The following is a 109,816-nucleotide window of genomic DNA, read 5'->3' on the forward strand; positions in this document are numbered from 1 at the left end:
TCACTACTTTCATAGACTTGTACATTGTCTGACAGCTTAAAATACTTTCCATAGTACATGTATCATACCCTTCCTGTCTGGTAAATAATGTCTTGGGTGTTAATTTTTCTCTTTTGAGAAAAATCTTCTTACTCCTTAACAAATCCGAGTGCTGTTTATAGATCTAAGCTCACACATAAACACAATCTCCACTATGAAATTGATTGGCAAACTTAAGTACCCTGGTATTGGGTACCACACTTTGCAACTGGATAATGGGTTCCTCACAAATAGACCTCAGGCTGTTTGGATCGGTGGTCACACCTCCACTGTCCTGCTGAACAAAGTACCCTCCCAGGGCTGTGTGCTCAGCCTCAGCCCCCTCCTGTTCACGCTGATCCCCCATGACTGCAGCCCTTGACATCGAGTGAACTCTGTTGTGAAGTTTGCAGATGACACTACAATTATTGGCTAGATTTCAAACAATGATGAGAGAAGAAATCAACAGTCTTGCATACTCATTTTCAGAGAACAACCTACATTTTAGAAAAAAGGAATAGAAGATAAATACCACAGACCACTTCTCTTATTCTGAGCAAATGCACTATTTTCAGCCCCACCAACAACAACATGACATGGTCATTACATCTCCATCTTGGTGAATAAAGCTCAACAACAGCTGTATTTATTAAGGAAAAATAACAAGGCCAAATTCCTCAGCCAAGTTCTTGTATACTTTTCCAGGGAGGCAATAGTAAGAATGATAGTGTATTATAGTAAAAATAGTATATATTTGGATAATAATAAATTCAGATTTTCTTAAGAAAGTTTGTCAATGTAGGTATTTTACCTATTTGAATAGCATATTGTGAGTGTATTACAGTGTCTTATATATGCCTATTTTACCTAAGTAAAGGATTGCCTTTAATATGTAACTAGTGTACTATGAACAGAACCAAATATTGCACAGTAGAATGCGTATGTTCTATAAAGTATAAATAGTGATCAGTTATTAAATAGTTTAAAGGTTGAACCATGTCAAAGTTAAATACAATCAGATTAAAAAGATTAGGGAGTTTAGCTGTTAAATTACAGCAGCTAATGAGTCAGCACATTCAGATTTCTAAGTAAGGAAGTTTTCTGCAGTTTTCTTTAACTTACACATTGCAATTGGGCTATTGAGGTAGACAAAAAGATAACCAATTTTGAGCACAGGACTCCATACGAATAATGAGCCCCCTCTTCTGGCAGACATACCGAATTACATAAACAACAGCGTCAATGTTTTGTGAGTGGTCTATTCTCTCTCTATGATTTCATAATGTCAAAATACAAATCATGATTATTTATGGTGGAAATAATGTGGAAATGTGTCCCACTATTTTAGTACATTTCAAGATGTAGAGCATTTGATTTCTATTGATCTATTCATCAGCTGTGTCAAATAATAATACATTGTGAAGAGGATATTAAACAGTCAACATGTGCTTATTATCAGAAGGTAGGTAAATCTGTGACAGAGCTACTGGCTGTCTTATTTGGGTTCAAACCATCCAACACATTCTTATAATTTGCAGGGTGCCCTCCAGTGGCCAACATCTGTAACGACATTTATAATCCAACCACTTGCTCTTTTCTATAATAGCCGCGTTCACACCGGAGTACTTTTCACCGTACTTTTCGCGTTTAGTTCCGTGAGTACCCCTTATGTCGCGTTCACACCAAAAAATGTATTTCTCTCAGGTCAGTAGGCAACAGACTGTCTGTTTAGGGTGAACCTGACTAAAAGGTAATATATCCAAGCTCCATGAAGTCAGCCAAGATTTTTGAATCCATTGTTGTTATCAGGATGAGGATAAAATGATATCATAGTTATATCATTAGAAGTATTTTCACATAATGATACCAATGATATCTCTGAGTTTATTAACAGTAAGTGCTTGCGACTCTAACTGTGTTATTCCAGTGGCTCTTTTCAGTTATTGCACATCGCAAAATTGGGTCAAGTGTGTCGTTAATTTTTTATTTTAACTAAACTAAAAGGTTAAAAATAAAATGATTGTTCTGAACAATATAGTTGTCACATTAAGTGTTTCTATGTTACAACTAGAGGTGTATGTTTTACTTAGTTAAAAGCAATAGTTCAATGTCAAAACATTGAAATAGAATTATAAAATATTGCATAAAAAATGTCACTAAAATGTTAATAGTGATGCATAAAAGCAAATTGCTGGTAGTTGGTCAAGGTGGAACAATTTGAAAAATGTGGGTGGTTTAATTTTCTTTATTAATTTATTCTATGTATTTTAATGTTTTAATTTTTTTGTTGTACATATTATTCTATAAAGTAACCAAAGCTGTCAAGTTAATGTTGTGGAGTAAAAAGTATGATATCTCCCTCTGACTTGTAGTGGATAAGAAAATATTAAGAAGCAACTACCTTACATTTCTATTTTTAATTTTGTGGTGCGCTTGTTGTATATGTTTGTGCACACCGATTGTAACATCAGTAACACACAAGCTGGGAGAGCATGTTGTGCTCCTTATTAGAACTACTAACATATTTTACTTGAATCAAAGAAGCAATAGCCTGCCACAGCTTGGAAATAATCTGTTTGAAATAAAAGTCCTGCTTTAAAAATGTTTCAAAGTAATACTTCAAAAGTCTTTACAGTAACATTTTTGAAAAATGTTGTATACTAAATTAATGGATTATATTTTGTGATGCATAAGCATTTACTAAACATCTGCTGGTTGTTAAAGTGTGGCCAATTTTAAGTTTGATTTAATATATAATATTTTATATCAGTCATCTAATTCTGTAGAGTAACTACAGTTATCATAGTACAGTACTGTAGTAGAGTAAAATAACGTAGAATACATGGAAATGCGTGTATAGTAAATTAGCACATGTACGTCAACGTTGTTATAAATAGGCTACAGTAGCCTTAAGTAAAAGTACTTCATTAAAGGTACTTTCCACCACAGCCAACCATCGGACCTTTTAAGGTACACGGACTACTGCCATTAATAAGACATTCATGTTGCAGTCTGCTGCTGCTGCTGCTAATATTAGTTTGCACTGTGAAGCATCATTGAACAACCACTTGGATTGGAGTTTGAGGTTTGTGAAAAAATAAGTCACATTACTTTGACTTTAAAAAGTGACATTTTACTTTTTAAAGTCAAAGTAATGTGAATTATTTCCCTGGGAAGCTTAACAAGGAAACAAAAAACGGACCTAAATATGTGATTGCACACTCCCCGGCGCTGCCCCGTGTCCCATATCAAGCGCTCCTCGGTGCACCTGAACCGCCCCTCCACTATTTGACGTGGCTGAGGTCAGCTCGTGTCGTAGCACGCCGTGTACCTACCTGCTGCTGATATTAGGTCACCGCTCCGAACAGGGGACACACATGCGTTTAGTTTCTGTCTTCAACGCTCACTTGTAGTAGTCTGTCTCACTGCCGGAGTTGGAGGAGTTCATGATTACACTTTTATCCGATCTGTACCTTTGGGAGCAACTTGCTCCAACACCGGCAGAGCTCCGCACGGGGGAATGCACTTTAACAACGACACCTGCATCCGTAAACAAGCCAAAAAGAACAACACCGTTGTGTCAGCATGGAGGGCTTAAATGTTTCCAGTCTTTCGTCAAACCGTAGGCCGTCTGTTGGGGCTTGTTCAACCGAAAATGCTCCTGTTTTTGGAAAAGCCCCGTCCCAGGTGACCGTGAAAAGACAAGCGGTGAAGAGACACCACCACAAACACAACCTGAAACACAGGTACGAGTTTCTGGAGACCCTGGGGAAAGGAACCTACGGCAAAGTGAAGAAAGCCAAGGAAAGATCTGGGAGACTGGTAAGGACTGACTATGTTATTTAATTACAATTTGACATACTTGTTTTGATCCTCTACAGTCGGTATTGAAGTCTGTTCCTGTTCTGCGGCCCCATTAGCCATATGTTGTTTAGCGATAGAGAGCTGTAATGTTTGCACACATAATATGGATTTAAATTATTCAAGGCTGGCTTCCAGTTTCTCATTGTAAATAATTACAAACTAATAAAGGAGGTATGTTTGTGTCTGCTGCGGTTATTTGTAAGTTGACAAACCAGCTAATGTTTGCCCTCAGACTTCACTGTGTTTGTTTTAGGGGGGCTGCTCTTACTTTTCTCATAGTTTTTCTGAAAGCTGTGTCAAGTCCTTGCTTCTGATTAGATCACTGAATAAGATGTTTATTTTAATATTTGCTCAATTGTAACCCTTATACTAATCTTAACATTGTATTCTCACCAACTGTATCAGTGGATACCAAAACGTCTGGTTGACACTTTGTTTGTACTTTGCACTGTTAGTCCTTTGTTTGAACTAAAAGCAAATCATTAACCTCGTAATAATCATAATAATATAAAAATGAGAATAATAATAATTAAGTAGTGTAGCAGGTAGTAAGTAGTAAAATCAATATTTTCACATTTATGAAACCAGTTCACACATAGATGGTCCTGTGTGTGAGATAAACCTATGAAGAAGTTATTTGTGATGTACTAAAACGGATCGTTTGGAAACAAATCACTACGTGTGTGTAAGATCACCCTGGATCCTGTAATGCTGTCACTGCACAATAAGTCACCTCCTTTTGGCCCCTCTGGCATTAAGAGAATAAAGGAAAGGCGTTTCGTTGGAAAGGTTGTGTGACATTGTCTCAGCTATTTAAACAGGAAAGTTAGGTAACTTTTTGTGATAAAGCTGGATGGGGAAATTTTAAAGCAGTTTAGGTGAATTCCAGTTCCCTGGGACCTAAGGGGAAATGGGAGGAATTTAAAACAGACTTGACAGAGATAACCCTGAGGCACTGGGAGGAGTTGGCAAACACATGGAAATGCCTTTTTTTGTTGAAAGATAAAACAAATTCTATAGTGTATCCAAATTAGAACGTGTTTTACTTATTTCTTGCATCAGAAGTGCTTGTATTCTTAAATGTCTACAAGTGCATTACCTGTTTATGAATGATGGTAGACTAAACCTAAGTAACACTTCAGTACAATGCAATACAATTTAACTGCATATATAATGGACATAAAGAGCAAATGACCACCTTTCTAAAGTAGTTCCAACAAAAACGAATGACTTCTTGAAGGTTTACTGCACGGCTTCTGCTTTTTACCGCATTTGGTTTCACTAGTTATGCTTTATAAACAGGCAATCGAGTCTGCATAATACAATATGTTCTTCTATCAATAATCTACAATTTGTTAGATCGTATATTCTTGTTTCTATAGTGTAGTGTATGCAACAGGAAATGCAAATTATAGGCAAAGTATTTAAAACAAAAAGCACACCTATTTAACAACAAAAAGGCATAGTGACTCATCAAAAAAACCAAAACAGATACTTGGCCTGGAAATGAAGTCTCTTTGCCAGCAATTGGGCTCAGCTGACAGGTGATGTTTATGAGAAATACTCTGTGTTAAACGATCATGAGTGAAAGCGCTTAGAAGTCAAGGAAGTTAGAGTCAGGAATTCTCCCTTTGTACCTGCAGTAAACAAGTAGTGATACAGGTTCAGCCTTGTCTACCAACACAATCTCTGCTGTGACACGACTTCCCGCTACTGATGCACTTTGCTTTTATAGGATATAAGTTGGTGTCTGAAATTGATCCCTGAAGGCAGCTACCTTTTTATAGTCCTGCCTGAAACCTGTGTTCAAACATCAAAATACTGATTATCCCAAATGTATGTTTTGAATTCAGTACGGCTCAAACAGCAGTAAACATAGAACGGAGAAACATTCATCTGTGTTGTTTTTATCCACCTACCTTTTAGTATTGACAACACAATGGACAAAGATATGTAATTTGACACGGGGAGGGACACGGCACAAAGGATGGCTTCATCTTGCGTGCGTTGGCACTACAGCTGTTCCCATTATCTACATGCATGATTTGATTACATAACCCACTTAGGTTGGAGGTTTCAGCACACATCGCTGCGTGACATGTATTCTAAATGTGCATCTGTTACTTAACACTTTTTTAGGGTTTCACAAGGTATTTACAAATCTATTACTGAGGTTGAGGGCAAAGTCTCTTCTAAGTCTTCAGTGGCAACTAGCTAGTTTCAAACTAGTTGTTACTACATTTAAAATATTTTTTTAACAAATTAAGCAAGTAAATGCCTATGGAAAAATGTAAAGCAGTAGTGAGTAAATATGAAATGTAGGGCTGCAATAAATGATTGTCGTTATTAATTCTTGGTCTATAAAAATTCCCCAAAAACACAAATTCAAAGAAAATCGGCAAAATAAGAACCAGGAACTTGGATTATTTGCTAGGAAAATGGTATATGAATGATTAATCATCAGAATGTTTGTTGATAAGTTTCTCTCATTGGTTTCAGCTCTAATCCATAGTTTTGCCCAATAAAAGTATTCAACTGAAACCCAACTACTATTAATACTAGTTGTAGTAGGGGAAAGGATATATTACAATTAACTGCCAATGCTTTGTTAATTAAGGTATTTTATTTATGTGTGCATACATGGGCAAATGTGTATGTTTCAAAGTTAACTTATAATGTTAATGCAGTATTAGGTCAGTCGGAGATATTCACTAAAGGGTACGTAACTAACCCTAATGATTATTTTGGTTTATATTGAAATGGGCTTAGTTATTTCGGGAATATTCGTATTAATGTGAAATGCAATGTGTCGGGGGAGAGGTTACATTTTTATTTATTTTGCTCTTCGCTTTAAATGAATCATACATATCCACAAGCTAACACTAGCCTTTCCAGTTGGCTCAGTTTGCTATGCAACAGTTACACCTCAAATTGTTGTTCAAGTGCGAAGAATATGGGTTTATTCGTACAGGAACTCAAAGTTTTAGACCTCAGTGCCTATTGCGTGGAACATGCTGACCGTTACAAAGACTGCACACACAGGGATAACTGCACAGGGGTGTGAACTCATCATGAGTGGGAGTCCAGCCCGTCTGAAAGCTATGCAAACAAAAGAAGGAAACCACGGTTCCCAGAATCAGGGAGAAAGCTATGTGGTGTGGACACCGTGCTGACCCGGAGGAGCGCCGAGGTCAGACGGTGACTCATGACGGGAGACAGTTGTGTGTTGGGACTGATATGACAAGTCGCTACTTTACTCACTTCCCTCGTGTCTGTAGCCTCAGGGGTTTGAAAGGAGAGAAAACAAGGACACCCCACCACTGCTGCCCTCCTGGTGCCTCATGACACCCTTCAGCGTCGGGGTAGTCTGATGACGCACTCGGTGCACAGAGGAATCTCAGGCATCTGGGGTTCAAACACAACATAAAGACATACAGCCATGTCAAAAGCTCCCCAACAGATACTATTCAGATTTACATTTCTTTATGGGATAGTGGTGGTCTAATGGATAGTGAGTTCAAATCCCGCCAGGAACACCACCACTAGTGTGTCCTTGAGTAAGGCACTTAGTCCTTAGTTACTCCAGGGAGAATGTCCCTGTAATTGGTAATTGTAAGTCGCTTTGGATAAAAGCGTCAGCTAAATGTAATGTAATGTTATTCTTCTGTATGAGTCTCACAGACGTAACAGCAGACAATGGATTTCATTACAGCACACAATAGTTGACCCGGTGTTCCCTCTGCCTCGGTGGAAACGACATAGCAGAATTTACGGCTCACTGCCCATTGTTCCTCTCCCAAGAGGACATACCTCAGACGGAAGGCTAGTCTTATTGAAGGCAGAATGAATAGGAATTCTTAAAAAAACGAAACTATTGCCAAAATGGCAGACACGGCACCAAGAAAAACACTTCGGCAAGAATCTGGGGATACGATACGATTCAGGATTCAGGATTTAGGATTTACATTAAATATATTGAGATATTAAGCAAGCTGATATCATGCGACTGTGATTTTTTTTTTTTGGAAATAATTTTAAAGAAAAAGGTGTTTTATGCAATCAGAAGAGTGAGATTTGCATGTATGACAGTTTTACTGCAGTCTGAGCCGCTGTCTGCCATAAATATTTGCCTGAAATCTATTAGATATATGTATTGTTTTTAAGAGTGGATACAGCGTCCCAAAACATAATATCGCAATGCTTAAGTGTATTCTTCCAACTGTAAATTTGGATTAATTACCAATGAAACACACCCTTGTGCATTTCAGTATGCAGCCTCACTCGTCTGGTTTGACAAGTATCTCATTGAGGCTTATGTTGGCAAACCCTTAAAAATGATTATTGCTGTGTAACTAACACTACAAAGACGGTTTATTGTTTTTATGACTCCTCCAAAATTGTGCTCCGGCTACACTGTGTGTTAATGTTTACCATTATTCTGAAATTATTACTTGTGGCCACAGTGGCTGATGATTATTACACAGTGGCTTTTAAAGAAAATATTTGACTCTCCTAGAAAACTATAAAGCTGTCAAATGTTATTGAATATTCCCTGTAAGTAAAAGTAGATTCATTTTCTCTTTGTCTTTGTTCAGGTTGCCATAAAGTCGATCAGAAAGGAGAAGATCAAAGATGAGCAAGACCTGGTTCACATTCGCAGAGAAATTGAGATCATGTCCTCACTCTGCCACCCGCACATCATCACCATATATGAAGGTACAGTATGCAAAATGTGATGCTTTTTGTGTGTAGTTTCATCGTTTACATCGTGACTGAATCTCCAGCATGCAGCGTGAAAAGTGATACCTGAAAAGATTTCTCAAACAGTCTTTGTTTGAGATTCAGAGTTTGGTCACGCAAGTCTCTACGTTACATAAGGGTTTATACCCCGTCAGCGCTGCGGGATAATAATGTGCAGGCCTTGTGTCTTCCAGTGCCTCTCACGCCTGATCAGATAGTCATCATTCAGTGTTTGTCCACTTCAGTGCATGTTTGATTACAATACAATCATCATGGGGCCCTGTTTATCCTAATCAGAGGAGTGAAATAGGGGCTAAAGGAAGTTCTGTAGTTTGTTTTCAATGCGTCCTTAATTGAACATACAGTGTGTGTTTGTACTGATCAGTCCAGATCATTCAGTTCCATTAGGGTGATTAGTTGAGTATGAAATCCTAAATGAAAGGTGTTTTTTTTGTTTCAGTATTTGAGAACAAAGACAAAATTGTGATAGTGATGGAGTATGCCAGCCGGGGAGACCTGTACGACTACATCTGTGACAAGAGGAGCATCTCTGAGCGGGACGCCAGGAGCTTCTTCAGACAGATTGTATCTGCTGTGCACTACTGCCATCAGGTAGGGCAGTCTCTCATAATCCAATCATTTTATACAGAGCACATTGTTTTCTTTTACAGAAGATTTAATCATGGGACATTGGAATCAAGTTTTGAAAAACAAAATGTAGATATATTATCTATGGTATCTATCTCAGTTCCCTTCATGCGTGGCTGCTACAGTACGTCAAAGCTGATGACGCAGAGCCCCACTCAGACTAGCTGCTTCGCTCATTGTTTTCTTCCAGGGCAGTGGCACCCCCAAAGTTACATAATGGGCATTATTCAGTGTGCGCCTGCTGATCTGCACAGGGAGGCTGTGAGAATGATGCAGGGGGAAATTAACAGTTTGTCTGCTGAGAGCTAGCGTCAGGGCTAAAGGCCAACCGACCCAACACACACAACATGCATGGTCTGACACTCTTAATGAGGGTGTGATGGAACAGAAAGGCTACACACACACACACACACATATAATCAGTTGTGGTTTTTACAACACACTATATTTTATTGTAGCAGTTCAGCACTTTGCAGAGCTGTTACAGGTTTGCTAGACAGTATTTACAGAGTGAATTGCCCAGTCATATTTTGTGCTAACCATCTGTCTCATTTCACTTTTATTGAGTGCTGATGACGTCTCGTTAAATATTTAATTTTCCATGTTACTTTATACATTTATTGAACATAGCCATCTTTAAAAAAAAAAAAGGTTATATTATAGTAAACAAGATGAATTATAAAGTACTGCACACAATAGTTTCTTTATGACTGCATCTTAACAATTACTAAATGCTTCAAACATAATGTATCCGTTGCTACAAGCAGCAGAAGTAGTTGACCTGCATGTTCGAGAGCAACACGTTCAGGCTGTGCTCGAGTCAAAGGCATGCCCCCCTACAGAGCGGAGGACAATGAAGCACAGCTGATGTACCAGAAAAAAATCTCAGAAAAGAATGTGTTCTGTCCCAGTAATGACTGATCCTTTTATAGGAAAAAGACCACTTCCAGTAAACTGATGCATAATGGCCCGGGTGGAGACATTATCATTTAAAATGCAAAAAACTAATATCTTTATTTCCCCTCCCTCTCAGAATGGAATAGTACACCGAGACCTGAAACTGGAGAATATTTTACTAGATGGCAACGGCAACGTGAAGGTATGTTTATGGGACAAGTTCCAACCAACACAACTACACATTTACACACACAGGGCTCATGGGTATAAAAGTCTGCAGTGTTAGGTTATATAATCTGTGTTAGTTTAGATTATATATGACAGCAGATGGTGCTTTGTGTAAAGATATAAAGGACATGTGTAATATCCATAAACTGTAGGATAATATCTGACAGAATACTTTTGGCAAATTAATTACACACATTTTGTGTGGGTTGTTTGGGGAAGGAGGTAGAGCAAGAACAGAAGGAACATAAATTATTAATGTGCCACTGGATAATTAACACAATTTTATCAGGTGTAATATTGATAATCTATTAATACCACATTTTCTTCCTACTCTGATCTAATGAAAATACTATGTTTCTCAGGTTAATGTCTACTTCTTGTTCTCACAGATTGCAGACTTCGGCCTGTCCAACCTCTACCAGCGTGATGAGTTTCTCCAGACCTTCTGCGGCAGCCCTCTGTACGCCTCCCCGGAGATCGTCAATGGAAGGCCTTACCGTGGGCCGGAGGTGGACACCTGGTCTCTTGGTGTGCTGTTGTACACGATGGTTCACGGCACCATGCCATTTGATGGAAACAACCACAAGGCATTGGTCCAACAGATCAGCACTGGAAACTATCGTAAACCCACCAACCCCTCTGGTGAGTCTTTCATCTCAACTTTTTATTCTAGTCATGGTCTGGATTCAAATGGAAAGATTAACAGGTTTTTTTTTCTCTATTGCTCTTCCTCTCAGATGCATGTGGGCTTATACGTTGGATGCTAATGGTAAATCCAGAGCGCAGGGCCACAATAGAGGAGATTGCAGGACACTGGTGGCTTAACTGGGGCTACCAGCAGCCATTACTGGCCGAAACAAAGAGCAGTCCACTAGAGCAGACCCCTTCACCAGCCTCCCCCTCCACATCACACCCTGCTGGGCTGGCTAGCATTGCTAGTTGGCTGCGCCGTACATCAAGACCTTTGCTGGAGAATGGCTCCAAGATGCGCTGCCTGCTCCGCTCGCCGGGCGGGGGAGGGGATGTAGTCCGGCAGCGCTCTCTGCGAAGGTCACGAAAAGAAAACAATGTCTCCCAGACCATTCATGAAGTAAGCACAGACAGTCGCCCCTATAAGGGTATTTTAAAGAGGCGCAACAGTGTGAAACAGAAGGCCCTGAGTGAAGCCCCTGCTGTAAGTCCAGTGGAGCCTCAGAACATTTTGGGTGATGCTACAGCGGCTAATGCTCCTTCGGCTGCACTGCTGCCCCGCAAAGGTATCCTAAAGAAGCCCACCGAGCACGAGTCCGGGTACTACTCCTCCTCTCCTGACAACAGTGATTCTGGCTGGGCACCACAAACTAAAGAGTGCCCTTCAGCACCAACCCATAAGAAAGGCATTTTGAAGCGCAATGGAAAGTTCTCCTCCGGCAGGCTGCAGGAGTTTGGCTCTCTGGACCAGCTGGCAGCTTCTTTACCGTGCACAGGCGCCAGGTCGAGGCCGAGTGGCGCCATCAGCGAGGACAGTATTCTGTCTTCGGAGTCCTTTGACCAGCTGGATCTGCCAGACCATGTACGACATCCAGCACAAGTGGAAACACCAGCCAAGCCTAGCTTGAGAGGATGTGTGTCTGCTGACAACCTGCTGGATATCAAAGAAGACAGGATGCTGGGGGCCGGGCCACTGAGGCCCTGGAACTGCTACGAGGCTGGAGTGGCTGACAGTGCCTTTTCCATCACAGACTGCGATAATGTTACAGAGGCTTACAAGCAGGCCGTGGTTACACGAGGCTCTGCAGCAAGCTGAAGTCCAGTTATTATTGAAGAACACTGACTAAAGACTTGTTTTTCAGAAGTTTTGACTAACAGCTAACTACTGAATACTCAAAAGCCAAAGTGCATTAAGCGAAATCACTAGTAAATTGTAGTAATAATGATCAGCTAACTTCAGGGATTTGCACAGTACCAAAAACACAAGAGGTTTCTTGTTAAACATCCGATTGTATTGTATGGTGGTGGCCTGTAATTTGAGTAAAACAGGCTATAAATAACCAGATGGCACAGTATTTTATAAGAATGATGCTGCAGTTAAAAATGTCCATTTCAAAGAACCTCAGTGAAAGAAGCTGATGTGGGTCAAAAACTCTGGTCTACTACGTCAAAAAGCAACAGTGTGTTAAACACTTTGCTCAATGAAAATTGACATAAAAACTGACATTAACAGTCAGTGGTTGTTTGAATATTGCTTAAGCCACAGAGTAAGTGTATTTTATTGTCTACAGGACAGTTTGATAAAGTGTTTACAACTTAACAGCTGATAATCCGTGAACCTTAATTTTTCTTTTTAAAGCGATAATGACCAGATTTAATGCTAGGATGGGTATTTTACAGCTTTAACTGAGCTTTGGGTATGAGGAAAATGACATTTCATGGATACCAAAGATGAAATTTGCTATGTCATTGGACTTTTTTTGTTTGTCTTTATTCAAAGCAACATAAAAAAGTTCCAAGAGGAACGTTTGTTTGTAACAGGGACTTCAGCTCTCAAAGAGCATTTTCTTTTCTTGAAATTACTTGTTTCAAGTTTGGATAATACTTGAATGATAATCATGACGCATATGACTCACATTGAGCATAACCAGTTGAACCTGCTTTTTGCTCCTGAGCACAACAGCACAGGTCATTCACTCTGTGTGCAGGTGGCAGTTTCACAGGAAAGGTGGGGCTTACTTGAGTTTTTTTAAAGTTTTGCAGGTCACAAATTGAAATTCTGAAAATGGTGCCCCAGCTCTCTCGTCTATGCTGTGTACAATGTATAGCCCTTCAACTGAATGTTCAAGATCAGTCATGGAGCTCAGGTGTATGCATTTTAATTTTAAATATCTTGACACGAGAGGTGGTACAGTATTTCACAAAGCCGGATTAGAAGTGTATCCTTAAACTAATAAAGCGTTATGTTTCCAAATGTACAATCGTAAAATTGTGATTTATAAATGCTGATAAGGATCATTAAGTTTGAGACGTTATCTGGTTCCAACTCCTGCTTTATGAATAGCCTCCTGGTAATCCGAGAAAAAGTGTTTCTTTCTTTCTGTATGAAATGTCACGCTGCAAACTGCAGTTGCTTAATTGGATTGGCTTGCTGGGATTAAATTAGAACATAAACCCAGGCCTGGAACATTTCCGCACTCTATCACCCCATGGAAACCTGATGCATACAATGTATTTATCAGCTATAATTGAAGTATTAAGTTATTGTATAATAAGTTGCAGTACTCCGATGCTGCAAAGCCATGCTTTTGTTAAGGAACTGGAATGGTAAAATGTGTATATTTTCAGTTATTTTTTTCCAAAATAAGAATCTGATCAGGAATGTAAAGCCTATACAAATGTAAACTAGCAAATGCCTTATTTCAACTGGAAGTTATTGTCATTCATTTCTATTATGTCACAGAAATCTGAATATTTTATTCTTGAAGTGTGACACCGAGGAAGACGGGTCTAAAATGGTATCTTTCATATTTCTTGTACAATATATAAAGTGCGTTTGGGCATTTCATTACTGTTTATCTCTCCCCCTTGGCCCAGAAGTTGCAGGTTCTGTTAATATTATTTTCTTTAACAGTAACAAACCCTGTTTGCCAAAGTTACTGGACTTATCGTTTATATGACCGTGTGATATGCCATGCTGTTATGCCTGGGATGAGGAAATCAATAAAAAAATTGAGAACTTGAATGCTGGACATTGTTTTATGTGACCCACATGCAAATGTTTTGTTTTTTTTACAACATATTTTATGTTGCCGAATATTGATAAAAGCCACAAGGCAATTCAATACTGTGTTGAAACCATGCATAAAACATATTTTCAAAATCATTAGAACTGTCCAGATATGAAGATTTCATTACATTTTCAATTAATCAAGATTAATGCTAAATATATATTTGAAAAGTAGATATAACAAAAGCAATCTCAAACTCTAAAAGCTCTACATGTCGCAGAAGGAACTTGCAAAAAACTATGATAAAAGAGAAATGGCATTTAGAAACATTTATCTTGATATTTAGGCTATTTCTTCTACATGCACATGTACATGCATCTATAATTCATTTTAGCCAGTCATGTCAGGGAGGAGTGTTTGAGATGGATTTCCTGGGGAGATGTCACTGGTGTCAATACAGCATCCTGAAAGACAGCAGGGGTGTAGCTGATCTCTGAGCTGTTTGCTCCTGATCTGCTAACACTTGCCTGGAAACCAGAGGGTAGGCTGAGCTCCAACACACTGCCCAGTTGCTCATAGCAGAGGAGGACAGGGCTCTGTTCATGGTCAGGGACACAAGCATAAGTTCATCAGTGGGGCATGGACAGACTTTCTTTCTATGGATATTGACTAATAATCCATGTACATGATAACTGACTCTTCTAAACAAATTTCAAACATTTATTTGTATTTTTCCCAAAGACTGTTATCAGAGTGCTTTCTAAAATTATCACAAACATTCCCGACAATGTTGACAATAGGGCAAAGTCCCAAAAAATATTATCGACAAATGTCAGTTAAATATTACCCTTACCAGATCAATGACCAAAAGGTTGGCCAAAAACGTCATCACTGAATCAGAGGAGTCCGATAACTGTAGCCTCTGTGTGGCAATGCTCACACAGGCACATGCAACAGTGGAGGGAGAGAACACTGAAAACCTGCCGTCTGAGGAAAAGAGAGGGATATAATTTACCTTAAAATTAATCACACTTAATTTACTAATTATGATGGGCAATTGTTGTTCACTTGAAGTATTGTAGACTATTGCAGCAGGTGCTAAATAGGCAAGGCTAGCAGTTGACATTCAAACAGATGCCACCATTGTAGACACACCCTGATGGACAAAAACAGACATTTTCCAAAACCTAATTGCTTCAGGCAGGAGATACACTGAGACGAAGCATTAGATATTCAATCCTCGCTCAGACACCTTTTTAAAAGAGTTACATTGTCGGGAGCCAGGAATTGTCTTAATTGTATGCGCTGTAACATCATAGTTTGTCTAAAACAGCACTAAACTGAACGTATCCCTGTGACCTGCTGCCTCGGGCAGCACCACAGAGATTCGTGGGAAATCATCCAGCTGAATAGTTGGACGCTGGTCTTTAACAGCAGACAATACAGGATTACACAAACTCAGCTCTTTGTCTCCTAAATGAACTGCTGACACATCGTAATCAAAGTTATGGCTGCTTTGTGTCCATTGTCCACAGTGTGGAAAGACTTTTCTTTCACTGTTACATTAAACGCTCACTTCCATTTTTTTATCACTGATTGTATGACAAGGGATATAAAATCCTACTTTTATTGCTACAATAGCCTTATTATTGGGCACAGAAATAATTGAACAGAGAGATATTTATATATATATATATGGTAAAATACTTGCATCCACTGCGGATGCATATTCTCTTCTAGTGTACTTTATTAGGGAAAAAAGCATCTTGTGTTCGATAGGGAACTTACCAGTGACTGACAGAGCAATGTAGGAGTGAACATGCCTGCGCATGTTAGGAAAGTGGTGGGGCTGAACAAAGGGGAGAGCGTGCAGAACTGGCTCCAGGAAGTCAGAGGGTACCACAGACGCCAGACACCAGTCTAACCTGGACACGACTTCCACCTCCCACTGCTGAAACACACACACACACACACACACACACACACACACACACACACACACACACACACACACACACACACACACACACACACACACACACACACACACATACACACACATAAGACAAAGCTATGTCTAACATCTCAATTGTATATTTGGGTATCCAATGTCTTTGGCATAGGGCCTTTGATGATAATTGTGTTATCGACTTATCATATATCTTTCTATTTATCTGATTATTTGTTAAATTGAATCCCAAATCACTGAATATTATTATGAAAAGTTCATTGCTCTTTGAAAGAGTATACTTGCAGTATTATACCATGATATATTATGCTTATCACTGGCATACATTTGTTTTGAATGAAAGTAATAGTGTTTATAGGCTTTATTTCTAGGAAAATATATATCGTCCAACAAATGTAGTTATTCTGACAGGCCTATTTTGGATTTGGTTCCAATGACTGGTAGGCCTGAATATTTTTAAAACCCATAGCCCAAGCTAGCTACATTGCTACATTGCTTATGGGTACATGTACAGTAGATTGTATACAGTAGTGATAAGTCAACTACACAACGTTTAGGTATACTTACCAGGATGTCTGAAACTGAAATGGAGTTTTCTGTGTAGATGCAAAGCGTGCTGGCCGTCAGGTGGACAGTCTCTCTCATTTTGGAGGCCAGGAACATGCAAACAGACCCTAAAAGCTGCAGGTTGGACTTTTCAGTGGCGAAGCGGCTCAGGTAACAGTCCAGCAAATACACCGACAATGGGAACACCTCTTCTTCACATTTCTGCTCCTCACACACCTACAAAACACCCATATGTTGCTCTTAAAGTCAGCTACGAGAGATATATAGACTTTTTTTTATTGATTTGAGGATACAAACTCAGATATTCCTGATATAAATTACAAAATCTACGTCATCACTAATAACAATTTGAGATACACTTGAACTTTTCTGACTGATTTGCACACCTGAAACATCCAGACTGCCAGTATCCTCCGCATGTGGGGCTCGATGTCTGTCTGCACCTTGCCATAGGGCGGGGGCAGCGGGCAGCTCTTCTCTAAGGCCGTCAGGTTGTGCAGGGTTCTGGGATCGCAGGTCACGGGATGGTCGCTGCCAGCCCGGAGAACCACATCACACTCCGTATCACACGCATTTATATCTGTGGATCCACTTTGAAGCTGTCCATCCTCACAAAGTTCCATTCGACGAAGTTAAATACCGTGGAATTAAATATTGTATCTACTTTAAATTATTAAAAAGCCGATAAACTAGCTAGTTACCGTTTTAAGCTTTTAAGGTCTACCGTTAGCTAGCGATGCTAACTGTCCTGTAGCGTTCAAACTGTATCTCCTACCGCCTCGTTTTTAATGTTTCCTTCAATTTAGCATCAGTGGGATATAAATATACTCTTTTAAACCAATTTTAAATAAATGTCATCCTGGTTCATCGGAAAAATATGTTAATTTAATGGTGCGTTCGTGGCCCTCGGGATAATTTGAACCCCAAGAAGTTTGTAAACAGTCCAGACCCATAACGTTAACCTGACCGCACATTACGACAACATCAAAATCCCAGTTTTGTTTAGTTCAGAGAAGAGTTGTAAATTAGCATTACATTGAAATTTTCCTTTTGAGTTAGAAAAAGACACGAGTGTATTGGTATGTTCTATTTTTTTGGTATTGAAAGGCAAAAAGCAATTTATTTTCCGATTACTGTAAATCACCTAATTTGGGTTAAAGGTAGGGTAGGTAAATCACTTCAGAAACACTTTTTGTTATATTCCATAGAATGCTCTTAACATCCCGATAGCAATGTATACATTAAATGCTTTGACAATAAATATATACAAATATGTCATCTGTGGAAGCCGTAGCGCTGTAAAAATCAAGTCCAATTACTGCCTCGGCCCGTGGCAGTTAATTGGATGGCCTACCTGCAGCCTTCCATCTCGTGCACAAATTTATCTCGTGCCGTCATTGGTCATGTGCGCGTTCGTGTGTGTTGGAGGAGGGGCTCTGTAAGGAAGGGGCAGATCTTTTTCGGTTGTGTACTTTCAAATTCGAGCTTACTCGAGCTGGTTTTTCTCCTTTCTTACCTAACCTACCTTTAAAAAGTGGTCTTATATTAACATTATTTTTAAGGGTACACTTCATATTTACAATTATTCTCAATATATTATTCTCAATATTAACTTACATTTATTTTTCAGTGTAGACTACTTGCTAAATATTTTGAGTTTAATTAGTTAAATAATAGTTATATTTAATATAAATTTTATTTAATGACTAATTAAAATGCGTTTCACAAATCATCAATACATCTTAGATACAATTAAAAACAAAAGACATCTAAATATGTTTTAGAAAGTTAAGTATTACATTTTATTTACCATTTGAAGACAACATTTCAGGGAAATATTCGAAAACTGGGCTGCAAATAGACAGTCTTTTACTATCCATCTTTTGTGTCGCTAAAACAAGTTGCTCTTAATCAAATCATAACAACCCCCAGTCTTTGTATTCCCAAGGAAAACACTGCACTGCAACTGCAGGATACAAGCTCAGATATTTCTGATATTAAATTACAATATCAACATCACTAATGATGTGCAACTTCATCCAAGCAGGTTGCAGGATGATTGCTCCTGAGGCACTGTAATAGAATGCAATCACATTGAAATTGTCCTTTTATGGTTCAGGGAGAATAATGAAGTTAGATTTAATACAATTTTCTTCATGCTAAAAAAACATGAATCATTTGCAACAGAGAGGGAGGAGACCCCAGACCAGACATATTCCTCAGTCCATTTCAACTACAACAGGGAGCCCAATTTCAAGATCCCTGGACTCTGAGTTTTGCAGTTCTCTGCGAATCTCTGCAGATATCTGAGGGTGTGTTTGTGTCTTGAGCAGCTCCAGCAGTGCCGTTTTCTGTTCGGAGGGCAGGTCAGCCTTGTAGCGCTGAGCCATGGTGAGTAAACTCTGATGCCACAGCACAGGAAGCTCACGTTTTTCACTGCGGAAGGACAGGAAGTGGGCCACCAAGGCATCTAGGACACGGAAAGGCAGGGCGTATTTCTTGTCAAGCAAGAGGCGTAGGAAAATGCTGTTGGCGCCGTTGTACTCCATCTCTGCCAACTTAAGCATTGCAGCGCTGAAAGACAAGAACAATTTTGCGTTATACAACCGCCCAGGTTATGCAACCTTGACCTCACTTATCTTGCCAACACCACCAAATATGAAGTATTCAAGGACACCTGGCTGATACCTTTATCTAAAGCTCCTTTCACATTGGATTAAAAAAAACCTGGCTTTTGTCTTCAGTGGTAAATGTTACAATCACCATTCATTTCCAGAAGAAATTACGGTGCAGTAGTTAATGTATTTATTTGCTGACATTTGTCTGCAGGTTAGTGTATTGATGAAACATTACCTGGAATGGAGGACCGGGATGGAGCACTTTGTGAGTATGCTTCCGATGATGATGGCTTCCCTCAGAGTACATGTCCCAGATTCACACAGAGGAATCAGTATACCTGTGTGACAGAAGAGGCACATAATATTATCGAGTACTCCAGCACTTCTATAAGATGGGGAACCCGCGACAGATGCTACAGTGACTTTGCTTAACCTGACCTTTAGTCCCTAGTAAAATGGATTCAACTGTTTATGGCTCCATAAACTGTGAAAACACACTTTCAATATTGCAGGACAAAGGCATCTTAAGTTAAGCTATCTTTACATTTGTTGGAACGGATTGCATAGACGGGAAAGATTCCCACGTTTATGACTTGCGAGCAGTCACGTCTGGAGAACCGTATGGCTGTATGATTAACAGACTTGGCCGTGTGAAAGTTATAAAGACAGTAAATTAGCAATAAAACAATTTATCCTGTGTATCTTGTTTGTTTGATTTTGAGGTAGTTAAGTATATGCATTAAGTAGGATAAATTGCAGTTTTCACTGTCAAACTTGGCCTTTAATATAAACCTTTACAGTTAGCCTAATCAGTTTTTCTTTTGGGTGAAAAAAACAACAGCTTGCTATCAGCAAAACAATATCTTGGCAGTTTAAAAGCTTCTACATCAGACATTGTGAGCATAAACAACTTATTTTTTAAATAAATAATTCTGTGCTTTCAAAGTTTGCTTTCATATTTCATGTTTGATGTGATTAATACATTTGTAATGTAAAATGTATTTGTTTTAAACACATTATTTTAGGGCCTGCAAGTGCATTGAGCACATGAAAAAAAAACTAAAGTCAACTCACAAAAAATATATTTAATCAATTGTATATCTAATTTCTACAGTTAAATTAATGAATCCCAATGCAAGAACAATGGAAAGTGCTTATCACTAGCAGTCAGTTCTCCCATTCACCATGGATGTATAATAAGAGCTTTCACACTGTGTTGGTATACAGTAGTGTTCAGTGTATTTGTGAGCAACACTGCCACTTAGTGGTGTCGTCTCATACTGGTGGTCCTGTAAATATGGGTCATGGGAGGTTTGGGGGGAAATGGTCCTATTTATCTGGGACATGAATGTGAATACATAAAACTGACAGGATTAAAGAAAATAACTACTCTACGATCATTGGCCAAATGAATTATTGACACATGAATGATGATTTAACCCAATTAAATGTGCGTGCCATGATTACTGAGCTTCTAGAACCAATGGTGTATTTTACCCTGCGGACAGAAACTAATCCGCCGACAGTGTCCTCCGCATAGTTTCTAAATATGGTGCTGGAATTAGAAACGTGACAGATCCCAGTAAGCCTGTAATGTCTTTGTTGCAACAAGCTGTCAAAACCTCTCTGTCGTTCACTTCAGCTAACTTTTATTTTTTAAGGTCACGTGTGGTGTGACTAGAGCTTATCCCAGCAGCATTCACTGGGGATTTAATGAAACAATAGTTAGATAAGATATAAACCATGTAAGGATAATTGTGTATGATTAAGTAAACTCTTTATATTTATCTAAGGGAAAGTAAACGTTTTTCACATCACCCGTGAACCTTTTCGGACACTAAGATACTTTCAAAGTCAGCTGTAATGATACATTTTTAGAGGAATAACAAGCATCAAACATTGGTGATAACTTACTGCTAAAAGACATCATATTAACATAAATTAGGTCAGTAACAAGCAAATTATGAATAATTGATTTATTGTATGGCAGTGGTGGAATGTAACTAAGTATAATTACTATATTACTAAACAAATATGAGTTAGTGTATCCTTGATTATAACTACATGCTTTAAGTTAAGTACCAACAGGATTAGTTTTTACTTTTAATGTTGTATTTTAACAACAGTTTCTCCACCACTGTTGTTCAGTCCATTTAACATCGGGAAACTGAAAGAATCCATTACAATTATTAGAGCCCATGCTGATGTCATTAACGATTCTGTTTATTTTGATGTGGGAGCAGTACAAGTAAATGTGCATGTTTATAAACCGGAACTAAAAAATGCAGGGCATAACAAATAGGAATACATAAATAGTTAAGAGGTCCCAATAATCAACAATCTACAATTGCTGTTCTCTAATATCAATTTCCTGTTATGACTCTTGAAAAGGGAAAATAAAATATCCATTTAAATGGTCTCACCTTTAAACCATGCCCCTGGTTTGAACAAGGCCTTCTTCAGAGCACTGTAGAGATGAAAGTTGAGTTTCTTGTACTCTGCAATATCATCTCTTACTCGCGGAAGGAGCACCAAGTTGTAAAACCTCTGGGCCATTCTCTCTTTCAGATTAGACGAGAAAATTCTATAACAAAAAGCATGAAAAAAATACTTTATTGTACCATGTACACATTTCTGCAGTAGATTCCATAACTCACTCAGTTTAAAGCCACAATCAAACCGTCTGGGGACTCACCGTGTCGCTTGGTACATAGCAGCTGCAGTCCAGGTCTCAGGCTCAGTCAAATAAAGAATCTGCTCCCAGTTTGAAAGTGCCGGGACTATTTTAAAAGCCTTTGGCAATTTACCGCTGCGGTATCTCGACAGAACCTGAAACAAAAGATATTATAAATATCATGTAACTGCTCACTAGGAGATATTAACATTTACAGTCGGGAACATAATCGACAGTTGCCCTGCTGTCAGACAACTGATGTAACTTACCTTATTGACACCTTTGTACACTTCTATGACCCTTGGGTCAAGTTCTGGCATTGGATGCCCTGACACCTCTGACATCACTGTCCCTACTTCAGTTTGCTTCTCTGTGATCTTCTCCATGATGATGTCAGCTAAGGTCCGTCTACGAAGAACACAAAGAAAAACACTTATCATTTAAAGTAAAGACTTAGCTCATAGCGTCGTGTGTCATTTAAAAAGATAGTTTTTAGATAAAGTCATGATTTTGTTGCATCTTGCCTCATCGGAGGGTTTTTATTCATGAACATCTCCATGGCCTTTTCGTCGGCAGGGTCAACAATGATTTCGGTTTCACCCGCAACATCGCCTTCATCTGCACCTGCTGCTCCCAGCGCTGGCCACTCCTCATCGGAGTCTGCATCCTGAGAGTTAGGCCCTAAGGTTGGATTACAAGACACAGATTGTCATTTAGATAGTCAAACCCAAATAGTATTGTACAGATATTTCATTTCATTTCAAACCTTTATTTATCCAGATTGTCCCTTGAGATCATAGATCTCTTTTCAAGGGCAATTAGGTTCCACAAGCAATTAAAATAATATAATAAACTGTATAGTCAAGTGATGCTAATGGCTTAAATCTTCTGAAGGAGCTTAACATTATTATACAAATTCAGCATATCTACAGTCAGCGGTGTAAAGTAACTAAGTACATTTTTTCAAGTACAGTACACTTTTTAGGTACTTGAACTTTACTCAAGTATTTCAATTTTATGCTACTTTGTACTTCTACTCCACTACAATTTCAGAGGTAAATCAGGTACTTATACTTCACCACATTTATGTAGTACCTTTATTTACTTTGCTGATTTGGAATAATGGTGTGAAATATAATAAACACTTGAATCAGACTTTAGTTACACCTGGAGTAAATTCACAAGTTACCCTGCAGTATACAAAGTCATTAAAACTAGCTGCCCCTTTACCAGCTTGATAAACATTTTAATGCATCAACATTTATAATCAAAACATATAATATATGATTGTGGAATAGGCCAATCTGCATAATGAGTACTACTATATTTTGATGCCAATACTTTTGTAGTTTTACTTGAGTAACATTTTGAACTAGAGAATGCAATTCCTGAAGACATTGCTAGTGGGAATGCTTTATGCTGAAAAGCTGACGCTAAACTGCTATGCTGAAATGTAATGTGTAAGAAGAAAGTGAAGAATTTAGATTGAAATGATACATGAACACTGGGGGCTTGAATGTGTGATAAGAGAAGAAAAGAAAGTAAAAAGGCTTGGAAAAGCAGCAGAATATTTGAACTGCAAACTTTTTAACTAACTTGATGGCGAATGATATTTGATGACACCCCATAATACGCTTAGATGTGTTGATGGCTGCATTGTTACCAAACCTGTGAAGTTTTGGGCCGTTTGGAGCATTTTCACTGAAGTTATGAGAAAACCGTGTTTCATAGCGAGCGTTATGTTGCCAAAGCAACGGCATTTGAAGAAATCTCAAAACTGTCACGTAGATGTCTTCACGGCTGGACTGTTAGCAAACATGTGAAGTTTGAGCACTTTTTTACCATTTTCAAAGGAGTTATAGCAATATCGTGTTTTACGGCGAGGGATGCGTTGCCATTAGGGGTGTAACGGTTCACAAACATTTCGGTTCGGTACGTACCTCGGTTTTTAGGTCACGGTTCGGTACGTTTTCGGTACAGCAGAAAAAATGATCACAAAACATAATATATTTTTTAGGGGTTTTTAATTATTATTAAACTGTGAATAATGTATTCACTCAAATAAATACAAAATATAATAATAAACATTAAGGTGCAGCATTTCGATGAACTGAAATAATCTGTATTTGAACTTTACTGTACTAGTACTCAACTAAGCAGCCAGCTTGACATTAGGCTTGTCATTGTATTTTCATGTATTTTTTTAAGAAAAATGTACTTGTCCACATTAGTACTTTTCTCACAAAAGCCACGTTCACACCAAGTACTTTGCCGTATTTAGTGCCGGCACTCAGAGCCCCGGCACTTATGACCCCAGGGCACTTGGTACAGATCGCGTTCACACCGGAGTACTTTTCCCTGAGGGAAGATTACGCAAATGAGCCGCTGACGTCACTTCGTCTTCTTCTGCTTTGGGTTTACTGGCAGGCAGCAAACAACTTCACGGCGTATACTGCCACCCGGAGTCCCCGGCCGGAAGTCCCCGGAGTTGGGGACTGGCTTCAGTAGAAGCTGCTGGGACTCCCAGCAGCTTCTACTGAAGCCTTCCGAGTAAATCGCCAGAACGCCGACACCTCCTCATCTCCACCGCTCCCATGTTTTGTTTTGTGTTGCCATAAGTTAGTCTCTCTGCGTTTGTGCGCTGGGCAAATGCTAATGCTAATAATGCTAATGCGAGGATAATACAATGGCGGCTCTACAAAACATTTCAGAGTTGTACGAGGCGTGGTTTGCAATTCGCCCAGCCAACCAGAACTGGGGCACTTTTTTCCCCCAGGAAAGTACGATCTCTCAGCAGGCACTAAAAATGGGGGTAAAAGTTCCCGAGATTAAGTGCTCTTTTTGGTGTGAACGCGACATAAGGGGTACTAACGGAACTAAACGCGAAAAGTACGGTGAAAAGTACTCCGGTGTGAACGCGGCTAATGGTGCATGAGAACTTAGTTCATGAGAACTAAAGAGTTCTCATGAACTAAGTACAGATGGCGTTCACACCGGAATAAGTTCCTGGGAAAGGATTAGGCAAATGAAGCCGCTGACGTCACTTCTTCTTCTTCTGTTTTGGGTTTACTGGCAGGCCGCAAACAACTTCACGGCGTATACTGCCACCCGAAGTCCCCGGAGTTGGGGACTGGCTTCAGTAGAAGCTGCTGGGACTCCCAGCAGCTTCTACTGAAGCCTTCCGAGTAAATCGACAGAGCGCCGACACCTCCTCATCTCCACCGCTCCCATGTTTTATTTTGTGTTGCCATAAGTTAGTCTCTCTGCGTTTGTGCGCTGGGCTAATGCTAATGCTAATAATGCTAATGCGAGGATAATAAAATGGCGGCTTCACAAAACTTTTTGGGAGTTTTACGGGGCGTGGTTTGCATTCCGCCCAGCCAATCAGACATAGGAACCTTTTTCTCCCACGAAAGTACCTGCTCTCTAGCTAATGGCACATAGACATGTTGAGGGCTGGACCATTAACCATTATTTGAAGTCTGGTGCTGTTTTTACCATTTGCATAGGAGTTACGACAACATCGTGTTTTTTGGCGAGGGATGCGTTTCAATGGAAACAGCCTATGGTGAGATCTCAGATTTGGCGTAGAGCTGTTGAGGCATGGATCGGTGATATACAAGTGAAGTTTGGGGGACGATCGGACCGTGTCCATTTGAGTTACAGCGACATTGTGTTTTATAGCGAGGGGTGCGTTTCCATGGAAACGGCATATGGTGAGATCTCAGATTTGGCGTAGAGCTGTTGAGGCATGGACCGGTGATATACAAGTGAAGATTGGGGGACGATTGGACCGTGTCCATTGGAGTTAGAGCGATATCGTGTTTTATGGCGAGGGATGCGTTGCCATAGTAACACCACATTACGTAACATTAGATTTGATGTCGAGCTGTTCAGGGCCACAGTGTTAACCATCATGTGATGTTTTGTGGCGTTCTGAGCATGTCAGTTGGAGTTATGACATCATTGTGTCCCATGACACAGGTGTTTATGTTTGAGCTAACGACGTTATGAAACACCTGTGCTTGAGCCCAGAGATCAAAGGTTTCCATGGTGATGTGCAGTAATCAGTGAGAGCCTTTCCATTGTTCTGAATGAGAGATAAACCTCTTACATGTGAACGTTTTGTTGAAGAACCGTAACAGATATCAGTGAAATTTCAACGCGCGAAGCATCTCAAGGACCCTGAGCATCTGAAGTGTGCTTTTTGTGTACTTTCGGGTCAATAATGTGGCCTTTTTGGCAGATTAACTAAAAGGTGTGCGCACTGTGCGGCTGCTGCTGAGGAAAAATCAGCTTGAATTTACAATGGGCCTTAATGGAGACATGTTGAAAGTTTGTGTCACTTCATGCCCTCAAGAGGCATTTTGTTTAATTATTTTTGCTTAATTATTTTTTTTTTTCAAGCTACGAGATGTTTTCCTACGTTTCTCATGAAAAATTATGTCTCAGGATTGTAGGGTTTTGGAATTATGGCAGGTTTAAAAAATATATATGAAGGCGAATTTCAAGCTGTCCTCCACTCTAGCTGTGACATCACACACTCTAAAATCTGAAGAAGGCCTCTTTACCAAGGTCTGAACAATGTTTAATATTTCTAAAAGTATGAATCTGATTTAAAAGTTGTTTAAAGTGGACCTATCATGCTATATTTAAATGATATATTGTAGGGCCATACCTATATAAGGTATATTTATACGTTTCTGTTTTCAAAATACCAAACAGATCATGCATTTTAGCCATGCCTCATTTCGCTCTATTTGCTGTTCTCCAGCCCTGTTTTTGCAGGGGGCTGATTCTGTGAGCTGCAGCTGACCACACCCCCCTGCAGGAGAGGATAGCGTGCTCTGATCAAGTCAGAAGAGGGGGAGAAAAATAGATCTCCGTCCTCCGTGTTTTATTATATAGAGTTGTTATTAATTTGTTTTAAAGCTCAATAAATAACAAAGAAGACCTTTGACCGGCACTTTTCTAATTTTGTCCGGAAGATTTAAACTTTAAAGGACATCTTGACCGGCGAAAGAAAACCTAACTGAAACTCTGCCGCACGGTCCCCTCGTTCCTTGGAAGAGGCGGAGAGGTGGGTGTTTGTCATCTGCTGGTGGACTAACCGGAGGGAATTACAGTGCTTGCCTCGACGGGGAGGGATTGCATTGAATTAAAGCAGCAGGAGCAAACGCTTGCCTCGGGGAGGGAGAAAAAAAGCCACAGCGGAGAATAAACAGAAGGGTAAACATGGTAACCATGCGCGGGAAGTCTTCTTCGCTGCTTTTGTGGCAGACTACAGCGCCACTTACAGGCCTGGCATATGTACTACAGCGTCTCCAGCGCCTTCGAGCGGCAATGGCCGGCCGTGGCCCAACCCCACATTCCCCTGATAGGTGGAGAGTTGGCCCAATAGCCGTAGCGCCACCGTCCTGACGTCAGGACAGTGTTCAAATCTGGATCAGTTTTTATCAGATCCGTTGCAGCCCCTTTTTTTGAGATTTGGGTATGGAGGAAAATAGAGAGGGTTGTGTTTTCTGACACTTGGTGAGTTCCCTGGAACACCGGGGACACATATTCATGTATAAAAGACGTACAAAAGTGCATTTTGCATGATAGGTCCCCTTTAATATGAATAATGTCAGAAAGATGTGTAACATTTTAAAGTTGGAATGAGGTTTCTGAGTGAAAGTATGAAGGAACAGTTAGCAGTTGAAGTCGCATGAAGATTTTTCAAGTCTGAAGAGTTTCTCCATTGACTTCCATGTTAAAAATGTGATGAATTATGGGATATATCTAGGGAATTATGAAAGTTATGAATGAGGAAAGTAGAAGCAATCGATTCCCGATCGAGCTGAACGTTTTGATGTTTGAACCATAGACTGTATATATAAAGGGTTTGAACAGAGTTTCTGCGATGTGGAATGTGGGAGAAGAAGACGGACAAAATAACCCGGCGGAATAATAATAAAGAATGTCGTGCGTAGAAGAACAAATAGTTGGAATGCTGTATCAGCATTCCCACTAACTGAAGAACTGTTACTTGTTACAAATGTATTCCTACACTCTGGTATGGATTTGTGTGATGTTTTTCCTATGATCATATTCAAATATTCCTAATTTATTAAGGTTCCGTCAAAAAAAGTTTCCTCTAACAATTCTGTGTAGTGTGTTTATGTTCAACATATGTCTGTGGGTATTGTCCACACTCACAGTATTCAATGTTACATGTCTATCGTAATGTAAAGCCATTTGAGCACCTGGAAAAGCACTAAAATAGATGTAATTTATTATTATTATGATTATTAGTATATTAACTATGCGATAGCCCTGATACATTAGTACATTTAAGGAGTTTCATGTTGAACCTAACTTTCCAGAATCAGTTCATAGGGCATACATACCTCCAACATTACCGAGAACAGTGACTGGTGTTTTCTTCTTCTCTGGTACCAGGCCATACTCCGTCTGAAGCTCCTCTTGTTGGATCCGAGCCTGTTGTAAGATTTTCCGGGACAGACGCTCGTCGACGTACGTGTCTTCATTTTCTGCCCGGCTGTCTCTGCTCTTCACTCGGCCTCGGGCTCGCATGGTGTCCCCCTGCAGGATCTGGTCAGCCAGCGGCATGGATCCTCCGCTCTTCTCACCTCCTCCTGTGCCCGCAGATCGTTTCACTTTTGGCATCGCTGTTTCTAACCGAAGATGTAGCTATATTATGTTATTTTGGTTAAGAATGAACAAGTACTGTGCTGTAAACAGCCACTCGTTCAACACGTGCGGATGTCCATTACAGAAAGGATGTGACGTATTTTACGTCACGTACTTCTTTAACCCAGCAAGAATTTAATGTTAGTTGTTTTTTTCTCCCTGAAACTTTATAAAACAAATTGTTTAAAAGTTAGTTATATTTTTTGAGTTGTTGAATCGTTATTAGGTACGTTTTTAAATGGGTATCTTTAAAAATGTATATAATATTTCACTGATATATTGATAAAAGTCATACGTTTAATCGACAAATAACTATTTTTAATTTAAAGTAACATATACATTTTTGCAATACAATATCTTTATTTTTTGCTGTTTCAAATATTATATGCTGATTTACCTTTGCCGGAAGACTGACTTTTCACCCGGAAGTTATTCACTGAATGCCAAGAAAGAGGAGGCAAAACATCAATGGGAGTCACTTGGTGAGATGATAACTTTATGGTTACAGTAATATTCAAAATCTTAACAATGATTTAAACATTATTTGCGTAATGTCCAATTATCTTTGTCTTCCTTATGTCGGCCTTAACCATCGCGCATATGTTTGCACTTTGCAGCGCTGCTTCGGTCACTTCCATTCAAACGATGCTCTGCGAAACTATTTCTGACAACATTACATGCACATAAGAGATGTTAGGGAGGAGGGACTTTGTTTCTCAGGCCCTTTCAGTTAACGCTCTTGTTTTCTCCCGTAATGTGGTGTTTGTTCGTCCTGCAGTGTGTGCCAGGTGCCCGTGGCAGAGGGGAAGAGCGTGCAGCAGTCAGTGGACATCGTGCACAAGAAGCTTGAGCAGCTGGGTGCTGTGAAGCAGGGCAGCTTCTGGGTGGACTGTGAGACGTACCATCCAACAGGAAATGTCAGCGGTAATATTTGAAGCTATACGTTTTATTCATAGGTTTTCCATCTAACAATACATAATTTTGAATATGTCAAGGCGTGTGATGACGAGTGTAACCCCCTTTAAGGTGACTATAACCATGGTTGTTAATTAGATTACAAACCTGGAATTACATTGGTAAACATGTTCATGATATATAATAATTTATTTATCAATCTTTAGTTACTAGTACTGCATTTTCTGGCAGTATTCAGTATAAAACCTGAGCTCCTCCTTAGCCAGCTGCAACATTAAAATGAAGAACACAAATGCATCAATAATTAGTGTTCAACAATATAACATAATATTGTTTGGATCCTTTGATTTCATATTTTGAATGCAGGACTTTTACTTATAGAGAAATATAGTAAGGCAAGGCAAGGCATTATTAAAATGTCCTATATCATATTATTGATATAATAATAATAATGAAGTATTACCGCCACAAAATAGTATCTAAAAAGATTAAATGCATGCAGAAAACAAGAAATGCACTTAAATAGATAATACCAACGTGTCACTTCTGACAGTCATTCTTGTCTGTCTGTTACAGGTCAGCCCTCCAAGCTCTTATACGTGATGCACAACTCTGAAACTCCCCTGAGCTGCATGGGTCTGTTTGAAGGTGGACCCTGCCTGATAGCAGATGCAAACTTTGACGTTCTCATGGTGAAGCTAAAAAGTCACTTCCAAAATGCCAAGGCGCATAAGGTGGAGTGTCGTGGATCTAGATACCGCTACTGTGATTTCTTGATAAAGGTTGGCACGGTAACAATGAGCTCCAGCGCCAGAGGGATATCAGTTGAGGTATGTAGATAAATGAAAAGTAGTAATAGTGGAAGCATAATATTCTCCTGCTGAGAATGCGCTAACTCTTTGAGTGTGTCTTCAGGTGGAGTACTGCCCCTGTGTGGTTCCAGGGGAATGCTGGAATCTCACAAAAGAGTTCATGCAGTCCTTTCTTGGCCCCAGCGTCCCCGAACTGCCGTCTGTGTTTGCTGCCAAGCCTGAAGGACTCTTCGCCCCATCAGACTGCGTTGACACCATGACTCAGTACTTGGAGTTGTTCAACAAACTTCGTAAAATGCAAATGCCAGGAAGTAATGTGCGTTGAGTGGTCAATGGCAATGGAGAGAACTTTTTTGTATATTTGTATTGATGTTGCTTTAATTCTGTCCCCCTGGATCGGCATGTACTTTTGGCATTTTTTTTATAAAGCCTGGGATTTTTTTATTTCCATCTCTGGAGCCTCAATGCATTGAACCTTCTTATTTTATGAATGCATTTTGTATTAAAGAGACTTAAAGGTGACATATAAAACAATACGTATTCCTGTATTCACAATACACATCTGTTACAGATTACACAAACAATGTCTCTGTTCTATTCTAGATTCTCAGTGAATAAGGATAAGGGCTGCATTTAATTGAGCCATATGTTATTATTTACACCTTTTCCTACTGTAAGCTATCTACATATTACCTCCACGACTGGTGTTAAGGCAGGTCAAAGTGCCTGCTGTGAGACAGGCTTAGTATGAATAAAATAATCAGAAAAAGGTGAAACAAACACACAAGAGACTTCCCTGGTTTGTTATAAAGGATTGAATAATGGGTCTGAAAGTTTATAGAAAACAACTTTTCATTTGTTCAATGTCAGAATGGTGTATTCAAACAAGCCAGTAAAAAAATTTGTTTTTTCACATTGTGGAAAATATGATGGTCTGAGAAGTGAGAACTGTTTTTTAAACAGCAGTGCAGTGCTGGATTACTTGTTGGCACCACTTTCACCCTGTGTTAACATGAATCACATTCACAGGATTAGAGTTTCTCTTTATACACCCATGTTTAGGCGAACTTAAGTCTATATGTTTTATTTTGGATTCCCAATAGCTGCTTCCAACGGCTAAAAGGGGTTGACACAAGTTAACATTACATTATAAAAAAGTACAAATCAAAATCAAAAGGCAAAACATCAGACAAGCAAACTACAACAAAATAATAAAAGCAATTATGACGATAGAAAAACAGGCAAGCACATTGACATTTGCTATAATAGGCTACCACTAAAAACAGGTATAGAGTGATGGATAAAATAAAGATGTAATAAACTCCCTTGAACCTGACAGCTGTAACTCACGATTCAGCAATAATACTGTGCCTAAAAGCTACACCTCCCCTAATGCATTATAGGATTACCACGCACCAGCTGACACATGGCGAACACGGGTCTTTCGAGGACATTGGGCTCAGGGGCAGTCTTCATCTCTGCCCGGTGTGCGGTGGGTCCAGCCTCGGTTATTGTTCCATGGCATGTGGCCTCGGTGGGTGGACGGACGGACGGTCCATCCTGCTGCCTGTTGTTCAGCCCTTCCGCCAATGAGAGCCGGGCAGCCGCTGAGCCCCGGTCCAATGAGAGCAGCCGGGTCTGGGCTCTGCTGTTCAATCTGTGAGGAGGACAACAACCAGCTCTCAGTGTACCGGATGGATGTATGTTGGCGATGGTAATGTTACCCAGCTTTTTCCGTTATCAGGTGTTACTAATGTAGTAATGAACACAGACGAGGCCCGGCGATAAATTAGACTCCATTAACCGGCTTTCTGTGATGAAAGTCACCGGGGAGTTTTTAAACGGTTAACGATGCAGTCCGCTAGCGAGCTAAGCTGTTACAGTGTTAATACTTAGTTAACGTTAGCGACAACAGCCGTTAGGTTAACTTCGATTGTCCTTAGCAACGCGCTAACCGTGCAGCTAACGCTAGCTACTATTTCAAGCTAATAACATAACATGTTAGCTACTTGATGCCATACGAATCATCTGTGTTAACCAAAATGCATACTAGGTGAGAGCAAAAGGCTAGACAAGGCTAGGGCTGTGCAGAGCTGCCGTGGTTAGCGGTTAGCGGTGATAGCTAACTTATGGCTGGCTGAGCTGCCTCCGACTAACAAAGTTGTTGGATGTTCCTGGAGAGGCTCCCTGACTGCTCTTTGTTCTGCCTCAACATGGGGATGGTAGTGTAGCTTAGCATGGTGGGAAGAGACTGCCAGCCTGCTCCAGAAGACAGGCTTTAAATCCCGGACAGATTTACAGATTGCATATTGTAACATTTGTGAATATCACCGTCACATGCGTTAATGTACTCTTCTAATACAACTGTGTCAATAGCAACACATAGCCGGATTTGGGTATGCCACCAACAAGAAACCAGTTGCTCAGGCTTGCAAGTTAATGGTGTCTTTTCGTTAAAAATGTTTTAAAAGTAGCGGATTATTTACACAAAGAGAAAAGCGAGAAGAATGGTGTAGCACAGCGCTGGTACCGGGGAGTTAGACAATTACATGGATTAACCACGTATTTAAATGAACAGACAGCCAGCCCCCTCAAGTCCACATTTCTGTCAATACGTTTGGCAGTCTTAAGAATTATCTATTGAAGTTTTAAACATGTGTTTTAGCATACTGTCAATGACCATCAGACTTGATCATTACCAGCATAGAAAAACTCATATGCTGCATTTTTACCATTACAACTATTCTCAGAGTTATTTGAACTCCAAAGCTTTAAAATGATCTGTACTGTCAATCTTGTCAGGTCAAGTGTATTTGAATAGCATGAAATATCTCAATGGTCGTTAGTTACATGCCTACATTAACAATGTTGAACCATGCAGCACAACGTCTCTGTATAGTCACGAAAAACTGAAAAATTGTCTAGTTAAAGGAAGAAATATATTGTAAGAAACCATCTGTTCCAAGTGTTTTTTACATATTATTTAGAGAACATAAATGACACAATTTACCAGCCAAATGCTGGTAACATTGGCATTTGGCTTGTACATTTGCATCCCTCACCAGCCACAAAAATGGTTATCTATTGAGTGGCTGGTAAAATTGGACTATTCACTAGCCATTTGGCCGCTAGAATAAAAAGTGTTGCACTCAGCATAGTGTTTATGTTGTTTGCATATTACAGCAGAATCAAAGTAAACTGTAACTCCCTCTCTTTTGTTTTGAATTAATTAAGTAAAGTATTGAATGTTTGTGAATACTTGATTTTCAAAACTGACATTTTGGAGACATTCGCATTAGAAGACCAACAATTTGAAAGGCATTGTAAACTTAAACCGTTGTTTTTATTATTGCAAATGATGTAGTATTTTCCCGGATTAGTGGATACCCTTTTTAAAGTGTGTGTTATTGAATACCTTTTTAGTTGAGTTTAGCAGGTGTCTAGGTTTTTTATTTTCATAACAGTGGTTTGAGAAAATGCCTTATTTCTAATTATTTGTTTATTGATAGGCTTAGTTTTGTTGCATTATATAATTGTTTAATTAAACATCTGTTAGCAAAAGAGAAACGTTTTGATGTCATTTATCACTCCTGATGCGACTATGCACTACTAATGTCCTTTCTCCCTTTGTCTCAGAATGATACTGTCGGTGCAGGTGGTGACGGTGGACATGGGTGGTCAAGCTGAAAGTTGCTTTTGAGTTTCCTGCAAATATTTTGATGTATTGATCCACACCTGATCAGGCAAACTATTTTACAGTAAGTATAAGCCTCTTCATTTTGTTTTTGTGCATTAAAGTGCATGTATGCTCATTCATTTCATATTTCATCAATTGTATTCAAGGACAAAAAACAAACCATTTTATTTAAATAATAAACATCTAGCTATTTGTAATGAGATGTCAAATATGGTTTGCAGAGAAGTCTGGAAATTAGAGTTTGAAAAAACAGGGGAAAGAAGGAACCTTGAATTAAGACACCATAATAAGTGGTGCGTGAGTCCTTTCAGTATGTTTAAAACGTAATCTAACTTTGTTTTCTCTTACCTTAGGATGAGGTGCTGCATTGTTACAGGACGTGTGTCCTTTCACTGAGGCCACATGTGTATCAGGAGAGATGGATCGTTGTAAGCACGTGGGGCGCCTTCGCCTGGGCCACGACCATTCTGTCCTCAACCCACAGAAATGGCAGTGTGTGGACTGCAGCACCACCGATTCAGTGTGGGCCTGCCTCAAGTGCTCCCACGTGGCCTGTGGACGCTTCATGGAGGAGCACTCGCTCAAACACTTTCAGGAGTCACACCACCCACTGGTTATGGAGGTGCGTGAGCTAGATGTGTTCTGTTTTGCCTGTGGAGACTATGTACTCAATGACAACGCAGAGGGAGACCTCAAACTCCTCAGAGGGGCGCTCTCCACAGTGCGCAGCCCAGGGAGACGCTCACTACGCTCAGCGACCGTGGGGGTTTGCACCCCCTGGGTTGGAGACACTGGGCCAAAGCCCGCCATGCAGCTGGCCTCTCGTCACAGGAGGAAAGCACTTCTAGGGAAGATGCTTCGGACATGGATCGGTAAACACCAGGAGCTGCAGAATGAGCGGGAAGAGAAACTTGAGGAAGCTAGAAGACAAAAAAAAGAGGTTAAAAGGAGACTCATGGAAGAGCTTGGCGGTGTCCCTCCTAGAAAGAGTGCTAGGCTTCTTACTCAGGCACCACGTTCAGCCAACACACTCATTCCTCGCAAATTTCGCGAACCTCCAGAACGCCTACCTCCTGCTTCCAAGAAGCCTTCCCTTCTTACCCTGTCCCGTAAGACTCCTCAGAATGGCAAAGCTGCTAAACTGAGGAGGTACTACTCCTCTCACACAGTCACCCGCCGGAGACCTGCTCCAGGTGTCACTGGTCTGCGCAATCTGGGGAACACATGCTACATGAACTCAATATTGCAAGTGCTGAGCCACCTGCAGAAATTCAGGGAGTGTTTTCTCACTTTGGACCTGTGTGAGACTGAGGAGCTGCTGGCCAAGACCAACCAGGCCCAGGGCATGACTGCCGTGACGGGTGTAGTCAGCAGTGGGACCGCATCGCTGCCTGGGAGCCCTCTGGGACGCGTAGGTAAAGCCGGCAGTTGGAATTTACCCGTGGGCAAAAAAGAAAGTGCTCCTCCTACCCCGCAGGCTTCAGAGTTGGTTCAGCCTAAGGAGCCTCGCTGCTCCACCCGCCAGCAGATGTCTCTGTGCCATGAGTTACACACACTTTTCAGGGTCATGTGGTCAGGCCGGTGGTCCTTAGTGTCTCCATTCGCCATGCTGCACTCGGTGTGGAACCTCATCCCAGCTTTCCGGGGCTACGACCAGCAGGACGCCCAGGAGTTCCTGTGCGAGCTGCTGGACAAGGTGCAGCAGGAGCTGGACACAGAGGGCTCCAAACGCAGGATAGTGATCCCCATCACAAAGAGGAAACTATCCAAGCAAGTGCTAAAGGTTCTTAACACCATCTTCCATGGGCAGCTACTCAGCCAGGTAAGACATCACATATGTAACCGCATACTTCATAGTATGATTATTTTTGTCCTAAACCTGCCTTTAAACCCATAAGGATGAAAGAGTGAAACAATGTCATTTGATAGGGATTAATTTATTTCACTCAAAAAAGACTTTCAGATAGCTCCATCCCTAAGCAGTTGTATTACCAAATAATGTGTTCCACTAAGATATATGAGCTACTTATGCTGGTTATTTTTCTTTCTTTTTTTCATGATCTTTTTAAAATGCTTATTGTATTTTCTCAGAGATCCCCTTATTTAAGACTTGATGTAATTTCCAAACATGACGACTATTTTCCACTGGAGTCCTCACTTGTTTCTCTTCTCACTGTGTATTTTAGGTGACGTGTCTGTCCTGTAAGCACAAGTCTAACACAGTGGAGCCATTTTGGGATTTGTCTTTGGAGTTTCCAGAGCGATACCACAGCATAGACAAAAGCTCAGGCTCTACAGCTTACCAGCGCAGCTGCACCCTCATTGAGATGTTGTCCAAGTTTACCGAGATGGAGGCTCTCGAAGGCAGCATCTATGCCTGCAACCACTGCAACAGTAAGTACAATTATGCAAATAAGTACTATAATAAGGACATAAGTGTCGGAGTGAGAATGACATGAATATACCTTTTTAAAAACTGATTAGAAAATGAATGTACTAAATAGTCTTTTCACAAACTCTGATATATTTTAAGGAAGTATGTCACCTTAATCTTAAACAGAGCATTGTAACTTAAAGACAAGAATGACCTGTTTTTTATTTTATTTATTCAATTATATTTTTGATTTTGATCTTCATCAACCATGGTCAGAAGAGTTTTGATATACAAGAACTATAAGGATGCCTTGTTTGATTGTTCTTGTAACCTTTCAAACTAAAACAAAACCTTATTATAAGGATATGCATTTGAATGGATTAGTGAATTAATTTACCATCTCATTGTTTCATGGTTTGTCAGAAAGAAGACGGAAAACATCCCACAAACCCTTAGTTCTGTCAGAGGCTCGTAAGCAGCTTCTGATCTACCGTTTACCTCAGGTTCTACGGCTGCACCTCAAACGCTTCAGGTAAGTGTCTACACAGGCTGGTTTTCTTATAATAATTACTGCAAATTAAATGACCCAGTCTTGTTTTATTTTGTAGCTGTAATCAGAGTGCTTAATGTTCTCTATGGTGCTTGTGATGCTTACTCCTCCCTGTTGTATGGCAGATGGTCGGGGAGAAACCATAGGGAGAAAATCGGCGTCCATGTGGCCTTCGACCAGGTTCTGAACATCAAACCGTACTGCTGCACAGGCTCAGGTCACCCCGTCCACAGAGGAGGCTACACCTACGATCTGTCTGCTGTTGTTATGCACCATGGGAAAGGCTTTGGCTCAGGGCACTACACCGCATACTGCTACAACACAGAAGGAGGTGAGGAAGAGAACGCACGCAACCTATATACATTCAAAGTCTTAATTTCTTCTGTTAAACATTTCTTGTCTTTGTATTTTCAGGTTTCTGGGTCCACTGTAATGACTCTGAGATGAAGGTGTGCAGTGTGGAGGAGGTGTGCAACACTCAGGCCTATATTCTCTTCTATACCCAGAGGTCTGCCTAGGTACCTCCCGCTGTGATGTCGACCTGTATCGGGCAACTTAAGGCTGCATTTATGAACATGTTCTCTGAAGTTTCCCAGATGACATTTAACAATCACTTTGAAGTAAATTACTGAAAGAAAAAGATAGTAACGGGGGCACTAGGACAGCCACAATTATGTTTAGGAGTAAAGGTGAACATTGAAGCATCCAGATGAGAAAGACACTGTAATAAAGACAAGCTAGGAAAATCCTTGAAATTAGTAACATATAAATTAAATGTTATAATGGCTGGTTTTTGATTATGTTCCAAATCCAAAACCTTTTTAAAAACTAGGCCTGAGCTTTCTCGGCCTGCGGGACCAGCATAGCAGTTTACTATCCCGTAAACTGTGAGCGGTCCGACTCTGTCCTGCTGAACGCCATGTTGTGTGTCTGTGTTTTAAAAACCATCAGGCTCGTGTCTGTTGAGTCTGCGGCCCTCCTGAAACAGCATTATACATTCAAAGGAAACGCATGATCTGGATTTTAGAGCATTTCTTTCACAATAATGTTGTCAATGTGCCTTTTATATGTAACCGTACATTTAATAGCCAATGCACTAAATCAGGGATGGCCAAATGCGGACCATATTGAATCGGCCCTCAGCAAATTCAAAAAGTATAATGGAATATGGCCCACAAACTTTTGCTGGTCTTATATTGTACTTCTTAAATATATATGTACAAATATATTACACAGTAGTATTTGTGTGTTAATAAGCCCATTTTTCAAATAAATTCAGTCGATTAAAGTTGGAAACATTTTCTAACAAATCTAAGTTGATAAGAAAAAAGCCCAGTAACTTATTTACATAACCAGTTTGAAATAGACCCTTAATATTTCCTCTTATTATAAGCAATCTGAGGCTTCTGTTTTAAGGGATGAGCTGCCAACACTTTTTGTAACAAAATAAATGAATTTACCTTCATTTGATTGATTTCGCTAACTTGTAACTGAATTTATGAGGCAATATACCTCACCTCTAGCGAGTGGCCCAGCCCTTCGTATATTTTTCTGTATGTGGCCCTCGGTGAAAAACGTTTGGACACCCCTGCTCTAAATACTATAAGAGGTACATCGTTCAACATCATTGTGAAGGTCCAATTAAATGAAATTAATCTAAAGTCCAGCCTCTGTGTCGCCTAGGGCTGCTCGATTATGGCAAAAATCATAATCTCGATTATTTGGGTCAATAATTGATATCACGATTATTAAAAACGATTATCCATTTCCTTTGAAAACATCCATTTATTGAAAAAAAAAAAGTGAACAGTATGTTTTTAACAGTTGATTACCCTGAACTTTAAGTGTAATTCAACTGAAAGACCAATAATTAAAAAATTATCGTTTTATTTCGATTATGTTGTTTTCATAATCGTTGCAAGCCAAAATCGTAATTGCGATTAAAATACGATTAATTGAGCAGCCCTAGTGTCGCTTCCAGCTTTTTTTTTAAATAATCGTGAAATGTCAGTTCGGGAATCATTTAATACTCCTCCCTGTGTCGTTTGTACTTCATCACGTCCTCTCCTCAACTGTTCCGCTGTGACTGGATACTGTGTTTTAGGCTGAAGGCCTGCGCTCTCAGTGAACAGGAAGAGTTTTAGTTTATTTTGTAGTCATTCTATGTTTTCATGAAAACACTTCATTGATGATAAGTGACAGAAAGCTGCACTTTTGAGGAGGGGCTGCTGTCGTTGGTCCAATCTTTGTGATTGTTCATCTTTTAGCTCCTGTATCTTGTTTAAAATGGCAGCTCCCCTTGTGGTGTAACATTAGATAGTCTGAGCCCAGGTTGGAGACTTTGCGCCTGTGTTTGAACGGCAGGAGATGATTGGAGGAGTGAAGGGGCGGACTGCAGTAGAGAATGTGTCTGGGTACCCATTTTGAGTTGAGCACCTGAAAGCAATATATTGTACTTCTTGCATCTTGACAGGAAATAAGATAAAATCAGGAATTATTCTGCTTGTTATACAATGTTTTTTTCTACTCTGCTGTTTCTATCAAGGTCTTTAGAATTTGCTAGGTAATCAAGAAAAACTGTCGTGTTTGATACGAGTCAAACGCGGAATACATTTGTGAACTCTATGTTAAAGTTGGAACAATCTAATGACGATGAATGTCTTACTTTTCAGTGGTCAGGCGCGGCCGTGCCAGCGGCTCTGATCCCCCTGAGTTCTGTCGTGTACTGTAAGAATACCTGTCATAAATGTAATGGTCATATGGGTTTCGCCTGATGGTAATTATTAAAAAGACAAAACAAATGTGAAACTTTTCTTGGGTTTTATTTAATTGAAGGGAATAGTTACTTCATTTCATCCTTAGTTTAAGTTAAAGATGAAGCAGGGTATTCAGGTCAGCTATATGTAAACCTGCAACCATTAGTTCAACTTATTAATTAGTCGTTTGACAGAAAGATGCTTTCCAACTCTTCTGATAATCCATAAATCATTTAATGTTTTCAGCCTCTCCAATATAGACTTCCTTTTCTGTATGCTTTTCTGTGTTGTATCATATCTCACTAAATATCTTTGTTTGGCCTGACAAAACAAAGACAATCATCCCCTTGGACTGTAAGAAACTGGGATGGACAGAGCGAAAACAATCTGCGTATGAATTTATTATGAAAATAGTTGTGAGTCACAGCCCCAGTGAAAAGCATTCATTAAGAATACATTCATGTTCTGTGTGCCTACCTAAAATCAGGAAAGTAACACTGAATACATCTACAGAATTAGCAAATGGATACCCAGCTGATCTAAGACTAATTTAATTCTGCTTCTCTGATGCTTTCTTAAAGATTTGAAACCTGCTCTGTAGCTCCTCTCTCTTTCAGCCCCCTCCTGATAATACTCCTCTCCGATGGGCCTTCTAGAAAATAATGGTGCGCCTCTGCAAAGGTAGATCTCAAGCTGTTGGTGGATAGTCTCAGGAGTGAGGTGGTATATTCTAATGAGCTTGCATGTGACATAGGAAGGGAAACTAAATCTGAATGGCTTCATGGTTATCTGACACAAAAGACTATAGGTTGTCTTTTTTGCAGTTAAATGGGTGGTTTATATACAACTATATGGACAAAAATATTGGACGACTCCTTCATTATTGTATTCAGGTGTTTAATTCAGTCCCATTGCCACAGGTGTATACAATCAAGCACCTAGCCAAGCAGTCTGCCTTTACAAACATTTTTGAAAGAATGGGTCGTTCTAAATAGCTCACTGAATTTGAACGTGGTACTGTAATAGGATGCTACCATTGCCACCAAGTCAGTTCGTGAAATGTATTCTCTCCTAGATATTCCACGATCAACTGTAAGTGGTGCTATTGCAAAGTGGAAACGTTTAGGAGTTCAAAACCAGCTCTGGCAATAATATCAGCACCAAAACTGTGCCGGGAGCTTCATGGCCGAGCAGCTGCATGCACGCCTTACATCACCAAGCACAATGCCAAGCGTCGGATGGAGTGGTGTAGAGCACACCGCCACTGGATGCTGGAGTAGTGGAAACGTGTTCTGTGGAGTGACCAATCACTATCTGTCTGATGGACGAGTCTGGGTTTGGCGAATGCCAAGAGAACGTTACCTGCCTGACGGCATTGTGCCAACTTTAAAGTTTGGTGGAGGAGGGATAATGCTATGGGGTTGTTTTTCTGGGGTTGGCCTAGGCCCCTTAGTTCCAGTGAAGGGGATTCTTAATGCTTCATCTTACCAAATCATTTTGGACAATTCTATGCTTCCAACTTTGTGCAAACAGTTTGGCGAAGGCCCTTTTCTGTTCCAGCATGACTGTGCCCCATAAAGCAAGGTCCATAAAGGCATGGTTGGATGAGTTTGGTGTGGAAGAACTTGACTGGCCCGCACAGAGCCCTGACCTCAACCCCATCGAACACCTTTGGGATGATCTGGAACGGAGATTACGAGCCAGGCCCTCTCGTCCAACATCAGTGTCTGACCTCACAAATGCTCTTCTGGATGAATGGGCAAACATTACCACAGACACACTCTAAAATCTTCTAGAAAGCTTCCCCAGAAGAGTGGAAGCTGTTATAGCTGCAAAGGGGGGACCAACTTCATATTAATGCCTATGAATTTGGAATAGGATGTCATAAAAGCTCCTGTAGGTGGTCCAATACTTTTGTCTATATATTATGTTGGTTTGTAGGCACTCGAGACACTCAAATGTATGTGCACAAGCAATGTTAAAATCCTTCTGACTGGTGGTTATCTTTTGTTTTAGGTAATGGTGTAGTTATAGATATTGGTAATCAATTAATTAATGCATAATAAGTTGTTCATGAAATGGAATTTGCTTCAGTCCCTTCTCAAAATGTATGGTAAGATTTGTATTGGTCCGTTTGTTTGATCAGAACAACTGGCAATTCAAAGGTTGTTCTTACTAATGGCCTTAAAACGGATTCTAAAGTGATTTCCCAGTCTAGGAACATTTCAGTCAAAAAGTTGATAATGATATATTCAACGTCAGCCTAATATATGAAATCATTTATTTCTTACATTGTTTAATAAAACAGCAAATATTTTTGCAAACTGGATATAAACTTGATACAATTTAACATGCCAGTTATTTTTGACACTGTGAATATTAGCAGTTCTACAATAGTGGTCATGAAATAGCATTTATGGACAGAACAGGTATTACATGTTTGAAGTATTAAGGTGAAGATGTCACGGATATCAGCTCAATTTTCTTTAAGACAGTTCATTCTATTTGAAAAAGACAAAGAGAGAGAGAAACGTGTCTGAAAGCACTGCTTCAACACCAGAACAGGATGTGAAACAAACAGGAGTGACAACATGTCTGCACTGTATTTCTGACAACAAAACGGCAGTTCTAGAGGATTAGTTTAGTCATTGATGAAATGTTAACTCATGCCAGTTAGATGCATCTTTGTGCACATATGAGGACATGCGTGAGCATATAACATTCATGAAAAAAACATTTTCCTCTCAAATATACTATAGCTTCAACATGAAGGTAACGGCGAACATGATCAGCGTGTTAAAGTCAATATTAAATTGCTCTAGTCTTTGTAGTCCATCATAAATATTTATAAAAGGACGATCCAAAGATTTCTTGCGAGAAACTCAGTTTTTGGTGACAGCAATGCAACATATGATTGGTCATCAACACCAGGAGATTAGGGCGAGATGAGATGATGTCTTTTGATGCTTGACAAGCAGATAATTCCTGTTCTTTTTTCCCAGTAAACACAACACTCTCTGCAGGCCGAATGGTGTTCATTCCTCATCTGAAAGTGCCGTGTTTTGTCCTCACATGCTCCACCTTCACACTCAAAGGGAACAAGCACAGAGGCCCTGTTTCTATTTCAGTCCCTGATTCCTTCAGTGATGGTGACTGAGAGTGACTCTCTCAGGGAGCTCAGCTGGGCAGCAGCCACGGCTCCAGGAAGTCCCAATGCTTCCACAGGACGAACAGCAGCAAGGTCAGGAGGACGGTGGCGCCCACCCGGGCCCGGGTCTTCATCAGTGGGGTGATGAAGTTGGCCAAGGTGGAGACAAACACCAGCAGCACGGCCATGAGCGCCAGGATGACGTTGATGAGTTTGCCCAGCAGAGCTCGAGCGTTGGCATTCTCCACTCCCTCCAGCTGGACCACCTGCTGCTGCTGTTGCTGCAGCTCCAGCTTGGTGATGCGGGTCAGGCACGACTCCACGGCCTCCTGTAGGTACACACAAAGTTACACAGTAGGATTTATTTTGTGGTTAAGGTAATGAAAACTTATTTTTCCAGCAGCTTTTTACTTTGAGTGACAAGATCCTTAATAAATGCAAAATGTTCTGGTTGGTCTAGATATAACTCTTGATTTAGAAAACTTGGTGAGAACTCTAAAGAGACTCGGTGCGCAGCATCCTTTATCTTAACCCAAACTATTCAAGGTCAACAGAGTGCTGCGTGGATAGTTTTTTAGGCCAACCTGGAAGTTGGCATCTCCCTGGATCACTTGACAAAGGGCCAATGGGATATTTTACAATGGATTTTTGATCATTGCAGCATAAAAGTTCATGATGCTTAAAGTTTTGTTAGGCAGGGGTTCAGATGGATACAACAATCTTGCTGTTTTTTACCTGAATATCTCTTGCTCTCTCATAAGACTGGTAGGCAACTTTTTCCTCCATGCTGGCGAGCTCTTGTTTAAGGTTAGTCATCTCATTCTGGTGCAGCTCTGTTAAGTCATTCAGCTGTTCTTCAAGTCGCTCATACCTAAATATGCAGAAAAAACATGTTCAGAATAATGCAAATAACATACATAAACTAACTGTTGAACTAGATTATCACGATAAACAGTGTAGTTCATTTAAAGGGGACCTATCATGCAAAATGCACTTTTGTACGTCTTTTATACATGAATATGTGTCCCCGGTGTTCCAGGGAACTCACCAAGTGTCAGAAAACACAACCCTCTCTATTTTCCTCCATACCCAAATCTCTAAAAAAGGGGCTGCAACGGATCTGATAAAAACTGATCCAGATTTGAACACTGTCCTGACGTCAGGACGGTGGCGCTACGGCTATTGGGCCAACTCTCCACCTATCAGGGGAATGTGGGGTTGGGCCACGGCCGGCCATTGCCGCTCGAAAGCGCTAGAGACGCTGTAGTACATATGCCAGGCCTGTAAGTGGCGCTGTAGTCTGCCACAAAAGCAGCGAAGAAGACTTCCCGCGCATGGTTGCCAGGGTTACCCTTCTGTTCATTCTCCGCTGTGGCTTTTTTTCTCCCTCCCCGAGGCAAGCGTTTGCTCCTGCTGCTTTAATTCAATGCAATCCCTCCCCGTCGAGGCAAGCACTGTAATTCTCTCCGGTTAGTCCACCAGCAGATGACAAACACCCACCTCTCCGCCTCTTCCAAGGAACGAGGGGACCGTGCGGCAGAGTTTCAGTTTCAGTTTCTTTCGCCGGTCAAGATGTCCGTTAAAATTTAAATCTTCCGGACAAAATTAGAAAAGTGCCGGTCAAAGGTCTTCTTTGTTATTTATTGAGCTTTAAAACAAATGAATAACGACTCTATATAATAATATAATAAAACACGGAGGACGGAGATCTATTTTTCTCCCCCTCTTCTGACTTGATCAGAGCACGCTCCCCTCTCCTGCAGGGGGGCGTGGTCAGCTGCAGCTCACAGAATCAGCCCCCTGCAAAAACAGGGCTGGAAAACAGCAAATATAGCGAAATGAGGCATGGCTAAAATGCATGATCTGTTTGGTATTTTGAAAACAGAAACGTATAAATATACCTTATATAGGTATGGCCCTACAATATATCATTTACATATAGCATGATAGGTCCACTTTAAGTCGAACCTACACATTATTGACTCCTTTTTAAGTAACGTGGGCTAAAAAATAATAGTGTCCAGCTGTGAAATGAAATCTTTAAAAAGTGAAATACTTTGTACTCAATATAATAAAGCTTGACTAGACATTATGTTGTGACCTGTACCTGTATCTCTCTTCCTGCAGGCACTGTGTCATGTAGGAGTAGTCACTCTGCAGCTGGCCCTTCATGTCCTCGATGGCGTCCTCCATGTGCGCCTGGCTGGCTTTGATCTCCTGCAGGCCCTCAAGTAGAGTGTCCCAGGAGCTGTGCATGTGATGGTGATGGTGATGGTGCCCGTCCAGTCTGGGGCTCCCCATGGTTGGTCCTAACAGTCCCCCCCCTCCTCCGCCTGCACCACCAGAATTGCTGCCCGCTCCGGAGCAGGACGTGGCGCTGGAGCACTCGTCGTCGCTGCCGTACTTTGGGCTGGAGACCAGAGTGGCACTTCCACTCAGTGCACGATGTGTCAGGGGGTCGTCAGAGTGGCCCCCGACTCCGTCCTCGAGCGAGTCCTTTAGATGAGCAATGTTATCCGCGCTGCCAAACTTGTTCCTGATTAGACTGGCAAACTCTCTGGGCTTGGAGACCACGGCTGTGTGAGTGAGGGCAGATACTCCACCTTTGACCCCTTCAACTACTCCACCTCCAAAACCACTTATTCCAGCACGAACATTGGCCCCGACGTCCTTTAATCCCTGCTGCATGTCCCGCAGGACATCCTTAGGCTGCCGGGCCGGTCCATTCTGTGGAGAGGGCAGAGAAATGAGGAAGCAGAGAAGTGGAGGAAGGTAGGAAAGATTAGGTTAAGGGAGAGAACTGTAGGAAGATAGATGAGGAAAGCAGGCCCTGCAGAGAATTAGGTGAGACACAGGATGGTGCGTTGGTTTAGGATGAGAATAATCAGTCTATATTTGGACACAACTGTCCTCAGAGATAGTTCAACACATGCTTGAGTGGAGCTACAAAAGCATTATTAAACGACCACAGCACAAAAACAGCTGCAAAGATTTCTGGTTTGCATAACTAACTGCACCTACCTGTTCGATCTCCTTAAGCTTCTTGTGATAGTGCTCTAGTTTCTTGTGCAAGTGTGCGATGGTCTGCGCTGATTTCTGGTTCTTCTTCTCGAACACCTGCTTGATCCTGGACGCCTGCTGTTTGTCTGCGTTGTGGGCTAACTTCAGGTACTCTGCAACGTTGTCGTCACGGGCCTCCTGCTCCACACGAATCTGCTCGGTGACCTTCAGGACCTTCTGCTGCAGGTGGTCAAGGGCAACACGCGTACGCTGCGGCTCACCAACCGCAAAACTCTCTGCACCCCCACAGGCCATGACCCCAGATGATGGTGTTGGTGTTGGTGTTGGTGTTGGTGTTGGTGTTGGTGTTGGTGTTGATGCTGCTGCCGCCGCCGCCGCTCCGTCCGCGCTGATGTTACTGTCAGAGCCTCCATGGCTGGTGGTGGAGGGTAAGCCGAGAGTTGACACCTCGCTCTTGTCCAGCTGAGGGGAAGAGAGGGAAGGGGGACGTAATCAGGGGTGGAGAAACAAGAGTACTCCAACTACTACAGATAAAGTAGTAATAAAAGGACCATCACATATACTAGACAAAGTATCAAGAAAGATTATTTTGAGTAAAGCCATGATGTTGCATCCTGATTGAGATTATTTATCCTTTATATATATATATATATATATATTTTTTTAAAGGTTTCCCATGTGGGAAAATACATTAATCTTACATGAATTAGTATCCATCTGATTGGGCTCAACCAACCAAGCTGTGGTACTTTATAGTATAATAACCATATACTGTAGTTAGGCTTTCATTAAGGTCCATTATTCCCCAATAATTTCCTAAAAGTGTCCAAGAACTAATAATAGGGAAACTACTGTAGACAAGGTGTTACCATTTTAATTCGTTTTTTACAGTGTTCAATGCAGAAATGAAACATTTATCTACAGAGAACTGCACAAATTACCATATAATTCAACAAATTTGAGGTTTTCAGAAATAAATAAATATTACAATAAATAAACAAATACAATTTGTGCATATTTTACTTAATGTATTTATTACAGAGTTGTTACAGAAAACTTATTAGGGAACTGCAGACTCTTAAAATAAACCTCTGTTAATCACGTTGGCCTCTGCAGAGAGTCAGTCACTTATGTCCGTAATTGATTTGTTGGAGGGAACACAGAAAGGCCATCATGCATTAATTAGATGATACATAATTAGTCTGCTTCCTGCTCAGCACATCCTCAGAAACTCAGCTTCGCCACAAACAGGTTACATACACCTTTAATCTAAAAACGCATCAGGAATTCATGAAGAGAAGATGAAGGTAAAGCATGCTGCACGGCCCATTAACACACATGATGGTTACAGATAATGATGATGATGAAATGGTCTATTTTTAAATGCTTTACATTGTAAATCTCAGTCTGTTCTGGATCATTCTGTCTCTTTGATCCAGGAGCGAAGTCCCCGGAATGTGTGATAGGCTATGTAAGATGCGTGTGTATCTTGGCAGATGGTGGGATGGTTAATGACCCTCAGCCTGACGTCCAAACAGAGTAATCAGACCTTGCAAACATGAGCTCAGACACACACCAAACATCTCATCCTGCTGCTCTAATTTCTTCAGACGGGACGGTGCAAAGGATTTATTTTATTTGCGTGACAGTGCGATGTGAGCACATGCTCCTATACATAAATCAGCCGGAGCGAGGCGAGGCAGGCGGTTTGTTTTCTTCCTTTTTTTAATAGACAAAGTAGGTTACAAACGCATTGTAATGGAGCGAAAAAACAGATGACTGCAGCCCCTGGTGGTTAATCATTTCCTTATCTTGTCTTAGAAAGTGAGATGCAATACAGCAGCTAAGCAAAGACTCATATGTGGAGGGGGGTGCAGTGTATGGTGAGCACAAGACAACGGACACAAACAGATGTAGTGGGGATGAATCCGGCGATGGATACAAAAAAAAGGCTCCTGTGGGTCGGAAGAGAAGGCTGTGATGAGGATGGGGATGACGGATATCTTAAAAAAAACGGAGAGGAGGACAGGGCATGCCTGCGCCTCCTCTTCTTCCTCGAGGACACAGTGTGACATGAGAGACGGCCGATGGATGCGAACACATGAGGATGAGACACAAGCAGCACAGCAATAAATTAAATCAGAAACGTTACCATACTGCTTTAATCCAATTTTTGCAGTGCCATTGCAAGTCTGTGTTCGAGGCCCATCCTTCTCCTCCTCCCTCCTCCTCCCCCTGTGCTCACCGAGGAGGAGCCCCCCTCCTCAAATATCCTCACCCCCAGCCGCTGTCTGGCTGACTATCACCTCTCTGGATCCTAACGCTCCATTGTTAGAGCAAACATCGATATCTGCAGCCTCCCTCTCTCCAATGCTCTGGTCTATGCCTCCCTCCCTCCCTCCTCTCCTTTGTGTACTCCCTCCGCCTCCCCCTGCCTCTCTTACCTCTCTCTCTCTCTCTCTCACTCCCTCCCCCTCATCCTCTCTCTTCTCTCTCTCTCTCTCTCCTCTCTCTCCACTCAATCTCTTCTCTCTCTCTCTCTCTCTCTCTCTCTCTCTCTCGTCTCTCTCTTCTCTACTCATCTCTCTCTCTCCTAAATCTTCTCTCTTCTCTCGTGCTTCTCATCTCTCTCTCTCTCTCTCTCTCTCTCTCTGTGTCGTTCAGTCTAAACGCAAATGCTAGCTGTCCTCCTGCCCTATAATGGATGTGGGAGCTAAGGGACAGATGATGGAGGGAGATGAGCGGGGGAGGGGAGAGCTTAGCGCAGGCGTGCAGGTGCCTCAGTGCCAGGGGAGAGAGAGGGGAGGGAAGGGAGGGGGGGGGGGGGGAGCACAGCAGGGCCTGCTCTGGGATGCAGGGAATGAGATGCCAAAGTACATATTTAATGTCTGTCTTATTCAACTTCTTCACAAAGGAGGGAAAAGGTGTCCTGCCTGGGCTGCTGGAAGTTGTATTCAGCAAACTTAAAATATGTGTGTGTGTGTGTGTGTGTGTGTGTGTGTGTGTGTGTGTGTGTGTGTGTGTGTGTGTGTGTGTGTGTGTGTGTGTGTGTGTGTGTGTGTGTGTGAGATACCCACTACACAATCTATCTTCATTTATTAGCATGCATATGTGTCATTCGCTGATTATATTTAGTATTATCAATCCGATTGTTCAAAGTAACTTAAGCTGTCAGGTGTAGAGTAAAAAGTACTTGCTTCGGAGTTGTATTATGAATATAAAGTTCAGGAAATATATACTTAATTACCTGAGAATTGTATTCAAATACAGTTCTTGAGTATATATGAGCGCTTAGTTACCATCCACCAATGATTATTACTGACTTGTTTGTAACAATGTGTCCTATTTTAAAAGATGGTCAAAGACATCTGTAGCTTTCAAGTAAATGTACCGAAGTAAAAATAACAGTCACTATCCTTAAAGGTAGGGTATGTAAGTTTGAGAAACCGGCTCGAGATACACTTTTTGTTATATTCCATGGAATGCTCTTAACATCCCGATAGCAATGAATATCTTAAGTGCTTTGACAAAAAATCCATAAAAAAAATTAATCTGTGGAAGCCATAAAACTGTAAAAAGTACGACCAATCATTTTAGCCGGCCCGGCTAAAATGACTGGATGGCCTACCTGCCTGTCAGCCTTCCATCTGTGCACAAACTTATCTCGTGCCCTCATTGGTTATGTGCGCGTTCGTGTGTGTTGGAGGAGGGGCTCTATAGAGTGGCGAAGTCACGCCCATCTACTTCCGGTCCATGGGACCTTATTTCGGAAGAAAAAAGGATTGAAGTCAATGGAGAGAGAAAACTTATCTTTCGATCCCGTTTGTGCCATGAATTACACATATGTTTGTCAATCTTAAAAAATCATTTCCATGTCAAAAAAGTCAGTTTGTCGTAAAACTGTTGAAATATAAGACTATGAAAAATTCGCAAGTAGAAAGACTACAAATCCCAGAGTCGCGTAAGTGATGTCACAATTGTTTTCCTCCACTAAAGAGATAGCTAAGATCAGCGCCATATAGATAGAATCTATCTAAATGGCGCTGGCTAAGATAAGATAACTTTAACAAGATGCCTGTGTGCTTAGTACCAGGTTGTTATCATACCAGCAATGGGTCTTGCTCGTTCTTTCGCTTCCCGTCTGATGAAAGGACCAGGAGTGTCTGGATCAAGCTAGTTAGTAGCTAGCACGTTAGTTAGCATTACAGCCTTGTCATTTTTATTAGCCTTAACATGAAGTAACATTAAGTAACCCAAAATGTTAAACAGTAAGAGTAGTAGTCATATTTCGTGAACCCTTTGAATAGTACTGTCACCGGTGTGATCATTCTATAATACACAATTTAAGCCCGGGGGAGAAATGCTAACGCAAACGCTAGCATCGGCGATCTTCTCTACTTCATGCTATCTGCACAAATGGTTGACATTAAACATTAAAAAGACCAGGCAGTTCAGAGAGAATCAAAGGAAGGCAGGCAGGCAGCTTTGCATGACATTCTTCAGGACGTGTTTCATTGTGGTGATAGTGAGGGTAGTCAATCGTTTTGTTGACAAGACAGTAGTGACGGCCATCTTGGTGACGTGTGTTGTAGTGATGTGTCGGTCGCGAACGAGCCGGCTCAAGCGCTCTTTTAAGTGAACGACGGGAGCCGGCTCGCGCCCGCGAACAAGCCATTTTTTAGTTTTTGTTATTTTTTATTAAGTAATACAAGACAGAATGATATGATGATCTCCGTGCTACAGCTGCTCCGTGCATGCATGCAGTGGCATGTAATATCCAAGGATTAGAGACTGTTGGATGCTGCTGTTTTGAGCATTGCAATACATTTATTTGTATTATGTTTTTTTATGATTAGAGACGGTTGGATGCTGCTGTACTGAGCATTGCAATATATTTATTTTCACTGTTATTTATTTATGATTATCCTTGGGCTCAGCAAAGATTTGATGTCAGCTGTTGCTGTCTTTTTTTCTATAGTTAATACTGAAATAGAGCCCTGCTGTTTTGTCAGAGCCTTTTCTTTAAATATAATTTTAAAATGTCGATACAGTAGCCCCTTTTTTTAAATGTCTATGCTTAAGTTTTTATAGGTGTTGCTATCTGCTTTGTGTAGCGTGGTTCTACAAGCAAGTCTGTGCATTCATTGGGTGGTATCAGAGAGATACAAGGGTCTGTAAATGCAATGAAAACAATTGGCCACATGCAGCAAATAATTGATATTAAACATGTAATTTTTACTTTTGAATACTTCAGTACAAAGGATGTATTGAATAATTTAAGTGATATGTGTACACATATAAATCATTAGTTAAAACAGGGCTACATTTGATTGAATTATAAAAGGTATAATATGTGGTAAACTGAAGAGCCGTTTGGGAGCCGAAAGAGCCGGCTCTTCTTGGTGAGCCGAGCCAAATGATCCGGCTCACCAAGAAGAGCCGGAATTCCCATCACTAGTGTGTTGCTCTGTGAGACCAGAGATGTAGTTCATTGAGCGTTTCACACAAACAAATGTGTTACTTCACAGTTTTACGACACATTTTTTTTTTTTTTGACTTGCAAAATTATCTTTTAAATTGACAAACATCATATGTGTAATTCGTGGCACAATTCAAACGGGATCGAAAGATAATCTTTCTCTCTCCATTGACTTCAATACATAATTTTTCCGAAATAAGGCCCCATGAAGGTCCACCGGAACGGGAGGGACTTCGCCACTCTATAAGGAAGTGGCAGATTTTCTCCGGTCGTGTATTTTCAAATTCTAGCGATCTCGAGCCGGTTTCTCAAACTTACATACCCTACCTTTAATTGTAGTAAATTAATATCCTTTTAAAGTAGACTACAAATAAATCAAAACATTCATAAAACTTTTATTAGAACATTTTATTGGAACTTTCATAATAATTAAACAAAAACTAAATTAACACAGGTCATAATAAATCACAATAAATAAAGATAGATCTTTTGTTTGTAGCTTTATAACGTATACAAACAATATACAAAGGACCTACAAACAGAAGTGCACTTTGTTCTGACTAATGCTGTTATTCGCTTAGTTTCTTTTTTGAACTGGCAAACATTTCTAAGCTGTCAATTGGTAAGGATTAGCATTACAGTGACTTTGTTTAACACCCTTTCAGATTACCATAGCAGCAGGATATGCCAACAGAGACATAATAACTAAGTGTCAAGAACAAACGTTTGTTTTGAGGCAGATAATAACACGGTGTCTGTTACAAATGCAATATGCTTTCAAATAGAAAAGTATAGCACTTCAGCTTTAGCTTACTAAAAAACATAATTTCTTCTGAGAACACTATCTTTTGATTTCATTTTATGGAGCTTTGAATACAAATACCATAAAAGGCCCTTGATACGGGTGCTGAGGATACATCGCCTACCAGATGTATGTGCAATACTGCAATGTTTTTTTTTATTGCTACTTAACAGTGCTGTATTAAACTCTATAATATCTGATATATATCTAAATAAACGTAAATATAAGGATTTTAAGTCTTCCAAAGACATGGTGCTCTGCTCCTAACCTACTAAATCTGGTGCTGTACACTTGTCAGAGTCCGGAAAGGGCACTTGTGGAGATGTGCTTTGAAAATGTATTGACGTACAGTCAATAGAAGGAATTGAAGAGGACATGATGGCACTTCTATCATTTAAAGCCTAAAGCAAAGCAACTATGTGTACAGGATATCAAAGCTCTTCAAGCAATCACAAGTACATGATGGTAGAAAAAGAAATTACTTTACATCCGGATATAATAAGTAAAAAAATGCATAAAAATGGACTCCTCATGATTCACATTAACAAAAAACATAGTGGAATTTAACAAAGGAGCCAAAGGGCTTCATCTATTCTCTACTATATTCATAAGTTTGCAGATTTGTCATAGCCACTCCTTAAGGATTATAACCGACATGACCTCTGTTCCAAGTGAATACAGTAATGTGTTCATCCATCATACCTCTCACAGGTACAGAGTCTCTACACAGCAGGGACGTGACCGCTTTTTCAGCGCTGTGGGATGCACAGTAGGAAATGTCTTTGGCATGCCCATGATCCAAATGACTATAAATCCACTGATTCCAGAGATTACCGTTAATCTTCTCTGCTCAAATGTCCCCTTCTTGACGTTGGGGAAAAACACCCCCCCCCCCCCCCCCCTCAGATTGGACACAGTACCCTAATTAACCTCATAGTTTTTTAATGTGATGATGACACATAGCTGAGGTCCCTTCTGTTGGTAGAGGATTCCCGGGGTCAGAGCCCTCCTAGGGAGTGGCCGTTTAGAGTCTGTGCAGAGGGTGGATTTCCTGAGTCTAGTAATATGGGATATTGGCACCTCAGCAGAAAACTACACCAAAATCACTCTCCGGATTTGCGTGGCGTCCAAATGAATCTTCTTTTAGACTGGTAGAAATCTGTTTGGATAAAGAACAGAAAACTCAGAAAGTGCATATCCACATCAAATCAAAACCTATTCACACTCTAATTAACATATTACGTTATTAATAACTATAATAAGTACCTGTTATGTTGGTCTGTTTCCTCTTCAGCCCTGTGTCCTCTCGTCTCTCTGGTGTTTTCTCCGGGTGGAGCTCACATCTCTCTGGTGAACAGTGGATGTTCTCCTCCTCACTGTGAGGCTGCCCCACCCTTCCTCTTCCCCGTGGCTTTAGATCTGCCTCTGCTGCTCTCTGACCTTCTGTGTGTCCCAGACCAGGCAGACATGATCTGTAAAGCAGGGGTACCTCGCTGCCTGGGATGCCCTCCCACTGGAACACGCTCTGCTCCAGAGGCTTATCTGAGACGAAGTCAAAGCCCCATCGCTGGCAAGCCTGGTCCAGGTCTCTCCTCAGGGCGGCCTGGTACTCCACCTGCAGCTGCTCTCTGTCCACGGGGCCAAACAGGCTCCTTCGGGCCGGGCTGTTCCCCAGGGCGCTCAGGGTCTGCTTGTGAAGATCCATCGGTATGCACTGTAGAAACAGAGAAATCACTGGTTAGTTGTCTTTTCATTAAAAATGAATCTGCCAGTATGCCAAAACAATTGATTAATTCATTAGCTGTTATCAAATACCTCCGTATCGCGAATGCAACAATATTGTCTGTTTGAAAATTGGTGCTTTTAAAAAATCGAACTAAATTTGTAATAAACAAATATCAGTTATGTTGAAATTATGACTTAGTGGGTAGCGACAAATAATACAAATTTGAAAATAACATCCTTTAACTGTTATACAAACTTTGAAACATGGAAAAGACAATATTGTATTACTAATTCATATATCATCTGGTACCAAATCACAAATTTGATATATTATCACTAATCATTAATAAAAAGCTTAATTTCCACACCAATCAAAAAACAAGACAAAAATAATTAAAATCTTTGATGAAAATCTACCCAAAACAGAAGTTATTTTTGATTGTCTCAATGTAAAAGTAGAAATCCAGCTTACCATGTCTCTAGTCAGTGAGAACTACAGGGACTCTGAGACTACTAATACTGGGCAGCCTTTTATAAGCCAGAGAGCAGCCAGTGACTCATGGAGCCTCCTGTCTGAATCTCTGGTACATGCCTGGACATAATCTCAGGCAGACATGTAAAGGCAAATCCTCAGAGAAGGCACACAGAGCCACCAGCAGGGGTCAGTGTAAGACCCACAAAAAACCTCAATGTGAGGGTCATAGAAGTCAGATTGATGCATTTTATCAGTGCTTTCCACATCTGTATGTTTACAGAGCACTAATATACAAACTATTACAAGTTTAAAGGGGTTAAATAAATGGCACCTTCCTGTAAGAGCTACAGGAAGGAATCAGCTGAGTCTCAGGAGAATAAAAAGTCATTAACTTCCGGGAAGGGCCGGGCAGAGTTTCAGACAACAATCAGGAGAAACCTAGACTGTGTATATAAAGGGAGAAACCAAGCCCAGCCTTATTATCCAGCTAGCAATACAGGGGAGGAGAGGACCTTGCTATTAGAATAAGAATACAATGGGAGACGCTGAATAAAATATATATATTTTTTAAGTATACATATGGAAACTTCCCCAGTTACTCATTCATTTAAATAAATCCTTAACAGTATATGTTTTCAATATGATCCCTGCTAAGTTGATTCATATCATACATATGAATATTTGCACCAAAATTATGAAATGTGACATTTCTCCAGGAACATCTTAGAAACCACATACTAAAATCTAAATTTATAATTTCCAGATTAACCAAAAAACAAACATTCCAATTCCAAAGTTAACCTGTTAACTATTGATATAGATTTGTTTCAAATTTCAGAAATTAAATGAATCTAAATATATGCAGCTTTTGATTTCAGAGTGAAGCAAACTCATAATTTGTCTGTTCTTTATTATAACAGGAATTGGTGTCATATAATCACTATGACAAACAGTGAACAAAACATTTGTATTATATTTTGGGGTTGTTACTATTAATTCCATGTAATAATAAATGTAGGAATCTAGTAGTTTCAAAAAAGTTCAGTTAAAATGTTCATCTTTTACAGTCACAGAAACAGACCCAGGCAGATGTTTACTTAAAGGTGGGGTAGGTAATTTTGGAGAAACCAGCTCGAGTGCGCTAGAATTTGAAAATACACAGCCGGAAAAAATCTGCCACTTCCTAACAGAGCCCCTCCTCCAACACACACGAACGCACACATGACCAATGAGGGCACGAGATAAGTTTGTGCACAGATGGAAGGCTGACAGGCAGGTTGGCTATCCAGTTATTTTAGCCGGGCCAGCTAAAATGATTGGTCGTGCTTTTTACAGTATTATGGCTTCCACAGATGAACTTTTTTTATGGATTTTTTGTCAAAGCACTTAAGATATTCATTGCTATCGGGATGTTAAGAGCATTCCATGGAATATAACAAAAAGTGTATCTCGAGCCGGTTTCTCAAACTTACCTACCCCACCTTTAAAGGGTTCTTGGGCCCTCAAGGGGCACTTTTTTTGTAAAAACGATACTTTTAATATGTTTAAGACTAGAACAGACTTGCTCAAATGGTTCATGTTTGTTTTAACCATAGGCTGGTCCATTTATGAACAGTTGTTTCTATGGACCTGCATGTCTTAACGTTAAATGTGGTGCCTTAATGGACAATATACAATTTGCCAAAAAAATAAATACATCTAATAAGTCCTCTTCGATTTTAGGTGAAACTGTGGGGTGCATTAATGTGAACTGTGAACCACCATGGTCCCCCCGCCCCTTTTTTTCCCCTTCCTCACGGGAACCTACGTCAGAGAGAGCCAGGGGGGGGGGGAGCTTCAACTCTGTGGCGGGAGAATGAGTCCACATGTGCGGCGGAGGCAGAGCAGAGACCCTGCCCACTTTACTACAGTGATCCACGTGAGGCCGGAGCCCGTGGCCACTAGTCGAACTGGACTGTCACTGCCCTTCCCCTTCATGCACATTATACTCACATAACTCGGACAGGAAGCCTGTATGAGTTTTACAAATGTGTACTCAACTTTTAAATTATAAACTAAAATCTTGAGAACTCATATGTAGATATAAACCCCTTTAACTTAAAGTCAATGAGAAGGGGAAGCCATTATTGATGGAAACATATTTTTAAGTAAATATCTCCAATTTATAACTTATGTATTTAGGCTCGAATAAACAGAATTGAGATATGTGTCTGTAGTTGCTTAAAAACTAAAACATCATCAAAGGCTTGAAAACGAACATTTAAAGCATCAGTTTACTTACATTATCAGCTGACTGCAGTCTGGTCCAGGTAAAATCCTTCATATTTCAAACCTGATGAATAAAGCTTGTTTTCTCTGTTTTTCACAACAGATCTGGTGTCAAAACAATCCTGATGCTGATGCTGTTCAGCCCACCACTTCTGATAAATCCGATACGATTAAAGCGAGCGGACGGTACTCCTTGATATTTTCTCAAAGTTTTCTCTGGGTTGTGGGCTAGACTTTTATAAACTCCGGAGGGCGGGGACCCTTCTCTATCCGTACAGGGGCGGGGTCTGCCGGCACACACATGGAATGTTGTCCGGTAAACACACGAACACACGTGAGAGTAGTCAGTAGTAGTAGTAGTGAGGAGGAAACTCCAGCTCAGAACGGTCCAGCATGGCATCTCTTCCTGCCTCTCACTGCGCATGTCAGAGGACCGCTGACTGCTGAAATACCCGGATGAATATTTGTTTCCTTCCTCCCATTTCAGCACATGCACATTTTTCAGTTTCAAATCCCCCCAAAAGAAGTGGAAGAACAACATACAGGGGTTAGTGGGGGGAACACCTTTTACTTTTAGTTGAATACAACAAACAAATAAACAACGTAGGGAGGAATGTTTATCACTTTTACTTTACAGTCTAATGATCAGGTACTTTTAGAAGTACTTTTTTATTCGACTTAATCCTTCATCTACATTACACTTTGGAGGCAGATATGGTACTTTTTACACATTTATTTTTTAGCTCTAGTTTCAGGTTACCTTTCAGTAGAAAACTATTAAAACAAAATATAAATCCACTAATATAAGGATATGTTGTTGTAGGTTCAGCTACCCAACAAGTATGTAGAATAATCTAGGGCTGTCCTCAACTAAATAAATTCTTAGTGGACTAACACTCATCAGTTCTTGTAAAAACGAATCTGTATTTTTTCCTATTGAGGCCATTGTCACAAAACGTTCTGGGCTTGTAGTCTCAACATGTCTGTTACAAGTTTCTTTAACATTTACATTAGTTACATGTTGTTATTAAAAGTATTTTCCATCCATCCCACTTGTTTTCAAGCCGGGCTTGTTTATCTCAGCAACGAGTCAACAAAAAGACAGCCCATCCCCAGCAGCCTAGTTTCCAGCCCATCAACAACAGGGGCCCTAACTGTAGGCTGCAGTGTATGAAAGCAACTGATCAGACACAGTAAATCCTTTGTTGAGCAAGGGCCAATCAAAAAAGTTAATCTACAGTAAAGCTATATTCAGTGGTGATATGTACAGCCGTTTTAACTAGATGGAAAGACAGTGCACACTGTTTGTTGCTGAGCAGCAGCTGTGTGTCTCCACATTTGTACAGATGAGTAAACACTTTATCATCTCAGTTTGAAGGCAGCTGCATGGTGAGGAGGGTCTGCCAGCCCCGTTAAGTTATCTCTATTGATTATGACACGCAGGCCTTGTATCTGCATTGTGAAAAGTTTGATTTGATAAATCACACCAAATGAAGCTTATAAAAGAATATGCATGGCCAGTTAGTACACTACGTTATCAAGGAAGTTGGTTCTTTCTAAATAATAACCTGACACTATGGTTAAATAACATGTGTAAACTTAGCACTACACTTTTAACGCTCAATTTACCTGATTATATTGTAACGTAAAAATTGTTGTGTAGTTATAAGAATTAAAAAAAATCTGATAAATAATAAAAATAAGTGTATTGATTCTCCTATACCCAACTCGAGCAATCAGTGTTGAACTTTATGTGTCCAAATGTAAAAAACACTGCACCATTGTTATTCCACCTTAAAACAGCATGTAATTTTAAGACAAAACTGTATAGCGTTTCGGCATACATACATGATGTGCAAATAAGAGCCAATACTACAGTTAATACCTAATATATATATATCATTCCAATAACTTGTATATAGACTTGTACTGCACTATTCCACTTCATCACTTTATTTTATTTTATAACTATTTTTCTTTTTGTATTGCTCTTGCTCTTATTGTTATTATGTTATTATGTTGCATTGTTGGAGAAGCCTGTGAGTCACAGAGTAATTTTGTAGTTGGAAATCTTATGTCACAGGCTGTGACATAAGATTTTCAACTACATAATTACTCTGTAGCTATGTCAGATTGACAATAAAGAACCTTGAACCTTGAACCTTGAATGGACTTTAGCCATGCATTAACACAAACTAATTTATACACTGACAAGGTAATTAGTTAATTACTGAACTTTAGAAGTGCTGCCACTTGTATTTTGTTATTTGTGTACAAAGCCAGGCTTCCAGCTGCTGGCTGTAGCCTTGTTTTTAACACAACAAACAGGAGTGTTGTCCATCCTCTCATCTAACTTCAGATGAGAAAGGTATTTATTTGCTCTTTTAATGTTTGGTCTACAAGAAAAAAAAGTTTATAGAAAATAGTGGGGGGAAAGACATTGGAGGTCTTCAATAGTCTTTAAATCGTCGGTATATTGTCTTAAACCCAAGGATAACAACTGTACCATAATTTAACAGATAGGTGAATTTAATTAACCTAGTGTAACAAATCTAAAATTAGCACCAATAAGCTGCATCTTTGTGTTTTTCAGATCAGTCATAACACGCTGGTGGAAATGTTGGAATTCCCATAGACTGAATGGGGAATACCGAAGGTTTCTGAATGGATTCCCGCGTGTTCCCGTATCCCTGGATACCGTGAGTCAGGACTTGTATGATGTCATGTTAGGGTTTGTGTAACACGTGGAAAAGCCAAAAGCGCGCGTTTTTTTAGGGGCGTGACCAAAAAACAACTATTTAGCAGAGGGAGAGAAGCGGGGGCTATCACTTTCCGTGGGAACCAGAAAATACCCACAGTTGTAAATTAAGATAAAGCCCTTTATTGCCACAAGAATATAAAGCTTAACCAGACAGTGCGAATTACAATGTAGGCAAACACTCTTTATGGTGTTTTATTATGAGGTGAGTAATGTCTCAATCTCACTACTGAAAATAGTTCAGGACTTCCCACGGTCTTCAGGAACTTTTAATAGTCTGTGTGTTGGGGAATAAGTAGTTCCATGTGATTATATAACGTTATAAATGTGTCGGTTTAAGTAAAATAAACATGTAATTAAATTACAGTAACGTATCAAAAGGCTGGTTTACACAAAGGGGTTACATCCAATTATATTCTCGATATAAATAACATTTATTATTTTTCAACCTAAATTCTAGTCTTACGCTACTTGGTTTGTAGGCTTTTCCAATGTGTTGCCCAGTTTCAAACATTTGTGGAGGACGTTTTGGCACAATTAGTTAATGTAGTTAAAATAGTGACAATTCTTAAGACCTTTAGGTTCGTAGTAATCTGTAAATTACATTTAAAAAATAACCATCCCAAACTGTATGCACCACATTATAGAATATAAAATGTTCCATTCATTTTCTGATGTAACATCATTTTCTGTAACACAATGACAGCCTTTTTTAGAGAAGTGTATATCTATACTAAAGAACCTCAAACAAATACATACAGTTGACTGACTCAAAGTTCACCATCTATTTCTATTAAGTTTTCCTCACTATAACAATGTGTTACCTCATAATAAGTGGTAAGATAATGTAAATTAAGCTTATATACACAAGGCAAAATCTCACAATCACACCAAGTGATGTTGACAAGGAGTAATAAGGAAACAAAGACTGAAGTTAGCAGGTGTAAAAGTTTTACATTTCAAGAGAAATTGGCTTATTAAAGGGAAAGCAGAGCAGCGCTACCAAATAAATTGCAGCATACACAAATAGGAAACAGGAATTGAGCAAACACTTTAACTGTACCATTTAATGTGTCATTGACTCCTGTTCAGCTCCTCAACCTATACTGCAGGAGTGCCCTCTTGTGGAGAAAAATAATGCAGTATATTTGCTTTTCCTCAGGAAATAAATACATATAAACTGTTCTTTTGTAATCAACCGGTATCTTTAATTAAGAGACCATTTCACATTGTATCAAACAAAAGAAAAATCATGGAAAACTTTATAGACAAAATTCAGTCTTGTGTTCATAACACATTTCTTTTTTTTTAAATAAATGCCATAGTTTTGCATCTTTAATGTGTGGGTGTGTTTTTTAACAAACAACCAACCATTGACAGATGGAAACCTTCAGTGTGAAGAAAGAAAAGTAGCACATTGAAAAATAGGCTGGTTACAGACAATCAAAAGCAGAAATCGTCACACTCCTTACTTAAAAAAAAAATAGCTGAAAAAGAGGAACTACTTACTATGTCAAACTACACGGTACATTCATTGACAAAAACTGGTGAGCTGGAATGCTGGGTGCCACGACTTTTTCAGTACTGACAGCGTGGACTACACACCCACTCAATGCATGTGAAAAGTACAATAACAGGTAAAGGGGAGGGACACTAAAATGCTTGATTGTTTTAAAAACTCATCAACAAAAAACACAAAAAGGCCACACGGCCTTGTTGAACCTCATCATTTTGAAACGGCCAACCGTTTCTCTTCAGCTCCCTTTGAACCTGACAGACGTTCCTCTACTTTCTGTCGTTAGATCTGGAGCGGCTGCAGGGAAGGGAAAAATAACATTAAAGTAAGCAAGAATTAAGCTGACCTTAGCTTTAAGCAGTACCGCAATCAAATAACAAAAAATATGACGGGTCATTTGGAAAGGCAAGGCATATTATAAGGTTTCACATTAAGCCGTCAAACATCTGTTAAACGAACTACATTTTTAGACATTGTCAAAATAAAGCAGTACCTTCTTGAGCGTGAGAAAGACCTTGAAGGTTTGTGGTTCCTTTCCCGGGAAAGGGACCTCTCCCTCTTCCTGTCTCTGGAGAAAGACCTGCAAGAAACATAACCATCCAGGTAAGTTAACATTTTTCATGTTTTATATATACACTAAATAATGTCTAATGATGGGGGCATGAGAAGAAAGTCAATTAATTAGAAGCTACCACTTGAGACTGCAGTTCTGAATCCTCAGACAACACACAATTACAGATGTAAAACAAATACATATATACCTAATTTGCATTATATAAAATAATTACAAAATATTTAATGTAGAATAAAACATTTTTACCTGCTTCGACTGCGGCTGAAGCTCCTCCTGCGTGGGGATCTGCACAAGGAAAATACAAAAAATTTAAAAACGAACAGATGAGCTAACCGGAGAGCTCCACACTATTCCAATCCTTTCTCTACATGGGCCTCCTTCAACACAGCCCATGGTCTATCTCAGTCATTCAAAAATGGAAATAAATCACTGGGGTGTTTTTCCAGGAACACAAATATCTCAATCATAAAATATAACTCACTGACAATGGACCTAGTGCATAAAGATGGCAGGTGCTTTTTAATAATCTTTCACTTATTCCACAGTGCCGCGCGCATCCTCAAGTAAATGTAGTGAGAATAAAATACATTTTACATTTTAGATGGTAGAGTAGGATGTGTTGTACAGTTTATATATAAAATGTTGTCTGAGACTTAAAATCATAGCAAAATGGAAGTAAGCCAACTAGCAACACGCTGCACTGTGGATTGGCTAAGGTGTGTGGATACTAAGAACCACACAGAGGCCACCATCTGTATGAAACTGGTCCACTGCATCTAAAAAGGAGAGCGTTAGGTATTGGAAGCTGGTAACAAAAAGAATATACTGGTCAATGGAAGTAAGTCTTGAGAAACAACCAGGCTAAGATCTGCTAAAAACCAACCATACAGCACAAAACACCGTTTTAAACACTCATTGGGGGGGTTGAGGAGAGTTTTTGTGTGCCTTCCTAATTCTGCTCAGAGCCCCAGACATACCACATTTTTTTCTATAATCTAAATCTCTGGAAATGTGAAATTCCAGACTTATGTTTGAAATAATAAAAAAAAGAACAACCTTTCGACACCAGCTCTTCACTTTCAAAACTGTAATCAGCAGTGTACTGAATGAAGCAGGAAAACTTACTAGTATTTTTGGTTTTCAACAAGCTAGATATGACGAAAGGGAGGCAGACTGCCGGCCGGGTAGGTAGGTAGGTAGAATAGGCTGAATAGGGCTGGCCAGATGCTGCAAGGTGATTAGGTGGCCGGCAGATGGGGGCTGGCTCTGGCTTTTTTCCTGCTTTAATTGGTTAGCCGTAGGCTGCTGTTGGTTGTAGACTTTTGGGTACGTAATACGCTGATTGGTCGGGAATGTGAGGTGGGCCGCTGGCGTTTGGATTAAGGTTGAAGGAGGAGGAGGTTGAGAACGGCATGCTGAGGAACCAATGGGTTGGTGCAACTTGACGACTGGCCATGCCTGGGTCATGTGACAGCACCAGCCAAGCTGATTGGTGCACGATGGTCAGCAGTCACATGATGCTGAAAGAGGACTAGTTGATTGAGGATGGTGAGAGGAGGCATGGTGACGGCTCTGTAACGGGTTTCATTCTTATTAATATAGATGAAAAAAAAAAAGCATCCTCAAACAAAAGGTAAAGAATGCATCACATTTGGCACTTTACCCCCCCCATATTTAAAACAGACTATATTTTTCTGACATAGGAGTTGCTTAATTTAATTTCACAAACCGATTCTGCCATTTTTAAGCAGTTAAAATGCACTTACATTTTGAGAGTGCACAACATATTATAAAAAGAAGCATAGAGTAGAAGTAGAAGTTTTGCAGGCCAGATTTTAAGATGCTTTTAGCAAATAAAGAGACTTCCCTGAATAACCCTAGTATACAGTCCTATTCCCATGCCATTCTTCATTATTTGGTTATGAATGTCTATCTGCTTGGCTCCCTACATAACATGACCAATAATATAAATGAAAATGAAACTACCACAAATGTATAAATCAGCAGAAAAGATTACAAACACTAGAAATGCCCAGACTGGAAAACACAAGCAACTACCAGGAAATATACTGTGGGTAAGAGAGTGTACGTCACAGAAATCTGGGCATTGTAAAATAACAACATTGGTCACCTTCTTCTGGCTGGTGGGCTACGACGCCTGTTATCGTCTCGGTCTCGAGGACGCCTGCTCCATGGTGGGGGAGCGCCCCGGGTGCGACTGCGCTTCTCACCATTGGACAACTCCACTCGCACCCGGCAACCACACAACGTCCTGTATAAAAAATTTAAAAAAACAGCCATCAGTCATGATTGCAGCTGCATCAAGATGGACTTGTACCTCCAGTGTTGGCCACTTCCTCTGTAAAATGAGTTAAGATCGCTGCCTACCTTCCATCAAGCTCACGCACTGCATCAGTTGCATCTCTGGGATCTTCAAATTCTACAAATGCAAAGCCTGGAGGGTTCCTGGCGACCCAAACACTGCGGAGAGGACCATAGTAGCCAAATGACCTCTCTAACTCTGTCTTGTTTCCATTGTTGCCCAAATTTCCAACATAGATTTTGCAGTCGAGAGGACAGTCACGATGCATGACTGGATCTGAAAAAAGAAAACAAAGATGAGAATATTAATAATGCAACAGTTTAGACTTTAGTGAATGGTTTCTTGACAACAGAACCATGAAAAATGTATTGTCTCTCTACATGATTATATAACAATAGTTCGGAACCTGGACAGACAAAGACGTCTATCACCCTGCATCACAACAGGACCCATAAAGGGCCCAGGGTGCAGCAGATAAACACTTTACCATGCACTAACGTTTTCTGTTATCTTATGGCTTAAGCTTAAACAAGCAGTCTAAACTAACCTAGCGTGTGATGGGAAAATAAATGATAATGTTAATGATGATTTCAGGTTATCGTAACTGTTTTACTGTAACACAAAACGTGCTGAATGTTTACAATATGTTCTACATGCTTAAGTACTTGGAAACGGAAATAAGCTTGGCCTAGAATCTGACAGTATGCTAACTTTAGCTTCACTACAAATAGTATTCATGGAAGTTTAGCTACCTCCTAAATAGGGCGAAGAAGCCTTTGTTCAGTTGAACGGCTTAACGTTATACTGTTAGCTATGTTCTACTTTTAGAATGCGGTTAACATGAGAGGTTTCCAATATGTGAAGCTAATGCTAGCTGGTGGCTAGTTAGCCATAGCTAAAATGGCTGTCATATTTCTGAGGCCTAATGCTAATGCTAGCAGCACAGGATTCGAACAAAAGCTCAGGATAAACATAATGAAGCAGTAGGATAATGCAACGCAAGTAGGTCAAGTTTTAGCACCACACACAATTAAAAGTGTCGTTAAAATGTTACCTGTTTTTTTCTTACCTGCAATTAACCGGCACCGATTATCCGCTTCTCCGGTTGGTTTATTCGGTAGTCGGTGGAAAATGGCGTGACGGAAAATACGTTTGTAAATCCGGGGGGACCGGGAGGCGGGGTCAATTCATACTGATTGTATTATCACCTTCTCTCTATCCGTATTGAAATTAACAACATCGCAAAGCATACATACTAAACCACATAACAAGTGATCAATTGAAATTATCTTTTGAATAATTAGGCATGATAGTTTAAAGTTGCGATACCACCTTTGGCCACAGCGTGGGAGACCATTTAGTTGTGGTGCCGCTGTTTCAACATTCTGGCTAGGGTTATTTTTTGAATGCCCAGAAACAAAATTGCAACCAGTCTATTGTTGCACCCAGCTCAATCTCATTATAGACAATTATATATACCCACAAAAACAACCTCAATCAACTCAAGGTTTATGGGAAATGTACTTTAAACTCAAGTGTCTGGTATTTGTTGACAGTTCTGCATGGTGGGTTCCTATGCAGTCAATTTGCACAAAAGAAGAAATAAAAGCTACATTGGTTTACATTATTATCATTATCACATAATGTGCTTGAATAAAATGTTGCAGTAAACGTTATTGTGGTCATTATTATATATCACATTTGTATGAGTGTTCTTTGCTCTTTCTGTTGGCCCATCCGTAACATTTGACAATGCAGGTATTGAGAATAAAGTTATCATCTAAATCCAGGCTCTGTATGCACCTCTATTTGCTCATCGTGTGTAATGCAAGAGCCCCTGCCCTGAGTGACACCAAAACAATGTTTTCTCATGCAAATGTACCTCTATTATCATCTGCATGAATAAAGGTCAAGTTGTGCAGGGTTGAATGTAACCGAGAGTTGAGTTGTTGCCATCCCAGACTATAGTTAATATAGGATATTTGTTGGGCTTCTCCTTAACATCCTATCATAGCCAAATAAAGATAAACTTAGATTCAATGCAGAAGTACAAACCTGCCTACTGAAGTGGGCCGGTCGGACGATGTGGGCCGCTCGGATAAGTCACTAGCACCCCCCCCCCCGTCGACAATTTCCTCGCTGTATTTACTTGCGGCACCGAGGTGGGCCGCTCGGATAACTCACTAGTGGGCCGGTCGAGAGTCCCGGGCTGATTTGTAGTCCCAGTCCGCCCCTGCATGCACACAATACCTAACTAATGTTGTTCACTAAACAGTAATACCTGCATTGTTTTCAGTTTGGTTTGAGGTAGTTTGCTTTAATTCATCCATTGTTTACACCTGCTCATCCTTTTATGTGGACATGCATTGATGCATACCTTATAGTCCCCTTTCAAGTTTTAAACAGACGCTATTTGTTCCCCCTAAGGTTTGTAGAGAGGCTTTTTAGGCTCAATGGGGATAGAATGAACACTATTGTCCCACCTTACGAAAACCATGTGTAAATCTAACTAAAACAAGGGTATTCGTTAATTTACGCAAACGGTGTAATAATCGAGTAGCTGGTTTGCAGCCTATAGTGAGAACTAGCCGTGTCAGATGTGTCTTGGATATTATTATAACGAAGGTGCAAATGCTAAATAAAACGTATCTACTTTCAAAGCCACAACGTGTCGTGACTTGAAGAGGGATAGTAATTTATATTTTGCAATCTGAAGCCAGTAAAAGCCAAGATCGCATGCGTAGTGAATGAGGATTCCGATGAGCTTAATGTTGCATTGAAAACAACTGGGAATGTAGTGCTCCAACTGAACCTGTTTCCCAGTCCAACACACACTAGAGAAATGTAATTTCAATACACTCATAGTGGAGTGTACTAACGTGGGCCTGCTGTACTTCAGTAGTTTTGAGGTACCTTTACTATTACCTTTATGCCACATTATGCTTCTTCCAAACGACAATTCAGAGGGAAATACTGTAGTTATTTCTACACTATATTTATCCAACAGCTTCAGTTAATCTTAACAAATGAAGAAAACATGTGTAGAGAATGGACTGTAAGAGCAACACTTTGATAGTGTGTTTGAAGTGACTGTTTACACTATTGCATTAGTTGCAGTCAAACTTAATTCAAAATAGAAAAATAATAGCTTAGAGTACAGTTTCCTGATTATTCTTACACAATTGTACTTGCGCATACTGTTTAACGCTTCACCTTCACTTTTAAAACAGTATTTATTACAGTAATTTGACTTCCTCCACCGTTCTTTTTGTTGTCCGACTGCCCCTGAACGCAGCTGTATAAATACTACCCCGGTTACCGCCCACAAAGTAACTCAGCAGCCAGGTGACAGCGGAGACAGCAGCGACTCTACGCAGCCCAACACGCAACATAAAGACATTTGTCAGCGCCTAATTAAAGTGGAGTACTCACATATGTGTCCTCTAATATTGCTTTAACTTTTTAGTTTTACATTTACGTGATTTAAAAAGCATCTCCTCCGCTCGCTGTTGCAGAGTAGTTAGCTAGCAGATTGACGTTAGCTCCTCTGACAGAGACCCCAACGGTGGTTGTGTCTATCGACCTACAGCGTCAACATGTCGGACCCAGCCGTGGAGGTGAAGCTGGAGGTGAAACAGGCCAGCAAAGAGGTGAAAGAGAGCGAAAATGTAGCTGAAAAATATTCAGCTATGACCGTAAGCAAGAACAGCGAAATGAACATGGGAGACCTGTCGTCCGCCTTCAGCGCGGTGCCCACTCACAAACCTGTCAAAAAGGTAAGACAGTCTGAAAAATGTAGAGCTGCTTTTAGCTCTGTCAAAAATAATGTGTTCACGTTGTCTGTGCTGATTATGTTATTGCATGGAATCAGTTGTACTTGTCTTGTACCCCAATAAATTGGCAATAAAAGATGTACTATTACCTGCCCCCAGGTTACTCCGTTATATCTTCTATTCTTTGATAGATTAAGATAAAAGTCTATACCTTACTGGCAAGGTTAATACAGATAACATTCTTTTTTTAAAGCAATGTTACATCAAAGGACAAATATACACTTATAAAGATTCTCACATTGATTGTATTACGATTATTACAATAACAATGTATTGCATAACAACGTGGTGATACTGCAGTAACAGGACTATTAATATTGCATGTGGATTATGCATTTGTGCATATGCATCAAGCATTATTATAAACATGTTAACGTTCCTTTTATAAAACATATTTATTTAGTACAGGCAGGAGACACATAACTAGGACACAACAACAACAACAACAGGTAGGGGAGATGCCATTTCCATCTCTCAAAAGAATATAAATACAATACAAATAATACAGGAACATTACATTAATAGCCCTCATTAGACATGAAAATAAATAATGAAAGAAAAGAAGAGGACAGCAATAGTATCGCTTCTTTTTTTATTCATACCAGACAGTGAAGTAGTAAGAGGACACACTTGGCAGATTAAATGTTCTTACAATTACTACAAAATACATATACTATTCATCTATAATGCTTATTAAAAGAAAAGCCATTTCTCTTTTTGGTCTCACATGAATTGCTTCATTTTCTTGCCACATCCAACTCCAGGAAACAACTCAATGGTTTGCTCCATGTAACACTCACAAAAGAAAGATGTTAGCATGACGCTCTGTAGGAACAAGGAAGAGTTGCACTGTGAATTTCTCGTGCTTTACATTGGAAAATATTTGCACACCTTATTTAGGTTGGAGTTGACAAATGTGCACACTATTGTCTTTTAACATTGTGCAAGCACATTCACTGTGACCAGGAATCTGTCAGATGGGAGATTGATTAGTCAGCCTGGCAGCTTTACAATGGACTTTCACATCCTCATTCTCTCTGGGAGCAATTTAATATTACAGCAAACTATAGACAAATATTACTGCTACACCTATTTATAAGTTTTATGTAAATCTGGATAGTCATTTGTTTCTAGCTTTCATCTGTAATGTAAGGTCAAAGGTCGCCTGGCCCAGGGAGAGAGTGGAGGACTGTTTGCTTTGTCCATGTTGTTTATGTGCTCAAAAAGCCCAGTGGAAGCCATTTATATTCACAGAGCATGTGTTAAAGCGGTATGTTACAGGTGATTAGTCTCCTGTTTATGTTCTCTAGTTAATATTTAGCTATTGATGGTTGCAAGTTCAGTTGCAAGCTTAAACATGATTATCATGGAAGTGACTTTGGGAATTAGTTGACTCCAACTTTCTCTTTCAGCCAGGTAAAACAGAAGCACATGCAGCTTCAACATTATTGACTTAAAATAAGGTGCATTTGATTATGTAAGAGACCATGAAAAAAAACCCAAAAACCCATAAAATATCTGGTAAAAATCTGTAAAACAAATGCTTGAGTCTGCATAACGATACAATCAAGCGTCACCATTACATACCTTCACTTCATCAACCCAACGCATCATCGGCACCGTCACTTGGAATAAGGCTCGGAGTGTATAGGAAGCACTATGTTATGCAGGTAAAACATCAAATCTGTGGCTTTTTAAATAATCAGATAGCAGGAAACCAATATTAGTCTTTCAGTATCAGTCAGGCTGTAACCGACTCTGTCATGTCCGGGGGGAACTATGTGTGGTCTCGTCACCCCAATCTCAGGAAAACAGCTTCACATTGTTCTCTGTTGCCATGTCTGTGGTATGTGGAGGCTTTTCAATAGCAGGCCTAACCTAGAAACTAGACACGGACCTTATCAGGATGAAGAACCTGACTCTCCTTCAATGAGGAGGACAATGAGGCCGGCACACACTGTAGTATGTAGGCTCATTTATTAACGTGCTCTGATTCTTTATCTGTCCAAGGCTTTTTTAGGTGTTATTACTGAGACCAAAATGAGTTAACACTCTCACCTGGCACGGTGAAAAGTTATTTCAGAGCCTGCTGAGGTGTCTGACTTGTCCATTCTCTACACCGAGACTCAGGATAACGTTACAGCACCTGGAGATTTCTCACTGTATCATGTTGCTTCAGTGCCTGCAGAATCCCTGTCAACAAAAACAATCTGGTTACTGCTGTGAACAAAGTTAGCTGACTAGGCATAAAGCTATGCACACAAAACAAAAACCAGTTCTTTCTTTTTAAAAATGCAAACACTCACTTGCTTTTCATGAGCCTTAAGTAGCTGCTTTTTATAAAAATAAGAGACAAGCTGATATCTAGTTAGGCCAGTCACATAATTGTGGAAATAAATTAACTATTACAATTCACGTGCAACATTATCATTTGTATTTTATTTATATAATACATATCATTCTATTTTTGGCAATAGAGCAAAATAAGCTTACAATTTTCAGTAGGAAGAAACTCAACTCAAGCAAGGCAACAAAAAATAAAGAAGAACTGTCCAACATTTTTCTTTTAACTTAAATGGTTGTGCTGTGTTTTGAACTATACTCCGAGTCCACAGCTGAACCAAAGTATAACCCTCTTTGGACACAATACCTTCAAATGTAACAGGAGAATGATGTTGCTAATAAAAACTAGCATTCATTGCATTGATTTTGTTTTGTTGCCCCTGAGCCCTGTGTTCTTTGAGTCTGTGGTTGTGTTTGAATGTGTTGTCATCCATTGTGATGCACTGTTAGTACTCAGTAAATGAAACGTACTTGATGCTCATCCTGACCCGGCCTCTGGCAGTAGAGATATTGAATCTCAAGGGGACCTTTTATGGATAATTTAAAACAATTGTAATCTTTCATATTGCTTATGTGTGTCATGCCTATATTTATAATAGATTCAGTTATGCATTTACAGCTAGTCACATTACATTTTCTTTTTTTATACCAGCAAATCCAGTTTGTGGAGGACAAGCAGGAGTTCAGCAGGTTCCCTACAAAGGCAGGCCGTCGCTCCCTGTCCCGCTCCATCTCTCAGTCGTCCACAGACAGCTACAGCTCCGGTAAGAGAGAGAAAACCAAAAAACAACCTGTGTTATTTAAAAATGACTCCACCATAGTGGTAACAGAAAAGGAGATGATGCTGTATATGGAGCTCTCAGTTCTTCAAACCATATTTTCTTTCTTTGGTTTTATTATGTTTAGTTTTTTTTTTAATATATTTTTGTTCCAGCTGCTTCCTATACGGATAGCTCGGACGATGAGACTTCACCACGGGACAAAACTCAGGTCAACTCCAAGGGCAGCAGCGACTTCTGTGTGAAGAACATCAAACAGGCTGAGTTTGGCAGACGTGAGATTGAGATCGCAGAACAAGGTAAAACACAGCAAGTCAAAATTCACTTTTTTGTTATTATTGAATGTTACGTAAATTATTCTAATCCTGTCATTTTATATTTTAACTAACTGATCCAAGTGTTTTCATTTAATCTAATTACAGAAATAAAACCTAACAATTTGACCTCATCACCACACTTATAGAAAATGTAATAATATAATAAGAAAAAGTGGTCTTTTATCCAGCTATATTTTCTTAAACTCAGGGTACAGAGTTTGAGCATTGTCTGCTGTGTCTCCCACTCATCACTTTTTTTTAATGTTGGCTCGTTTTCAGATATGACGGCGCTGATCTCTCTCAGGAAGAGAGCACAGAGTGAGAAACCGTTGGCAGGTGCCAAAATCGTGGGCTGCACTCACATCACCGCCCAGACTGCAGTAAGACTCTCTCTGACTTTGAGCTTCAAAGCCGAAGCAAAGGCTGCCGTGTGAAAGTGCCTCTTAATCAGGAGAGCGTTTTAGATCCATTCTATTCACATTTTCTGAGTGCTGTGGAATGTGTTTCCATAAAATACACTATCTGGCTGTGTTTCGTAAAGAACATCATCAGCCACCGACAACCAGTTGATCCAAATAAATCATAATCCAGGCCTGGTTCATCGTAACCTTCAGTGTTATTGAATAATACACATATAAATATTGATTTGCAGTCTGTTTGTGATCAGGGACTAGCTCTTATTTGACCGTTTGCTTATACTTCCCTCTGTGTTTCAGGTGCTGATCGAGACTCTGGTGGCTCTCGGGGCTCAGTGCCGCTGGACTGCGTGTAACATTTACTCCACACAAAATGAAGTGGCTGCTGCTCTGTCAGAGACCGGTAAGCAGGAGAGAGGCCGGCGAACAACGTTTAGTTTTGGAGCTCAAACACCAGGGAGTGAGGAGGATTGTGATTTGGAATAGAGGCAACATCTCACCAGAAAAAAAGGACATCCAAAAGTGCTTGAATCTGTTGTCCTTTCGATATTTTTTTACTTAAGGCTAGAAAATAAGGCTGTGTCCTGTAGGCCACATGCCTTGAGAAAGTGAAAGATTAAATAACTTTGATCCGTGTCTCAAACTATGACTGTTGGCTCCTTGTAATTCATAATCAAAAGTCCTTTTTAAAAGTCCTTGAATTCGATTTTTGGGAAAGCAAACACCGAGTTATGAACCTCCTTTTTGCATTGCTTTTTTATTAAGAACAATAACATGTTTTTACCAGAACCTCTGATCAGCATAAGGTGCCGTTGTGTGCTTTGCCATGTGATAGATAGATAGATAGATCGTACTTTATTGATCCCAAATTGGGAAATTGTTTTTGTTACAGCAGCATAAAAGGCATTTTACAATAAAACAAAATATACAAGAATAGAAATAAAATAAAATAAAATATAAAATAAAATATAAAATATACATGTCAAAATACAAAATAGAAAATATACATACAGATATTATATATATATATATATATATATATATACAAATATATATATATTCAAAATATATGGAATTATGGAGTATTAAATATGAAACAGATTATGTGTGAGTAAAATGTACAAGGTGGTTTTATTCCAAGAGAAACTCCAGTATGGAGCAGAGAGTTCTCTTCCAGCCAGAGGTGATTTGTTGTACAGAGTTATTGCAGTGGGTAGGAATGTTTTCCTGTATCTGTCCTTGAGACAGGGGAGCTGCAGCAGTCTGTTGGAGAAGGAGCTCCACTGACTGTCCAGCTGCAGGTGGAGAGGATGGGTGGGGTTATCCATGATGGACAACAGCCTGTTCAGTGTCCTCCTCTCCACCACAGCTTCAAAGGGTTCCAGCTTGATGCCGATGACAGACCCAGCTTTCCTGATCAGTTTATTGATCCTGCTGGTGTCACGGGCTCTGATGCTGCCCCCCCAGCAGACTGCAGCAAAGAAGAGTGCACTAGCCACCACAGACTGATAGAAGATCTCCAGCATCTTACTGCATACGTTGAAGGATCTCAGCTTCCTCAGAAAATAGAGTCGGCTCATCCCCTTCTTGTACACAGCGTCAGTGTTGATCCTCCAGTTCAGCCCATTGTCTAAGTGCACTCCCAGGTACTTGTAGACCTCCACAACTGCCACATCCTCTCCCAGAATGCACAGGGGCAGAGGAGGAGATGTCCTCTTCCTCCTGAAATCAATGACCATCTCTCTGGTCTTGGCCACATTCAAAAGCAGATGATTTCTTCCAGTCCACTCAACAAAATCACCCACCAGCGCTCTGTACTCCTCCTCCCGTCCATCCCTTATACACCCTACCACTGCAGAGTCATCCGAAAACTTCTGCAGATGGCATGACTCTGAGTTGTATAGAAAGTCAGAGGTGTATAAGGTGAACAGGAAAGGAGACAGCACAGTCCCCTGTGGGGCTCCAATACTACCAACCACCACATCAGACAGCACACTGCCCAGCCGGACGTACTGTGGTCTGTCCGTGAGGTAGTTAGTAATCCAGGAGATGGTGGACGAGTTTACCCTCATAGCCTGCAGCTTGTCACTCAGTAGCCGAGGCTGGATCGTGTTGAATGCACTGGAGAAATCAAAAAAGGTGATTCTCACAGTGCAACCCGATCCATTCAGGTATGAGTGAGCACGCTGCAGCAGGTAAATAATGGCATCGTCCACCCCCAGGTGAGGCTGGTAGGCAAATTGCAGAGGGTCAAGGAATGATCTCACCTGCGGTCTGAGATGGGCCAAGACCAGTCTCTCAAGCACTTTCATCACATGAGATGTGAGTGCTACAGGGCGATAGTCATTGAGCCCAGAAGGAGTTGTTTTTTAGGGACCGGAACAACGCATGATGTCTTCCACAGCACCGGGATGGTCTCCAGGTGCAGGCTCAGGTTGAATATATACTGGAGAACAGGAGCCAGCTGGCGTGCACAGGTCCTCAGGACCCTGGGGCTGATACCATCAGGGCCAGCAGCCTTGCCTTGGTGGAGTTTTTCCATCTGACTCTGGACCTGTCCTGTGCTCACAGTGAAGCGGGGGGGGGGGCTTGATGGCAGGGGGGATAGAGGAGGGGGAGTCTGAGGCAAGATGAGCAGAGAGGGGGGGGGGGGTCAGCGGCAATGTGAGCAGAGGGGGGGTGCAGAAGCCAGGCTGGAGGAGAGGTGTGAAGTGTAGGTGGTGAGCAGAGGGGGGATGTTGACGCCAGGCTGAGAGGAGGAGGTGAGGTGAGAAGAGGAAGTGGAGGAGACAGCAGCGGGCGGAGAGCGTATGATGAACCAAGGATACTGAAATGTTTAATAAGCTATTTAGTGAAAGAACAGCACTACTTCAACCTTTTATCTGTGGTTGCTATGTGATAGTTTAAGCATGTACTACATTTCCAAACTGAAGCTTTCATGATCAGACGAGCTGAGTGGGGGACAAAAGACTGCTCAGTGAAGATCATGCTGTTTCTGGGGGAGTTGCATTTGTTCCTACTGTAATTGCTTTGCACAAGTCGGGTCTCTGACACTTGATGACACTTAATGATGAAAACAATTTTCAGACCTGCACTGAATTACATGTTCATTGTTCAAAGAATTATGTTTCATTTTAAGTGCTTAGAATTTCGAACCAGATTGATCTGTTTCTTCTAAACAATTCAGTGTCACAGTCAGTGGCAAACCGTGTCTATCACAACTGGACCTTCTGTAGACACACACACACACACACATCCCACGCCGTTATAATGTCCATCTTTTCACTGAATTGTCGTCTTGAAAAGGGTACTCGCAACAATTCCGCAAAAACATAATCTTCACCTGTTGCACTTGCCATTTCAACGTTAAAAACAATAAAACGGCATATGAATTGCTTCGTCGCATTCATCTAGATCTTCTGGTCTCGAGCCAGTGAACTACCGGGCCTTCTAGAGTACCCTGGAACAGAGGGAAACTCTGAAAGAATACGCCCATTGGCTACAAATCAATATATGATTGGTTGATCAAACTGTCAATCCAAACGTATGCTCTCATTCAGTGCAACGGCCAGGGCCTTCTATCAAGGATATAGAATACCTTGGTTGAAGGATATTCTACCCAGAGACCCAGAACAAGATCTGATTGGTTGCATTTCTTTTCTAACACAAAACCACTGAAATGCGTAGTGCATGGACCGAGAAGGACAAACAAATCAATGTAACACTGTAATTTTACAGATCAACAACACAGATACGATTCTCTTTTATTCATTTTATATACATTTTATTTATATAATTAAATCGATTTTTTGTTTGTTTTATCAGAGTGTTCCAGGGAATTCTCTGAATACCTTGAAGGCCCTGACGGTTCGCCACTGGTCACAGTGCTTATAACATTGCCTTGATTCACTAGCATACGTCCAGATTTAGGAACTGTTTCTGTGATTGCCGCTTGTTGACAAATACGGTTTGTTTATGTAAATTGTGTTTCAGATGTGGCTGTGTTTGCCTGGAAAGGGGAGTCTGAGGATGATTTTTGGTGGTGCATTGACCGCTGTGTCAACAATGAGGGTTGGCAGCCTAACATGGTGCGTGGAAACGTTTGTTTTTCTACCTTTAATGAGGAGACAACACACCGTGAAATGTGAATGCTTTAGACAAGCAAATGCCTCACATAGACATACAATAATTACAGAGAAGCAGCCATTCTTTTCAAGTTATTTCAATAAGTAGCTCTTTTTATATAAATATTTGTCTCATAATAATTTGCTGTGTCATAACTCTTAGATCCTTGATGATGGAGGAGACCTGACACACTGGATGTACAAGAAGTACCCCAACGTATTCAAGAAGATCAGGGGCATTGTAGAGGAGAGTGTCACTGGGGTTCACAGGTGATTTACTGCTTAATAGGCTTCCCATAAAATATTAAGTGCAACACAGCGACACGCACCAACATGATGTGAAAGCTCTCTGCCTTCCTCTGCCTCTCTCCAGGTTGTATCAGCTGTCTAAAGCTGGAAAGCTGTGTGTCCCCGCTATGAATGTGAACGACTCTGTGACCAAGCAGAAGTTCGACAACCTGTACTGCTGCAGAGAGTCAATCCTGGACGGGTGAGGGAACTATAATGCATTTGTGAAATAGGCTCAGTAAAATGTGTTTATAAGTAGAAATGAACAAGTATGGTTTGAAATTAAAATATCTAACGTATACCCTTCCAAAACGTATGAGATAATGGTTTAAAAAAGACAATGGAAAACATTGGTTCAGCAAAATGGCTGCCATCAGACAGCCGGTTCATAACGGTCAATGTCACATCTCTGTAGCTTTTTAAAAAGCTGTTGCCCTTGTTAAGCTCTTTCGCCGCCAAAACCTAAGAAAAAAACCTCTGGGAAGACAACTATTGTGCTTATACCCGCCTGTGAATGATTTCCATGGCAGAATATAAATAGTCTACTAATCTTTAACAACGTCTGCTCATCGCCGTATCGGGTCAGTGCTTCCTACACTTACCGCTCATAATTTATTGCTGTTCCTTCTGATTAATAATCTGCAAGGTACGAGGTAAAGGTTAATATCTTGTAACAGGTGTTCCAATATGAGTTATGATACGAAATGTCAGCATCATCAGACCTTCAGATGTATCGCGCCGGGATATTTTAGGAACATAGTTACGACTTGTTATCACGCAGACATGTTATTTAAAACTGTAGAAAGTTATAATGATGCAGAACGTTTATTGTATATCTGTAGATAGATTACAGATTTTTGAGTCGTACAGATACAGATTGGCAGTTTCTCACTTCCACAGGAGAATGCTAATGTTATGTTTCAAATGTCTCTAGCTTGAAGAGAACCACAGATGTCATGTTCGGAGGCAAACAGGTGGTCATATGTGGGTACGGTGAGGTGAGATACTTATATCAACGTTAACATGCCACAATGATCTTAATGATGTATCTGTGAACACATTCATCATGATCGCACAAACACATGCTGTACTCATAACACACACAGCTGTCACCACAATTCATTGGATAGCTTTCACAGTATTATTTACTCTAATGACGTTAAAGGTCTAAAATGCAACATTTCTGCATTCAAATTCTAATAACGACTAGGTCTAGCCCATTCAATGTAAGGTCGCCTGAAATGGCGTTGAATCCTTTGAAAATGTTTCAGTGTCTGCAGAAGTTGTCATAATCCACTAAAGCCACATTTTATCGGTACATTTTTAGCATCTCAGTTATCTTTACCTATACATTTTAACCGAAGGGAGGATTTTAGTCATCCGACATTTGGATTTTAAGTTTCAGGGCTTGTGTTTAAATACTGAAAGGTTCAATTACTTTATAAAGGTCAGGGTAATTACTGGCATATGTATCTCTGCTGGTGATACAGTAATTAAATGTTATGTTTGCAGGTTGGAAAAGGTTGCTGTGCCGCCCTGAAAGCTCTGGGATCCGTCGTCAGCATCACGGAGATCGATCCCATCTGTGCCCTGCAGGCCTGGTGAGGAAAACAACAAGTGGGATGATGATCCAAGATGTGTTGAATGTCAAAGATATGTAAAAAGGACAGACAGCAGTATGGGTGAACAAGCACAGCCAGCTAACTGTGTTCTGTTAATTATATAACAGGCATGTTGTGAAATAATGAATAATTCATTTGAAACTAGAACATACTACATTGACCCAACATGGACTCCCGCTCTTCAGATGAAATATGATGTTGTCAATAAATAATGGAGAGTTTTCTCCCTGAGGCTGAATGCTGAACCTCTTCTTCCTTTGACAGCATGGACGGATTCAGGGTGGTGAAGCTGAATGAGGTCATTCGTCAGGTTGATGTCATCATCACTTGCACTGGTAACCCCAATTTAAACAATGCAGATTTACTCATTGGGATGCACGGATGTGGGATTACGTTTTCTCTTAGCTTTTTAATCTATAAATGCCTTTTTGTTGATTGTTCTTTGCACTGTTCCTTAAGCTGCTTTCTCCCTGCTGCATGCTAATGTGCCGCGTCGGTTTTGTATGTTCAGCTTTTATTGGAAATGCTCTTACAGTTAGTCTGTGTCGGGACAGAAACCAGATTAAGGTCTCTGTGTGTCAGAGGATGTAAATTGATTAAAGGTTCTTGATTGTGTCTTTCTTTAGGGAACAAGAATGTGGTGACCAGAGACCAGCTGGACCGAATGAAAAACGGCTCTATTGTCTGCAACATGGGCCACTCCAACACTGAGATTGATGTGGTAAACTAGCTTCTAAAAATAGAAGAATTCAAAGTTCAAATGTATCCTCCACAATGGGTTAATGCATAATGAAACAGTGTGGATCCACCTGCAGTGTCTTTAGATGTCAGGGCTGATCTCCTCTCCTCTTGCAGGCGAGTCTCCGGACCCCCGAGCTGACCTGGGAGAGGGTGCGCTCTCAGGTGGATCATGTCATCTGGCCTGATGGCAAGAGGGTCATCCTTCTGGCTGAGGTAACTGGTTCGCCTTGCAACCAAATGTTATGCTTGATTACAGATTTTGAACATGTGATGATTTGTCATTTCTGTTTTTTGTTCACATACTTAACCGTTTAAAACCACTTTTTTTTTCACTTTCTATCTGTCTGGAATGTTCCGATTAAAGGCCTGTGTCTTTAAGCCTCCTTTCTGAATAGTTTGGTCTGCTCTGATTGGTCAGTGTCTCTGGGTCTTCCACATTTGCGTGCAGCGTTGAAGACTATAACGACAGTGTAGCTGCACTTTCTACCAAAATGAAAAGACCACTGCAGCATTATCAGTTTCTCTGGTTTTCCTAGTAAAATTAACATTTTATTTTATTTTATTCTATAAACTAATGACAACATTTTGCTGTGTTGGAATTCAACAAACACTGGAATGAAATGGCTGCTTAATGTTTAGAGATTGAGATTTAAGAAAAATATGCAGTGGTCTAATTTTTTCCAGAGCTGTATGTATCCTTCTGAGATCACAACCTCATGGAAGTCCTGATGGCACGTTTAAAGGCACAGTTCTTTGTGTACAGACTGTGTATTTCTCTGTGGGTTTAGCGTGTCAATACCTTCACAGTATTTATACATTTAAAATACATGAAAATCTTACTTTTTATTATATGGGACCTTTTTAACTTTACTTTGTTAGCTTCATTTAGTAGCTGAAACAGAAATACAAATTGAACATAGTACACAATATGGTGTACACAGATCCACTATTTATTATTAATCATTTTAATCAGTTTATTGGTACTGAGAAAAAACATTATTATGTTGGAACAGCGATATTAATGCATGACTGCTTTTTAAAGCGTGTGTTGTTTCTCTAACAGGGACGTCTCCTTAACCTGAGCTGCTCCACTGTCCCCACCTTTGTGTTGTCCATCACAGCCACCACTCAGGTAACATGTTGGTACTACCAGACAAATAAGCTATACAGCTGATAAAGACACAGTGGTTATTTCTTCCATCCTCTCACAGGATCATAGATACATTTATTGATCTTCAATCAATTTACAGTGCATCCATTTTCAAATGTATTACTCATCCATGTTTGTGTTCAGGCCCTGGCCCTTATAGAGTTGTACAACGCTCCTGAGGGACGATACAAGCAGGACGTTTACTTGCTCCCCAAGAAGATGGGTAAATATAACTTAATACTTAACCTTGACGTGCAGTTTTTAAAGTATTCACAGTTTACACTCAACATTAATCATGGCTGGGCTGTAGCACTGGACTTATTTATTTTTAATCCGCCCTGCATTTTTTAGATGACATCATGTGATCGTGTTTGTATCCCTCTTTCTTACTAAACCGTGTCTGTATGTTTCAGATGAGTACGTGGCCAGTCTGCATCTGACCACTTTTGATGCTCACCTGACGGAGCTTTCTGATGATCAGGCAAAATACCTGGGCCTGAACAAGAACGGCCCTTTCAAACCCAACTACTACAGGTACAGTTCTACAAAATGATGCAACTATGTAAAACATTATGGTAACATTTTGGCAAAAAAGCAATTTTTAAATAAACTTGTTCTTTGTGTTCACAGGTATTAGTCTGCAGGGAGCCATACTTCAGCTCGCTCAAATGTAAACGCTACAATCACCTTTCCATAAGACAAGAACAAGATTTATGTATATTGTATTTTATACTCTTCACAGGACGCATAGGTTATATTAAGTTCTATTTTACTGACCACAGCAAGTTTTGCTCCACTTGCTGCTTCCTACAGACCTACACATGGCACTTATCTGCTGTATAGTGGGATTTTTATTTTCAGGTGCATCTGTTCACAAACCTGCTGACTCCTGGCTACTATAGAGTTCTGTCTTGGATATTAAATGTATCAATATAGTGTGCCAAAAGACTGTGACGGGGAAGGGTTGTAGTTGTTGTGAAATGTTAATGGTTAGTTGTGGAATCAGTTAATCCTGCATTACGCGATACTTTTAAAATGTAAGCTCCTCAAGTTTTTAGATGCTTTTAATTCCAGGTTTTGGCTCTCTCAACAACATCTTGTATGAAACTGGTGGCAGTAATTTCCAGAAAATAAATCGTAGACAAGCCTTGCTTTCCATAAAACACCAGAGAGGCATTTTAAACTCCTGGCTGGGAAAGAAAGTAATGCTCCAACTGTTTCTCTCAGGAGAAGGGGAAATAAAACACCTTATATTGTCAGGGGGCGAGAAATTGAACTAGGAGTTGCTGTTCGTCTGCTAGATGTTTAAGTAAGCAGTTAAATGAGCCATAACAACTAGATCACCTGATTTGTAAAACAGTCTTTGAGTTTGTTTCTGCCCCCCCAGTGGTCAGATATCGCTTACTACAGCTTTAACGATTTCTCTCTGCTGCGATGTGGCAGCGCTTGCTTAATTCACACATTCCATCCATAAGTACAGAAGAAATATCCTTTTCTCTCTCTGTATTATCGTCCACATTAATCCTAACCATCAGCACATCCGGCCAAAAAAGTAACTTCAAAACTCTTATTGTTATTGCAAACAAAACAAGTATTTTTTTTTTATAAAGTTGTGTCCATCTATGAGGTTTGTGTGTCTGGTAAGAATAGTATCTGTACCTCAGGGCATTCAAATATCTACAATTGTTTGTAAATTAGATCAGCACTGTCTGACCTTGCGTTCACATCTAGTGTCACTGTCACTCTCTTGACATTATTTACAGAATAACTAGAACAGGTTTAGATATTTTTGTACTCTGTCACCTGTTCAATGACTATTGCAGAATTGTGTATTCTGTGTGAAGCGAACACAACAGAGAGTGATGTTGAACAGTGTTACATACCGTATGTTTATTCTACATATGCAACAACTCTCTCTGAAGGGCAACATTGAGATTATTGTTAATTTGTCACAGGATTCTGCTCCTAACAGAGGATATCTGTTGAATCCACTAATGCTCAGACATGGATAAGCTTTGTTGTCAGCACATTTACCTAGACACAAGTTACCTTTACCTTCTCTGTTATCTTGCGATATTGCACCATTATTAAAGCTATTGTTAAAACACAATATGATGTTTTTTTCAGCCGCTTTTTATCGTTCATAAAGCTTAGGCAGAGTTGTGTGAGGCTTGTTAAATGCACACACTTATTACCCCACCTTCTTGATATTCACTTTCAACTATTTTGAATAATGGACCACTTAGTTGAGTGGCTCTTTTTTAATTCAAACTATATAGTGTGCAGTTAGTAGTTGAGTCTCTTCAACACATTTTAACAAGCTGTATATGATGCTGGTAGTCTGTGGGCCTGCCGAGGGTTCGGCACCTTGTTACCTTGTTATAGTGTTCACATGTATTTACTCAGTATCCTGTTTTATCCCCCTTTTTTAAAACTTCAGGCTCCAGCCAAAGTGACAGGTTATTTCTGCTTTGAATTTTATTTTTGTATGAGTTTATTGTTGTCACTTACTCCTGCTTTAAAGGTAGGGTAGGTACGTTTGAGAAACCGGCTCGAGATCGCTAGAATTTGAAAATACACAACCGGAGAAAATCTGCCACTTCCTTATAGAGCCCCTCCTCCAACACATACGCTCGCGCACATGACCAATGAGGGCACAAGATAAGTTTGTGCACAGATGGAAGGCTGACAGGCAGGTAGGCCATCCAGTTATTTTAGCCGGGCCGGCTAAAATGATTGGTCGTGCTTTTTACAGTATTACGGCTTCCACAGATGACATTTTTTTATGGATTTTTTGTCAAAGCACTTAAGATATTTATTGCTATCGGGATGTTAAGAGCATTCCATGGAATATAACAAAAAGTGTATCTCGAGCCGGTTTCTCAAACTTACCTACCCCACCTTTAAAGGAAAACTCCATCCACAAAAGTACTATTTGTAAATCAATTACTCAGCCTGTTACCTCAAATTCTAGAGTTTTTCTTGCATGTATCCACTGTAACCTATATCAAAAGACAGAAGAAAGCTCTTGTTAAATAGATGTGAATGCTTAACAACACCGAAAGTATTGTTTTGCATTCATTTTTACTAGAAGCTTACTTTTAAATATTTAATGCAATGGAAAAAAACAATTTAATAGGCTGAGTTATTGAAATACAAAGGGTTTTCCTCTAATGCTTTAGTATCTCAAAGGATGCTAATATGAAGTGGCAGCTTTAAAGCATCGGAGCCGAGGACACTCAGTGAGGACATTGTCAGCAAGACGAGCGCTGCCTGTAACCATGGTTACTGGTCATTTGACAGTGCCTTGTGACTCACTTAGTAATTTATATTCAGACATGTACGACTGTGTTTTTCTCCCAGTATAGTAATGTGCCCAACATTTGTTTTTCAGAATTATACAGTGATAGCTATGCAGCAAAACACACTCAGTTGTATTCTGTCAAAGGTATTTTGCTCAAATATTATGCATTACTCAAGACGACAACTAATTTTAGACATTAGTGGGCAACATTTTATACTCTGTTGTATTTTGATGTATGTTTCATATCTTTTAACAATCAGGCAAAAACACATTTAGTGGTCTTTTCATAATAGCACTTAAAAATGACTTTATTAATGTATTCCTTTTGTTTAGCTAATAACAATCATTTGAACATAGTTGTATATCTGTTATAGAGACACATGAATGTGTTATTACTATAGCAAAAGTTTGACTCAAAGTCAAAAGAAAAAGAAAGTGTACAACTGTGATTTGACAGTTGTACATTGTTGCCGGTTTGATGTTTTTAATGTGGAGACGAAGCACTGTAAATTATAAGTTTTGAAGTTGGCCTATGTTCTCATCACTATCTGTTGCTCAGTTTAAAGAACCTCATTCCGGCAGTAGGCAACATATTACATTTCTGTGCACAGTTCCCTTTAATAAACTGCTGTTAAATTTGAAAATGTCTCTGATGCATCATTTCACAGACCCAGGTCAAATGCATTGCCTTTAAACGACATGTCACACTTATAAGTAACTAAGTATTACATACAGTCATCACTCGATAACAGTCTTCGACGCCCAGAAGTCCCCAAAAATGCACTCTTTGTAGGTGTGTACACATAAAATAAACATCACTTTCACTTTATTTTGTCTTCATTGTACATGTACACACACAGAAATGGATATAGTACAGCTAAAACAACAACACATATGTAAGTTTATAAATCTATGTAAACAGAAGTATTTTATCACACTTAATCTTAAAATGTACACCTTCAATATAATGTTAATATAAATAATACAACAACACAAACAGTAAGACATTAGTGCAAATGTTGGATTAAATATGGATTGATTGAATGCAACAGGTTGGAGAACCTAAAGGACATCAATAAATGCGTGAAAAATAATCACAATAATTAAATCACACATAAAACAAAGGGCATAGATCATATCCCCCCTCCCCTTTTAAACGGTAGTTACGTTAAAGAGTGTACCTTACATAAAGATTGAATTAAATATGACACAACAGAATGTCAATTCCAACTCTCGTAGATCGACTCAGTCATCTCGCGAGAAGACACTGCGCCCAAATGGACGTCGGTGGGAACAGTAGTGGGCTTCCTGTAAACAATAAACAGAGAGCTATGTTACCTAACAAAAGCAGGGGCGAGTTCACCCGAAACCCAAGAAAAGATTCATCAGAGGTACGTAAAAATAATTGTTTTTTTTAATTTACAGCAAACTAATCATTTAGAGACGAGGCTGCTGCTGCTTCTGTACCACATAACGTTAGCTTAGTTAGCTCTGTCAGGCTAGCTTTACTGTTTGTTCTGACACGGAGACACAAACTAACAGCAGCAACTGAGGCTCTTAACATCTTTGAAATAATATGCCTCTGTTTGTGCAATACTCCCTTTGTAGCTTAATTTATGCAATGTTGAATAGTAGTGTAGCTTAGCAGGGGCTATCTAGCTGATGTTAGCTAGTACCAGGCCAGACTGAGCTGTCTGTCAGCGGCGACCTGTTGAGGCTTATTCTGTCTGCGGCCTGTTGTGTTCATGTGATTTAAAACCATGGAGCCCTCCTTTAAGCTTATGCCTATAAAGAAAACGAAGTTAGTCAGTGCTCCCTTGCCTGATAGTGGATACATTGCTGAATTTAACTGCGAGAAAACCACTTCTAGACTTCTTGTTTTCATGCGTTGACATCTTGTAATCATTTTGAATATTCAGAAAATAAATAAAATGTGAGCATTACAGATTAAACCATAAATATGATATGATTGAGAGGAGTTTCTCTTTGTGACATCTAATTGATACATGATTTCTAACAGGGTTGAAAAAATTGTTCTTTCTTTTTGTAAAAATGCTTCAATGTAAAATACCGATTACAAATAAACGGTTTGGATTTATAATGTTGGTGAAAATATACAATCGTTTGTATCAGTAAACTAGATTGAATGAAGTCATCAAAAGGCCCCTTTTTATTGTTTTTTGTTTTGCATATCATAGTTTTGGACTATTCTTTGTAATACCTAACGTTTGTAACCCTTCTTTCTGTTGGATTGTGTAATTTATAATTTTACTTTATATTGTAGACTATACAATAAACATGTATTGAATTCTATGGTCAGAGCTTGAAATTAAACCCAAGCCAAATGCTAGTTGAAGTGGCTCATAGTTGTTCTTAACTAAACAGCCAAAGAACAATGTTTATGTATTTAGTGGTTAATAAAAAATGAATATTTACTTGCCATTCTGCCAGTTAACAAAAAAAATATATACCGTGTTTGGTGCATAGGGGCTGTCGGAGTCTCCAGACCTGGAGTTTGAATATGCCGATACAGACAAGTGGGCTGCTGAGCTGTCAGGTGTGTGGTCATTACGGACATTGAGATTACCTGACTTTGTTTTTTGCTCTCCTGCTCTTCACTCTTGCAACATATTTCGTCTTATTTACATATTCTTTGTGAATGTTTCAGAGCTGTACAGTTACACCGAAGGACCGGAGTTTTCTCTCAATAGGCAGTGCTTTGAGGTCGAATTCAGAACACATGGTATGGAGTTCAACTTACAACACATCTTAATGACATTACAGCAAATCATTTATTACGTAAAATGAAGAAGGCATATGTGTGAAGTGAATTATCTCCACCTCTTTTGTTTCTTAGTTTCTGATAAGAGATGGACGGAGCTGGATGAATCTCAGCAGAGAGCTCACGCCATGCGCCTGCTGGACGGGCTGGAGATGATCGCTCGAGAGAAGAGGCTGAAGGTTGCCAGAGCCATTCTTTACATGGCTCAGGGTCAGTCAACAACACATCCCTTAACACCTTCTTAGTATTAATTAATATTGATTTAATTCAAATTCGAATTGATCAGAACATTTAGTTTAGTTTTTCTCAAAATATATGTGTTTCACCATTGCATTTTATTCTCTCTAGGAACCTTTGCAGAGTGCAGCTCTGAGGCTGAAGTGCAGCACTGGATGAGATACAACATCTTTCTGCTGCTGGATATGGGGACCTTCTCTGCTCTGGTGGAGCTGCTCAACATGGAGATTGAGTACGTTATCAATCATGCAGAGGCTATCCTAATTTAGTTTTGCCTTTTTTATCTACAAGGAATCATCTCCTTTTATAAAAAGTGATAACTCCTTGTAGGTTAGAACAATCAGCTTTAGTGTTGCCAGTGAGCAACACTAAAGCACACTGTTGGCTTTGCAAGGCTAGAAGTTACTAGATCTTCTGTTGTAAAATGATCTATCTGGAGAAGAGTTTAAAACACTTATATTCTCCCTTTCAGTAACAGCGCTGCCTGTAGTAATGCTGTGAGGAAACCAGCCATCTCCCTGGCTGACAGCACAGATCTCAGAGTGCTGCTCAACATAATGTACCTGATGGTGGAAACCATACAACAGGATGATCCTGCCGACAAGCCTGAGTGGAAAGTCATCCGGGAAACCTTCAGAGCAGAACTAGGTGAGTTTTATCGACGTAAAAACCTGCAGTCATGTCACCGATTTTAAAAAAAACATGCAAGGTGAACTATTTTAACTCCACTCCTCTAATCCAGGAGCTCCTCTGTACAACAACGAACCGATTTCCGTCATGCTCTTCGGTATGGTTACCAAGTTCTGCAGCGGTCATGCTCCTCACTTCCCAATGAAGAAGGTGTTGTTGCTGTTGTGGAAGAGCATCCTGGTGAGACACTGTTTTGCTCCCACATGACCTCACAACAAAAACATATTACCTCTAATCAGGAAACATGTTAAATGATTGTCCCCTGTTTCAGTTCACACTCGGAGGGTTTGAGCAGCTCCAAAGCATAAAGGTTCAAAAGCGTGAGGAGCTGGGTCTCCCCCCTCTCCCGGAGAACAGCATCCGAGTGATCCGCAGCATGAGGGCTGCTTCTCCTCCTGCGTCTGCGTCCGACCTCATCGAGCAGCAGCAGAAACGGGCGCGCCGCGAACACAAGGTAGACATTACTGCTGCTCCCTGCTCTCAACACAAACATAGTGTGGGTTAAAAGAAGGTACATGTGAAATGTGTCGTTGCCTTGATTATATAGATCAGGGGTTTTGGAAAATCTTTCACCAAAGTAAAAGTATATATTGGGCAAAGTTATTTACAAAATCTGTAAATAATCTTGTGCAATAAATACTTTTACTTTCACTACTGTTATCTGGCTGCTATCACACTACTTTGTACATCCTACACACATTTTATTTTTAAATACTGCTACTTATTGCTATCCACCTGGATGTGTACTTGTATTTTGTGTATTTCTATCTTTAAGATTTTGTGCCTGTCTCTTATTTAAAATGTTCCTATTTCTGCCTCTATATTTGAGCTGTAACAATGTACATTTCCCCCCCTGTTGGACTAATAAAGATATTCTAATATTTACACAGTCGTTGATCAAACAAGACAACCTTGACGCATTCAACGAGAAGGATCCTTACAAGGCAGACGACTCACGTGAGGATGAGGACGACAACGATGACAATGATAACTCTCTAGAGCCGGAGACTTTCCCTCTGGAGAGGGACGAGGTGATGCCTCCGCCTATTCTTCAACCTCCATCAGAGAGGGTGTCTTTCCCCAAAGGACTGCCGTGGGCTCCTAAAGTCAGGTACCGGTGGATCCGTTTCTCTTGTCCACACATCTAGAAAGAAGATTATAAAGATTGAGGTTCTGTTATGATGTTATTGTGTTTCTCTCCCACAGGGAAAAGGACATTGAGAATTTCCTGGAATCAAGTAGAAGTAAATTCATAGGTTACACACTTGGGAAGTACGTTTCCGAAAGCAACTTAAGTCCAATATTTCACACTTTGACTGTATGGTGTGTGCTGACGTTTTTTTTGTGCATGTCTCACAGTGATACAGATACAGTTGTTGGTTTACCCCGGCCAATTCATGAGAGCATAAGGACGTTAAAGCAGGTATTGAATTAGCCATTTCACAACATATTTTTACATCTAGAGGGTATACCCTTAAAGTCAATAGTGCTGCTAGATTCTCATGTCTATTCTTCATCTTTTTTCAGCACAAGTACATCTCCATTGCTGAGATACAGATTGCAAAGGAGGAGGAGTTTCAGAAAACCCCTCTGTCTGGGGTAAGTAGACACAGAGGCGTTAATAGTTAAGGAATCACGTTTGACTTTAAGAAATGGGTACTGGCAGTTTTCAATATTTTTCACATTTAACTGACTAATCGATACATCTAAAATATAATTGACAGATTAATCAATAATTAAATGTTTGTCAAATGCATACCTTATCTGAAAAATAAGGTAAGGTAAAAATTGTCTAAGTGAGCTGTTTCTGTCGGTAATTAATAATTGACGATAGCAGAGGTTTTAGGGTCTTGTGTCTGCAAAACAATCTGTCTCGAGGTGTCATGGTGATGTACATTTGTTTTGTTTCTATTCTTATCAGGGTGAAGAAGACGTGGAGATGTCCTCCATTGAGCTGCTCTATCAAGGAATTCTGCCCAGTTTGCCTCAATACATGGTTAGTGGGCTCCGGTATACACTGGTAATTCTCCTGTGAAGAAAAGGTCATAGAATATTTCAGTGGCTTTCAGTTCCGTGCAAATAACAGTAAATAATGTTGGCTTTAAGACCCTTTTGTGTAAATAACATGTTGTAACCTTTATTTAGTTGAGTCTAATATAATGTTTTGCATGTAAGGCCCTTCAGACACTGTGAAGTTGACATCAATGCAAAATGTTGTAGTTCTAAGAGCATTAGATGCATTATAACATTACTCTTTTTATGGTATAAATCAACCATCACTGACTGTTACTCACTTCCTGTTCTGTCTCTCTGAATGTCAGATCGCTCTGCTGAAGATCCTCCTCGCTGCAGCTCCGACCTCCAAAGCCAAGACGGACTCCATCAACATCCTGGCAGACGTGCTGCCGGAGGAGATGCCGTAAGTGACGCAGGGCCTCTTCAAAACTTTAAACAGCAATGCCAATATCCATTCTAGTGGGACAAGTAAAATACAATACGTTTATTAATAATTTAAAATGAGATGTGTGTCTAAAATGGAAAATTGGTGTAACTTCACATCGCAGGCATACAGATTAAAGGTTATTTAGTCCAAACTCTGGTTAGCAGGCTTGAGGTTGTCTGAGTTTCAACATTTTGTGATATTTTATTTTCTCTGAGGATCAGAGTTAAACTAAATCTGTGATTGATGTGTAATGTCTGACTCTGCAGGACCACAGTGCTGCAGAGCATGAAACTCGGTGTTGATGTCAATCGACACAAAGAGATCATCGTGAAGGCCATCTCTGCCATCCTGCTGCTGCTCCTCAAACACTTCAAACTAAACCACATCTACCAGGTAAACACAGCACTAGTTAATGAAAATACGTACATTTATTCGCTTTTTCTCACCAAAAAAACACTTTTTTAAAGTTTCGGAATCATGACATTTCTCACAATACATTTCTGTGATGGTTATTATGTAACTGTAAGCACACGCCTCCTAAGTTGAAGGTCAGAATGACTTGAGTGAGCTGTGTTAGATATTTGCCAACCATTGATCTCATTCTTGTATATGTTACTTGAAATAAAGATATGACTAAATATCATTAACTGAACATGTCTTTGTATTTTATCTCACAGTTTGAGTACATGGCTCAACATCTCGTGTTTGCCAACTGCATCCCCCTCATTCTCAAGTTCTTCAACCAGAACATCATGTCGTACATCACGGCCAAAAACAGGTACTTTCAGGACATCTCATCTCATTGCAAGAGTATTGAAATGTTCGTTGTTTCATGACTCAATGTTTTTTTTCCATTAGCATTTCAGTTCTTGACTTTCCTCATTGCGTGGTGAACGAGCTGCCCGAGTTAACCGCAGAGAGTTTGGTGAGTTTTCTATTGTTTTGTAATCGTTGCCTTCTGATTATACAGTGTTTAGTTTTTTTTCTGCTGATGTCAAATCTAGCCCTGAAGTCATTTTTAATGTTGAAATGTGGTCTTTTACAGGAAGCAGGAGACAACAATCAGTTTTGCTGGAGGAATCTGTTCTCCTGCATCAACCTGCTGAGGATCCTCAACAAACTGACCAAGTGGAAGCACTCCAGAACAATGGTGGGAGCAATCCTCCACAAATAACATTGAAGAGGATGGGTTTCATCAGAAATATAAACAAATCCATGTATAAACATTCATCTTTGCCCTCTCAGATGCTGGTGGTGTTCAAGTCCGCTCCCATCCTGAAGAGGGCGCTGAAGGTGAAGCAGGCCATGATGCAGCTTTACGTCCTCAAGCTGCTCAAAGTGCAGACCAAATACCTGGGCCGTCAGTGGAGGAAGAGCAACATGAAGACCATGTCGGCCATTTATCAGAAGGTCCGACATCGGCTCAACGACGACTGGGCCTACGGGAACGGTGAGTGGAATCACAATCATACAGCCAGTAGGAATTCATTCAATTCAGCTTAAATAAAAGTTTATGCTGTGATATAACAAAAATGCAAGTGTTATTGTTGTGAAGTGTATTTGGTCTTTATTAGAGCTGACAAAATTAGTAGGTTAATTGATTACTCGATATTCAGATACTCAAATAATTATTTTAAAGCTTTTGTGTTCTGTGAGTAACGATTCTATAAAACACAGCAAACATTGTTCACCCAGGTCTGTCATCAAAAACATTTTGAGTACATCTAACAATACATTTTATCTTATCCATTTTTGATACCAGTTCTTTAATCCACTTTCTGATCCTGGCACATTAATATTGTCCAAATTAAGAGCAAATTTTAGCTTGTTATGTCTAAGATATAGGATGTAGGAAGATAAATACAAAAATAAATAAAAAGTGTAGGCTCCAATAGTAGTTTCTTTGTTAAGATTTGATTCCACATATCATGATATTATCCAAAAAGGAATACATTTGCACTCATTCATGTTCACACTTGATACGCATTAGCCAGTGTTACTGTATAGGTTTCAGGCTTCTGTTGGCTGTGGGCATCTAATCCTTCTTTAATGAAACAAAGGGGTTGTATTTCCACTCAAAGCTAAATACACCCAATATGAACTGCTTTTTGTTCTCTGTGATCAGATCTGGATGCTCGACCTTGGGACTTCCAGGCCGAGGAGTGTGCTCTGCGTGCGAACATCGAACGCTTCAACAGTCGCCGCTACGACAACAGCCAAAGCAACCCGGACTTCCTGCCTGTGGACAACTGTCTGCAGAGCGTCCTGGGACAGCGGGTGGACCTGCCTGAGGACTTCCAGATGAACTATGACCTGTGGCTGGAGCGGGAAGTCTTCTCCAAACCCATTTCCTGGGAAGAACTGCTGCAGTGAGAATCATCGACTTTTCTAAATAAAGTTTCAATCGGGAGTTCTGACAAGCCACCGACAGCGCTCAGCATCATGTGACACCAGACTGAAGCTGACGCGCAGGTGTGGACCTACAATCATCACGTTTGATTGCTGCTCTAAATATATGCTTAATGTGATGAACTATTGAAACTTTTCCCCACACTAAGGCCCCCCCACAGTTTATTTTAAATGAGCCGAGTCCTGCTCTACGTGTGGAATTGAACCAAACCCTACCTTTACATATACGGGTGTTTGCTCAGTGCCTCTTACCTGCTACCAAAAGTCAGTCAGTTTTACCTTGAAGCACTACATGGAAGTTTGAATGTAGTTTTAAACAAATCTACTGGGAACACAATTTGCATATTCATTAAGAGTCTTAATATAGGCGTATAGGTGTGCTTTGTTGAGGCAGCAGATTTGAGATGTTATTATTCACAGGTTGTAGAGTACGCATAGCAAAGAAACAGGTGCTGGATCCAAAATCAAGCTAAGAAAGAATCAGACAAAAGATATGTGTATTAAAAGCTCACAATTTTAAAGTCACTATGAGCTTTTTGTCCGATTCTTAATAAATGAAACATTCCCTGGTACATCTCATGAGTTTATCTTTATAAGAGAGATAAAGAGAACGGGTGTGGGGCTTTTTATTCATTTTATCCTTATGTATAAATCCAAATGTATTACTTTTTAACAGTTATCACCTGAAGAGGACAATCTCCTGTTCACCTGACTCACCCTTTGTTGTTAGATGTTATTTGCATTATTCTGAGTGCTGCCGACACACCTTTACTCTGGGACCATGCAGGCGTTCAGACCTTCGCTGACCATCAGGCAGTTTAGACGTTATGATTACAGCCTCGATTATTGTTTTTTACCTAAAGTAGCTCAATAGCATCCATTCGCTTTGTTGTGTGGAGAAAATGGTGGCACATGTTCACGTCACTTGGTTGTGTGAGAGAGAAGAAAGTCTCTGATTGAGATCATTCACTTCTTTCGTTTCACCCATCAGACAGCGGTTCTGAACTGAAAGGGAAATCTCAGTTAAATTGCGAGTTACAGAACCTGATTCCTCGTTCTACTTTTTAACATGTTTTTGTTTTAGTTTAAAGGTTAAGGACATTAAAATACATGTAAATTGTGAACCTTATTTATCATGGCTTTGTCTTTGTTTTACACAGACTTATACTGTAATAAAATGATACTGTCATTCATGTGGCATTTTTTAAATCTTTATTTAGATTATTAATTTGACATTTTATGAGCTTTTGGCTTATGTGTTTACTGAGCCAAATGTTTAATAATGTGCGGGTGTGTGACCAAACGAAGACATTTGTTATATAGCACTTTAAGCAGTTTTTCAATCGTCACATCGTTGTGAAGTGTGAGTGAAATATCTCGTATGTAATCTGGGTAGAAATATAGTATAATATACAGAATGACTGAATCAACTGTTGTCTTATAAGGGGATGTTATAATAATTGTTGAACCAAATGTCACGGGTGCAGATTTGTTTGTTGTTTTCACACATGCAGCAATAGATTAGGATCAAATTGCCAGGAAATCAAAGCACGTTTAAACTAAATCTCTCAGCATGTAATGCTGAAAAAGCTTGGACCTTGCCCAATAATGGCCTTATACGTCAGGAGGAGAACCTTAAAATCAATCCTAAAGTAAACAGGAAGCCAGTGCAGAGCGGCTAGAACTGGACTAATGTGTTCTCTCCTCTTAGTTCACAACCGAGCTGCAGAGTTTTGGATGAGCTGAAGTCTGTCAGTAGTTTTTTTCGGGGGGTCAGTGAAAGTGCATTACAGTAGTCTATCCGGCTTGAGACGAAGGCATGTATTAGCTTCTCTGCGTAGTTTTGATTTATGAATGGTCTTACTTTAGCAATGTTTCTAAGGTGAAAGAACAATATTTTTGTCACTTTGCTAATGTTCGATCTGAATCTAATATAACACCAAGACTTGTGACCTCCGGTTTGATCCGGTTAGTAAATATCCCGAGATTATTAAACAACAATATCTCTTTTTGCTTTGGGGCCGACTAGCAGGATTTCAGTTTTGTCCTCATTCAGCTTTAGGAAGTTACTGCTCATCCATTTATCTATCGCCAACAGGCAGTTGGTGATGGAGGTAATGGCTGCAGTGTAATTAGGTTCTGCCGATATATACAGTTGTGTATCATCCGCATAGCTGTGAAAGCATACATTGTGTTTTCTGATCAGGTCACCAAGTGGTAGCATATATAAAGAAAACAATAACGGACCAAGGCAGCGCCCTTGTGGAACCCCATAATAGCTGTTGTGTTCTTCGGACACATGATTTCCCAGGCTGACATAAAACTTTCTCCCTTTGATGTATGTTCTGAATCAGTTTAAGACACAGTCAGAAAGACCAACCCACTTTTCGAGACTATTGATGCGGATGTCGTGATCAATTGTCGAAAGCTGCATTGAGATCCAAGAGGATAAGAATTGAGACCCTATTTTTATTACAGTTCAGTCTGAGGTCACTGACTATTTTAATAAGAGCAGTCTCAGTGCTGTGGTATCTTCTGAAACCTGATTGAAACTCTTCAAGGATGTTGTTTCCTCTCAAAAATGAATTTATTTTCTCTGATACTATCTTTTCAACTATTTTACTGATGAATGGAAGGTTGGATATTGGTCTATAGCTTGTTAGTAAATTAATATCAAAGTTTGGTTTCTTTAACAGAGGTTTGATAACAGCTGTTTTAAAGTATTTATTATTATTTTTTATTTAACCTTTATTTAACCAGATAAAAAGCATTGAGATAAAATCTCATTTACAATGCTGACCTGGCCAAGAAGGCAGCAACGTTACACATTATTACACATAACACAGACATATCAAATACAGAGAACACAACTAAGTCAACAAAAGACGAAAAGCAATCACTACATTGTGCACATTTGGGACAGGAAGAAAGGTACACTACTTATTACTGCAAGAGCAGCTGGTGGTAAGGACTTCAGACAACTTCAATTTAAAACATGCTATTGAGACAAGTGCCCTCAGTTTTAGGCTTGATTGAAGGTCACTCCAAGACCAAGGATCATAATAAAAAAGACTCCTTTTTCCAGCCTCAGTCCGCACGGCAGGTACCTGGAACCGTATCCAGGCACTGGATCTGAGGTTGTAAGAGTCACAAACTGGAGCAAATCTGGCACATATGTACAGTGGAAGCTTACCTAAAATGGCTTTATACATTAATAAAAACCAGTGCTGCATCCTACGCATACTAAGTGAGGACCATCCAGTTAGGCTATACAGTTTGCAATGATGAGTCCTATAGGGTGCATTTGATATATAACGCAGTGCAGCATGGTAGAGTGGGTCAAGTTTGGCCAAAACAGTGGGACAGGCAAATCTATAAATGGTATCACCGTAGTCTAGCTGGGACAGGAATAAGCCAGAGACCAACCTTTTACGGGATGAAGTTGAAAAACAACATTTAAGTCTGAAAAGGAAGCCAAGAGTGAATTTCAATTTCTTTGTTAGAACTTCAATATGGTGTTTGAAGTTCAGATTACTGTCCAACCAAAAGCCCAGATATTTGTAGGTATCGACAAACTCAACAGAGACGTAAAGTTAACAGATATGGTTCTAAACTGTATTGAAGTAAACATGTATTATTTTGAACTGTATTTTAGTGAACATGTATTGTTTGAACTGTTTTAAGTAATCCTATATATATTCTCTTCTCACTTACACTCACTGACCCAGATATCCTGCTACACACACATACACCTCCTCCCACCAGCACACACACATATTCTTTTCAAGGTCCTTTCTGGGCATCAATATATCTGTGTACAATGTTTGGTTGTCTGGGAAAGAATAGTTTGTGTGAAATATTCCTTGGGAAAGTAAAGGAGTGAATACAGGTGCAGAGATAAAGATTGACTCTGTCCTTGTGTACTTCCGAAAATCTCACGCTCTGTTCAGAAGAAACATACTTTTTTCCCAGAACCCTGATTCGCTGTATTGGACCCGACCAGAAGTGAATCCAACCAGTAAAAACACCTGGGGGAGTGAGCAGCTCACACAGCTCCTCCCCACGGACTCTCTGGTTCGCTTCGGAGTAAAATGGGACGGAAGAGTTAACACATCTCCGCCCCAAAAATGTTTATGAATACTGTTGTTTATTCATGCAAAATGCTTCCTGTTTCTGACTGGCTGGTCCCGATACCTGTATTGCACGGCAGTAGAACTGAAAGTCCAGAGTACTCTGTAAACTTGTATAAGTGTTTTTTACCAGTAAAATCAGATTATTGTTATAACCTTTATTCCGGTGTTTTGAACTCCTTCTTTTATTAAATCTAACCAGGCTCATCTAACGGACGGCGCGTAGCGGAGGTGGGCTTTAAGCCACCACCACGGTGTTTGCTACAACAGACGCCATCAAGGGTGTCAATGGAGAGGCAAGAGGACGCTGACTTGGGTGCAAAAAGCATTGCTTTGGTTTTCTTACTGTTCAATAGCAGTTTGGAATCAAGAAGTGCATGCTGCAGCGTGATAAAATCAGATTTTAAATTGGAAACGGCCATATCCAGAGAAGGAGCACATGAATATACAATAGTGTCATCAGCATACATATGATAGGTAGAAAATTGCATCTGATTACAAATATTGTTTACATATAATAAAAAGAGCAAGGGCCCCACAATAGAGCCCTGTGGAACTCCCTTCTCCAAGGTGACAGGGTCAGAGACAGTACTACCCAACCTGACGCATTGGGTACGGTCGGTTAGATAACTCTGAAACCAGCAAATGGCATTATGACCGAAACGAGACACCAACATAACATTAGACATAATGTGGTGATCTACAGTGTCAAATGCTTTGGCTAGGTCAATAAACAATGCAACACAAACAGATGCGTTATCCAAACCAGCCTTAATATCGTCTAAGACTTTCAGACTGGCAGTCACAGTACTGTGCTTTGATCTGAATCCAGATTGCATAGGGTTAAGGATGTTGTGTGAATTTAAAAAAGGTTTTAGCTGAGTAGAAACTAGGGACTCAAGAATCTTTGATAACACAGAAAGATTTGAGATAGGACGATAGTTATTCAACTCAGTGGGATCACCAGCTTTCAAGAGGGGCATTACCAGAGCTTGCTTCCACACAGCTGGCAGTGTGTGAGTGGACAGGGAGAGATTCAAAATATCTGTTACTGGTTGTGCTATAATCTGAGCTGCAATTTTTTAAAAGAACGGTTCGAGGCCGTCAGGCCCAGCAGACTTTTTAGGATCAATTGAGTGCAAACCCTGTAAGACTTCAGAGACCGAGAAATAAGCGAAATCAAAAACAGGGGAGTTCATCTCTAGACTAGGGCTGTGAGTACGACCAAGCAGAGAGTCATGACTTTGCTCATCAAAAATGTGACCAGCCTTTTTGAAGTGAGCATTAAAAGCATTAGACATACCATCTGAATCTGAAATAAAATAATGTTCAGAACATGACCTGAGATACTATTAAACACCCTCTTAAAGAATGCTGTAGGAACAGTAAATTAACCCCCACAGCCTTTAGTTGATGTCACATTTCACATTCCTGAAGCACAGCACACACACCGAGAGGTGAAGTCCCTCCCCTTCCGGTTGAGCTCCATGGGACCTTATTTCGGAAAAGTTATGCATTGAAGTCAATGGAGAGAGAAAGATTATCTTTCGATCCCGTTTGAATTGTGCCACGAATTACACATATGATGTTTGTCAATTTAAAAGATAATTTTACAAGTAAAAAAAATAAAAATGTGTCGTAAAACTGTGACACAAAAGTAACACTTTTTTTGTGTGAAACCGCTCAATGAACTACATCTCCCGTCTCGCACCACACACCAAGACGGCCGTCACGTTGGCACATTTCACTTCTTTCTTTCAGAATGAGGCGAAAAGTGTTAAAAGAGGTGAAAATCACTACAAGTCTGGGCATGTTGAGAGCTGTACATACACATAAGGGGAGTTAGTCGGTTCCGTAAGAGCCAGTATGCAGGACTGGGATTCTGGGATTTGTAGTCTTTCTAGTTGCGTATTTTTCATAGTCTTATATTTCAACAGTTTTACGACAAACTGTGACTTTTTTGACATGGAAATTATTATTTAAGATTGACAAACATCATATGTGTAATTCGTGGCACAATTCAAACGGGATCGAAAGATAATCTTTCTCTCTCCATTGGCTTCAATACAAACTTTTTCCGAAATAAGGTCCCATGAGTCCCACCCGGTCCCACCGGAAGGGGAGGGACTTCGCCTCATCAACACAACTTTTCTAAAAATGTTGCCCTTTCTTTTCCCCTCCCTTTTACATTCAGTTTAAATTATTTTAGGCCAGGGTTGCCAACTTTGGGTACCTGGCTGGAGTGAGATTTTGATATCATGGGTTTAATTCGGTTTAATTACACATATGCGCACGAAATGACTGCTATCGTGTCAGCAGCGGGACCTTAGCATATATATAGGATACAATATATACAAATACACAATAATGGACACAGACTATAAAGGGCACACAGTTTCATTCACTAATGAAAGTCAAACATGTTTGTTTCCACTGTTTTATTGTGTGCCTGTAAGCAATTCATTGACTTATCGTACGATAAATAAAAATGAACTCGATAACTTTTCTGACCTCGATAAATTGCCATTTACATGAGGATGTGACTAGCAGTTTGAAAGGATGTACTTGAATTATTATTATATATTATCATTATGTCAGTGGTCTAAAATGGTCATATGATACAACGGTGCCGACAATATTATCGTTTATCGCAATAATTTCCGGGAAAATGTATCCAACAAAATTAATTATCGTGAGAGGCCTATACATGAAACACACACACACAAACAAATCTACAGATTTACTCCAAACTGCCAAATATATTAATTAACACACTCTCACTCTCATATACTCTTTGACTCTATTTTGGCCAAGTAGAACGCGTGAGGTTCAGATGATTTCCCTGTCTCAATCCAAATTGAACTGTATGAAATAAAAAGGCACATTTGTCTTGTAGTAAATAAAAAGGGCGACCTGGAGCCAATCCTGCAATTTCCCCACAGGTGAAAGAGTTGACATGCTGAAAACCCAACCCCTGCAGGGGGGTCTGGGGGATTCTCCCCCAGGAGATTTTTTTAAATACTAACATAAAATACACATTCTGGTACTCTCTTGAGAAGAAAAATAAATAAATCTATTACTACACGACATATTTAAAAAATTGAATGCCATTTTAGTTTTTTGTTACTTTGTTCTGAAAGCTGAACCTGCTGCTCCTCACAGAGAGAAGAGGGAAGAGGCTGTGTGAATTACTTTACATTGTGGATAAGGGTGGATAGCCCCCATTGTTCTGTGTGTCAAAATGAAAGACAGCCCACACACCTATCAATCATCAAACCGTGGGGTCTTATTTCATTAGGTGTTGATTTCTATCAACACGTAATGTTGTATCGATGTATAGAGATGTACTACAGCAAAAGTATTCTCCGTCGGGACTTCCTGCAACAACACCAAGCCGTTATCGTGATTCTGATTGGCCAGAAGACATTATCAAAGATGTTCTATTGAGAAGACGATCACTACGTGACAAAAGTTTTCAAAACCGTTTCTAGTCTTCGGTATTCTTGTTTTTGGCGTGAGAATAGTTTGGGCAGCGTGAGAGCGTGAGATTGAGAGTGAAAGCGTGAAATGTTACGCACACCCACAATACATGAGAAGGAAATGAAACCAGAGTTAAGTTTCACATTAGAGCCTAGCATCCTCCCTGTGAAGATGTACAAAGGGAAGAACCCCTCAGGATCGGCCTCGAATAAGAGACCGTGCCCCTTCAGAGACACAGGACCCTCTGCGGGCAGCACCCTGTGTGAGAAGCACCGCAGCCCGCTGGAGAACTACTGCTGCACCGACCGGCGGCTCATCTGCGCCCTGTGCGCGGTGTCCGAGCACCGCGGGCACTCCATTGGTACAGTGGGGGAGGAGAGGAGGCGCAAACAGGTAGGTGAAACAAACGCAAACACAAAGTAAAGTGCCATATCTGATATGAGACTTTTACATATTTAGATATGCTGATGCTCCCCTCAGGAAATAATAACTCAAACATGATTCACAATTCCCTCCACTTTTGTTTGAGGAAGTTACTTATTTTTTGGCGCCTATTTATATCAATAATAAATCCAAGTTATTATCAACCCCATTAGCTCATATTTGTTCTTCAAGATATTTATTCATGTTTTAAGCTTTTTGCACATTCAGAAGATGTCACATATAATCGCGAGTGATATGTAATGATATCACTGTGTGACCGGACAGGGGTCTGCAATGTAAACAGTATGTGATGCATGCAAGATCTGCGTCCTTGCAGTTCAGCTGATCATGTGCTGCAAGTGAAAATAAAAACCAAAAACACTCAATTGACTGTAATTATACATTACCTAAGGACTTTGTTATTAGAACAATAAGTGCTTTACCAGTAACTTAAAGAAAACCTTACTGAAATGCTTTATCATACTTATAAAGCTAACACCAGTATCATAAAACTAAACATATTTGTGTGTCTCTATGCAACACACACTGAAGAGGGAGCTGAACAGCATGCAAACAAAATCCAAGCAGATTATTCAGAAAGAAGAAAATAAACTGAAGCACATGGGGAAGACTCTGGAACAGATTCAGGTGAGGAGAACATGTTAATCATACCTGCAGTATGTGCTCAGTATCCAGGAGTATGTTTAATATCTAGATACAATACTGATCCCACATATTTGTGTATGAAACAGGAGGAGGGGAGAGAAACACAGGACTACTGTGAAAGTGTCTTGGTAGGCGTCATTGACTGCCTCCAGAGACATTACATGTTGGTGAGGGAGCGGATCAGAGGTCAGGAGGCTCAGGCTCAGAGCTCCTTCCAGACGCTGGAGGAACTGAAGGAGAGAGACGTTGAGCTCCATCGACTCGCTGAGACTGACAACGATGTCCATTTCTTGCAGGTATAGTGATCACAGGACTACTGTAGAAACATCACCTGAATCTGTATAAAAGATGATGCTGTATTTCTTTGTCTCTTCACAGAAATGGCCCTCCCTGCGGTGTCCTGACACGGATCTTCTTCATCCTCTTCAGGAGGTTTCAGAGGATCCACTTCTCTCCTTCGAGTTTACAAAGAGAGCCGTGGAACAGCTCGGGGAGCAGCTGCAGGATATCTGTGACAAAACATTTGCCTCAATCCTTCATACTGGTCTGTATTTTAACATCAGTCCATTTTAATACAATATGTATAAAGTTAAGATTGGCTTTAATTCAATATTACCTCAACAGCTGGTGGTGAAGAGCAGCAGCAATCAGGAGGTGAGTCAGTGGACCAAAGTATTATTGAAAATATATATTTTCTTTCTCCTGACAAAGATCCAGCTGTTGAAATTTCAAAAGTCTGTATTTTAATATTATATTTTAAATGTTGTAAGCACTACAAATGAAACCCCCTTCCACTGTATTGTTTTGCAGTGAAAATATCCAAGATGAATGTCTCAAAACTGCTCTGAAATATTCTCATAGGTGTCTCTGGAGTTACCAACACTGAGCAGAACATGGAGGAGCCCACAACCAGAGCTGACTTCCTGCAGTGTGAGTGCATCTTTTCTAAACTCACAGCCCAATATTCAGCCATTTGGTCCACGTATCTTAACCTTGCACAAAGACAGATGTGGAAAGTAACAAAAACAGTAGAAAAGTACTTTACTGTAGTGTTTGTAGTTTACATTTTTCTAATACTTCTGTACCTTAACCTTAGTGGGTGGAACACTTTTTTTTTTTTACCCAAACCCTAACTTTTCCTTCACATTTTTCCCATCATCATCTCAGATGCTTGTAGACTCAGCCTGGATCGCACCACAGCTCATGAGGACCTGACCCTCTCTGCAGGAGACACCGAGGTGAGGCTGAACTCTCCGAAGATGAACGACCTTGGTCTTCGTTCCCCGGACAGGTTCTTCCACCGCATGCAGGTGCTGTGCAAGGAGGGGCTGCATGCCGAGCGCTGCTACTATGAGGTCGAGGTGGAAGGAGACAAGGCTGAGATCGCTCTCGCCTACAGGGGGATGAACAGAAAGACTCGAACCCGTCTGTCAGCTTTTGGGGCAAATGCATTTTCCTGGAGTCTTGATCGCTCCTCTAACTACTCGGTGAGCCACAGAGCTGACAGCGTTCAGCTCACATCATCACCGTGTCACAGCCGGATCGGCGTTTATCTGAAGTTTAAAGAGGGAACTCTTGCTTTCTACGAGGTGTCAGGGTCGGACAGTATGAAGTTTCTTTACAAGCTGGAGGCTAAGTTCACAGAGCCTCTGTATCCGGGCTTCTGGCTCGAAAAGGGATGTTGCATCAGGATCTGTGATCTACCTGAGAGGGACTGTAGAAACAGGTTGAGATAGTTAGCTGCAGCACTCACAGCTCTCCGTAATGGCCACAGTATATTAGCATCTTACCTGTAGTATCCAAGGTGGCTGAGAAGTGGGTGTCAGAACAGCTTGTCTCCTTCTTAAACAACAGAACTTAAGCGCTTTGAGCACCAGGAAAAGCGCTTTATAAATGTAATGTATTATTATTATTATTATTATTATTATTAACAGTCCATTTCAACTTCATCCCATGCAGTTTGGCTTCAGGGCAAATTATTCAACCGAAACAGCCAACTGCTTTTTTATAGAAAAGGTAAAAGCAATGGTTGACAAAGGAGGTGTTGTTGGTGCAGTATTTCTGGATCTACGCAAAGCTTTTGATACAGTCAATCATAAGGTCCTTCTGTCCAAACTGTCGGCTTTTAACTGCTCTCCATTAACACTCAGTTGGATTGAATCATACCTCACTGGTAGGCGTCAGCATGTTACCGTCAATAATCGACTCTCCCCAGCTCTAGACTTAAGCACCGGAGTACCACAAGGTTCAATACTTGGTCCACTTCTTTTTACCCTATATATTAATGACCTGCCATCTGTCTGTCCTGATGTGGAAACACAGCTATATGCCGATGACACTGTGATATATGTGCATGCCAATACAAAGCAAAAGGCTGCTGATAAACTGACCTCAGCTTTAGTGCTGATCACTAGCTGGCTACACCGCTCCTGTCTTCAGCTTAATGTAAACAAAACAGTAGGAATGTTTTTCACAAAAAGAAAATGCAACATTGTGGCAAATATAAGAACATATTAATATTGTGCCTCAGGTTAAGTACCGTGGAATTATTATTGACTCTAATTTAACATTCAAAACACAAGTCAAAAAAGTGACCCAAAGAGCAAAGTTTAGCCTAGCAAATTTTAAATACATAAGAAACACAATGACATTGAATTCTGCCAAATTATACATGAATGCCATGATCATGTCACATCTAACATACTGTCTCACAAGCTGGGGGCAAACTAACAGCTCCACACTTAAGCCACTAGCAACCCTGTACAAACAAACCCTCAAAGTACTGGACCAGAAACCTAACAGCTCCCATCACTGTACCATCCTCAAAAAGCATAACATCCTGAGTTCGGAAGATTTAATAAAGTATAGGAACATCGTTCTGGTGTACAAAATCCTGCACAATACAGCCCCTCCACCTCTTAACTCATTGGTTACTCAACGTAACAACACCAGACTGACCACTAGAAGCTCCACACGTGGCGACCTATCAGTCCCATTCAGGAAGAGTACTTTTGGTCAGTCATCATTCTCGGTCACAGCAATACAAAACTGGAACTCTACCCACTCAAATCAAAGACATACATACACATACCACCTTCACAGCTCACTTAAAAACATGGTTCACTGAGAACTACACTTGCACACACTAGCCTGTGTTGAGTATGGCGTGTGTGTTACATGTTGTGTTACATGTTGTGATCATGGATGTTGCCCCTCGTTTCTGTTATGTGATTGTGATGTGCAATATGTGACATGTACTGTATGTAGTAACGTGTGTTGTTTATTGTTCTCTTTTATCCTCTTTTATCCTTTTGCATGTATCTACTTGTCTTTCATCCTTTTTATTTTATATTATATTTTTTATAACTAATGCTGTTGATATATTGTGATTTTAAGGGTGTCTATTACCATCTGGCCGGGGACAACAGCTGGAAATTAGCCATGTCAGCTAAAGCTGCTCCATTTACTGTTTTTGTGACAGTTCATCGATGTGGACTGTCCACGACACTATAAATAAATAAACTAAACTAAACTATACTTAAAGATGGCCGCCACTCTGACAATCCTGCTATGTTTTTTAAATGGGAATATCTCTTTTACTTCTGTCTTCTTTTACAATATAAAGTAGCCTAAAAATAGTCTTAATTAAACAGTATATCCATTTACGCCCACTGTACAGGCTGTTGGGTTGACACAATTACATATTTGTGTTCACTGGACCGAACAGGACTTTGGTGCAAAGAGGAACCAACATTACCATCCTCATCAAAGTCTTATTGTGCTTTTTATGCCTCTGCTTGTCCTTACCCTTCTCCCATACATGAAATCACGAGAACATCATGAGGGCATTTCTTCATATTTGGCTCAAACTTTGTGCCAAAATTAAATTATGATTTATTTGATATTATTTTCATGTAATAGTCTGCCTATTGTCTTTTATATTACCATAATTATTTTGTATCAACACCAGTAAAACCATAACACAAAAGCTTCGTGTGCAGCTGTTTTTATTCTGAAAACTGTCAGTAGCTATATAGAATGAAATGGGTTACTTATTAATATCTGTCTGTATTTAGTTCTGTATATTTTTCAATAAGAAACTGAAGATAAACATTCCCAATGAAAATGTAACTTTCACCATGACAATTTTGACTTCAAACTGAAAAAAAACAGAAATACAAAAGCAACTTGTCCACTCTTTATTTATTCATATTTTTGGTGATTCTTTTTACAATAGTTGTCAGTATCATACAATCATTATATGACTGAGGAAAGGGAGAGAGGAGCTGTCAAGGGACATCTATAAACGTGTCTCCTGTACAGACAGTGCTTAAAACATGTGCTCAATAAGGCCCTGCACACACAGGTAAGAAGAAGGAAACACACACACACACACACACACACACACACAGGCACACCAGCTCTTGTAAGGAAGAGTTAACTTCCCTTTGGCTGTAAGAGGGCAGTTCCTAATCATCGCTAACTCACACTGTCAATCTTAAATTATTCTCCATTTTAATAGCTGGATATTGCTTTTAATCTATGAACAAAACAAATGCTAACTTTTTTTTGCAGTCCTAGTGAAAAAAGTGCATTAATCACATTCATTATTACTTTATGTTGCATTTAATGCTAAAACAGTTACCTATTAAGACATATATATAATTCACATGGGTAAAATCTATCATCAGAATATTTTGGTTATAATTGTATTTACAGACTTGAACAACAGAGGGATCTCTATATGACGCACTCAGCAGTGGCTGAATCACACAGACTAAAACAAAACAGCAAAGAAAACGGGATGTTTAGAACCACACTATCAGTCCTGCAAGACTGATGCTCTTTGAAGTGAATAAAGTGACCAATCTATGATAATATATATTATTAAAAGGTGTTTTAATTTTATTTTGGAGGCCATGTTATTGCATACAAAGTTTAAGAGACGGACTGGATTTCTTTTGAGAGATATCCAGTAATGAACTTGATGTGTTGTAAAAGAGAAAAGACCGGCTATAAGCTGCTGTGGAAAGTAGATTTGTTTACTAATTGCCATTTTGGTGGTAGTCGTTTCAGATTGTTTTAGTTGATTAAGCCTAGAATTCTTTTGTGGCTTTTTTTCAAGCTGAAAAAAAATATTTGTAGTCAAGGACAACCCCAAGACAGCTGATGCTAGTGTGGCTCAAAACAAGCAGAGCAGTGACTCTATAAAGTGGGGACCGGGGAGTGGACGTCAGCTGACAGCAGGTGGAGCCAGACGAACACAACAGAGATCCAGCTGCTGTTTACACTAAACCTGACATCACCTCCACCTCCCAGCCGCTTTTAAAACCCCACAACAAGGAGTAGCTACAAAAACTACAAAATAGATATGTCTTTAAATATACAATTGAAATAAGCATCACAAAAGAAGAAGAAGAAGACAAAATATACATTATATTTATATATATATACTGGTCACTTTTAAAAGATAAATCTTTGTTGTTCGTCACACCTACACACAATGCAAATTTACAGTAATATAAATATAGTCCATTTAATTCCTTACGCCATGGCTTTGAATATTGAGATAAAAAAAAAAATAAAGGTATCGTCTTCCATGTAACAGGAAAGTGAATGTGCTCAGGTCTATTCAGTACCAGTGTGCATGGGTTCAGTGTGCATGGGTTCAGTGTGCATGGGTTCAGTGTGCATGGGTTCAGTGTCTTAGATCTTCATCACACGGAAATATCTGTCTGTTTCAATGACATTTCATAAGCTTTATTTTCCCACAAATATACAGAAACCTTGTGCATTTGAGCATATGTGTGTTTTTACTTGTGCATATCAGGTCCTAGATTACATAGGTTAATACTAAGTTTGTGTTTAATATTCCATTATTTTGATTTGACTTTCTTTAACATTTTGGTCCATTCCTGATTTTTCTGTCCTTTTCATTGTGTTTTTGGTCCATATTGACCTCAGTTTGTGCTCCAACGGAAATATATATTGCTTCTCATTGTATGGTACACATTCAACGGCAGCTATTGTTTTAATTTTAAGTGTGCATTAATCGTTAAAATAATACGTCAACGATTAGTGTTGTTAATTCACTTGTGTAAGTGTGAATCTTTTTTGTGCTTTTGAAGCAAGAATGTCAGAACTGCATCAGCGAGGGATAAAAATTTGTATCAAATGCACATCAACAAACTGTGCTTTCTGTCACTGCAGAATGTGTTCAAGCATCATGAGTTTAAAACCAGGTCTCTGTTGTACTTTCAGCGCACCTCACTTCAGCATTTCCTTTCTGTTATTCTGTTACATGATTTATATTTCAAGTGTTTTGTTTTTTAATTGTAACTCTTTGGTGGAGAAACTGAAATGAGTGACTTTCACAATTTATCGTGTATGTGTTACAGACAATGGGACATCATTATTATCCTATATTATATTACTCTACTGCATACCACTGTTTACAGAATGAACAATACTGGCTACACACAAAAAACAGCAGGGAATGGGAATGAAACATACATGGATATCTTTATAGCTTACAATACATAGAGCCCTGCGAAAACAGACCAACAAGAGAAGGGATTTCAAGCTACATCAGAACAGAGGTGCTTGTGTAGCCACACTGTTAGGGCTGGGCAATATGTTATATCGATATGGTGATCAGGGGCGCCGTAAGGGGGTGAAAAGTTAGGACGATTCTAAGGGCCCGTGACTGACAGGGGCCCAAACAATTTTAGAACATTAAGAAAAAAATGTTTAAGTAACCAATGTGATATCTTTTCATGGGGCCCAAAATCCCTGGCGGCGCCCCTGATGGTGATATTCGACTAAATGATGTCTTGAAAGTTGCAATATTTGTTTGCACTTGACGTGTACGCAGTTTGATTGACATCAAATGATAATGGCTTTCCTTGCTTTCTTCACAGACACTGGATGAAAGCCCAATTTTAGGAAAGCGTCTGTCCTGAAGTGGTTTCACTTTTGAAAACATTGCCAATCAAATATGGGACATCTGGTCACCCTAAAGGGAAGTGATGTATTTGTGTGTTGTAGCAGTTATTTTATATAACATAATTACCCTAACCCTAACCCAGACCTACAATATTGCAAAATCAAGCTATTTGGTCAATTTTTTTGTTTCTCGACATTGCCCAGCCCACAGTATGTACTCACTGGAATCTCTGCATAAGATTTCATTTCCTAACTCTTCGACTGAGTGGCTTAGACACACAGTATGACCAAGAGAGGCTTTAAACCTCAAAATAATTGTGTGTGTGTTGTGGGGGGGGGGGGGGGATCCTTATACTGCCGAGGATCCTTATACTAAGGCAAAGAAAAGCAGATCTCAGAACCTTTTCTTAAGCACTTAAACAGCTTGATTTCAGTGTGTGATCTACTGGCAAGAGTTGTTGTTTTTCTCCTGCTGCAGGTTGATCTCGGTGTTATTTGGGAAGCATGTGTTCAGATGAATTGGGCGGCTACATACAGTTTTATGGCGTCAGTAGGGCAGTGGTGGGGATGCTTGGCAGTGACCCCCATGGAGACTTTATGGCTGGAGGGTAAACTGTGCGAGGACTGGGCGTCAGACGAGTCAAGAGTCAGACTCTGGCGTGGCGGGTGTGATCGGAGTAGTCGGTGTGGTGGGGCTGACGGCTGGGTTCTGGTAGCTCGTACCGTAGCAGATGTTTGGAGACAGCGAGTTGGGGTCTAGGGTTTTGTTCCCTGCTGGGGTCAGGTAGGGCCGGCCTGCCGGAGCTGTAGGTGGTGCCTCGCCCGGTTTGGCACCAAGAATAAACCTGGACTCGTCCTGCTCCTCCAGGTTGGAGATGTCCTTCATCATGCTTTTACGGTAGGAGACAGACAGCTTGTTGGAGCCGTCCGACATGAGGTTGAAGCGCCTGGCGATGAAGACAATAGGGAGCGGCAGCATGGCCACGACGATGAGAGAGAAGCACATGGTCAGAGCCCAGGGAGGATAGCTCTGGAAGCGTTCCTCAGCCTGCAGACACAAACAGAGGGATGAGTGACTATAAGAGCACACGGATTACAATCTTTGCCTTTGAGAACAAACTTTTAGAGATGAGCATGTGGTTTTGTCGGTAATAGAGTGCAATGAGTTTCTTTTTGGTTTGTCAGCTTTTATTCAGACTGAAGTATCTCATTAACTAATAGCTTGATGTCATTACATTCTCTAAAGACATTCATGGTTCCCAGAGGATGAATCTGGCTAACATTGGTTATTCCCATACTTATCCTTTAGCACCACCATGAAGTCATGTCTTTATGTGCCCTTATCACATTTACCAGGAAAATATAGAAAATGGTATAATAAATAAATAATGGAAGGCAGCTAGAAAGCACATGCACGCACGCGCACGCACGCACGCACGCACGCACGCACGCACGCACGCACGCACGCACGCACGCACGCACGCACGCATGCACACACACACACACACACACACACACACACACACACACACACACACACACACACACACACACACACACACACACACACACACACACACACACACACACACACACTGACCAACTCTTGGACCCAGGCGTTGTATCCTGGGGGGATGATGGCCATCTCGATGACGGTGGCTGAGATGAGCAAGATGAGACAGATGGGGGAGACGTACTTCCACAGATAGAAATAGATTATGCATGGTCGGAAACCCAACATGTCCTCCAGATCCTGCATGAACCTGGCGGAAAAGAAACAAGAAACGCATTACGGGTATGAACAAGCTCTTTTACACTATTAAGCACTTATTGAGTGTGACTAAAACCACAGCTGGTTGTACCTTTTTGTGCCATAAATCCAAGCTACAGACACATTCTCCAGGATGACCACCACTGTGAGAGGTAGTCCAGCAGAGTAGTCATCAAACATGGTGACATAGTAGTTCCCTGAGCGTTGGACGAACAGCAGGCCACAGAAGAAGGCCACAACGCAGCAACACACTGAAACAAACCCAGAGAAGAAACAAAATGAGCACGCCTTCAGAGGAGACAAGGAGACTGGTGAGATAAATGGAAAAATAAATGGATTCTTTTCAGTTGTTTTGCATACAGTACACTCAGAGTAAGACTAATGCAGCCTAAATGTGTTTAAATGCGTTGCTGAGTAAGCCTGTGTAAACTCCTAATAGCATATTGTGTCGATTAGCTTTCAGTCAAAGTCAAGTCAAAGTCAACTTTATTGTCAATCTTCCAGTTTGTGTGTACAGACAGAGAGATCGAAATACTGTTTCCCACAATCCCGAATATAAAAACAAATGTATATAGAATATAAAAATATGAAAATAAAATATGTGTACACATTTAGACCTAAATAAAAACACAACAATCAATATACAAAATAACAGTCACTTCAATATTTTGAGAATGTGCAGATTGTCCATCGAATGTGCAAAAATAAATATTAGTGCAAGATTGTCCATAGAATGTGCATTATTGCAATATTGTCCATAGCAGCGTAAAAAGGGTCTGGTGCTGGATTTGAGTGTCTGAGTGTGTGGGGGAGTTATAGTCCAGTGGGGGCAGGGGGGAGAGGGGAGAGGGGGGAGAGGTGGGAGTGAGCTTACCTGTGAAAAGCTCCCTATTGACCTTGTAGGTGTCGAGGACAGGTGTGGTGATGCCCGTCATGGTGCCGATCATGCTGCCCAGGCCGAGGTTGATGAGCATGAAGAAGAACATGACTGACCAGAACGGAGACCATGGGAAGTGAGTCATGGCCTCTGTGAAGGCGATGAAGGCCAAACCGGTGCCCTGGACGGACTGCAGAGAGAGAGAGAGAGAGAGAGAGAGAGAGAGACACTTAAAT

General features: G+C 40.2%; 12 protein-coding genes across 13 annotated transcripts in view; 6 read left to right on the top strand and 6 right to left on the bottom strand.

The window, feature by feature from the left end:
- The first annotated feature begins 3,323 nt into the window (after positions 1-3,323).
- Positions 3,324-14,110, top strand: nuak2 (NUAK family, SNF1-like kinase, 2). Its single transcript, XM_034139593.1, has 6 exons — positions 3,324-3,840; positions 8,478-8,598; positions 9,083-9,234; positions 10,304-10,369; positions 10,785-11,037; positions 11,133-14,110. Exons 1-6 carry the CDS (start codon positions 3,604-3,606, stop codon positions 12,179-12,181), a joined length of 1,878 nt encoding a protein of 625 aa, XP_033995484.1. The 5' UTR covers positions 3,324-3,603; the 3' UTR covers positions 12,182-14,110.
- A 16-nt stretch (positions 14,111-14,126) lies between these two features.
- ccnd3 (cyclin D3) lies at positions 14,127-17,255 on the bottom strand. Its single transcript, XM_034139612.1, has 5 exons — positions 17,019-17,255; positions 16,633-16,848; positions 15,885-16,047; positions 14,950-15,083; positions 14,127-14,692 (listed from the first exon to the last, which is right to left on the bottom strand). The coding sequence occupies exons 1-5, from the start codon at positions 17,253-17,255 to the stop codon at positions 14,495-14,497; spliced, it is 948 nt and encodes a 315-aa protein (XP_033995503.1). The 3' UTR covers positions 14,127-14,494.
- Positions 17,256-18,406: 1,151 nt separating this feature from the next.
- On the bottom strand, positions 18,407-28,694 carry bysl (bystin-like). The gene is made up of 7 exons (XM_034139598.1): positions 28,314-28,694; positions 22,449-22,605; positions 22,194-22,332; positions 21,946-22,079; positions 21,674-21,834; positions 19,486-19,588; positions 18,407-19,206 (listed from the first exon to the last, which is right to left on the bottom strand). Exons 1-7 carry the CDS (start codon positions 28,591-28,593, stop codon positions 18,852-18,854), a joined length of 1,329 nt encoding a protein of 442 aa, XP_033995489.1. The 5' UTR covers positions 28,594-28,694; the 3' UTR covers positions 18,407-18,851.
- Positions 28,695-29,040: 346 nt separating this feature from the next.
- med20 (mediator complex subunit 20) lies at positions 29,041-30,878 on the top strand. Its single transcript, XM_034139622.1, has 4 exons — positions 29,041-29,099; positions 29,396-29,541; positions 30,109-30,362; positions 30,448-30,878. Exons 1-4 carry the CDS (start codon positions 29,086-29,088, stop codon positions 30,667-30,669), a joined length of 636 nt encoding a protein of 211 aa, XP_033995513.1. The 5' UTR covers positions 29,041-29,085; the 3' UTR covers positions 30,670-30,878.
- Positions 30,879-31,524: 646 nt separating this feature from the next.
- Positions 31,525-39,773, top strand: usp49 (ubiquitin specific peptidase 49). The gene is made up of 7 exons (XM_034139588.1): positions 31,525-32,058; positions 33,981-34,102; positions 34,395-35,863; positions 36,228-36,435; positions 36,839-36,947; positions 37,091-37,296; positions 37,380-39,773. Exons 3-7 carry the CDS (start codon positions 34,460-34,462, stop codon positions 37,481-37,483), a joined length of 2,031 nt encoding a protein of 676 aa, XP_033995479.1. The 5' UTR covers positions 31,525-32,058; positions 33,981-34,102; positions 34,395-34,459; the 3' UTR covers positions 37,484-39,773.
- Positions 39,774-41,985: 2,212 nt separating this feature from the next.
- Positions 41,986-48,250, bottom strand: tmcc2 (transmembrane and coiled-coil domain family 2). The gene is made up of 5 exons (XM_034139596.1): positions 48,043-48,250; positions 45,891-46,352; positions 44,977-45,596; positions 43,605-43,740; positions 41,986-43,198 (listed from the first exon to the last, which is right to left on the bottom strand). The coding sequence occupies exons 1-5, from the start codon at positions 48,043-48,045 to the stop codon at positions 42,899-42,901; spliced, it is 1,521 nt and encodes a 506-aa protein (XP_033995487.1). The 5' UTR covers positions 48,046-48,250; the 3' UTR covers positions 41,986-42,898.
- A 4,302-nt stretch (positions 48,251-52,552) lies between these two features.
- Positions 52,553-57,024, bottom strand: cdkn1a (cyclin-dependent kinase inhibitor 1A). 2 transcript variants are annotated; one of them, XM_034139628.1, is made up of 3 exons: positions 56,653-57,024; positions 53,438-53,885; positions 52,553-53,330 (listed from the first exon to the last, which is right to left on the bottom strand). In XM_034139628.1, the coding sequence occupies exons 1-3, from the start codon at positions 56,692-56,694 to the stop codon at positions 53,275-53,277; spliced, it is 546 nt and encodes a 181-aa protein (XP_033995519.1). In that variant the 5' UTR covers positions 56,695-57,024; the 3' UTR covers positions 52,553-53,274. The 2 variants fall into 2 exon arrangements, with proteins under 2 accessions (XP_033995519.1, XP_033995520.1); XM_034139629.1 differs by lacking the exon at positions 56,653-57,024 and adding an exon at positions 54,369-54,440.
- Positions 57,025-60,331: 3,307 nt separating this feature from the next.
- On the bottom strand, positions 60,332-65,065 carry srsf3b (serine and arginine rich splicing factor 3b). Its single transcript, XM_034139632.1, has 6 exons — positions 64,880-65,065; positions 63,876-64,086; positions 63,619-63,759; positions 61,734-61,772; positions 61,407-61,493; positions 60,332-61,210 (listed from the first exon to the last, which is right to left on the bottom strand). Exons 2-6 carry the CDS (start codon positions 64,076-64,078, stop codon positions 61,183-61,185), a joined length of 498 nt encoding a protein of 165 aa, XP_033995523.1. The 5' UTR covers positions 64,079-64,086; positions 64,880-65,065; the 3' UTR covers positions 60,332-61,182.
- A 2,093-nt stretch (positions 65,066-67,158) lies between these two features.
- Positions 67,159-81,533, top strand: LOC117489985 (S-adenosylhomocysteine hydrolase-like protein 1). The gene is made up of 17 exons (XM_034139595.1): positions 67,159-67,586; positions 70,639-70,750; positions 70,921-71,064; positions 71,362-71,462; positions 71,799-71,901; positions 75,492-75,586; positions 75,786-75,892; positions 75,996-76,112; positions 76,845-76,908; positions 77,423-77,511; positions 77,797-77,867; positions 78,159-78,253; positions 78,388-78,486; positions 79,337-79,405; positions 79,568-79,646; positions 79,837-79,957; positions 80,054-81,533. Exons 1-17 carry the CDS (start codon positions 67,407-67,409, stop codon positions 80,058-80,060), a joined length of 1,653 nt encoding a protein of 550 aa, XP_033995486.1. The 5' UTR covers positions 67,159-67,406; the 3' UTR covers positions 80,061-81,533.
- A 2,446-nt stretch (positions 81,534-83,979) lies between these two features.
- strip1 (striatin interacting protein 1) lies at positions 83,980-92,481 on the top strand. The gene is made up of 20 exons (XM_034139585.1): positions 83,980-84,118; positions 85,215-85,284; positions 85,396-85,470; positions 85,585-85,719; positions 85,858-85,978; positions 86,219-86,394; positions 86,489-86,616; positions 86,708-86,890; positions 87,327-87,547; positions 87,643-87,708; positions 87,796-87,859; positions 87,964-88,035; positions 88,358-88,432; positions 88,758-88,855; positions 89,146-89,272; positions 89,557-89,657; positions 89,738-89,804; positions 89,925-90,029; positions 90,125-90,329; positions 91,005-92,481. Exons 1-20 carry the CDS (start codon positions 84,005-84,007, stop codon positions 91,250-91,252), a joined length of 2,451 nt encoding a protein of 816 aa, XP_033995476.1. The 5' UTR covers positions 83,980-84,004; the 3' UTR covers positions 91,253-92,481.
- A 6,536-nt stretch (positions 92,482-99,017) lies between these two features.
- On the top strand, positions 99,018-104,146 carry LOC117489859 (tripartite motif-containing protein 16-like). The gene is made up of 7 exons (XM_034139409.1): positions 99,018-99,291; positions 99,874-99,969; positions 100,074-100,283; positions 100,366-100,531; positions 100,612-100,641; positions 100,849-100,917; positions 101,155-104,146. Exons 1-7 carry the CDS (start codon positions 99,019-99,021, stop codon positions 101,721-101,723), a joined length of 1,413 nt encoding a protein of 470 aa, XP_033995300.1. The 5' UTR covers position 99,018; the 3' UTR covers positions 101,724-104,146.
- A 3,329-nt stretch (positions 104,147-107,475) lies between these two features.
- The window catches only part of LOC117489743 (sodium-dependent neutral amino acid transporter SLC6A17-like), a 9,481-nt gene continuing 7,140 nt past the window's right edge, over positions 107,476-109,816 (bottom strand). The window contains exons 8-11 of the mRNA XM_034139268.1: positions 109,578-109,770; positions 108,795-108,954; positions 108,533-108,695; positions 107,476-107,980 (exon numbers count right to left, since the gene is read on the bottom strand). Coding sequence (XP_033995159.1) covers positions 107,573-107,980; positions 108,533-108,695; positions 108,795-108,954; positions 109,578-109,770 — 924 coding nt within the window. The 3' untranslated portion in view covers positions 107,476-107,572. The remainder of the gene's footprint in view (positions 107,981-108,532; positions 108,696-108,794; positions 108,955-109,577; positions 109,771-109,816) is intronic.

The sequence above is a fragment of the Trematomus bernacchii genome, unplaced genomic scaffold (assembly GCF_902827165.1).
Source record: "Trematomus bernacchii unplaced genomic scaffold, fTreBer1.1, whole genome shotgun sequence".
Taxonomy (NCBI): domain Eukaryota; kingdom Metazoa; phylum Chordata; class Actinopteri; order Perciformes; family Nototheniidae; genus Trematomus; species Trematomus bernacchii.

Coding starts and splice junctions, on each gene's coding strand:
- LOC117489985 (XM_034139595.1), top strand. CDS start 67,407: ATGTCGGACCCAGCCGTGGAGGTGAAGCTGGAGGTGAAACAGGCCAGC. Junction 71,463..71,798: donor ACATCACCGCCCAGACTGCA/GTAAGACTCTCT, acceptor TCTGTGTTTCAG/GTGCTGATCGAGACTCTGGT. Junction 75,893..75,995: donor AGTGTCACTGGGGTTCACAG/GTGATTTACTGC, acceptor GCCTCTCTCCAG/GTTGTATCAGCTGTCTAAAG.
- usp49 (XM_034139588.1), top strand. CDS start 34,460: ATGGATCGTTGTAAGCACGTGGGGCGCCTTCGCCTGGGCCACGACCAT. Junction 36,948..37,090: donor CTGCACCTCAAACGCTTCAG/GTAAGTGTCTAC, acceptor GTTGTATGGCAG/ATGGTCGGGGAGAAACCATA. Junction 37,297..37,379: donor CTGCTACAACACAGAAGGAG/GTGAGGAAGAGA, acceptor TTGTATTTTCAG/GTTTCTGGGTCCACTGTAAT.
- strip1 (XM_034139585.1), top strand. CDS start 84,005: ATGGACGTCGGTGGGAACAGTAGTGGGCTTCCTGTAAACAATAAACAG. Junction 84,119..85,214: donor CAAGAAAAGATTCATCAGAG/GTACGTAAAAAT, acceptor TTTGGTGCATAG/GGGCTGTCGGAGTCTCCAGA. Junction 88,433..88,757: donor CCAGTTTGCCTCAATACATG/GTTAGTGGGCTC, acceptor TCTGAATGTCAG/ATCGCTCTGCTGAAGATCCT.
- bysl (XM_034139598.1), bottom strand. CDS start 28,593: ATGCCAAAAGTGAAACGATCTGCGGGCACAGGAGGAGGTGAGAAGAGC. Junction 22,333..22,448: donor AATAAAAACCCTCCGATGAG/GCAAGATGCAAC, acceptor TGTTCTTCGTAG/ACGGACCTTAGCTGACATCA. Junction 19,589..21,673: donor ACCAGGGGCATGGTTTAAAG/GTGAGACCATTT, acceptor TCTGTCACACAG/GTATACTGATTCCTCTGTGT.
- ccnd3 (XM_034139612.1), bottom strand. CDS start 17,255: ATGGAACTTTGTGAGGATGGACAGCTTCAAAGTGGATCCACAGATATA. Junction 16,048..16,632: donor TTTCAGTTTCAGACATCCTG/GTAAGTATACCT, acceptor TGTGTGTTTCAG/CAGTGGGAGGTGGAAGTCGT. Junction 14,693..14,949: donor ACCTTTTGGTCATTGATCTG/GTAAGGGTAATA, acceptor GACCATGAACAG/AGCCCTGTCCTCCTCTGCTA.
- nuak2 (XM_034139593.1), top strand. CDS start 3,604: ATGGAGGGCTTAAATGTTTCCAGTCTTTCGTCAAACCGTAGGCCGTCT. Junction 3,841..8,477: donor AGGAAAGATCTGGGAGACTG/GTAAGGACTGAC, acceptor GTCTTTGTTCAG/GTTGCCATAAAGTCGATCAG. Junction 11,038..11,132: donor TAAACCCACCAACCCCTCTG/GTGAGTCTTTCA, acceptor TCTTCCTCTCAG/ATGCATGTGGGCTTATACGT.
- tmcc2 (XM_034139596.1), bottom strand. Junction 45,597..45,890: donor AGCTTAAGGAGATCGAACAG/GTAGGTGCAGTT, acceptor CCCTCTCCACAG/AATGGACCGGCCCGGCAGCC. Junction 43,199..43,604: donor AGAGAGCAAGAGATATTCAG/GTAAAAAACAGC, acceptor GTGTACCTACAG/GAGGCCGTGGAGTCGTGCCT.
- med20 (XM_034139622.1), top strand. Junction 29,542..30,108: donor TCCAACAGGAAATGTCAGCG/GTAATATTTGAA, acceptor TGTCTGTTACAG/GTCAGCCCTCCAAGCTCTTA. Junction 30,363..30,447: donor CCAGAGGGATATCAGTTGAG/GTATGTAGATAA, acceptor GTGTGTCTTCAG/GTGGAGTACTGCCCCTGTGT.
- srsf3b (XM_034139632.1), bottom strand. CDS start 64,078: ATGCATCGTGACTGTCCTCTCGACTGCAAAATCTATGTTGGAAATTTG. Junction 61,773..63,618: donor AGCCCACCAGCCAGAAGAAG/GTGACCAATGTT, acceptor TTCCTTGTGCAG/ATCCCCACGCAGGAGGAGCT. Junction 61,494..61,733: donor TTCAGCCGCAGTCGAAGCAG/GTAAAAATGTTT, acceptor TGTTTCTTGCAG/GTCTTTCTCCAGAGACAGGA.
- LOC117489859 (XM_034139409.1), top strand. CDS start 99,019: ATGAAACCAGAGTTAAGTTTCACATTAGAGCCTAGCATCCTCCCTGTG. Junction 99,292..99,873: donor AGGAGAGGAGGCGCAAACAG/GTAGGTGAAACA, acceptor CACACACTGAAG/AGGGAGCTGAACAGCATGCA. Junction 100,918..101,154: donor CAGAGCTGACTTCCTGCAGT/GTGAGTGCATCT, acceptor TCATCATCTCAG/ATGCTTGTAGACTCAGCCTG.
- cdkn1a (XM_034139628.1), bottom strand. CDS start 56,694: ATGAAGGATTTTACCTGGACCAGACTGCAGTCAGCTGATAAT. Junction 53,886..56,652: donor GACTGCAGTCAGCTGATAAT/GTAAGTAAACTG, acceptor CTGTTTCTACAG/TGCATACCGATGGATCTTCA. Junction 53,331..53,437: donor GAAACAGACCAACATAACAG/GTACTTATTATA, acceptor TTATCCAAACAG/ATTTCTACCAGTCTAAAAGA.